The sequence below is a fragment of the Rhinoderma darwinii genome, chromosome 4 (assembly GCF_050947455.1).
Source record: "Rhinoderma darwinii isolate aRhiDar2 chromosome 4, aRhiDar2.hap1, whole genome shotgun sequence".
NCBI lineage: Eukaryota > Metazoa > Chordata > Amphibia > Anura > Rhinodermatidae > Rhinoderma > Rhinoderma darwinii.
Window position 1 is genome coordinate 122,728,630 of NC_134690.1, and position 144,179 is coordinate 122,872,808.

At 43.9% G+C, this 144,179-nt stretch overlaps 1 protein-coding gene across 1 annotated transcript; it reads left to right on the top strand.

The window, feature by feature from the left end:
• The first annotated feature begins 26,194 nt into the window (after window positions 1-26,194).
• On the top strand, window positions 26,195-106,244 carry LOC142760835 (vomeronasal type-2 receptor 1-like). The gene is made up of 6 exons (XM_075864014.1): window positions 26,195-26,421; window positions 63,917-64,208; window positions 95,966-96,829; window positions 98,889-99,119; window positions 102,845-102,968; window positions 105,247-106,244. The coding sequence occupies exons 1-6, from the start codon at window positions 26,195-26,197 to the stop codon at window positions 106,242-106,244; spliced, it is 2,736 nt and encodes a 911-aa protein (XP_075720129.1).
• Window positions 106,245-144,179: the final 37,935 nt, after the last annotated feature.

Consider the following 144,179-nt stretch of genomic DNA (forward strand, 5'->3'; position numbering starts at 1 on the left):
AGACGCGTTTCCTTGTGGCCAGAATTCCTCAGGGGAGATAAGGCCAGATATGTATCTGCTTGTAAGACAGATAGTAATACCACACAAAATTGTTGCTAATTAACATCACCCATATGTCTACTTTAGATTGGCATCGTTTTTTGAACATCCTTTTATTTTTCTATGACATCACAAGGCTTAGAACTTTAGCAGCAATTTCTCACATTTTCAAGAAAATTTCAAAAGGCTATTTTTACAGGGGCCAGTTCAGTTGTGAAGTGGATTTTAGGGCCTTATATATTAGAAACCCTCGAAAAGTCACCCCATTTTAAAAACTTCACCCCTCAAAGTATTCAAAACAGCTTTTAGAAAGTTTCTTAACCCTTTAGATGTTTCACAGGAATTAAGGTAAAGTAGATGTGAAATGTTCAAATTTCTTTTTTTTTTTGCAGATTCATGTTTCATCTATTTTTTTTGTAACACAGAAAGTTTTACCAGAGAAACGCAACTCAATATCTATTGCCCAGATTCTGCAGTTTATAGAAATACCCCACATGTGGCCCTAGTGCACTTATTGACTGAAGCACCGGCCTCAGAAACAAAGGAGCACCTAGAGGATTTTGGGGCCTCCTTTTTATTAGAAAATATTTTAGGCTCCATGTCAGGTCTGAAAGGCTCTTGCGGCGCCAAAACAGTGGAAATCCCCCAAAAGTGACCCCATTTTGGAAACTATACCCCTTGAGGAAATTATCTAGGGGTATAGTGAGCATTTTGACCCCGCAGGTTTTTTGCAGAAATTATTGGAAGTAGGCCGTGAAAATGAAAATCTACATTCTTTCAAAGAAAATGTAGGTTTAGCTAATTTTTTCTAATTTCCACAAGGACTAAAAGGAGAAAATGCACCACTACTTTTGTAAAGCAATTTCTCCCGATTAAAACAATACCCCGCATGTGGTCATAAACGGCTGTTTGGACACACGGCGGAGCTTGAAGGGAAAGTGCGCTATTTGGCTTTTGGAGCTCAAATTTAGCAGGAATGGTTTGCGGAGACCACGTCACATTTGCAAAGCCCCTGAGGGACCAAAACAGTGAAAACACCAAAAAAGTGACTCCATTTAGGAAAATACACCCCTTGAAGAATCCATCTAGGGGTGTAGTGAGCATTTTGAACCCACAGGGGTTTCATAGATTTTATTAGAATTGGGCAGTGAAGATAAAAAATCCTTTTTTTCCAATAAGACGTAGCTTTAGCTCAAAATTTTTCACTTTCTCAACAAATAAAGGAATAAAAGAACCCCAACATTTGTAAAGCAACTTCTCTGGAGTACGGGAATACCCCATTTGTGGTCATAAACTGCAGGATGGGCACACGGCAAGGATGAGAAGAGAAGGAGCGCCATTTGGCTTTTGGAGCACAGATTTTGCTGGATTGGTTTCTTGACACCATGTCACTTTTGCAAAGCTCCTAAGGTACCAGTACAGTGGAAACTCCCCAAAAGTGACTCCATTCACGAAACTACACCCCTTGAGGAATTCATCTAGGGGTGTAGTGAGCATTTTGACCCCACAGGTGTTTCATAGATTTTTTTAGAATTGGGCAGTGAAAATAAAAAAAAAACCTTTTTCTTCAATAAGACGTAGTTTTAGCTGAAAATGTTTCATATTCTCAACAAATAAATGAAAAAAAGCACCACAACGTTTGTAAAGCAATTTCTCCCGAGTACGGCAATACCACATATGTGGTCATAAACTGCTGTTTGGGCACAGAGTAGGGCTCAGAAAGGAAGGAGCGCCATTTGGCTTTTGGAGTACAGATTTTGCTGGATCGGTTTCTGGTCGCTATGTCGCATTTGCAAAGTCCCTGTGGGACCAAAACAGTGGAAACCCCCCAGAAGTGACCCCATTTTGGAAACTACACCCCTCAAGGTATTCACCTAGGGGTGTAGTGAGCATATTAACCCCACAGGTGATTGGCAGAAATTGGTGTGCACTCGATGTTGCAGAGTGAAAATGGTTTTTCAATAGATATGCGAATATGTGGCGCCCAGCTTGTGCCACTGGAGACACACACCCCAAAAGTTGTTAAAAGGGTTCTCCCGGGTATGGCGATGCCATATATGTGGAAGTAAACTGCTGTTTGGGCACACTGTAGGGTTCAGTAGGGAGGTAGCGCCATTTGGCTTTTGGATCGTGGATTTTGCTTGTAGTAGTTTTGTTTTGAGTCTTACTGGTGTTTCCGTTTATAATGTGGGGGTACATGTAAGGCGGGCGGAGTATATAAGGGGCATAGTCAGGTGGTATAGTGGGGTAAAAAAAATAAAAAAAATAATCCATAGATGTGTGTTATTCTGTGACACAATCCTTTCTGCACGGGCCGGTGTCGCACTAATAAATGGTCTTTACTTATTCCCCTTTTGGTCCACACTCGGCATCTTTGCAGTTTGGGGAATTTTGCTGGGAAGTGTTGTCCTGGTATAATACGGGCGCCCTCACTTCCAGCAGATATGTTTGGGCCCTCCCCTTCCTGGTTCCCTAATTTTAGGGGCCTTGATAATTCGCCACTTGAAACAGAAGAAACGTTCCCCTCGGGCCGGCACAACTGCATATTTTTATTTCCTGGCTTATTGGTGCCTTGACTAATTTTATTTTTTCATAGACGTAGTGGTATGAGGGCTGGTTTGTTGTGGGACAAGCTGTAGTTTTTATTGGTACCATTTTGTACATGCGACTTTTTGATCACTTGTTATCCTTTTTTTTTGGGAGGCAAGGTGACCGAAAAACAGCAATTCTGGCATATTTTTTTAGGTTTTTTTATACAGCGTTCACCACGCATTATAAATTACATGTTCACGTTATTCTGCGGGTCAGTACGATTCCGGCGATACCTAATTTATAGCACTTTTTATGATTTACAACTTTTTGCACAATAAAATAACTTTTGTAAAGAGAATGGATTTTTTCTGTCGCCAAGTTGTGAGAGCCATAACGGTTTTAAATTTTTCGTTGACGGAGCTGTATGAGGGCTTGTTTTTAGCGAGACGAGTTATAGTTTTTATAGGTACCATTTTTAGGTACATGCGACTTTTTGATCACTTTTTATTTCAATTTTTGAAATAGCTATTATGTCAGTATTTTTTAGTTTTTTTTTACGCCATTCACTGTGCGGAATAAATAACATAATATTATTATAGTTAAGGTTGTTACGGTCGCAGCGATACCAAATATGTATGGCTTTATTATTTTTTTCAATAATAAATGACTTGATAAGGGAAAAAGGGCGATTGTATTTTGTGTTATTATTTGAAACTTTTATTGTATTTTTTAAAACTTTTATTTTTACTTTTTTTACACTTTTTTTTACACTTTTCTTTAGTCCCACTAGGGGACTTGAAGGTCTAACTGTTTGTTTGATGTTCTAATACATTGCACTACCTATGTAGTGCAATGTATTAGAACTGTCAGTTGTTCACTGACAGCAAGCCGATCAGGCTCCGCCTCCGGGCGGGGCCTAATCGGCTAACGTAATGGCAGATAGGAAGCCATTGTTAGGCATCCTGTTGCCATAGTAGCAGTCGCCAGCCTTGCCATCGCATGGCAAGGCTGCCGATTGCATACAAACCACTTTGATGCAGCGATTGCATTGAATCGCTGCATTGAAGGGGTTAATGGCAGGAATCGGAGCTAGCTCCGGTTCCTGCTGATAGATCGGGGTGTCCGCTGTAACATACAGTGGACACCCACTGCTGTTGATGCCGGCTCAGCTTCTGAACCGGAAGCTGAGCCGGCGCCATCTTGCCGATGGTACCGGAAGCCTCCTGGGCCCCGCCGATGACGGGACATAGGAGGATTCCGTTACAGGCTGATCGGGAGGTAAGTATTAGCCCTTGGATCGCCTTTACAGCCACCGGCAACCCAGCGATCACGTTGCTGGGGTGCCGGTGGCTATAAACTCCTCACATGCTGCGATCTCTATTGAACGCAGCATGTGAGGGGTTAATCAGTCGGATCGGAGGCTAGTTCCGGTCCTGGCCGATACCTCAGGGTGCCAGCTGTAACATACAGCTGTCACCCGGCGGTGATGTTGCTGGCTCAGCTCCTGAGCCAGGTCCATCTCCTTCCCGTACAGTTACGTGGAGATGCTGGAAAAGGCCATCTCCCATGACGTAACTGTACGTGAAATGGCGCGAAGGGGTTAAGAAGGCTTCAGGGCACCCAAGAAACTCCAGCAAGTGCCAGGACCATCTCCTAAAGAGGACTCAGCTATGGGATCGGTTCAACACCAGTGCAGAGCTTGCTCAGGAATGGCAGCAGGCAAGTGTGAGTGCATTTGCAAGCACAGTGAGGCGAAGGCTGGCCTGGTATCAAGAAGGATAGCAAAGAAGCCACTTCTCTCCAAGAAAAACAGGACAGACTGACATTCTGCAGGAAGTACAGGGATTGGACTGCAGAGGACTGGGGTAAAGTTATTTTCTGTGATGTGTCCCCTTTCAGACTGTTCGTGACATCTGGAAGAATGATTGTCTGGAGAAAAAAGGTGAGTGCTACCATGCGTTCTATGTCACACCAACAGTAAAGCTTCCTGAGACCATTCATCTGTGGGGTTGTTTTTCATCCAAGCGGGTGGGCTCACTAACAATTTTGTCTAAGAACACTTCCATGAATAAAGAATGGTATCTAAACATCCTTCAAGGGCAACTTCTTCCAACGATCCAGGAGCAATTTGGTAAAAAAACAATGCTTTTTCCAACATGATGGAGCACCGTGTCACAAGGCAAAAGTGAGAACTAAGTGGCTCGGTTAACAAAACATTGAAGTTTTGGGTCCATGGCCAGGAAACTCCCATTGAGAACCTGTGGTCAGTCTTAAAAAAGAGGGTGGACAAACAAAAACACAGAAATTGTGATAGACTCCAAGCACTGATTAGGCAGGAATGAGTTGCCATCAGTCAGGATTTGGCCCAAAAGCTGATATCCTGCATGCAACATCTGCGAATTGAAGAAGTCTTGAAAAAGAAGGGTCAACACTGTAAATATTAAGTCTTTGCATAAACGTGATATATTTGTCAATAAGAGTTTAAAAACATATTAAATTCTTATAATTGTACTTCAGTATACCATAGAACATCTGATTAAAGAAATCAAAACACTGAAGCAGCAAACTTTGTGAAAACCAAACTTTGTGTCAGTCTAAAAACTGTTGGCCAGGACTGTATATAAAGCAGACAATAAAAGTTTAATAAACTTAATTTTCCATAATTACTCAGTGAGCACCCTCTACTGGCCCTGATTTGTGTTACACAATTAGAATTATTTTGAAGACGATATGGTATGAAACTTGGCAGGGAGATTGTTACAAACTGTAATGCACATGGCCGCTGACCACTGGCATCCCTCCCTTACCGGCAGCTGCGGCCACCACTCTGTGCATCCTCACCAGCGTCTCCCCTCCCAGGAACGCCGGCATGCTTTGCTCTCTGTCTCCTATCCAGTACAGTGCCTATAGGGTGCGTGCGTGTTAATGCTGGTTCTTAAAGAGCCAGCACGCACACCAGTAGAAATGTCCCCAGTCTATCCCTGCACACCCTGGTCCTTATAAGCGACCCTGCCCCTTTCCCCAGTGCCTGGTCAAACCTAGTGTTATCCTGCAAAGGTTCCGTATCCTGTGTCCTATATCCTTTACCTGTTGTTATCCTGTACCCTGAGTCTGTTACCTGTCGGTGTCCCATGCCCTTTGCGTGCTTCCAGTAATCCGGCACCAGCCTGCTTCTATTGGAAGAAGTATTCGGCACACAGACGTCAAAATCAAATTTCTTGAAATTTTTATTATGATAGATGCCAAGGGTTTGGTGCGTGCAACGTAACGTTTCGGTCAAAGGACCTTCGTCGGGCACTGATTACCCTGGTTGCTGGAGTGTCCAGAAGAGTGGCGCTGCTTGTAATGGCGGATTTCCGCTCGTTTTGGCGCCAAAACGAGCGGAAATCCGCCATTACAAGCAGCGCCACTCTTCTGGACACTCCAGCAACCAGGGTAATCAGTGCCCGACGAAGGTCCTTTGACCGAAACGTTACGTTGCACGCACCAAACCCTTGGCATCTATCATAATAAAAATTTCAAGAAATTTGATTTTGACGTCTGTGTGCCGAATACTTCTTCCAATATACGATTGGGTTGGGACCCTATTCGAGCACCTACCCTGATCTTGTGCTTTCCGAACCTACCTCTACCAGCCTGCTTCTAGTTATCGGGCTCCTGTCTACTACCACCAAAGTATCATCTGCCTGTCTCTGCCTAGCTTCTGTTTGGTCAGCAGCTACTTTGCCGGGACCACCTCAAGAGGTAGTGGCATGGCAGTCTTCCCGCAGCGAAGACCAGATCCCTGTAGAGGGGTCCAAGGGTGAAGACCGGCGAGGCTGCTTAGACAATGCCCTTCGAGGTGGCCTTACGCCAATCCGGCAGAGTAGCCCAGTGAGTCTACAAACCTGCTGGTCGTTACAATTTTCTCAGGCTATGGACCCAGCTGGCAAAATCAAGACTGCTGTTCAAGTCATGAAAGCCGATATGCGAGTCCACAGATTATGCCACATAGCAACTGGATGCCAACCGGCAAAAAAAAACTATTTCCAAACTACCATGAACATGTTAAATTATAAATCTTTATTAGTCTATGAAAGCAAATAGATGAACCACATAAATTGATTAAAATGTACCATGCGTGCTGCTAGAGTATAATCTATATAGAGCAAGGCTTAATAGATATGTGTAGTAGTAAGCTCTTAAAATCGAAGTGCATTAGGAAGCCAGCGGCTGCAGAATGCTATAGCTACATTAACTGCTTAGTAACGGTGGATCTAGCAACAGAGCATGTAATTAAAATTCAAAAAAGCCCCCCTGACATGTTTCACTACATATGTAGCGTCCTCAGGGGTACAGGGGCTAATGACGGCGCGCAGCAGATTTCCTGTGGTTAAATAGGCCGGACGTACTGAGCAGGTGGAGATTCCGTGAGAGGCAGCCAATAGAATTCGTGCAAACGGTCGAGCCCCCTACCATGTGACAGACACAGGAGCAGACCAATAGAAATTACCACTTATGTGACCAGTGGCAAGACGTCCTTCGCGCATGCGCAGAGGTAAGTGTATGGACGGCATATAAGTATGTCAATGCCGAGATACTTAATGATTTTAGACATGCTATTACTGCGCATGCGTTAGGACTTAGTGCATAAATGTAAAACTGGCTGACTATCAACTATGCCAAGAAGGAAAATAACAACTCCAATCGAGAGGCATTGAAATTACTCGAACACAGGTATACAATGTACATGCACAGACATCAGTCCATGAACTTTTTGGGGAAAACAGTTAGCCCCTTCGTATTTTTGGAAATCGCCACCAAGGAATAGATACTACAAAAGATAAGAGTGGGGAGGGGGGGGGGGGGGTGAATGGAACATAGGAAACCACGGAAATTGGCTGTCATACTTATATGGTTCAGATACAGTTAAAAAAACCGAATAGAAGTTAGTATAAGTCATTAATAATGTACTAAAGTGGTGATGCTCAACACAACCATCACCATCGTAAGGAGGCAAAGGCAGGTGAGGAGAAGAAGTCGATATTGACATATTTATGGTTATAACCATGTCAGTAACTATATCTAAATATAAATATAAGGTAAGTATATGGATAGAATTACAAGGTGATAAGAACTGGGGTTTCAATATGTGCTGTTCAAGCTCTTTTGAAGAAACACAAAGAAACGGGCAACATTGGGGACCATAAACGCAGTGGTCGGCCAAGGAAACTTAGTGCAGCAGATGAAATGAGTCAACTATGCATAAAAATATAGGAACTGGGGTGAAGTAAAATGGTAGCGGGTGCTCTGGACTGATGAGTCAAAATGTGAAATCTTTGGCAGTAACAGAAGGAAGTTTGTTTGCCGAAGGGCTGGATAGCGGTACAGTAATGAGTGTCTGCAGGCAACAGTGAAGCATAGTGGAGGTTCCTTGCAAGTTTGGGGCTACATTTCAGCAAATGGAGTTGGGGATTTGGTCAGGATTAATGGTGAAATTCAGTCAGATACTTATCCATCACGCAATACCATCAGGAAGGTGTCTAATTGGCTCCAAATTTTCTTTTGCAGCAGGACAACGACCCCAAACATACAGCCAATGTCATTAAGAACTATCTTCAGCATAAAGTAGAACAAGACCACATGGAAGTGATGATATGGCTCCCACAGAGCCCTGATCTCAAAATCATCGTGTCTGTCTGGGATTACATAAAGAGACAGAAGGATTTAAGGAAGCCTACATCCGCAGAAGATCTGCGGTTAGTTCTTTAAATGTTTGTGTAACAACTAGCTGGTCTGTGGACCCACTGGGCTGCTGTGGATATAGTGTTTTTGGACTTTGCAAAGGCATTTGACACTGTCCATCATAGACGCCTAATTGGTAAATTAAGGTCTATAGGTTTAGAAAATATAGTTCGTAATTGGATTGAAAATTGGCTCAAGGACCGTATCCAGAGAGTTGTGGTCAATGATTCCTACTCTGAATGGTCCCCGGTTATCAGTGGTGTACCCCAGGGTTCAGTGCTGGGACCACTATTATTCAACTTATTTATTAATTATATAGGGGATGGGACTAATAGCACTATTTCTATTTTTGCAGATGACACCAAGCTATGTAGTATAGTTCAGTCTATGGAAGATGTTCATAAATTACAAGCAAATTTGGACACAGTGAGTGTTTGGGCGTCCACTTGGCAAATGAGGTTTAATGTAGATAAATGTAAAGTTATGCAACTGGGCACCAACAATCTGCATGAATCATATGTCCTAGAGGCAGCTAAACTTGGAGAGTCACTTGTTGAGAAGGATCTGGGTGCACTTGTAGATTATAGACTAAATAACAGCATGCAGTGTCAATCGGCTGCTTCTAAGGCCAGTAAGATATTGTCGTGTATTAAAAGAGGCATGGACTCGCGGGACAGTGATATAATATTACTACTTTACAAAGCATTAGTGCGGCCTCATCTAGAATATGCAGTTCAGTTCTGGGCTCCAGTTCATAGAAAGGATGCTCTGTAGTTCAAAAAAATACAAAGAAGAGCAACTAAACTAATAAGGGGCATGGAGAATCTAAGTTATGAGGAAAGATGAAAATAATTATACCTATTTAGCCTTGAAAAGAGACGATTAAGGGGGGACATGATTAACTTATATAAATATATGCATAACCCAAACAAAAAATATAGGGAAAACCTGTTCCATATAAAACCCCCTCAAAATACAAGGGGACACTCCCTTCATCTGGACAAAAAAAATGGTTCACTCTCCAGAGGCGACAAGCCTTCTTTACTGTGAGAACTGTGAATCTATGGAATAGTATCACAGATAAAATAGTATCACAGATAAAAAAGGCTTAGATAATTTCCTAGAATGAAAAAGTATCAGCTCCTATGTCAATGTGTAGAATTTTTGTTTCACCCCCTACCCCTTTTTCTCACCCCTTAGTTGAACTTGATCGACATGTGTCATTTATCAAGCGTACTATGTAACTAACAAACCCCCACTTGAGGTTCTCCTTGACACATGGCTTGGGTCTCAGGCAGAGAGAGAGGATATACCCATTCACAAGGAGGTGAAGTCCCAGGAAGCAACTAGATAGGGCAGTCGTATGGACAATGCGGAGGCAAGGTTTTAGCCTCCTTCTTGTTGAACACGTCAGCATTTATCAGGTCATGCTCAGAGTTTTCACAGAAGTGTACTCTCATCCTAACTTTCACATAGAGCTGGTAAATGCTCGGGAGTGCTGGGGATTGGCATTCAAATGTTTAGTTTGGGTTCAAAAGTTTGGGTATATTAGGAAGTCTCTTAGGCCCCGTCTGAGGTGTGGCCTAATAGTCTTAATGACAGTGTAACACTGACAGTTCTAATACATTGCACTACATAGGTAGTGCAATGTATTGAATAGCAATCAAGGTTGAAGCCCCTAGCAGCAATAAAAAAAAAAAAATGGACAAAAATAAAAAAATTTGCGTTAAAATACAAAAAAAAAACTTTTTTCCCAAAGCAAGTCTTTTATTATAGGAATTTAGAAAAAAAAACCATTAACATAGTATACATATTGGGTATCACCGTGTTTGTAGTAATCCTAACTATTAAACTATCAGTTTTTTCCCACATAGTGAATGCCGTAAAAAAAATAATAAAAAACAATGCCAGATCGGTGCTTTTTGGTCACCCACTCTCCTAAAAAATACAATGAAAAGTGATCAAAAAATCGCATGTACTCCAAAATGGTGCCAATAAGAACTACAGCCTGTCCAGCAAAAAAAAGAAAAAAAAGCCCTCACACTGCTTTCTTGATGGAAAAATAAAAAAATTATGGCTCTCAGAACTTCGTGACACTAAAATGATTTAAAAATAGTGATTTTATTGTGAAAATGCTCTGTAAAACATTAAAAAAACCTATACATTTGGTATCGCTATAATCGTACTGACTGGCAGAATAAAGCTAATATGTCATTTAAAGTGAACAATGAACACTGCAGAAAAAAAAAAAAGAATAAGAAATAATGCCAGAATTGCAGTTTTTTTGGTCACCTTGCTTACCAAAAAATGGAACAAAAAGTGATCAAAAAGTCGCATGTACCCCAAAATGGTACCAATAAAAACTACAGTTTGTCCAGCAAAAAATAAGCTCTCACATCGATTCGTTGACGAAGAAAGACATTGCCATATCCAGGAGAACTTGTTATCCAGTAACTTTTTTGTGCTGTATTACTATCTGCATTACAAGCATTTAAATTTAGAAAAATGCCAAATTTTTCTGCTAAATTTTGGTTTTTAACATAAGTAAATACTGAATTTACAAAATTTTACCACTTACATAAAGTACAATGTGTCACAAGAAAATGATCTCAGAATCGCATAGATAAGAAAACTATTCCAATATTATTACCACGTAAAGTAATACGTTACATTTAAAAAAAAAATGGCCTGTGTCCACAAGGCCAAAACTGGCTGTGTCTCTAAGGGGTTAAAAAGGTTTTCTGAAATAAGCATAAATCAGGCCGATGGGGGGATGCCATAAAATAATAAAAGACCCATTCTTTACCTGATAAATCCCCCAGTGTTTCAGCGCAGCCTCTCCAGTGCTCCCCGCTGCAGCGATGAAGTTCTTCTCGTGATTGCTGCAGCCAATTCTCAGTGGTATGCGGCACAAGACTGCTGAGGCCAGTGATTGGCTGCAGCGAGCATGTAGGTCAATGCTGCAGCACTGTCAACAAAGAGCTGCGAGGAGAACCTTAGTGGCTGTGCTGGAGTATTGGGGGATTTGTCTGGTGGGTGAGTAATGAGTCTTTTTATTGGTTTGTGGCATCCCCCCATCCTTGGCCAAATTTTTACCTATGTCAGAGAAACCTTTTGGGAATGTGTCGCTAGAAATTATTATATATATATTTTTTTCAGTTAAACAGTTAGTATTTAAGTGATTAAACATTGTTTTAATTTTTTTAATTTTTTCACAAGTCAGGAAATATTATAAATTAGATTCTAATTTATAACATTTCCATGTGCTGGTCACTAGAGGGAGCAATTCCCAAAATTGCAGCATTGCAATGTGGTAAAGCAACCTCATTGCTTTATGCTGCAAATTTGATGTAGACACACACGCTCTAGTGAGCTCACACAATCCCCCCTCTCTTATCCTGGCTAGTGCCAGGAGAAGGAGGTGGTTGAATCTTCTAATCCTCCTACACTGTGCATTCGCTCAGAAAATGGCGACACACAGTGTAGGAGGATTAGATACAGTGGTAATCAGACAGTACAACACGAACATAATACACACATCACATACACAAACATAACTTACCTTCTCCTGCCGCCGCTGCTGCCTTCGATCCTACTACTCGCGTCTTCGCTGCGTGGAACATATGTCCGGAAGCCGCGACCGGAAGTAGTCATCTTACTGTCCGGCCGCGGCTTCCGGTCCACATGAAAATGGCGCCGGATGACGCTATGCCGAAGACCTTCCTTTTGGACTGTGTGGGAGCGGAGCATGCGCCGCGTTCCCACACAGTAGTGAATGGAACGGCTCCCGTTCGCATTCTCTATGGGGATGTATGTGCTGTATTCCATCTCTGCATGTGTCGTTAATCGACACATACAGAGATGGAAAAAAAATGGCAGCCCCCATAGAGAAGTAAAAGAAAGAAAAAAGAAAAAAGTAAAACACAAAAACACAAATAAATAAAATTTATTTTAATAATATACTAAAAGCAAATTTATATAAAACTTTTTTTTTCGCGACACCTTCCCTTTAAGTTAGGCATGCATGATATGGCAGTTACTGGACAGATTTTTTGCTCATGCTCCTTCATCAATATTGAACTGGCCTTGAGAGCCTTACACCGAATATATTTTTACACTTGAATGTATTCAGTATAACGTATAAATGTGGTTTTAAGCGGAACTATCGGGCTTTGTGATGGGGCAACATGGAGAGAAGAAGTGACAACTGCTCTTTTTGGCATTTACAATATTTATGTGCCTTGGAACCTACAAGAACAACAAAATAATCGTCCTCCAAAAAATGTCACTGCTGTCTGCAGACAATGGGGAATAATTTAACGTAACATTACAAGTGACATTTTCATGGTTTGATAAGCTGATGTTTACTAGCATGAATGGATCACAGCATTTCTATGGAAACCATTTACAAGACATGCAAGAGTTACTGCATCATGTTCAGTATGTGCCGTGTTAATCACAGGAACATATAATTTATCTGCTATTATCTCTGTCCCTTGACAAACAAAACATTAGCATCACTGGCAGGTTCAGGTGTTTTGTGTTGCTGGAAGGGAAAGAAACAAGTAATAACAAGTATGTTTTATAGCATATACAAGAATTACAAACTAGCAAAGCTATGGGACCAATAAAACAATGGCACACATTAAAAAAAACAAAAATCACAGGCAGTTTATGGTACACAAATCTATATTGTAATTTATTAAGACTGGCGTTGCATATGCCAGTCTTAATATAAAGAGCACTGGCGTCAAATACACCTAATTTATTAAATAAAGTAGACGCATCTCTGGCTGTCCGTGTGCCAGAAAGGGAAACCTACACCAGCTATGAGCTGGAGTAGAATTCTGCTATCATTTATGCCAGTTTCAAGCGTAAATTATAGTGAATTTGTTGGGCCGCTGGTAGCCCCTGCCACCTCTCACTAAGCCTCGCCACCTCCCACTAAGCCCTACCTACCGTTCATGAAAGTGGCAGTGGTGGCATTAAAATGCAAAAGTCGCAAAATGTTGGTGCAAAATTTTGTGACTTTCCTACATGAAGAGTGCTAATTAAATTCTCCCCATAGTGTCTGTTTTTTTTGTTTAATTCTCATTTTATGTTTTACATTCTTACGGATCATTCTATTCTCATTAGCGGGCGTACCTTTATGGCACACATAAAAAAATACACTATTTTTGCCATGGAAACGACAAAAAGACACACATGAATGTTGTGGATCATTATATGGTTGGTTTTGACGGCCTCCAGGGGCCTGAGACTTCCAGGGGCCTATGCAGGATGGGATCAGGCCAGTTCGCCCGGGTTCTCCCGAATCAGTTGTTAATATTACAGCTGGTTCTGAGAAGCGGGGCCAAGAACTGCACTTAATTGTATCCGTGTCCTTAAGACGTGGATATAATTGATCATTTAGCGCTGGCGAGGCATGGGAGCTATCAGTTCCCAGCCCCGCCATTCAGCGCTTTACCAATGATGCAGACGGTGCATCATGTTTACTTCACTTCAAAATTGGAAGATGTCAAGCAGTGCCATCAGCTCAGAACTGACAGAAACCAGTAGGACCTAGGTACACCCATTTACTGTTTGGAGAAGTCTGTCCATAAGTTGTCTTCATGGAAGAATTGCGGCCAAAAAGACAAACCTTTGACGTGGAAACAAGGCAACTATGCATGAAAACATAGGACCTGGGGTGCAGAAAAATGGCAGCAGGTGCTCTGAGAGCGGTAAAGTAATGAGTGTCTGCAGGCAACAGTGAAGCATGGTGGATGTTCATTGGAAATTTGGGGTCGCATTTCAGCAAATAGAGTTGTGGATTTGGTCAGCATAATGGTGTCCTTAATGCTGAGAAATACTGGCAGATACGTATCAATCACGCAATGCCATCAGGGAGGTGTCTTATTGGCTCCAAATTTATTCTGCAGCAGGACAACAACCCCCAAATATACAGCCAATTAATTAAGAACTATCTTCAGCGTAAAGAAGAACAAGGGGCCCTGGATGTGATGATATGGCCTCCACAGGGCCCTAAACTCAACATCAACGAGTCTGTCTGGGATTACATGAAGAGACAGAAGGATTTGAGAAAGTCTACATCCACAGAAGATCTGGAACAACCTTCCTGCCGAGTTACTTAAAAAATTGTGTGCAAGTATACCTAGAAGAATTTATGCTGTTTTGAAGGCAAAGGGTGGTCATCCAAAATATTGATTTAGATTTATCTTCTGTTCATTCACTTTGCATTTTGTTAATTTATTTAAAAAAAACTATTAACACTTCTATTTTTTAAAGCATTCTTACATTGCAGCATTTATCCACAACTGCCTAAAATGTGTACACAGTACTGTATATATATTTATATATATATATATATATATATATGCTCCGCAACATTGAAATTGCAGCACCAAGAAGGGCAAGCCGTAAGGTTATGCAAATCGAGGAAAGCAGCAGGTGTCGTTAAGATCTGCAAATGATCAAATTTTCAAGCACCTCGCTCCAATCTGTGGCATGTGGGAGGGGCAAGCCAGATGGAAAGTTTTTTAGCCACATGAAACTACAAAAATCAGAATAAGTGGTGTGGGATGATTGTGTGATGCCCCCTGTTTGTCGACATGACAGTCATTGCAAACTGGGAGAGACAGAATCCTTGAACTGAGAGACATTGGTTTATTACACCGGAAGATCACCTCGCACCTAGGCCTAGATGTCAGCACTGTACAACATTGCATGTTCTGGAGGTTGGGAGGACAACAACAAACAGGAATGACAGCAAGAGGTGCGCAGAGGCAAACCTCTGGACGGACCGATCGTCTGATTGGAGGAATGCACCTACTCATGCAGTCTGCCATTACAAACATTTGTGAAAGAATGGCTTGCTCTAAAGAGACCAATTAATTTGAGCGAGGTACTGTAATAGGCAGACCAAGCAAAGTTACAGAGCGGGGTCGCCGAGTACTGAGGCAAATAGTGCATAAAAGTCGCATACGCTCTTCTGATTCAATAACTGCAGAGTACCAAACCTCCTCTGGCATTTACATCCTCATAAAACTGTGTACCAGGAGCTTCATGCAGTGGCGTAGCTACAGGGGTCACGGCAGTCACAATTGCGACCAGGCCCTGAAGCCAGGGGGGCCCGTGGCATCCCCACCACATTTGCGCCAGGTAACTAATGTAAAAATTCTGCATAAGCAGCATTAAAGCAGGACAGAAACTGTTTCCTAGTGGGCTTAGTGATCTTTAATGATGTCATGCCCATGTGACCTGACTTGCCTTTGAGGAACAGAAGCCCCGCCGACCGATCAGGTGCTTCTACCACAGTATAGCAGCAAAACCTCGGGAAGTCGGCAGAAGAGGAGGCCCGTCCACCTCTCAGGTCCTTGTACACAGCCACAGGTTGGAGAATGCTTCTTCAACCCCCTCTCTCCCTCCATCCTCCATTGTCCCTCCTTTACTTGTCTCCCCTGAACCCAACTCCTGTAGGGTTTGTTAACTTTTTTAATTCACCATGCGTTTTTGCCGCAATTTTTGTAATCGCGGCAAAAATGTCACGGTTTTGCAGCGATTATGAAACTTGCAACAAAACCGCACCATTCATATCACAATAGAGAAGATTGTTTAAAAAAAAATTAGTACAAGACACATAAAAATAGTGTGCTTAATTCACACAGTGCGGTCAAATCACATCATGTGCTGCGATTTTGTGAAAACTGTGTCAAAAAACACAATTTGACCGCACTGTGAATACTGTATATCCTGATATCACAAGTAGCAAGAAAACATAGGTATGATGAGCGCTGCAGGATGAAGCCACTAGTTCTTTAAAGTATTATTTTCTTAATAACCGCCAGGTGGTGGCTTAATCAATTATATGATTACGGTTCGGTGCCGTAACGCTTAGGGCTAGTTCACACAGTCTTTTGACGCAGAAACTGCATCGGAAACCGCGCCCAAAAACGTAATTTCAATGGGAAGCGGAGGAGTTTTTCCTGTGAGCGGAAAAAAACGCTCGCGGGAAAAAAAAGCATCATGTCCTTTCTTTAGGCATTTCCGTCTCTGACCTCCCATTGACATCAATGGGAGGCAGAGAAAGTGTTTTTCACTGTAGTTTTTTTCCCAAAAATGCGGCGAAAATGTGGCAAGTGTTCTGCTGGCAGGTCAAAATCTGCCTGCAAAAAACTCTCTAGGTCTTAGTATTTAACAATAAAGTAATTATTTAAATTAATCCACAAACTACTGGCTTCCTCCTGTAGCGCACATCATACCTGTGTTTTCTTGCTACTTGTGATATTACCATATGGACAGTGGTATAGCTATAGGGGTCGCAATTGAGACTGGGTCCACGAAGCCAGGGAGCCCGTGGCCCCCCTCACCATGTCTATTCAAATTTACTATAGTAACTGGGGCCTATGTAATAAACTACACGGGCCCCTGTTACTATAGTAATAGTTTACTTACCCTCTACGTTCCTCAGCACAGCACTTATCTGGACGTCTTTCAGTGTCACAGTACTATGACCTGATGACGCTGAATGGTGTCAGGACCTGCACTTTCCCCAGAGCTGAAGAGGAGGGTAAGTATAAGATTATTGTCTGCTGGGGCCCTGTATCTAAGCCTACCATTTGGTAGGCTTAGATACAAGGCCCAGCAGACAGTATCACATATGGTGTGATACTGTCTGCTGCTCCCTGTATCTAGGCCCGTATTTGCGACAGTGATGTCGGAAGCTCCCCGAGATATAAGTTTAATGTATACCCATACCTCCCAACTTTTGAATTTGGAAAAGAGGGACATTTTAAGTCACGACCCTAGCCACGCCCAATATCCGGCATCAGCACATCAAATCACGGCCAGATCCTTCTGCAAATAACGTGCGCACATTCTCACTGCGGATCTCTGGACTGTCTGGATATCACAGATATTATGGATCCGGTTATGTCGTCTTTGTGTTACTTTTCCTATCTTGGGTATAACATTTTCTCATCATGCCAGCAGCTGCAGGACAAAACAAAAGGCTGAGAACAATGAAAGTCAAGAGGGAGACCCTGTGGTTGATGACTTTTCAATTGACAGGTAGCAGAGTTACATGATGGGGATTTTTTTTTCCAGTTGTGTAACTCTGCTACCGGTCAATGGAAAAATCATCCACCATAGCCCCCCCTGTAGATCGCTCCACACACAGCCCCCTGTACATAGCGCCAGAAACAGCTCCCCTGTACATAGCTCCACACACACAGCCCCCCTGTAGATTGCTACACACACAGCCCCCTGTACATAGTGCCAGATACAGCCCCCTGTAGATAGCTACACACACAGCCCCCCTGTACATAGCTCCATACAGCCCCCCTGTACATAGCTCCACACACAGCCCCCCTGTACATAGCTCCACACACAGCCCTCCTGTAGATAGCTCCACACATAGCCCCCTGTAGATAGTGCCACACACAGCAGGTAATGCCACCCAGCCCCCTGAAGGTAATGCCACCCAGCCCCCTGAAGGTAATGCCTCCCAGCCCCCTGAAGGTAATGCCACCCAGCCCCCTGAAGGTAATGCCACCCAGCCCCCTGTATGTAATGCCACCCAGTCCTCTGCAGGAAATTCCACCCAGCCCCTATAGGTAATGCCACCCAGCCACCTGTATGTAATGCCACCCAGCCCTCTGCAGGTAATGCCACCCAGCCCCCGGCAGGTAATGCCACCCAGCCCCATGTACGTTATGCCACCCAGCCCCCTGCAGGTAATGCCACCCAGCCCCGGGCAGGTAATGCCACCCAGCTCCCTGTATGCAATGCCACCCAGTCCTCTGCAGGAAATGCCACCCAGCCCCCTGCAGGTAATGCCACCCAGCCCCCTGCAGGTAATGCCACCCAGCCCCCTGTATCTAATGCCACCCAGCCCCCGCAGTTAATGCCACCCAGCCCCCAGCAGGTAATGCCACCCAGCCCCATATACGTAATGCCACACAGCCCCTGCAGGTAATGCCACCCAGCCCCCGGCAGGTAATGCCACCCAGCCCCCTGTATGTAATGCCACCCAGCCCCCGGCAGGTAATGCCACCCAGCCCCATGTACGTAATGCCACCCAGCCCCCTGCAGGTAATGCCACCCAGCCCCCGGCAGGTAATGCCACCCATCTCCCTGTATGTAATGCCACCCAGTTCTCTGCAGGAAATGCCACCCAGCACCCTGTATGTAATGCCACCCAGCCCCCTGTATGTAAAGCCACCCAGCACCCCGCAGGTAATGCCACCCAGCCCCCAGCAGGTAATGCCACCCAGCCCCATTTACGTAATGCCACACAGCCCCCTGCAGGTAATGCCACCCAGCCCCCGGCAGGTAATGCCACCCAGCACCTTATATGTAATGCCACCCAGCCCTCTGCAAGCAATGCCACCCAGCCCTCTGCAGGTAATGCCGCCCAGCCCCCGGCAGGTAATGCCACCCAGCCCCTTGCAGGTAATGCCACCCAGCCCCCTGTATGTAATGCCACCCAGCCCCATGCAGGTAATGCCACACAGCCCTCTGCAAGCAATGCCACCCAGTCCTCTGCAGGAAATTCCACCCAGCCCCTATAGGTAATGCCACCCAGCCCCCTGTATGTAATGCCACCCAGCCCCCTGTATGTAATGCCACCCAGCCCTCTGCAGGTAATGCCACCCAGCCCCCGGTAGGTAATGCCACCCAGCCCCATGTACGTAATGCCACCCAGCCCCCGGCAGGGTATGCCACCCAGCCCTCTGCAGGTAATGCCCCACAGCCCCCGGCAGGTAATGCCACCCAGCCCCAGGCAGGTAATGTCACCCAGCCCCCGGCAGGTAATGCCACCCAGCCCCCTGTAGGTAATTCCACCCAGCCCCCTGATGGTAATGCCACCCAGCACTCTTCAGGTAATGACAGCCAGCACCCGGCAGGTAATGCCACCCAGTCCCCTGAAGGTAATGCCACTCAGCCCTCTTCAGGTAATGCCAGCCAGCCCCCAGCAGGTAATGCCACCCAGCCCCCTGTAGGTAATGCCACCAAGTCCCCTGTAGGTAATGCCACACAGTCCCCTGTAAGTTGCACCCCCCCTTCTAGGAGAACACACTGACTTCAATGTCCATATATGGACAGTGTAGTCACTGACTTCTCCTGGAGAGGAATTCCCGGCCACAGGATCGGGGATTCCGCTTCAGAAGTGAGTGACGTCGCTATGTCCATATATGGACAGTTTGGTCACTCACTTCTCCTGTAGCGGAATCCCCGGCCACAGGGTCGGGGATTCCGCTTCAGAAGTGAGTGACGTCGCTGTGTCCATATATGGACAGTGTAGTCACTCACTTCTCCTGTAGCGGAATCCCCGGCCATACTAGGGTCGGGGATTCCGCTTCAGAAGTGAGTGACGTCGGTGTGTCCATATATGGACAGTGTAGTCACTCACTTCTCCTGTAGCGGAATCCCCAGCCATAGGGTCGGGGATTCCGCTTCAGAAGTGAGTGACGTCGCTGTGTCCATATATGGACAGTGTAGTCACTCACTTCTCCTGTAGCGGAATCCCCGGCCATACTAGGGTCGGGGATTCCGCTTCAGAAGTGAGTGACGTCGGTGTGTCCATATATGGACAGTGTAGTCACTCACTTCTCCTGTAGCGGAATCCCCAGCCATAGGGTCGGGGATTCCACTTCAGAAGTGAGTGACGTCGCTGTGTCCATATATGGACAGTGTAGTCACTCACTTCTCCTGTAGCGGAATCCCCGGCCATAGGGTCGGGGATTCCGCTTCAGAAGTGAGTGACGTCGCTGTGTCCATATATGGACAGTGTAGTCACTCACTTCTTCTGTAGCAGAATCCCCGGCCATACTAGGGTCGGGGATTCCACTTCAGAAGTGAGTGACGTCGGTGTGTCCATATATGGACAGTATAGTCACTCACTTCTCCTGTAGCGGAATCCCCGGCCATAGGGTCGGGGATTCTGCTTCAGAAGTGAGTGACGTCGCTGTCTCCATATATGGACAGTGTAGTCACTCACTTCTCCTGTAGCGGAATCCCCGGCCATAGGGTTCGGGGATTCCGCTTCAGAAGTGAGTGACGTCGCTGTGTCCATATATGGACAGTGTAGTCACTCACTTCTCCTGTAGCGGAATCCCCGGCCATAGGGTTCGGGGATTCCGCTTCAGAAGTGAGTGACGTCGCTGTGTCCATATATGGACAGTGTAGTCACTCACTTCTCCTGTAGCGGAATCCCCGGCCATAGGGTTCCGGGATTCCGCTTCAGAAGTGAGTGACGTCGCTGTGTCCATATATGGACAGTGTAGTCACTCACTTCTCCTGTAGCGGAATCCCCGGCCATAGGGTCTGGGATTCCGCTTCAGAAGTGAGTGACGTTGCTGTGTCCATATATGGACAGTGTAGTCACTCACTTCTCCTGTAGCGGAATCCCCGGCCATAGGGTTCGGGGATTCCGCTTCAGAAGTGAGTGACGTCGCTGTGTCCATATATGGACAGTGTAGTCACTCACTTCTCCTGTAGCGGAATCCCCGGCCATAGGGTCTGGGATTCCGCTTTAGAAGTGAGTGACGTCGCTGTGTCCATATATGGACAGTGTAGTCACTCACTTCTCCTGTAGCGGAATCCCCGGCCATAGGGTCTGGGATTCCGCTTTAGAAGTGAGTGACTTCGCTGTGTCCATATATGGACAGTGTAGTCACTCACTTCTCCTGTAGCGGAATCCCCGGCCATAGGGTTCGGGGATTCCGCTTCAGAAGTGAGTGACGTCGCTGTGTCCATATATGGACAGTGTAGTCACTCACTTCTCCTGTAGCGGAATCCCCGGCCATAGGGTCTGGGATTCCGCTTTAGAAGTGAGTGACGTCGCTGTGTCCATATATGGACAGTGTAGTCACTCACTTCTCCTGTAGCGGAATCCCCGGCCATAGGGTCTGGGATTCCGCTTTAGAAGTGAGTGACGTCGCTGTGTCCATATATGGACAGTGTAGTCACTCACTTCTCATGTAGCGTAATCCCCGGCCATAGGGTCGGGGATTCCGCTTCAGAAGTGAGTGACGTCGCTGTGTCCATATATGGACAGTGTAGTCACTCACTTCTCCTGTAGCGGAATCCCCGGCCATAGGGTTCGGGGATTCCGCTTCAGAAGTGAGTGACGTCGCTGTGTCCATATATGGACAGTGTAGTCACTCACTTCTCCTGTAGCGGAATCCCCAATCCCCGGCCGGGGATTGGGGATTCCAACTCCTACAGGGAGCAAAAAAAGACCCTCCTCCTCACATGCACTCTGCTTTCACTCACCGTCAGAAGGCAGGAGTCTTGCAGCAGCGTTCTCACTGGTGTCGATGCTATCTACAGTGAGAACACCGCCGCAAGACTCCTGCCTTCTTCTGATCGCTGCTGCAGTTAGCAGCGATCAGCTGTTTTGATGCAGCGCACAGCGGGACATTTTGAAGACCGGGCGGTACGGCGGGACAGCGGTGAGAAACCGGGATTGTCCCGTCGGACTCGGGACGGTTGGGAGGTATGGTACCTGTGAAGGATGCCATACAGTTGCATCTGCCACCCATACACTCCAGGCCTAATTCACATCTGCGTTAGAGGCTCCGTTAGTAAATGAACCAGTGACAGCTCTAAGCTGTTATTGGTTAGTTTACATCACATGGTGCTCAGTTAATTGTCCTACTTTTAAAAGTAGGCCAATGACCCCGGGAATAACCTGGGACCATGTGATGTAAACTAACCAATGAGAGCTTAGAGCTGTCACTGCTTCCTTAACTGTCACGAACCCAGGAAAGGTAAGTATAATTATTTTTTTTGCTTTTTTTTAAATGTTACTAATGGTTTTGGTTTTTTGTGTTAGTGTTTTTTTACAGGTTCGGTTGTTGGACTACGTCAGATTCGGGGACTACTTAGACGACTGATGGTTAACGAGGGTTCTATGCGGGGGTTTTATTTCAATTAAATATTTTTTATATGTTTTTTTTTTTTAATCTTTATTATTATTGCCTTAGTAAAGGCCGCTAACTGATTGACGACATCCATTACTAAGACGGGGCTTAATGTTAGCCAGTGAAAAGGCTAACACTAACTCACATTATTATCCTGGTACCCACCGCTACCAGGGGTACGAGAAGAGCCAGGCACAATCCAGTACCCGACCATCTGTAGTGATGGTCGGGTATGGGGGCGGTAGCAGGCTGGCATTATTAGGCTGGGAAAGGGCAGAAATCGTGGCCCTTCCCACCTTGGTAATGCCAACCTGCTGCTATGTTGTATCTGGCTGGTTATGAAAAATGAAGGGGACCCCATATCATTTAAAAAAATAAAAGAAAATAAACAATTGGATTAAACCCCCCCATTTTTCATAACCAGCCAGATACAATATAGAAGCAGCATTACCAGGGTGGGAGGGCCACTGTTACTGGTCATGCCTAATAATACCAGCCTGCAGCCGCCCCCGTGCCCGACCATCACTGCAGATGGTCGGGTCCTGGATCGTGCCTGGCTCCTCCCGGCATCCCTGGTGAAGGTGGACAACGGGGTAATAATGGGGGTTAGTGTTAGCCTCTTCACCGGCTAACATTAAGCCCCACCTTAGTAATGGACATTGTCAATCAGCGAGCGGCCATTACTAAGGCGGTAGTAATAAGGTTTAAAAAAATATAAAGGCAGAAAAATTATTTTATTGAAATAAACCCCCACCACAACCCTCGTTAATCATTTTATTGAGAGTACAAAACCGCCGTCATAAAAGCAAAGCAGTTATTATATTTACCTTTCCTGGGTCCATGGTGTAGCGTCCATGGCCGCGGGCCGTCGGGTTTACTCACCTCCCGACGCCCGCAGCCATGGATCTGTGAACGCTGGTCCCCATCTCCTTCCTAGGAGACGCCAGCTCTCACTTCCGCTCCGTTCGGCTGTGTCCCTTAAAGGGCCAGCGCGCGCAATAAGGAAATCGTCATCATCATCAACTGCCACGATTTCCTGGTCTATAAGAAGGCCCCTGGCCTTCTAACCCTTGCCTGAGCGTTGTTAGTTTTCCCAGTCTGTCTTGCAAATGGTCCCTTAGTGTTTCCCGTTCCTGTTGTTACCCGTGCCTTGTTCCCCGTTCCTGTTTCCCGTGCTGTGCCTTAGTATCAAGTCGTGCCACGTCCGGTGTCTTCTGCCATGTCCGGAGGAATCAACCACGTCCTGTGTCATCTGCCACGTCCTGTGTCATATGCCATGTCCAGAGGAATCTACCACGTCCTGTGCCATCTGCTACGTCCAGAGGAATCTGCCACGTCCTGTGTCATTTGCTACGTCCGGAGGAATCCGCCACGTCCTGTGTCATCTGCCATGTCGGGAGGAATCCGCCACGTCTGGCGCAACTTGCGGCTCCTGTGTCATCTGCCACGTTTGGCGCTGTCTGCTGCAACCATCTCCATCTGTGCCAGAGCTGCGGCCACTGTCTGGACTATCCAGGTACCCTTGTGCAGGACATTGTATCTCTGGGGTTTCCTGTGGTTTGGCCAGCTGCCTCCCCGCTACGGCGGTACGGCCTAGTGGGTCCACTAACCCGCCTCGTGACACATGGCTAGAGCCGCAATGTGAATGAGGTGGGCCCTGTATCTGAGCCTATCATATGTGATAAAGTCTGCTGAGCTGTGTATCTAATCCTATCCATAGCTATTGGGTCGTAGTGCTATAGATATGCTGTCTCCGATATAGATATATTTTTATACATATATATGCATTTTTTAGGGGTGGACATATGTATTGAGGCTATTGCCCCTGACGTTTTAAGACCTTAGCTATGCCCCTGGCTGCTAGTGCTGCATCATTGGATCACTTAGGAGACCCAGCGATTCAGCCGAAAGCTGATTGCCGTCGGCCATGAAGAGACGTTGGGGGGGCACATGAAGGACGTTTGCACCAGGGCCCATGAGCCTTTAGCCACACCCCTGGCTTCATGGCATGGGTTTTCATGGCCTAGCATCTGCATGCCAGCCTTACATCACCAAATACAATGCCAAGCATTGGATGACGTAGTGTAAAGCACGCCGCCACCGGTATCTGGAGCTGTGAAAAGTGTTCTGTGGAGTGAATAATCACCCTTCTCTATCTTGCAGTCTTATGGATGCGGACTATAGTGTGTATGGTCGTCAAATGTGTAACCCTTTATCAAAAACAAACTGGCCTAGTGGTCATCTGTTAGTCCAGTTGGTGAACCCCCCCCCCCCAGTAGTCAGGCACTTCTGACAACCCCCTCAAAGGGGCTCTGATACCAATTTATCACTTCCCTATCTCCTACCTAATCTAATAGGCACTTTGATTCTGATAACTCCTGTGGTTTTTAAAAAATAAAAAAGTTTATTATTTCCAAAGTTATGTTCTTTTTTAGACTTATACTACTTTTGTCTTACTGGCCAACTGTGCGGTTATTTTCTTTTTACCATTTCGGCGTTGTATAGAAAACTGTATGATGCTGACCAATCAGCATCTTACACTTCAGTTCAGCCCAGCGTCATTCACAGCCCAGCGTGATCTCAGCTAGAATTGCGAGCGACGGAAGACGTACCATACATCGCCTCCAGCCGTGCCAGTATGATTATCATCCTCAGCAGCAGCACCGCAGCATGCAGGTAAGCATAGAAAACACTCTAGAGACGAGCACATTCATTATTTACATGTGTCCCCCACGGACCTCCGACAGAAAGTCACGTCACAGCGTGATCTCGCAATTCCAGCTGAGATCACGCTGGGCTGTGAATCACGCTGGGAAGGACTGAAGAGAAGTGTAAAACGCTGATTGGCCATCATCATACAGTTTTCTATACAACGCCCACATGGTAAAAGGAAAATAACTACCCAGTTGGCCATTAAGGCCTTGTTCACACGACGTGTATTCGATGCGTTTTTGCCGCGTATTACGTGCCGAAAAACACGGTAAAAACGCTTGCTTTAGGCTTCCCATTGACATCAATGGGAAAATGCATTGTAGTGGATATGACACGTTTTTTTACGCTCGCGTGTTTAAAAAAACGCGTCGTGTAAAAAAAGAAGTGTCAGGTTAATTCTTGGTGCGTAAAACTCGCCGAAAATGTGCAGAAAAAGCTATTTCAAACCGTCAATGGGAGTCCTAATTACATGCCCAAAAGTGCTCCGAATAACGCATCAAAAACGCCTCGAAACCGCCTGTACTTTAAAAATCGCTTTGCAAAAAACGCTAGTGTTTTGGACGCATTTACACATCTGTATTTTTGAGCGCCATGTGAAAAAAGTCCTAAGATAAAATTAGCATAAGTCTTAAAAAGAACATAACTTTGGAAATAATAAACGTTTTTATAAAAAAAATCAGTGTAGTTATCAGCATCAAAGCGCCTATTAGATTAGGTAGGAGATAGGGAAGTGATAAACTGGTGACAGAGCCTCTTTAAGTAGTGAAAGTGAAGTTCACATTAATAGTCATTTTAAATTTATATAAGGGAATTGCATTATGAGCTATTCACTAATGTAATGTTGTTATTATTATTATTGTTTTTATTTGTATTATTTCCTACAAGCCTGACAGAGTGGCTCCACATATGTAAAGGGAACATATGTTACTTTACATCTTTCATTCATGGCTTACGCTTCAATTCTCACCAATAAAGAAAGCTGTGGGATCCCTTAGGAAAACCTGTAGGTCTATTTAATATAATCAACAGTCAAGCTGCAGAATCACTACCTGCTCACAGCTGAGTCTTTGCTCCTGACGGACAAATGTACCATGTTCTGCGTGAGAAGCATCAGACCTTCTTCTCCCCAAGGTCACCTTGTACCTTTACAGGTCAACAATTGTAAAGGTGTCTGTATCGCAAAGATCTAAGAACTTCTGATATTGGTCAAGGTAGGGTTTATCATCACCAGCATCATGAAGAGCAGGTTTTGTAATCATATGGACCACAACATGTTCCATATATTGGTGGCTTTGGTCATATATATACAGAACCAACTTTTGGTGTGTGGTCAAGAGTGCAGACTGATAGGGAAATTTGACCTCCATGGATTCGTAGAATCTAAGAATCATGAACTCATCATTGGAGGAATGTTTCCCTTCCATTTCAGGACCGTCTTGAATAATGACACCGATATGGAAGAACCCAAATCCCCGAAGTGCGAAGGGTAAGTCTGATTCTTACGATTGTTTAGATAGTGTCATGAAATCAGTCATAGATATTATTGAGGAGAACAGTCATTATGCCTGGTTTATAAAATACTTACTGGCTGTGGCCATATTTATAAATAGTAAAAATAAATGATGTGAATACAAATATTGAAAGCTATAAAGATTGTTTTACATGGGATGTTGATTTCTTATTGGGAGAAGTAAATGAAAATAAATTGTCTCAATTATAAACCTTTATAATATAATATTTTAGTGTTAGATGCTGTATTTTGAGTTGTTTTGGGATATATTGTGATTTATTATTATCCTCAGCAATAGAGGTCCCTATGCTGAAGAGCTTGCAATCTGCAAGTGATGTTTCATACTATATATGTGTATAAATGTTACAGAAATTTACCATTGCTAAGGTGAAGAAATGCTGGTAAGTCTATCTATATAAACATGAACTAACTTTATAGATTTAAAATAATTTTGAACTAGAATTTCAAGCTTAACCTTTTTGTTGACTAGTAGAGTATGTATGGTTAGGTTGGGCATTCTACTGGTAAATAGCAAAGTCTTCTGGGACTAGAGGAGTTAATAGCTGGTTTTACATCTGTTGATGTTCTGCGTAACACATCCATATGTTTTTTTCAAGTTTTGCTTTTAACGCTTGAATTTCTAAGCTTATAACAATAGAGATTGAATATAAGTGCCCCCCCGCTTTCCTTACTCCTCCATGCAGTGCAGGTACAAGATGTGTTCACACTTGTGGTTTTATTATTTACTTGACAAATATAAAATAAAAAAGAAAATAGAACAGAGAGTGTATCCAGTGCCCTGCCCCCTTCTGCTAAGCAAAAATTTTTGTAAAGTGGCGTGAGCAGCGCAAATCCCACAAAAGAAGCCAATAATTTGGGCAAATTGCGACTTTTAATCAGTTTACTTTCCCTCTAAAACGGTTAGCCCACACGTGGCAGTATTTTAGTCAGTATTTTGCTTCAGTATTTGAAAGCCAAAATCAGAAGTTTTGGATTAAAAATATGGAAGACATGCAAATCTTACCATTATACTATTTTCCTGTGTAGGTTCCATTTCTGGTTTTGGCTTACAAGTACTGAAGCAAAATACTGACCAAAATACTGCCTTAGTGTATGTTCACACGATAGCAGGCATTTACGGCTGAAATGACAGCCTGTTTTCAGAAGAAAACAGCTGCCTCGTTTCAGCCGTAAATGCTCCTCCTCGTAATATATGAGGCGTCTGTGACGCTCGTATATCTTGAGCTGCTCTTCATTGAGTTCAATGAAGAACGGCTCAAATTACGTTGCAAAGAAGTGCCCTGCATATAATGTATAGAAGTGTCCTGCACTTCTTTGCCGAGGCAGTCAATTTACGCGTTGTCGTTTGACAGCAGTCAAACGACGACGCGTAAATTACAGGTCGTCTGCACAATACGTCGGCAAACCCATTCAAATGAATGGGCAGATGTTTGCCGACATATTATAGCCCTATTTTCAGACGTAAAACGAGGCATAATACGCCTCGTTTACGTCTGAAAATAGGTCGTGTGAACCCAGCCTTACAATGAAACACTGCATGAATTTTTCAATGCTGTGATTTTGCCTATTGAAGTCAATAGTTAAAACTATGAGAAAACTGTGATTAAAAATGGCACAAAATCACAACGAATAGGACCATGGCTTAGAAAAAAAGGCAGCATGCCCATAAAAATATGCATATGTGTATTTCATAAAATCCGATTCAGTCCATTGCAACATCTGGCCACTGTGGTAATCTGTGAAGTTGCAAAGAGGTGCTGATTCCGCAGTGTGTATGTGCAGTATAATGCTGTTTGTAGGAAATTTGTCATGTTTATTTCAAACAGATCAAAAAACTTAAATAAATTGTCCGGTTCATTTAGATGTATAGTGAGGAAAAAAAAGTGTGTGCAAAAATATAAGTGAACCCAGTCTTAGGCCTCATGCACACGACCGTGCTCGTAATTACGACTCGTAATTACGAGCACGGCCGGGCACGGCCACGGGCAGCCGGCCGCTTTTGAGAGCCGTGCTCCCATTATAAAGTATAGCAGCACGGCCCGTAAAATGAAAAAATAGAACATGTTCTATTTTTTTAACGGCACGGGCACCTTCCCGTGAGAAAACGGGAAGGTACCCGTGACTAACAGAAGTCTATGGGCCCGTTATTGTGGGTCGTAAATACGACCCGCAATAATGGGTGTTTTTACGGTTGTGTGCATGAGGCCTTATTGTATTTTCCATCTTAGGGTCTGTAATTCGGCCATAGTACCCGGACTCTGAATGGGTATACTGAACTTATATCGTCAAACGGTTCTATGGTCATCTAAGTTGTTTTTAAGCATATCTAAGTTGTTCAACTTAGATCTAATCAATATTAGGTGGATCCTGTTGTCAGAGAAACACAGATTCTGCTCTCAGCCGAGCCGTCAGTTCAGCTGTACCGACGGAATCAGCTGAGAGTGAATGATATAGCTATATATACAGGAAACATAGAAGCTGTATTGTAAAAACTGAATTTTTTTTTAAAATAAAAGTCAATTGGAAAAGTCCTCAAAAACACAAAAACTATTGATTTTATAAAGAAAAAATCCATTCAAATTGTACATAGCCTTTAAATTGGTTGTTTGTTTTAGAAAACACATTTTTAAATACCCTATGGTTGAATTCTAAGTTAATAGAGGGGGTCCCTCATTCAGGACCCTTATCTATTAGCCAGAGCTAGTCACTACTGGAGGACCGGGGGTGTCTCTTCATTGCATTGATGGTCCATTGATTTCACTGAAAATCTTGTAATTCTTAATTTCTCCTGGACGGCACTCTAGAGCAATTGAAACTTGCTGCTGGGTTCCCCCACGGATAAGAGCTGCTTGCTGGGGGTCCTAGCTATGTGAGATCCGGTTATTAGCATAACTTTAAACAGTGTGGCCCCTAGAGTAGTTCTTAAGGGCCAAATTATAACATAGCACGCATTAGTGCTTATTCATGTATGACAAAGAGTTAGACAATTTTCCAATATACTTTCTGTATCAATTGCTTGTAATGTTCAAGATCTCTGCTTGCAGTCATTCAATGGAAATCTATATTTATTCATTGTATACTGCCAGAGGATGAAAATCTGTCCTGGTCATGTGATGATCACACAGATGCAGGTTTCGTTACAGTTAGGGTATGTTCACACGGCCTATTTACGGACGGAAATCGGGCGTTTTTGCCCCGAATTACGCCCGAAAATAGCGCCTCAATAGCGCTGACAAACATCTGCCCATTGAAAGCAATGGGCAGACGTTTGTCTGTTCACACGAGGCGTATATTTACGCGCCGCTGTCAAATGACGGCGCGTAAATAGACGCCCGCGTCAAAGAAGTGACCTGTCACTTCTTTGGCCGTAATTGGAGCCGTTATTCATTGACTCCAATGAATAGCAGCGCCAATTACGGCCGTAATGGACGCGGCGTTCAAGCGCCTGCACATGCCGTTACGGCTGAAATTACGGGGATGTTTTCAGGCTGAAACATCCCCGTAATTTCAGCCGTAACGGACGCCCTCGTGTGAACATACCCTTACAGTAGTTTTATAGACCTGTGTACTGTAACAAGCCTGTGTGTCCATCACATGACCAGAACAGATTTTTATCCACTGGAAGTAAACAATGAAGGGTCCCATTGAATGACTGCTAGTAGGGATCTTAAAAAATAGGAGGAATTTTTACAAAAAGTATATTAGAAATTGCAGAACTTTTCATTATCTGCTGAAATTGTAATACTCCTTTAATAATATTTATAAACTATTGTGATGCAAAGTTACAGAGGTGTTTCCCGAAGCTCCTAAGCTGCATTGCAAATTTGTATCAGGGACACCCAGTCATGAAATGTGATAAAAATATATCTCACAATGGTACCGTAAAGAATTGACAAGAATAAACATTAAAATAAAAGTGTGATATTCAAGAAGAGGCCGTACTGAAAGAAGAAAAAAGGAATAAGGGAAGGCCTCCATGACTAAAATAGATGGGAGGGACACAGAGTTGGCTGGCCTATGAGAGGAAAGGGGGGGGGGACAGCAGGAGGGCTTGAGTGAGAAGGGGTGGGGATTGAAGGGGATGTACCTGTTTCCTGTTTGTGCTCTCCCTCTCTTCGCCAGGACACAGAAGCAGGAACATGTTTGTTACCCCTGCTGCGTCTGATGAGGAGGCTATGGAGCTGTTGCGGGCCGCGGCAGCCTCTCAGGGTCCTGGATGGCTCGGAGCACGAGTAGCGACGCTGCTGCAGGGACAATCGGGCGCTCCGGTCCAGGAGCGAGCAGAGTCGGCTGGAGCAAGCGGGGAGCGCTCTGTCATGCCGGTGGTCGCGGGGCTGCTGGAGCAGGCCGAGGTACAGGACCGGCGTACCAGGGGGTCGGGCAGGAGAAGAGGAGAGCCCGTTTCCCCCATGACTCAGGCCAGGGCTGGCACTCCCGGCGTGACGCGCAGCACGAGGCGCTCGCGCCCGCCCGCAAGGCTGAGTCCTGAAGACATCCCGCGGGCGCGGCGGCGCAAGAGGAGCCCATCAGTGGACCCTGCAGGCCAGACCCCAGGGCGGCCTGCCGCTGCTCTTTCGTCTGGTCCTGGGAGGAATCCCAAAACGCGGCAGCGCCCGGCGGCAGCGGCGAGGAGGACGCGGCCTTCACTTCCGGTCACATCCTCTCCTTCTTCAGCACGTGGCGGAAGGGCAACGGCGACCCTGCATGGTGATGTGCCAGCCAGAGGGTCGGCTCATGGTGTCGTCGAGGTGGAAACGACCGGAGGTCGCAGGATGAGGTCGGTGGTTGGAGTGCCAGGGACGGAACAGCTTGGAGCTGGTTCAGCGGGACGGATGAGGCATGAACTGGACCTCGGCCAATTGGATGATGCGATGTCACCCCCCCTTTACTCAGACGAAAATCGGAATTCCCCGTGCACACATTGCCAATGCGGACAGCGCCAGAGGGAGTCCGGAGCATTGGAGGACGGTGAGTGGCGGGCCTCTCCACGTGGACATGGGGGTCCGGCTGACGGGTTCACAGCCCCTGGGCAGCCTGGTGAGTTGACACCTACGTTACCATTTCCAGCTTTATTGATGTCGGGTATCGGTGTAGAGGGTGTCGAGGCGGTGGGCGTCGCGGCGGAGTCGGGGGTCCCGTCGCTACAGGCGGGTGCGGGGGATAGTTTGGCGGAGTTAGTGGGATGTTTAAAAGTGTTAGTGGGGCGGCTAGGTGGTTCCCCTTCCCAAGAATCGTCAGGTGTGGCGCCGGCCGCGGTGTGGGGGGGCAGTGTTGGAAGCGCTCCGGTTCGTCAAAACGGTGGGGGGTTGAATGCCGGGGCAGCGGTGGCAGTGGCGGCGGCGGTTCAAACAGACTCGCCAAAGGAGGTTGATAGGGTGCGTCTTGATGATCGTGCGCGCGGGGAGGTTTATGTTTGTTATGAGGGCCCGTTAGGGGCGCATTTAAAGCAGGAGGTAAAGGAAAGGATTTGGAAGGACGAGTATGTGGAGATTTTTTCCTTGCTTCCGCTGGAGAAGTTTAATTTAGATAAGGTGAAGCGGGATGAAACAAAAAAGGATGAGGAAGAAAAGAGACGGTACAGGTTGATTCCAAAAACGTTCGTCAATTGGATGCAGGCTTTTGCAATTTTGGCGAGCGTTATTGGGGAAAAGGCGCCAGATAATTGTTCCGGCTTGTTTTGTTATTTGGATGCGGTGGGGGAGGCGCATCGGGTTTATGGGGGCCAGGCCTGGCTTCGTTACGATGAGCAGTTTCGGCAGAGGAAAGCGGTGCGGCCGAATATACGGTGGGACCATAAGGACATAGCCTTATGGTTGAAAGTGACGGCACTTTATAAGCAGGGGCAGTCCTTTCCCGGGAGCGGGAATGCAGCAGGAACTTCCGGCGGGGGTAGTCAGGCCTCAGGTTCAAAATTTGGGACGTGTTGGCAGTTCAATGAGGGGCAGTGCAAATTTGGAGCGACGTGTAAATTCAAGCATGCGTGTTCACATTGCAGCGGGCAGTCACATGGAGCGTCTAAATGTTTTAAGAAGGGTAAACGACAAGGGGGAGCCAGCGGTGCGTCTGGTTATGGAGGAGACTCCGGTGAAACTCATAAAGATGGCCCCCTTTCTAAGTAGGTACCCCAATAAGGAGGGGGCGCGGTTGATTAGTTTAGGTTTTGGTTACGGTTTCGTTATTCCGCCCCCTTTGCATGAGGTCCCTTTCACGCAGCGCAACCTTAAGTCGGCATATCAGCATGCGGGGGTAGTCTCGGAAAAAATCCGGAAGGAGATTGATCTGGGCAGAATGGCGGGCCCCTTTAGCACGATCCCAGTTCCAGGTTTGGTGGTGTCACCGTTAGGGGTGGTTCCAAAACGAGAAGGTAACAAATTCCGGCTTATTCAGCATTTGTCCTTCCCGAAGGGGGCGTCGGTTAACGATGGCATTGACCAGGATCTCTGTTCTGTGGTCTACACGTCGTTTGATGCGGCGGTAGCGTTGGTACGTGGTTACGGAAGAGGGGCTCTGATGGCAAAAACTGATATTCAAGCGGCGTTTCGTTTGTTGCCGGTTCATCCGGACAGCCAGAGGTTGTTGGGATGTTATTGGGAAGGGGATTATTACATTGATCGATGCCTTCCCATGGGTTGTTCGTTGTCGTGCGCGTACTTTGAGGTGTTTAGTTCTTTTTTGGAATGGGTAGTCAGGGAGGTCGCGGGGGTGGAATCAGTTATTCACTATCTCGACGATTTCTTGTGCGTTGGCCCGTCGTGTTCGGGGGTTTGCGCAAATTTGTTGGAGACGGTCAATTGGGTGTCAAGGGAGTTCGGTGTACCCTTGGCTGTGGAAAAAACTGAGGGTCCGGTGACGACCATTTGTTTTTTGGGAATTACTATCGACTCCGTAGCAATGGAGTGCAGATTGCCGGAGGATAAGTTGGGGGATTTGCGGTTGGTAGTGGAGCGAGCGTGTCGGATTAGGAAAATTACGCTACGTGAATTACAGTCCTTATTGGGGAAGTTGAATTTTGCTTGCCGCATCATGCCGATGGGCAGGGTTTTTTGTCGGCGGTTGGCAGCGGCGACGGCGGGGGTTCGGGAACCCCATCATTTCATTCGTCTGGCTGCAGAGCACAGGGAAGATTTACAGGTCTGGCTCCATTTTCCGGCACAGTATAATGGGCGCTCTCTTTGGATGTCCCGGGCGTTAGATAGCTTCGATTTGGAATTGTTCACTGACGCGTCTGGGGCGGTGGGGTTCGGGGCGTTCTTTAAAGGTCAATGGTGCGCGGGAAAATGGCCGGTTGCATGGGTGGAGGCGGGACTGACGCGTAACTTGGCCCTACTCGAACTGTTTCCCATCGTGGTGGCGGTCACCATTTGGGGAGACAGGTTCCGGGACAAAAAAGTGCGTTTTCATTGCGACAATTTGGGGGTGGTGATGGCTATAAATAATACTTCGGCGTCGTCCCCTCCAGTGGTTCGCTTGTTGCGTCAGTTGGTGCTTTCCTGTTTGAGTTTAAATGCATGGGTGGTGGCGGTGCATGTTCCCGGGGTAGAGAATTGTATTGCTGACGCGCTTTCTCGCTCGCAGTGGGATCGTTTCCGGCAGCTGGTCCCGGACGCGGAGTTAACAGGGGTGGACTGTCCCAGTCATCTGTGGGAGCTGGTATCCAGGCGGCAGGTGCATTGATTAAACGTTCACTGGCCAGTGCGACGTGGTCGTCGTATGCGGCTGGATGGAGGCAATGGGAGGAGTGGGTGAGATCTTTGGGGGATGTGTGCTCGGATGATGATAGGATGGTGGCCTTGCTGTTTTGGTTGGGGGATGCGTTCGCCCGGGGTTGCACGGTCGCTAAGGTTAATCGCTTCGTGGCGGCCATTGCTTTCGGTTGTAAGTTACGGGGGTTGGCAGATATCACGAAGCGGTTTTTGGTGGGCCAGGCATTGAAAGGGCTGAGACGGGGTGTAGTGGTGAGGGATAAGAGGCGTCCCGTGTCATTTCAATTGTTGTGTTCCCTGGAGGTGGTGGTGCGGCAGGTGTGTCGTTCAGAGTATGAAAGCAAGCTTTTCCGGTTGGCTTTTGTGTTAGCCTTTTTTGGAGCTTTTCGGGTAGGGGAATTGGTTTCCCCCAGTTCGGTGAGAGCGGGGGGCTTGTTGCAGGATAATGTCGATTTGTATGAAGACAGGGTGGAGATAGTGTTGCGAAGGTCCAAAACGGACCAAGGAGGGGCAGGACGTCGAGTGGTTTTGCTGGCGGTCCCAAAGAATCCGGTTTGTCCAGTGTTGTGTGTCAAGGAGTACTTGGCGGGTTTAGATCTCTCAGACGGGCCGTTGCTGCGGCACGAGGATGGCTCGTTTCTGTCGCGGTATCAGTTTATTTCGGTTTTCAGAAAGTGTCTGGTGGCTAGCGGGGTGCAGGCAGAGCAATACTCGTCTCATTCTTTCCGTATAGGGGCAGCGACGGAGGCGGTGAGATGGGGTTTAGATGATGCAGGCGTGCAGCGGATAGGGCGTTGGGAGTCGGCGCGTTTCCGTTCCTATGTGCGCTTGAACATGTTGTGATATATTGATGTATAGCATGTTCCGGGTGCGTGCGTTTCCGCCTGAGTATTAATGGTACGCGGCAGCAAGAGGTGGTGCGTGTATGTTCTTCATTTGTTTTGCAGGCCGTGACTCATGCATGGTGTGGATTATGGGACATTCTTTTGTGTACTGGGGTGCCCTTCGCGCGGATGTACGGCCGGACGGTCGACAGCTCAGGATTCCGCGGGACGCGGCGGTTGTGAGGTGGATGGGTATACGGGGAATGACATGGAACAGGGTATTGCCCGAGTTTCACAATTTTGTACTGCTTGACAGGGCGCCGGAGGTACTGGTGTTGCATGTGGGAGGCAACGATTTGGGTATACGCCCTTTCCGGGAGTTGGTACGGGACGTCAAGCATGATTTGCTCTGCTTATGGGCAACTTATCCTAAATTGGTGACGGTGTGGTCTGAGATGGTCCCTAGGAAGAACTGGCGGATGGCCCGTTCTGTGGGAAAAATTAACAAGGCTCGCATTAAGGCTAATAGGGCCATATCGAGCTTCGTGACGCGTAATGGTGGGGTTGCGGTGCGCCACTGGGATCTGGAGGCTGGGACAGGCAGCTACTGGAGAGAGGACGGTGTGCACCTCAATGAGGTGGGGATGGATATGTGGAGTCTGGCTTTGACCGATGGAATTGAGCGAGCGGTGGGAGTGTGGAGGAGCTCGCAGGCGTGAGGTGGTCAAGGCCTGTTTCGCTTTGGCGGGGGGGAGTCCTTGAAGTAGGTCGTAAAAAGTGGTGGGGGGGAATGCATCACGGGATGCACCCCCAATTTGTCGGCTTCTTAGGGTGTTACCCCTTTTGAAAGCTGGGTTATATATATTTATATATATATGGTGGTCATCTGCAAAAAGGTAATTTGGTGCTCCTGGGCCGGGTTACGGCTGGGGGTAAGGTATTTGTGGGCAGATGGCCAAAATTAAGTATCGGTGGCTTCAAGGACTTGCCCCTGTCATTCTGGTTGGTTTATAATGTTATGACCCTGATAGGGTCGCAGTGGGTTATTTGTTGTTATGATGTATCCCCTTTTTTGGGGATTCAAAAATTATGGTATTTAAAGTTATTGTTATTTAAATAATAAACGGCTGCTGTGGCCATTAAAATCCAACTCTGTTTCAGTGTCTGCTTTGGGAGGGTAGATTTACATAAGGGGAGAAGCGACTCGACTTATTTGAGTCAAGAAGAGGCCGTACTGAAAGAAGAAAAAAGGAATAAGGGAAGGCCTCCATGACTAAAATAGATGGGAGGGACACAGAGTTGGCTGGCCTATGAGAGGAAAGGGGGGGGGGGGGACAGCAGGAGGGCTTGAGTGAGAAGGGGTGGGGATTGAAGGGGATGTACCTGTTTCCTGTTTGTGCTCTCCCTCTCTTCGCCAGGACACAGAAGCAGGAACATGTTCCCGCCCGCCCGCCCTGATGTGGATCGGTTGACCGCGGCAAAAGGTTGCTGCGGATGGTGGTTCTTCTCGTCAAAGTTTATTTGCTTATTGACATTTGTCTTTGGGGGAGGTAAAATTTTGTCATTGCAGCTGCGGGGGGGAGTCCTTGAAGTAGGTCGTAAAAAGTGGTGGGGGGGAATGCATCACGGGATGCACCCCCAATTTGTCGGCTTCTTAGGGTGTTACCCCTTTTGAAAGCTGGGTTATATATATTTATATATATATGGTGGTCATCTGCAAAAAGGTAATTTGGTGCTCCTGGGCCGGGTTACGGCTGGGGGTAAGGTATTTGTGGGCAGATGGCCAAAATTAAGTATCGGTGGCTTCAAGGACTTGCCCCTGTCATTCTGGTTGGTTTATAATGTTATGACCCTGATAGGGTCGCAGTGGGTTATTTGTTGTTATGATGTATCCCCTTTTTTGGGGATTCAAAAATTATGGTATTTAAAGTTATTGTTATTTAAATAATAAACGGCTGCTGTGGCCATTAAAATCCAACTCTGTTTCAGTGTCTGCTTTGGGAGGGTAGATTTACATAAGGGGAGAAGCGACTCGACTTATTTGAGTCATGAGCATAGTAAAATGGCTCTATCACAACACATTGTAATATACTAATGTTCTCTTGTATGGCAGATGGGTCTTTGGGACCCCTCGGGTAGCACTGTGACTGTGTGCAATTGTAACCTCTGAACCCCTTACAGGTATTCCACTATAATGCAATATTTTACCAACATCTCTGATGATCTCAGATCAATCCACAGTTATGTAATGTGAACCTGGCATTATTTACACTGCCTGGCATTAGGGAATGGTGAATATCAGGGGCTGTGAGCCGATGCAGAAATGTGCCATCATTGCTACAGAATGGATGTATATTTGCATTCTCTTGTTAATTGGACAGTTGGCATAGTTATGAAGTTATAGTTATTATTTTATTGGCATGAAAAAAAAGGCAATTGAAACAGATGTTGGAATTTAAAAGTGACAGTCATTTGTAGCTTCAAGAAAAGCAGTAAGTGTTACTGACAGGTAGTGTAACAGCAGTGACAGCTGGGATATCCAGGTGAGATTTCATCATATAACGGCAGCCCTATAATTAGAAGTGTAACCCTCAATTATAAAGGTGGGATTAAACACTTCCACTATCCTTGTTTATAAAGAGCTCCCACATCCGACCGGCCTGAATGCAGGACTGTAATTTAGGTGAGCAGATTTCGGGTGAGCCACATCTAATGACCAGTTCACAGCGTCATCACTTTATGTGAATGTTCTATAGAAAATATTCACTAGTGCAGGTTTCTGCCACAGTGAAGTGACTGGAAGGCATAAGAACCCCGGTATAACTTGAAGGCAAGTGAATGAGGGTTTCCTAAGTTGCAGAAACATCAAAGTCGATTTTTGGGTATGCTGTGGAAATTAAAGAATTGTGTGTGCCATTAGGACAACCACTGTTGTTGTGCCTTATTAGCTAACAAGCCGCCTGTAAACCGGGGGTTGGTTTCTCATTCTTATGTATGGGGGGCTCCCCTTTATATGAATTGTAGATAAGATGAGATGAGGCAGTTGCGTTTGAACAAGAACTTCTATTTGCTACACAACAGTGTGGTAGTATTCTTGAAAGGTTCCATGAGGTAGTACAAACAATAGCACACAGTGGTTGAAACTAGCCAATCCTAGGGGATAATTAAATATAACACTGATCCGCCAAGGTTGGGTTACACCCTAAGTTACTGTCGCTGACACCCGTTCTACAGTACCTCTATGGGTCACAGGAAGGCAGCTCCCTATCACAGCCTGCCCCATCTTCATGTAAGCTGAGGGGTTGCTTAGTCTAGATATGCCCAGCGACTCTGTAGGTCCTGGTTGCTATACCAGTACCTTTCATGGATTAGCAAAACCACCCACGAGTATGATCATGCAATGAACACAACGCACAACACTCAGCGCAACAAGAGTGTTACAGAGAATTGTCCCAGACCACCATATTGTACAGGCATTCCAGTACAAGTCCTTCTTTAGAAAGGGGTACTGTCTATTTAAGGATTGCTAAACTTTAAATGCAAGTTTACATAGCAGTAATTGTAACAGTATATTCATACAGGGTGGATATGCTGCGTAAGTGTATGTTCACACGCAAACTCAAAAACGTCTGAAAATATGGAGCTGTTTTCAAGGGATAACGGCTCCTGATTTTCAGACGTTTTTTAAGCCACTCGCGATTTTTGCAGCGTTTTTTACAGCCGTTTTTTAAGCTGTTTTCTATAGAGTCAATGAAAAACGGCTCCAAAAACGTCCAAGGAAGTGACCTGCACTTCTTTTTCGCAGCCGTTTTTTCACGCGGCCATTTTGTAAAACGGCCGCGTAAAAAAACAGCCCGCCGGTACAGAACGCTGTTTTTCCCATTGAAATCAATGGGCAGATGTTTGTAGGTGTTCTGCTTCCGATTTTTCAGTCGTTTTTCGGGACGTTAACGGCCGAAAAACGGCTAAAAACACTACGTGTGCACATACCCTAAAAGTACACAACATATCCGCCCTGGACCCCGCAAGGAATTCCGGCCAAAAAACCTCACTAAATTGCTGTGCAGTTTTTCGGACGAAATGTCTGCAGCAGAAAACAGCAGGTTAAAAAAAAAAAGCTTATACTCACCCGTAGTCATGGCGACGCATCCATCTGATGTCCTGCAGCTCGACCTCCTGGGATGACGTTTCATCCCATGTGATTGGCTGCAGCAGTCACATGGGATGAAACGTCACCCCAGGAGGCCAACCTGGACACACAGAGCGATCTGGGTAAGTATAACTTTTTTTTTTCTGAGATGCAGTTTTTGCGGCGGAATCACAGCTTTTTAGATGCAAATATTGCAACATCTTTTATTTGTTTTGGGTCTTACCTCCTCAATGTGGAAAACCCGCAACAGAAAAGTGGCGATTCCGAAGCATAAATTTACATGCTGCGGATTAAAAAAAACGCACTGCAGGTCAATTTATAAACGTTTTTTCAGCATATTTTTTACACAGCATGTGGATGAGATTTGTTGACATCTCATCCAATTTGCTGCTACTGTATTACGCTGTGGATTTTCCGGAATAAAATCCGTTGCGGAAAATCCTCAGTGTTTACGCTACGCGTGGACATACCATAACAGTAGGATTAATACGAGTGGAATACATCATGATACAGTTAACACTTTATTTTGCAGGAGGAAGGATTATTCACTACCATTTGTCTTGTCTTTACTAAATTTTGTGGATTGACTCGGTCAACGTGGTCAAGCCACACTCTCCCTAAATGGCACCAGCACACCCCCTTATCTATCCACTTTAGCTCTGACAGGCCTTTCTTAACAAGAGTCTTGGTGTACAGTGCAATTACGTTGCCCTAATATAAATGCCAGGCTCTGCATGGGCCTGCACTGACGATGGCAAGGACTGGTGACACAGCTGCATACGATTGTCAGTTAGTCCTACATCATCATGGACAACTAGTGTTTGCAACACATTTAAAAACACCACAGGGCACAGTACAATATATGTTTGGAAACATAACAGTATATACACAACATGGCAATATAACACATTAAAAACGGTATATTGAGGAGGAGGGCATTGCAAACATGCAATGTTCAATTCCTCCGGTACCGCGATTGCGAGTGCTACTGAGGTGGGGACTTGATGTGCAAGTGCTCCTGCACCTCATGTGGTTATAAACGCCACTCTGCTCTGAGCAGTGGCTTTAGTGTGCTGCTGATTGGCCGAGGGAGCCGTCATGCATGTTACATGACCGAGACAAAGGGTGTGTTTACACCTTTCCCTTGTGTGTTTCCCCTCCCCCTTTATCGCGCTTGAGGACTCAAAACTGCTGACAAATTCCCTTTAACCTGTTTACCTCCGACTGCAGGGGCTGGTGGTGCGGTTTCATGTTGGGATCGCAGACGCATGTGCAATCCCAGATAAATGATTGCTGTTAGCAAAAGGGCGATAATTTTAGAGGGATCATGAATGAAAAACTATTGGTTCTTGAAAACAAAACTTACCCGGTTCTATGAACATTTGCGCAGTTCTAAAACAATGTGCAACATTGATCACTGGAGATTCAGTTACTTTACTTTTATGACTAAGCAGAATCCTTAGGGGCAGATGTACTGAGAATCACGTTTTATTACGCAGGCCTCTTAATAAATCTGTTGTATCTTCCTGCTGGCTGTGTAGTGCAATGACCGCGGCCGTGTGCCACAATTGTGTCTCAACAACTGTGTGCCGTCCATCTCCGTGCCCCACCCCACCGGACATAAAATAAAAATAAGTATACTCACCTCACCGCTCCTCTTCTCCCCTCTGGGTCCCCTCAGGCTCCTTCAGCGTGCGGCAACTCATAGAAGGTCCTAAAACCAGGCAGCGTCAGGGCCTTATATACAACATAGCACTCATTGTCATCAGTGATGCATCACATAGAACGTCCTAACGCTGTACCGTGCATGTTTTCGGGGAGCAGGATATAAATGAGTGACACACAGCCCCAGTAGAAGCAGTCTGCTGTGCCGTCAAACGCTTCTCTTCCACAGCCTGGCACCAGTTAGGCTGGGTTCACACAACCTATTTTCAGGCGTAAACGAGGCGTATTATGCCTCGATTTACGTCTGAAAATACGGCTCCAATACGTCGGCAAACATCTGCCCATTCATTTGAATGGGTTTGCCGACGTACTGTGCCGACGACCTGTCATTCTACGCGTCGCTGTCAAAAGACGACGCGTAAAATCACTGCCTCGTCAAAGAAGTGCAGGACACTTCTTTGGACGTAATTTGAGCCATTTTTCATTGAATCCAATGAAGAACAGCTCCAAATTACGGCCGTCAAAGACGCCTCGCAAAATGCGAGTACGAGCAATTACGTCTGAAATTACGGAGCTGTTTTTTCCTGAAAACAGCTCCATAATTTCAGACGTAATGGTCGTTATCATGTGCACATACCCTAAGAGGGGAGCTTTACTTCAGTACAATTAGCATTTCTCTCAGTATGCTAACGAGTGGGAGAAGCAGGTTCCGAACTCCTGCCAACTACTACACACCAGATTTGAATGTCTTGCGCATGAAGACTGGTGAGCTGCAGCTTCTTATTTTTATTACTGCTTGAAGGCTGACTTACGATGCATTTCACACTCCTACAACCTGCACTGCGCATATGCAACTTATTGAAAAAAAATAAGTCACAGACACATTATTTATTCTGAGAGAAGACAACCTAGAAACGAACCATAAAGGGACATAGCCCTAAAAGAAATAGTATACTAAATAATATACAAAAGTACAAAAAATCTTTATTGAATATAATAACCAATAACATGTCATGCAAAAGGAGAAATGATACAACATACACGGAGACATATACAGCAGGGTCAGATGGAATAGACAATCAACCGTCCAATAGTGACCAAAACACGCTCAAATGCTTCATATAACAAAATTGTAAGCCCAAGGGTGTAGGGTGATGAATCCCACACGTGGTGTAGTGCTATCAGCTAATAATAACGATATAAAAAAATGTTATCGTAGCCTACAAAGTATATGATAGTACATGGAAAGTGCAGCTAAAGACGTTCAAAGACAACATTACGGCTCAAATAGCCAAAGAGATGTGACTAACAATAGCTGGACATAATAGCACAATGATGTGGAGGCTAAAAAAGCTGAAAAGACAAGCACATACCCTGGGACATGGTGAAGAGCGCGAGAGATCAAAAGAATGGATGGGTGAATAAACGCCTCGACCGGCTTCGTCTAATTATTTATTCTGTCCTTGAATTTAAAGGAAAGGTGTCATGATTTTTTTTTTAAATAAAATATTATATTTACTTTATTTATTTTTTCACATAAAATGATTTTTTTATTAACACTTTTTTTACTTTACTGGGGGCTGCCATGTTTTCTTTTATCTGTGTATGTGTCTCTGCACGACACATACTCAGATGACATATGGCAGCTACAGGAGAGGCCGCACTGCCGCCCTAAAAGAAGTAAGGGGGGGCCTCCATGGCAGGTATAGGAGGGAGTAGGTGATGAGGGGTTTAAACTTATGTGTTAGGGTAGGGGGAGTGTATTAGAATAGAGGGAGGAGGTTGGGAGGGGTTCGAGAGGAGGAGTGGGGTGTACGCAGTTCTACCCGCTTTTTCCTCATTGCACAGGAAGCAGCGGGAAGAGGAGCAGCAAAATCAAGTTGAGTGCAGCATTTTTACCTTTTTTCCTCTGCAGTATTTGGCGTCGTTTGAGGGGCTGGTGGAGCAGCTCCGTGTGTGGCCGAACTGCAGAATCCCGGCTGGCTGGAAGAGCAGGTGATGAGACTCGTGGGGTTGCCTGCGACTCAGGCAGCTGGGCCCCGGCGCTCACATCGCACGGTGTCACTTTCTGGGAGTAGCGCACCTCCCCCTCCTATATCGCCCCCCCCGCCATTTTGGACTTGGCGGTGGGCAGCCTGCTGCTGTTCAGTCCCCCTGTCAGCGGGGGGAGCAATCCTGGTTCCGGTCCTCCTGCTGCTGTGTTGGCTCGCTGGTTTGGCACTGCATGGGAAGCCCCTCCAAGGACGCTGCAGGCCAGTCTGCCGGGAGAGCTGCATCCCCCAGGTGACCCAGGCCTGGCAGGAATCCCCAACCGCGGCGGTTCTTGGCGGTTGGGAGGGTCAACTCCTGGCTTCCTAGCCATCCCCCTCCTTCTGGTGCAGTAAATGGAGGAGGGATGTCGGTAGCCCCGCCTGGTCATGTGCCGACCAGGTGGCTGGCTTCTGCTCAAGAGGATGTCTCTCGGATGGCCAGGAGTCCGGATGTTCGCAGTCTACGGTCCGAGGTGTGGATACCACCTCACGGGCGGCCGGCCCTTTTACCAGCAGCGATCTTCTGGATGTCGGCCCCCCGGGCCAGTCGCCTCGTGGATCTACTTGTCATCACTGCGCTTGTGGGCAGCCGCGGATGGCGCCTGAATAGAAAGACGGGGAAGTGGATAAGCCTCAGAGCGTTGCAGGATCACCGCGCCTGTGTGTTTATCTCCTTCTTTACCTTTTCCTGCTGTTTTAATGTCAGGGGGGGGAAGGTTGGGGGTGCATCGGTTAGCGCGGCCGCGTAGGGTCTCCCGTCGGGGTGTTGCCACCAACGGGGGGTAGCGACGGTTTAGCTGAGCTGGTAGGCTGCTTGTACGAGCTGGTGGGAAAATTGGATAGGTCGCGGGCACCTGTTGCGTCCGTGGCGTCCCCTGTTGTGGGGGGGTTGGAGAGCCAGCGGTGATTAGGCAGTGCCAGGTCACGGGGGCCATAGCGGGCTCTGCGGGGGTGTTGCAATTTCAGTGCAGATGGTTTCTTCACAGGATGGAGACAGGGTTTGGCTTGATGATCGGGGGCGCTGGGGGAACTGTATGTGTTGTTTGAGGGTCCTCTGTGGGCGCATCTGAAACAGGAGGTTCGTGAGCATATTTGGAAGGACGCGTACGTGGAAATATTTTCTCTCCTCCCCCTGGCTAATTTGGATAAGGGAAAACGGGATGAGAGTAAGAAGGAGGAGGAGGAACGTCGGCATTATCGGCTCATTCCACAGACTTTTGTTAATTGGCTGCAGGCTTACACTATATTCGCTAGCATGATTGGGGAAAAGACGCCGGACAACTGTTCTGCCCTTTTCTGTTATTTGGACTCTATTGGCGAGGCGCATCGTGTTTATGGGGGTTTGACGTGGCTGCGTTACGACGAGCAGTTTCGTCAACGGAAGGCGGTGAGGCCAAGCATTAGGTGGGATCAGAAGAATATTGCTTTATGGTTGAGAGTAACTGCTCCAGTTAAGCCGTGTCAGACCTTTCCAGGGAGCGGAGGGTCTGCGGGGCAGGTCGGCCAGTTCAAAACTCTGGTTTTGCTGGCAATTTAACGACGGCCAATGTAATTTTGGAGCAGCGTGCAAGTTCAAGCACGTTTGTTCCAACTGGGCCTTCACATGATGCGTCCAAGTGCTTGCGAAAGGGCAAGAGAGGGGGTAGTCAGTTGGGTTCAGCTGGTCAAGGGGGTGACGCCGGTGAGGTTGTAAAGGATGGCCCCCTTTCTAAGTAGATATCCGGATAGGGTGGGGGCTGGTTTAATTTACGATGGCTTCTGTTTGGGTTTTGTTATCCCCCCACCCCATACGAGGTTCCAGTCACTCGTCGCAATCTTCGGTCTGCGTACCAGCACTCCGATGTTGTGTCTGAGAAACTCTGGAAGGAAGTGTCGATAGGTCACATGGCGGGTCCTTTTACGGAGCCACCTGTGGCTGATCTCGTGGTTTCCCCATTGGGCGTGGTGCCTAAGCGGGAGCCTAACAAGTTTCGTTTGATCAATCGTCTCACATTTCCCAAGGGCTAGTCAGTTAACAACGGTATAGATCCGGTTTTGTGTTCGGTGGTGTACGCGTCTATTGACAAGGCAGTTGGTTTAGTTAGGGCAGCGGGGGTAGGAGCCCTGTTAGCAAAAACGGACATTGAGACGACGTTCCGGCTGTTGCCAGTACATCCTGATAGCCAACGACTATTGGGTTGTTTCTGGGAGGGGGAGTTTTTCGTCGATCGTTGCTTGCCCATGGGCTGTTCATTGTCATGCGCATATTTTGAGGCCTTTAGCTCTTTTTTGGAGTGGGTGGCGCGCGAGGTTGCGGGGGTGAATTCCTTAATTCACTACCTCAATGATTTTTTTATGCGTTGGTCCGGGTGGGTCTTCGGTGTGTGCTAATATCCTGTATGCTTTGCACGAGGTTATGAGGGATTTTGGTGTCCCTTTGGCGCTTGACAAAACGCAAGGACCGGTTACTGTTATTCGTTTTCTGTGCATAGAAATTGATTCTATCACGTTGGAATGCAGACTCCCTGAGGATAAACTGGGGGCTTTTCGTTCAGAGGTACAGCAGACATGTCGTCTTAAAAAGATTATGTTGCACAGCTTGCAGTCCTTAGTGGGGAAGTTGAATTTCGCATCATTCCTATGGGCAGGGTGTTTTGTAGGCGGTTGGCGGCTGCTACTGCTGGCTTGCAAGCGCCACATCACTTAGTTCGGTTGAGCACTGAACATCGGACTTAGGGGTGTGGAATAGTTTTCTGGGGCAATATAATGGGCGGTCCCTCTTGATGTCGGGGGTCCTCGACTCTGCCGACTTGGCCCTCTTTACGGATGCAGCTGGTGGGGGTGGTTTTGGGGCATACTGCGGTGGCTGGTAGTGTGCCAGGGGATGGCCTTCCGAATGGGTGGGGGGCGGTTTGACTAAGAACCTGGTCCTGCTCGAGCTATTTCCCATCGTGGTCGCTGTAACCATTTGGGAGGATAGGCTCAGGGATAAGAAGGTTCATTTTCACTGTGACAATCTTGGTGTGGTATTGGCGATTAATAATATCTCGGTGTCCTCTCCCCCAGTCGTGCAGTTGTTGCGGCATTTAGTGCTAGTCTCTTTGTTTTTGAATGCTTGGGTGGTAGCGGTGCATGTGCCTGGGGTTGGAAATGGTATTGCTGACGCTCTTTCTCGCTCGCAGTGGGATCAATTCCGACAGCTGGTGGCTGGAGCGGATCAGATCGGCACGGCTTGCCCGGATCATCTATGGGAGCTGGTTTCACTGCAGTGGAAACATTGATTGAGCGGTCACTGGCTAGTTCTACGTGGGCTGCATATGTGGCTGGCTGGCGTCAGTGGGAAGTTTGGGTGCGATCGTTGGGTGACGTCCGGTCTGACCGGGACAGGTTGGTGGCTTTTTTGTATTGGCTCAGGGATGCTTTTGAGTCTGGTTTTACATTGTCTAAGGTGAACAAGTGTGTGTCTGCTTCAGCATTTGGTTTGAAATTGCGTGGGTTGAAAGACGTGACGAAGGAATTTTTGGCGTGTCAGGCTTTGAAGGGTTTACTTGGATGGAGATTGGAATTTGATCGTCGGCGGCGGCCCGTTTCCTTCCGGCTTCTCTGCTCATTAGGCACGGCGGTGCAGGATATATGTTGCTCGGAATTTGAAGGGCGTTTGTTTTGCCTGGCTTTTACGTTGGCATTTTTCGGTGCTTTTAGACTGGGCGAATTGGTGTGACCGAGTGTATCGCGTGCGGGCGGCCTTCGGCAAGAGGACGTGGAGGTGTTTGACGATACAGTGGAGCTAGTTTTGCGACGGTCGAAAACGGATCAAACTGGTCGGGGTAAGAGAATAGTGTTGTTTGCTCTTGCGGGGTTGGCGATGTGTCCAGTTCATTGCATGAACGAGTTGGGGATACAAGTCGATTTAGCGGGCCTTCCTTTGCTTCATCATGGGGATGGGTCTTTCCTTTCTAGGTTTCAGTTTAGTGCGGTGTTTAAAATATGTTTGTCTGCGGTTGGGGTGTGTCCTGACGATTATTACTCGCATTCTTTCCGCATTGGCGCAGCGACGGTGCGCGTGTGTGTTTTTCTCTCATTACAGGTTCACGCCCTTGTCTAGTGTGGATATTAGGACATATCTATGTGCATTGGGGCGCCCTGAGGGCTGATGCCCGCCCTGATGTTCGTCAACTTCGGATCCCGCGGGATGACGTTGTCCTGCATTGGTTGGGGTTCCGAGGTATGGTTTGGAATAGGGTTTTACCTGAATTTCAGACGTATGCGAAGCTGGATCGGGTTCCTGAGATCCTGGTGCTGCATGTCGGTGGGAACGATTTGGGGGTGCGCCCATTTCGTGACTTAGTGAGAGACGTGAAGCATGACTTGTTGTGCTTATGGGCTTTGCTCCCGGGCTTAGTCACAGTATGGTCTGATATAGTGCCTAGAAAAACATGGCGTTATGCGCGCTCTGTTGACAGGATTAATAAGGCCCGAATTAAGGTGAATAGGGCAATTTCTGCATTTATTGCAAGGAACGGGGGAGTGGTTGTTAGGCACAGGGATCTGGAGTGCATTTAAATGAGGTTGGGATGGACTTATGGAGTTTGGCCCTGGCAGAGGGGATTGAAAGAGGGTTGTTGGTGTGGAGGAGCTCACTGGCTTGAGGTGGTCAAGGCCTCTTTCGCGGTGGCGGGGGGAGTCCTTGAGGTTGGTCAGTAAAAACTGATGGGGGGGTCGCATCAGGGGTATGCATCCCCCAAAAAATATGTGGAAGGCTTCTTAGGGTGTTACCCCTTTGAATTGCTTTATGGACGAAGCCATCTGCAGAGGTGAGCGGTGCCTCCGAGCCGGGTTACGGCTGGAGGTAAAAACAAGTGGTGGTGGCAGATGGCTATTCTAATTTGCAGTAACTTGAAGGACTTCCCCTGGTTATGTTATTGGTCCTATATATTGACCCGGTTGGGGTCTGTTTTTGTGGATTTTGAAGAATTAAATTTTTTGGGAATTCTATGTATATATAATGTTTGTTATGGAATGTTTACTTTTTTGTAAATAAATAATAAACGGCTGCTGTGGCCATGAAAATCCAACCTCTGTTTCATGTGTTGTTCTTTCTTATGGAGGATTGGGGGGGTTTAAGATAAGTTCTATACCATACGACTCTACTTATCCAAGTCAAGGGCATAGGACATAACAAACGGGAGCCGTTTGTTATGTTCTCTGCTTCTGTCGTCTGTGGCATGCGCAGTTCAGATCGACCCAGCCCCTGTAAACAGACAACTGCAATTACTAAGGCGCTAATAAAGTATTAAAAAAAAGAGACATAAGAAAATTTTTTATTGAAATAAAAACTCCCCCTAAGACCCTCGATAACCATTTAAAAGAAAACAAAACGTAGATTATCGCAGTAGTCCACCGAATCTACGATGTAGTACAATAGGTCCAGCGGAACCTGCAAAAAAAATACAGTTAGGCCTCAAGCACACATCAGTGAAATGCTTCAGTGTGCTATCCGTTTTTTTTTGACGGATAGCACATTGGCCAGTTCTTTTTGCAGTTTTTGTGTGTGCTTTTTGCAAGTTTTTGGGAGCGTAGTTAGGACTCCCACTGACTCTGGGAACATTTGGTGCATTTTATGCACCAAAGAATTGATCCAACGCTTCTTTTTTATGCAACACGTTTTTTTAAAACGCTTGCGTAAAAAACGAACAGATTGCTTTCCCATTGATCTAAATGGAAAGCTCAATCAAGCCTTTGATGCTTTTTTCACGTGTTTTTTTACGCATTTTGTGTGCGGTTTTTGCAAGTTTTTTTATGCATAATTAGAACTCCCATTGACTATGGGAACATTTGGCGTGTTTTACGTGCAAAAGACACTTCTTTATTTGTACAATGTTTTTTTTAAAACACGTGTGTAAAAAAGCGTGTTGTATGTACTAACAGTGCGCTTTCCCATTTATGTAAATTAAAAGTGTAATCAAGCGTTTTTTGATGCGGTTTTCAGCACGTAAAATGAGCCAAAAAAACGTGTCAAATACACGCCATGTGACTCTGTCAACTGAAAAGTCATTCACCACAGGGTCTCCCTCTTGACTTTCATCATTCCTAGGTAACTGCAAAGTGGGTGAGATTTAACAAATCTCATCCACAAGCTGCGTAAAAATTCAGAGCAGAAATTGACCTGCGTTGCGTATTTTTCAGATTGCAGCTAGTCAATTCCTGCTGCGGAAATGTCACCATCTCCCAGCATTTGAAAAACGCAGCAAAATACACACCATTTTCTGCAGTAAAAACTCAGAAAACGTTGCGTTTTTTTTCCCCCCGCAGAATGCCTGCTACTTTCAACGGAATTGCTGTAGAAATTTTCTGCAGCAATTCCGTTACGTGTGGACAAGCCCTTAGCCTTTTCGTGTGTTCTATAGCTTTTGCCAGCTACCATTTGTACAATCTCTTAAAAAATGGGAGCTGGACACTGCTTAGCAATTTGAAGACACCTTTTCCTGGCTTGTAGCCAAAAATAGGGAGGGGTTGAGTCTTCCTCCAACATTTACAGCAGTAGTGAGTCAGGCTGCTTTGCCTAATTCACGTTGCTGTAATTCTTGGCAGTGCTCCCTCTGGTGGCGAACATACACCGCATTCCAAATTATTATGCAAATGTTATTTTTCGCTGATTTTCCTAAATAGTCAATGCAAATGACAGTCAGTATAATCTTCAAGCCATCAACTGTTGGAGTATAATGCGAATTTTATTGAACAAATCTCCTAATGATAACAGATTTTTTTTAGAAGTAAAAAACTCAAAATGCACTGTTTCAAATTATTATGCACAACAGAGATCAAAACATTTTAAAGGTTGTAAAGAGAACTAAAATGATAATTTGTTGAATTTGCAGCATCAGGAGGTCATATTTACAGAAATCAAAAGCTCTTTCAATCAAAAAAAAACTTAACAGGCCAAGTTACATGTTAACATAGGACCCCTTCTTTGATATCACCTTCACAATTCTTGCATCCATTGAATTTGTGAGTATTTGGACAGTTTCTGCTTGGATATCTTTGCAGGATGTCAGCATAGCCTCCCAGAGCTTCTGTTTTGATGTGAACTGCCTCCCACCCTCATAGATATTTTGCTTGAGGATGCTCCAAAGGAAGCAAGTCGTCAGTCATAAACTCTACATACTTTTCAGAGGTCATTTTCACACCGTCAGGGATCCTAAAGGGGCCTAACAGCTCTCTCCCCATGATTCCAGCCCAAAACATGACTCTGCCACCTCCTTGCTGACGTCGCAGCCTTTTTGGGACATGGTGGCCATTCACCAACCATCCACTACTCCATCCATCTGGACCATCCAAGGTTGCACGGCACTCATCACTAAAGAACACGGTTTGAAAATTAGTCTTCATGTATTTCTGAGCCCACTGCAACCGTTTCTGCTTGTGAGCATTGTTTAGGGGTGGCAGAATAATAGCTTTATGCACACTTGCAAACCTCTAGAGGATCCTACACCTTGAGGTTCGCGGGACTCCAGAGGCACCAGCGGCTTCAAATACCTGTTTGCTGCTTTGCAATGGCATTTTAGCAGCTGCTCTCCTAATCCTATTAATTTGTCTGGCAGAAACCTTCCTCATTATGCCTTTATCTGAATGAACTTGTCTGTGCTCTGAATCAGCCACAAATCTTTTCACAGTACGATGATCACGCCTAAGTTTTCTTGAAATATCCAATGTTTTCATACCTTGTCCAAGGTATTGCACTATTTCACGCTTTTCGGCAGCAGAGAGATCCTTTTTCTTTCCCATATTGTTTGAAACCTGTGGCCTGCTTAATAATGTGGAACGTCCTTCTTAAGTAGTTTTCCTTTGATTGGGCACACCTGGCAAACTAATTATCACAGGTGTCTGAGATTGATTACAGTGATCCAAAGAGCCCTAAGACACAATACCATCCATGAGTTTAATTGAAAAACTAATAATTAAATGTTTATGACACTTAAATCCAATGTGCATAATAATTTGGAACACGGTGTAGGAAAACATGTCAAATTATTATTACATTTTTAATACTTCCCACCTTGTGGAAGAAAAAAAAAAATTCCTGCTGGAAAATGAAATCTGCATCTCCATTAAGGTTGTCTGCAGAGGGAAGCATGAAGTGCTCTAAAATTTCCTGCTAGATGGCTGCGTTGTCTCCGGACTTGATATAACACAGTGGACCAACACTGTTGCTCAGTGGTCCAAAGTCCTGTTTTCAGATTAAAGTAAATTTTGCATTTCATTTGGAAATCAAGGTCCCACAGTCTGGAGGAAGAGTGGAGAGGCACACAATCCAAGTTGCTTGCGGTCAAGTGTGAAGTTTCCACAGTCAGTGATGGTTTGGGGGCCATGTCATCTGCTGGTGTTGGTCCACTGTGTTATATCAAGTCCAGAGTCAACGCAGCCGTCTACCAGGAAATTTTACAGCACTTCATGCTTCCCTCTGCTGACAAGCTTTATGGTGATGCTGATTTCATTTTCCAGCAGGACTTCGCACCTGCCCACACTGCTAAAAGTACCAATACCTGGTGTAATAACCACAGTATTACTGTGATTGATTGGCCAGCAAACTCGCCTGACCTAAACCCCATAGAGAATCTATGGGGTATTGTCAAGAGGAAGATGAAAGACACCAGACCCAACAATGCAGACGAGCTGAAGGCCGCTATCAAAGCAACCTGGGATTCCATAACACCTCAGCAGTGCCACAGGCTGATCGTCACCATGCTATGCCGCATTGATAACACCTCAGCAGTGCCACAGGCTGATCGCCTCCATGCCACGCCGCATTAATGCAGTAATTCATGCAAAAGGAGCCCCGACCAAGTATTGAGTGCATATACTGTACATACTTTTCAGTAGGCCTACATTTCGGTATTAAAAATAATTTTTGAAATTGGACTTATATAATTTTCTAATTTTCTGAGAGACTAAATTTGGGGTTTTCATGAACGGTTAGCCATAATCATCAATATTAAAAGAAAAAAATGCTGGAAATAGATCACTCTGTGTGTAATGAATCTATGTAATATATGAGTTTCACTTTTTTAATTGAATTACTGAAATAAATTAACTTTTTGATGATATTCTAATTCATTGAGAAGGACTAGTATACAGGCCAAACACCCTTCACCTAATGCCCTTAAACCACAATTTTGGCAGTGCAGAGGACCCCTTTATCAACCCTCCAATATAAATTAGGACAGACCTTAAACCCCAAGATTAATAAAGATAGAACACAGACCCCAAAATGAATTGTTACAGATGCCAGACTATTACAGACCCTAGTATTTAGACCCTTAAAATGAATTAGTACAGACCCAAGACTTCAGAACTAGTCCTGGCAGACTATACCAAGCAGATTCTTACTGCCATCCTGTGTTGTGCGCTGGACAGGAACGGCATGTGAATTCTCCTCCACTGCACTACGCTCACAGGATGATGTATGGGCAGTGTAAGGGTATGTGCACACGCTTACTAAAAAACTTCTGAAAATACGGAGCTGTTTATGGCCGAAAATAAGCCGTGTGAACATACCCTGAAATTCAGGAAACCTACAAAAAAAAAAATCACAGATGGTGCTTTGTTTCTGCCGCACTCTATGGACAGATGAAAAAAACACCCTGTTTTTGCTGGACTGTCCGTAAGGGCCCTTTTACACCGGCCAATTATTGGGCAAACAAACGATCACACAACGCTTGGTCCCGATAATTGCCCAAGTATTATTGTTGTTGGCAGCATATCTCCCTGTGTAAACATAGTCCAAATAGAGTAAGATAGGAGCTGCTCAGCAAGAAGGGTAATGGGTGCTGAACCCAGTGGCGTAACTACCGCTATAGCAGCCATAGTGGCTGCTACGGGGCCCGCAGCATGAGGGGACCCGTGCCCCCCTCCCATGGCCGGAGGCTCCGCTAGCAGCTGCTATGGCTGCTACAGCGCGACGCCACTGAAGGTGTTGTTCCTACAAAAGACATGCATCCCCTATCCACAGGATAGGGGATACATGTGTGATCGCTGGGACGGCCAGCAATAAGGAGAACGGGGGACCGAAATTCCCCCGAAGTTCTCCATGACAAACCTTGGACTTCCGGGGTCTGTCTGCAGCTCCATAGAAATGACTTGCGCACCGGTCGCTCTTGTGCGCATGTGTGTCCTTTCATTTTTATTGAACTGCGCAGGCGCCGGAAGTCCGAGGTTTGTCATGGAGAACTTCGGGGGAATTTCGGTCCCCCGTTCTCCTTATTGCTGGGCGTCCCAGCGATCACACATGCCAGCGATCACACATGTATCCCCTATCCTGTGGGGATGCATGTATTTTGTAGGACAAACTATAGGCCGTTTTTTTTTTGGGGGGGGGGGGCTATATGGCGTTATCTACAGGGGCGTCTGTATGGCGTTATCTGTAGGGGGGGTTCTGTATGGTGTTATCTACAGGGGGGTCTGTATGGCGTTATCTACAGGGGGGTCTGTGTGGCATTATCTACAGGGGGTTCTGTATGGTGTTATCTACAAGGGGGGTCTGTATGGCGTTATCTACAGGGGGGTCTGTGTGGCGTTATCTACAGGTGGGGATCTGTATGGTGTTATCTACAGGGGGGTCTGTATGGCGTTATCTACAGGGGGTGCTGTATGGCGTTATCTACAGGGGGTCTGCATGGCGTTATCTACAGGGGGGGTCTGTATAGCGTTATCTACAGGGGGGTCTGTGTGGCGTTATCTACAGGGGATTTTGTATGGTGTTATCTACAAGGGGGTCTGTGTGGCGTTATCTACAGGTGTGGTTCTGTATGGTGTTATCTACAGGGGGGTCTGTATGGCATTATCTACAGGGGGGCTGTATGGCGTTATCTACAGGGGTGTCTGTATGGCGTTATCTACAGGGGGGCTGTATGGCGTTATCTACAGGAGTGTCTGTATGGCGTTATCTACAGGGGGGCTGTATGGCGCTATGTACAGGGAGATTTGGGGCTGTAAGACGTTATCTACAGGGGTCTGTATGGCGTTATCTACAGGGGGCTGTATGGCGTTATCTGCAGGGAGGATTTGGGACTGTAAGACGTTCTCTACAGGGGGGGAGTAATGCGTTATCTACAGGGGGCTGTGTATGGTGCTATCTATAGGGAGGCACTATCTACAAGGGGGGGTTGTGTGATACCCAGCGGAGGGGGGGCCCCAGTCAAAAGTTTGCTATGGGGCCCAGTCTTTCCTAGTTACGCCCCTGGCTGAACCTCAAGGATCTGGACCATGGATCCCACCAGACAAAGTCATGCAAAGTTCCCCAGAGTATATCCAGAAGAAAGAGATGCAGCACACCAGCATAAGTACGAAATAAAGGTGTTTATTCACCCAGTTCAAAAAGCGATGTTTCACCTTCTCAATAAAGGCAATCACTCATCCGGAGCACACGGTCATGAGGCGTTAGGCCTTTTTCAGACAAGTGCATTTGTAGGTGTCTGTAATACGGATCCGTAATATGGACGTATTACAGATGATATTGCATCAGTATGTCATCAGTATTGCATCAGTATTATAGATCCAAATTACCGATCGACTGTCTTCTAGGGAGATAATTGAATGACATATTGAATGATAGTCGCTTTGAAGAACGGATGCAATACTGATGACATACGGATGCAATATGGATCACATATAAACAAAATACGGATGAATTCGCATTTTACTCACTCTCCATAGCCTACAATAGCGTTTTCCATCCGCAATACATATAAGGGTGTGTTCACACGATAGACTAAAAACGTCTGAAAATACCGAGCTGTTTTCAAGGGAAAACAGCTCCTGATTTTCAGACATTTTTGAAGCCACTCGTGATTTTCGCTGAGTTTTTTTACTGCCGTTTTTGGAGCTTTTTTCAATAGAGTCTATGAAAAACGGCTCCAAAAACGTCCCAAGAAGTGTCCTGCACTTCTTTTTCGCTGCCGTTTTTTTACACAGCCGGTTTTTTAAAACGGCCACGTAAAAAACGGCCCATCTGCTCCCGATTTGACGCCCGTTCATCGGCCGTTTTTCGGCCGTTTACGGCCCGAAAAAGTCCGAAAATAGGCCTTGTGAACATACCCTAAAAGTGCATGCTGCGTTTCTAAACTCCGTGCATATTTTATACGCCCATGTGAAAGCCTCATTGATTAACATTAGTGCCGTATTATAGACAGAAAAAAAATGGATGAAATGCGCTCACCTAAAAGAGGCCATATGTTGTATTTCTCATACTTTGTACATACCAAGTACCTTCAGGTAATATTATGCTGATTGAGTCTACCATATGATTGGCTACATTCATATATATTTATTTTTGCGGATTGCAATGCTGATTAGGGATGATCAAACTACTAACATTTTTATTACTTTGTAGCATATTTAAGCAGCAGTAATTTATTTTTATGAAATTAGAGCTTTATTTTTTTACCATTTTTTACACACACAACTTTGTTAAAAAAAAATAAAAAAATATTGGGCTCTTATTATGTGAAAAATCATAGAATAATAACAATATATCATTTTTTAAGTTTAAACTATTTTTTTTCACATAAGGAATCTCTTAAATAGAATCTATATTTTTTCTGCCATCGTGGCAACACCCAAGTATAGCCAATGCTCATCTGAGCGCTGTGTATTTAATAATCAAGTAGGCAGCAATAGCAAATATCTCTGCCTTCACTTGTGGGGGTGCCCAGGTGTCTCTGAGAGCCAGACATCCATCCTTTGGCTGCATGATTCATCCGTGCTCTAGAACAGTATTTCCCAACTTATTCAAGCCAAGTACCCCCTAGTGACAAGAAGCTCCAACCAAGTACCCCCAAAAGATGGGATCAGTTATAAATGCTACCTAAATAAGGCTATGCTCACACTGCTATCAGAGGCTCCATTTGAAGCCTCCGTCGGCAGTTCATTCAGATTTGATGGGAATAGGACAGTGATGGACACCACGTCAGAACCCCGATGGACCCCATTATAAGTGCCATTAGTTTCTGTTGTGTGACGGTTCCGGCATTGGGTCATGGCAAAAGATTTTTCTCATGTCCTTCCCATTTATATCGGACCCCCTTCAGCAGACCCCAAAATTAATATAATCCACAAACCAGACCTCCTAAATAAAGATTTAGGCCCCAGGCCATATTCTCCCAAGGCCGGATGCCCCTTTATACAGAGCCTAGCTTGTATACAGACCCCGGGCCAGAACCCCCCTGTATACAGACCCTATACCAGACCTCACTGTATACAGACCAGTCTTCGCTTATATTTATAGACCTCCCGATATATACAGACCCCCTAAAATATAGATCCCAGATCAGACCCCCAAAAAATGGGCCCCCTTGTATATACAGGCCCCCTAAATATTACAGACCTCCAGACCAGTCTCCGCTTGTGTATGCAGACCCCATATATATATATATATATATACCACCATTCAACAGTTTAGGGTCACTTCGAAATGTCCTTATTTTTGAAAGAAAAGCACAGTTTTTTTCAATGAAGATAACATTAAATTAATCAGAAATACACTCTATACATTGTTAATGTGGTAAATGACTATTCTAGCTGCTAACGTCTGGTTTTTAATGCAATATCTACATAGGTGTATAGAGGCCTATTTCCAGCAACCATCACTCCAGTGTTCTAATGGTACATTGTGTTTGCTAACTGTGTTAGAAGGCTAATGGATGATTAGAAAACACTTGAAAACCCTTGTGCAATTATGTTAGCACCGCTGTAAACAGTTTTGCTGTTTAGAGGAGCTATAAAACTGACCTTCCTTTGAGCTAGTTGAGAATCTGGAGCATTACATTTGTGGGTTCGATTAAACTCTCAAAATGGCTAGATAAAGAGAGCTTTCATGTGAAACTCGACAGTCTATTCTTGTTCTTAGAAATGAAGGCTATTCCATGCGTGAAATTGCCAAGAAACTGAAGATTTCCTACAACGGTGTGTACTACTCCCTTCGGAGGAAAGCACAAACAGGCTCTAACCAGAGTAGAAAGACAAGTGGGTGGCCCCGCTGCACAACTGAGCAACAAGACTACATTAGAGTCTCTAGTTTGAGAAATAGACGCCTCACAGGTCCTCAACTGGCAGCTTCATTAAATAGTACCCGCAAAACGCCAGTGTCAACGTCTACAGTGAAGAGGCGACTCCGGGATGCTGGCCTTCAGGGCAGAGTGGCAAAGAAAAAGCCATATCTGAGACTGGCCAATAAAAGGAAAAGATTAATATGGGCAAAAGCACACAGACATTGGACAGAGGAAGATTGGAAAAAAGTGTTATGGACAGACGAATCGAAGTTTGAGGTGTTTGGATCACACAGAAGAACATTTGTGAGACGCAGAACAACTGAAAAGATGCTGGAAGAGTGCCTGACGCCATCTGTCAAGCATGGTGGAGGTAATGTGATGGTCTGGGGTTGCTTTGGTGCTGGTAAAGTGGGAGATTTGTACAAGGTAAAAGGGATTTTGAATAAGGAAGGCTATCACTCCATTTGGGAAGAAGCAGGCAGCTGGTATTCTATCTGTAATGGAGTGGCCAGCACAGTCACCAGATCTCAACCCCATAGAGCTGTTGTGGGAGCAGCTTGACTGTATGGTACGCAAGAAGTGCCCATCAAGCCAATCCAACTTGTGGGAAGGGCTTCTGGAAGCATGGGGTGAAATTTCTCCCGATTACCTCAGCAAATTAACAGCTAGAATGCCAAAGGTCTGCAATGCTGTAATTGCTGCAAATGGAACATTCTTTGACGAAAGCAAAGTTTGAAGGAGAAAATGATTATTTCAAATAAAAATCATTATTTCTAACCTTGTCAATGTCTTGACTATATTTTCTAGTCATTTTGCAACTAATTTGATAAATATAAGTGTGAGTTTTCATGGAAAACACAAAATTATCTGGGTGACCCCAAACTTTTGAACGGTAGTGTATATATATTTATACAGACCCCCTAAAAATTAGACCACAGATTATACCCCTAAATAGTACAGACTTTAGATCCGGCTGTAGCGGCAGGACACACACATCAGAGGCAGCAGCAGGGCAGGCACAGACAACCCAATCCTGTGCTGTGACAGGGAACTGAAATAATTATTCGGGCAGTTGCTGGAAACCCTATGATGTCATGAATGATATCAAAGGGAGTCACTCCTTGCAAAAAGTGTTTAAAGGCGTGCAGAGATGAAGCGATCTGTGTCTTCTTCGAATGTTTGTGCATACAGATCTAATGGGGGGATCTAATGAGCTGTTACCATTAGATCACTATTATCAGTTATCTGTATAATGCACAAAAATTATGTGTTCCCTACTAACCTCAGCATCATTAGTGTAAATAAATAAATGAATAAATAAATATAGTAATTTGTAAAATTATACTTAACCTAAATTAGTAACATTAAAAAATAATAGAAAAATGAAAAAAGTAAAAATAAATAAATAATAAAGCTCCCTCCAAAAAAAGCCATTAATACATTCACATCATGCAGAATATTTTAAACTCTAAGCAGACTGCGTATGCTGCTCTAGTGTTTCCGGTAACACGACGGGCACCATGACGGAAACTCAATGGAACCCATTAAAGTCAATAGATTCCGTCAGGCACCGATGGTGTCCATCATGTATCAGAACCAGCGCTTTTGTACCATAGAAAAGGAAACACTGGCAAAGATGTAATCAGGCCCTTAGTAGTACTTTTAGTCCTAAAATTATAGGAAAAAAACCAAAACAAAAAACAAACATAAAATGTAACATAAAATCAACCCTATACTTAGTATACTAGTTATGACCATGAGATGGCAGTACAGATACTTCTAGTGCACACAGTACAGTCATTTTTAGATTATACTGGCGAGTGATGATACTGTTTATATATTAATTTAGACATTTGTGAATATGTATTGTTTGCCCAGTGGTTATTCCTTTTTCATAATCCTTTATTTGGTGTTTCACTATATGAGTTCCTACACTTGTCTATAATGGCATTCTAGTTTGTACTTTTTGTATGTTCACATCAAGCATCCTTAGCATGGCTTTTTTTGCAGATGAGAATCCAAGTCAGCCATACAGGGGTGCCGCCACATCTACATTGATGACTGCAAACAAGAACAACATTTTATAAGCAAATTAAGTGGGCAAAATAGACCATGACTAGGGCTACAATCCACAAAGACATCAATAAAATTGCCTCATTATCCCTTAATACTGTAAACATTTTGGAAACAACCTACAGAAAAAAACCCCCACAAATGTTATCACGGTCCGAATGTACAACAACATTAGAAGACCAATAGAAACCTATAGTGCCAGACCAATTTATAGATAATTAATTTTTATTAATTCATTCAAATATTAAAGTGTAACCTTTGCTTCAATTTTATTCCCCATAAATCATGGTAGAAGCAGTGATAAGAAACTTTGTAATAAATCTCATTACGAAAAAATTCCTTCTTTCTCCACTTATCATAATTCTCTTCCCTACCCCCGGCCTCCTACACTGATCACTTACTCTTAATTCATTGCTAAAATCCGTATTCAGTGAGGCAGTGATGGAGATGGAGTGGGAGGGGATGGATGAAACAGCTGCAGAGATAGAGCAAGAGAGACAGACAGATGCTGCTGCTTCTAGTAAGTGTTTTATGGTCTGATTTACAGAGTTGGATTCTCAGCTCCACTACTCAGTGCTGCTGTATAATGTCCTCCATGCTGCTTCTGCTTCTGGGGATGTGCTACAGATAGGAGAGCAGGAGCTTTTCTTTTCTCTGTGTGATATGTACGGAAGAAATCATAGCAGGTAGTCTTCGCCCCATCTGGAACTGAGTTCAAGGAAAACTGACAGTTAAAAATTGAGCATACAGAGTGGAAAACTGGTGATAAATGCTGGATACAAGTTATATAATGGTCAGATATAGTTTAATTTCTCATGAAAAATCACATGAAGTGACAGTTGCACTTTAAAAATCCATTTATTATTAATTCATTGAAATATTAAAATTATTTTAAAAAGGTTGGATGGTAGGACAGGACAAAAGCAAAAATATTAAGTGTCAAGTAGTATCACCATAACATATAATGGTCAAGATACATCTAACTCAAGTGCAAGTGCAAAACAATTATTCCAGATAGGAAAAAAACAACTGCAGAAAAATAAAATAAAACAAAATATATGAAGATATGTGCAGGTGTAAATGGTGCAGTCGCCAATGGCTTCATCTGGGGTGTAGGCATTTTGTACCTGTAATACTAGAGTTTAATGGCTTTCAATGCATTTGGATTTAACAGCTACACATTTTTTTATTTCTTTATGGTCTTTCAATTTGTAACACAAAGACAATTTATTTTTTTACAAACAGTACTTGCTTTCAGAGTATTTTTTGGATTTTCCTATGCAAAGAATAAAAAATATCTAAATTTATTATTATAATATTAATAACTTCCCTGACACACCATTTTCGGTGCCACCCCCCCCCCCACCATAGTGGAAAAAAAAACTAAACTTTAGATACATTTTGGGTAAAACTGAATAAATGCGTGCATAAAATAGTATAATAAAGTTGATTTACCAATAGCTTTAATATATGAATTACATAGTTTAGGGTATTTGGAAAAAAAAAAAAAAAGATTAGGGGTAGGAATTAATTTGACACTTTCTTCTTTAAAATGGTTTTACAGTATTTTTTTTTATTTATTTGTAGCCACCATAGGGTTACAATAGACCATTAAGGAACAAATTTAACTCTTTTATTTTTGCCATAGCTGCCACGGTTAGAAGGGAAAATATTCAGGTTTTATGATTTTTGTCACAAATAGAGCTAATCTGGATCTTGTACAACCCGACGGGTCTACACACAACAGGTCCCTGGTGGTAACGTGAACCGTTATGTGATCACTGAGTCAGAGAAAGATTGCAGATGAACAGTATACTCTCATTTCTACACAGGGATCACTTAGCACTACATAGATAACATGAAGCCTGGATATGAGGCTCATCTGTCGTGCAGCTGCTTTCCTGAGGCGATGCCTTTTATTTTTCCGGATAAGATTACAGGGCAGTAACTAATTCATAAATAAAAAAAAATTGAACGCTGCATTTACCATGTTTATTTCTGAAAACAAAGGAGGCAATTTAGAGGCGCATGTCTCTTGAAAAATTGGGTGCATCTCTGACATCCGTGTTCTTCATAGATCCCCCCAGTGTTCTTTCCCCAGAACGGTGTTGAGGTACAACATGAATAATGTCTCTCTATAAAAGACATCTGACAACCTCCATTCATCATGTACTAACCACAGAACATGACAATGTAGAACGTGGGTCATTATTTATCTCTCTAAGCACATATTCGGATGTGGAAAAATGAACCAGTATGACATTATAGGACTTGCCTAGTACAAAGACAGATTGTTCATTCTTCATGGGGACAACGGATACTGAAAAATCTATCCTCCCCAGGGTACTTGGAGCCGTCACTCAGAGCAGAGATTGGCACTTGCAACCACTGCGCCGGGGAATCAAAAGTCATTTGGTAAATTTAAAATGCCTTTCCCCTGACAAATATCATCCTGTCAGCCGTCTTGGGGCCTCAAATCTGCTGACAGGTTTCCTTGAAAGTTTAGTATTATATATAGCATTCTTAGGAAGCTCATGCAAGGCATCTAAGTGAGAAGCCCAATTTGTAAATCTACATGACAACAATGTCATTAAATGGCAGCTAGCTTGGAATTTGCCACAAGAAATATCTGGAAAGATACCTACTTGTGCGAATGGCTATCATGGCAAAACCAAGCACAGTTCTTACTATCTGCATAATTACTACCTAAGTGATGATTAAGCCAGTGTCACGAAGGGTCTGTGGACCCACTGGTCCGTACTGTCTTGGCAGTAAGGCAGCTGGCCAATAGGGTGCAGGTGAATGTCTATAGTTCGCATAGGTACCTGTGGCAGCTCAGACAGCAGCAGGGCAGGCTCGGCTAGGACTAGGCAGCAGGTAGACATCAGGCGAGGTGAAGCAGGTCAGACATGGATACAGCACGACACGACTTTGGCACTGGACAGTGCTCGACCAGGATGGTATGGAATACTAGGAACAGGTACAGGAACAGGAACTGGGACAGGTACAGGAAACAGGAAACACACTAGGAGGCCATCACATAGACAAACTATAGGGAACACAACAACGCTCAGGCATAGAAGCAGGGGACTGGATCCCTCTTATAGTCCAGGGTACTCACGGGTCAAAGTTCATGAGAATGTCTGGTGCGCGCTGCCCCTTTAAGAGCGGGCACGAGCGTGCGAGCGCACCCTACGGGATCCGGCTGAGGTGAGTGGACGTGAGCTCTGGCGTCTCCTGAGGAGGACGCTGGGCCAGCGCTTGCCGACTCGTGGCTGCGGCTGTCAGGGGGAGGTTGGAGCTGACAGTCCGCAGCCACGGACATTACAGCCAGTGTGATTAATAGATATACGGAATTGCAGAATCTTAAGGACAGTCAACTTTTCAAAGTTATATGAACTTACCAAGAGAGTAGCAATACTGAACTCAGTCCTACAGGATTAATTGATGCGTAAATTGTGATTGGTGATTGGTGATTTGACTGACAACCAGGAGTTGAAAAAAATAAATGTGCTAATGTGGCAAAATTGGAGTTTAGTGATAACTGATACCTTTGAATTCCACACCTTGTGATGTTTAACCCCTTAATGACCGCCGATACGCCTTTTCACGGCGGTCATTAATGGGCTTTATTCTAGGCTGCCGCCTTTGCACGGTTCTCCCGTGCAGGCTGGAGCCAGGGCTCGTCTGTCTGATGACAGCCGGGCTCCTGCACCAATGGTAGCGATCGAAGTTTACTTTGATCGCGGCCGTTTAACCCCTCAAATGGCGCGGTCATTTGAGTTGTTTACAGAGGGAGGGAACTCCCTCTGTCACCCATCGGCGGCCCGCAAATGCAATTGCGTGCATCTGATGGGTTGGCATGGCAGCCGGGGGCCTAACAAAGGCCCCCAGGTCTGCCCTGGCTTTATACCTATTAGGACGTCCTAATAGATGCCTGTCAATTTTACACTGACAGGCAATAATGCTCTAGTATACGAAGTATACCAAAGCATTATATCTGCGATCTAAAGATCGCACAGTCAAGTCTCCTAGTGAGACTGAAAAAATAATTAATGTGAAATAAAAATTTATAAGAAGGTACACATAAAAAAACATTTTGCCATAAAAAAATGGTTTTCTTTAGTAAAAGTGTAAAAATGAAATATAAACTACAGATATATGGGATCCCCGCAATCGTAATGACCCAAAAGGGTGGCAAATTAATTAAACCGCAAGGTGAACGCCGTAAAAAAAAAACTGCCAAAAGCAACGGCAACATTGCTATTTTTTCCCATTCTCCCCCCAAAAAATAATAATAAAAGGTTAACCAATAAGTACCATGTACTCCAAATTGGTAGCAATGAAGTCCCGCAAAAAACAAGCCCTCATATAGTGACATTGACGGAAAAATAAAAAAGTTATGGCTCTTGGAAAGCAGTGATGCAAAATAAAATTATTTTAGTTCAAAAGTGTTTTTATTCTGCAAAAGTAGTAAAGCATAAAAAAAACCTATACATATGTGGTATCGCCGTAATCCTACTGACCCATAGAATAAAGGTAACATATTATTTACGCCACACAGTAAACGGTGTAAATGTAAAATGCATAGAACCATTTCTAAATTGCTGTTTTTTTTAATATCCCCCCCCCATAAAAGTTACTAGAAGTTAATAATTTTTTTTTATAGATCCTTAAACAGTGCCATTGAAAAATACAACTCATCCCGCAAAAAACAAGTCCTCATACAGCTATGTCCACGTGAAAATAAAAAAGTTATAGCTCTTCGAATGTGACGATGGAAAAACTAAAAAATTGCTTGGTCATTAGGGCCCACAATGCATGCAGCGGGAAGGGGTTAAAGGCTTACGTGTCTCAGTTGGGGTTTTCTCCAAGGGGAACAACATCTATAGCAGCTTAAACTCACTGAACATTGACCTTGTTTTCTACCTTTATAACTATTAAGGTAATAATAGATATGCTCTGTTGTTTTCATATGCAGGTTCAACTTTCGAGCTTTGCGCTGGACCCGAGCCATGATGTATGCTATTGATGAAGTAAATAGACGCCAAGACATTCTACCAGAAATTACCTTGGGTTACCAGATTTTTGATACATGCTTTACTATCTCTAAATCAGTTGAAGCCACCTTAACATTTCTCACTGGACAAAATGAAACACACCCAAACTTCCGCTGCAGTGCAGGAGCACCGCTAGCAGCTGTCATTGGAGCAGGGGGGTCAGCTTTATCTATTGCCACTGCCAGAATACTGGGGCTCTATTATTTTCCACAGGTAATGTATACATTTATTTTTGTTATATGTATTTTATATTAACCCCTTCCCGCTGCGGCCAGTTTTAACATTCCTGGCAAAGCATAATTTTTCAAATCTGACATTTGAAATGTCAATTTATTTGGTAATAACTTTTGAATGCTTTCACCTATCCAAGCTATTCTGAGATTGTTTTCTCGTGACACATTGGACTTTATGTTAGTCCTGAAGTGGCTTCGAGGGGCCCATACTTTACAAACCCACATAAATCCCCCATTTTAAAAACTGCACCCCTCAAAGTATTCAAAACAGCATTTAGAACGTTTCTTCACCCTTTAGGCATCTCACAGGAATTAAAGAAATTTAAAAATGTACAAATGTCATTTTTTTTTTGTAGAAATAAGTTTTAAATCCAGATTTTTCTGTAACACAGAAGGTTTTACCAGAGAAATACAACTAAAAATATATTACCCAGATTCTGCAGTTTTTTATAAATATCTCACATGTGGCCCTAGTGTGGTAATGGACCGAAGCATCGGCCTCCGAAGCAAAGGAGCACCTAGTGGACTTTGGGGCCTTCTTTTTTATTGGATTATATTTTGAGCACCATGTCAGGTTTGAAGAGGTCTTTTGTACCAAAACAAAGGAACCACCCTAAAAAATACCCCATTTTGGAAACTATACCTAACAAGTAATTTATCTAGGTGTGTAGTGAGAATTTTGACCACACATGTGTTTCATAGATTTTATTAGAATTGGGCTGTGAAAAAGAAATTATTTTTTTTCCCAATAAAACGTAGAAGTTTTTGATTTCCACAAGGACTAAAGTAGAAAAAGCACCACAACATTGTAAAACAATTTCTCCCAAGTACAGCAATACCCCATATGTGGTCATGAACGGCTGTTTGGAAACATGGCAGGGCTCAGAAGCGAAGGAGCACCATTTGGTTTTTGAGCTTGGAGCTTTTTGCTGGAATGGTTTGTGGAGGTCATGTCACATTTGCAAAGCCCCTAAAGGGCCAATGCAGTGGAGACCCCCACAAGTGACCCAATTTAGGAAACTACACCCCTGAAGGAATTTATCTAGAGGTATATTGAGCATTTTGACCCCACAGGTTTTTTGCAGAAATTATTGGAAATAGGCCGTGAAAATGAAAATCAACATTATTTCCAATAAAATGTAGGTTTAACAATTTTTTTTTCATTTCAAGAATTAAAGGAGAAAAAGCACCCCAACATTTGTAAAACAATTTCTCCCGAGTACGGTAATACCCCATATGTGGTCATAAACTTCTGCTTGGCAAAAAAAAAAATTCCCTTCCCTTTTCCCATGCCTTGGTTGAACTTGATGGACATGTGTCTTTTTTCAACCGTACTAACTATGTAACTATGTAACACACAGTAGAGCTCAAAACGGAAGGAGCGCCATTTGGCTTTTGGAATGGTTTCTGGGCGCAATGTTGCATTTGCTGAGCCCCTGTTGTACTAGTACAGTGGGAACACCCCAAAAGTGATTCCATGTGGGAAAAAATACCCCTTGAGGTATCGAATCATCTCGGGGTTGTAACGTCTATGGCCACGGTCCGTCGTTCTGCCTTAATCCACGATGGCCGTGGCCATGGACATCTTACCTGCTTGCAGTGTCGTCCTCCTGTGATGCGCCGGCACTCACTTCCAAACTTCGAGTGTCTCCGGCGGGCACGCGCACCCGCACGTTCTTAAAGGGCCAGTGCGCACATTTTTGCAGGAAGTCTGCAATATAGCCCAGGATGCCCTGGGCTATTAAAAGGGCTCTGCCCTCTTGCTCTTTGCCAGAGCGTTGTTTGTTACCCAAGGTTTGTCGTGCTTATGGTCTCCCAGTGTCTTCCAGTTTCCCAGTGTACCTTGTTCCTGTATCACGTATCCTGTTTCCGTGCTACCCAGTTCTAGTGCCGTGCTTTGATGTTGCCGTGCTGTGCTACAGTCTACGCTTGATTTGCTATGCCTCACCTGACGTCTTCCTGCCGCCTGGTCCTGGACGTGCCTGCCTCGTTACGGCCTACGATTGCCTCAGGTACCCTGGCTGAACTATTTGAACTCTGTACTTACCTGTTTGGCCAGCTGCCATCCCGCTACGCGGTACGGTCCAGTGGGTCCACACCCCTCATCGTGACAGTACGCTCTGGCCATGGACTCCACTAGTCAATTCAAGGGCTTGGCACCCTCCCAAGCCATGCAGGCGAACCTGCTGGATCTCCGAGCTAGGCAGGATCTGCTCCTTGTGGCAGTGGACTCTATGGCGCAGCAGCTAGGGACGCTAGTTGCATCTCTTTCTGCCTCTATGCAAGCCCTTCAAGCCGATCTTCCTGTTACTCCTACTGGCAGTTCCTGTCCGGATCCTCGATTCTCGCTGCCATTGCCCTCTCGGTTCGAAGGAGACGCCAGTACTTGTCGGGGGTTTCTGAACCAATGCCACATTCATTTTACCCTGCACTCTCGAGCATTTCCATCGGACGGAGCAAAGATCGCATTCATCATATCCCTCCTGACTGGCAAGGCCCTGGCAGGGCTAATACTATCTGGGAACGTCAGGGACCCGAGACCCAAGATTTCCAGGAGTTCGTGCGAATATTCCGAAATGTTTTTGAGGAGTCTGGGCGAGTCTCATTGGCAGCCACTGCCATCTTCAACCTTCGCCAAGAGGACACCTCCGTGGGCGAGTATACGATCCAGTTCCGGACTCTGGCAGGAGAGCTATCCTGGAACAATGAGGCCTTCGTGGCATCCTATTGGCATGGCCTGTCGTCCAAGATCAAGGATAAACTGGCTGCTCGAGATCTGCCTTCTGCCTTGGACGACTTGATTCTGATTGCCACTCGGGTAGACATAAGGCTAAGGGAGAGATCTCACGAGGTTCGTCAGGAGCGTCTGCGCCCTAGACTGGCGCCCAACTTTCAGCAACCCCTCTAGCCTGCTTCTATTGCTTTGCCCGAGGTCCCGATGCAAGTAGACCGACTAAAATTATCGGTCCAGGAGAAACAGCGTAGGCGCACCTCTGGACTTTGCTTGTATTGCGGCCTCGCTGGCCATGTTTTGCGTATGTGTCCTGACAAGCCAAAAAACCCCAGCGCCTAGGTTTGGTTGGAGAGACAACCCTGGGCGTCAACACATTGAATCAAGAACTCTCTTCCAAACTATTCATTGCCGTAACCATCATTGCTGGCGAGTGGTCCCATCAGGTCTCTGCCTATCTGGACTCTGGCTCTGCAGCCAACTTCATCTGCCAGGACCTTGTGGATCTCTATCCCGCTTGAAAGGCCGTTGATCGTTGCCTCGGCGGATGGACTGCCATTGCCTGACCCAGTTGTGTCCGTAACCAAGCCATTGAGACTCCAAGTGGGAGCCCTTCATGCTGAACTGATCTCCCTGTTCGTCCTGTCCGAGGCCGTCAACCCCGTGCTGCTGGGTTTGCCTTGGCTCCGTCTGCACGCCCCCGTCCTGGATTCGGACTCTGGAGAGGTCCTCCAGTGGGGTCCGAAGTGTCTTGACCGCTATCTGGGCCATATGTCTTCAACAAAAAGGAGGCTGAGACCTTGCCGCGACACCGGACATATGACTGTCCTATCGACCTGGTTCCTGAATCGTCTCCTCCTCGTGGTAGAGTGTACTCTCTCTCCTTGCCAGAGACCCAGTCCATGTCGGCCTACATTAAGTAGAACCTGGAGAGGGGTTTTATTCGTAATTCCTCATCCCCGGCTAGAGCGGGGTTCTTCTTTGTTAAAAAGAAAGATGGATCGCTATGACCTTGCATTGACTACCGGGGCCGAAACCAGATCACGGTGAAGAACAGGTATCCTCTGCCTTTGATTTCTAAACTGTTTGATCGCATACGGGGGGGCGAAATTTTTTTCTAAACTGTACCTGCGAGGGGCCTACAATCTGATTCGCATTCGTCAAAGTGACGAATGGAAGACTGCCTTTAATACTCGTGATGGGCACTACAAATACTTAGTTATGCCCTTCGGTCTGTGTAACGCCCCCACAGTATTTCAAGAATTTGTCAATTACATTTTTCGTGATCTCCTTTATGTTTGTGTTGTGGTGTATCTCGATGATATTTTGATTTTTTCCCCAGATCCAGTAACTCATCAAAGTCATGTCCGCCAGGTGTTGCTCCGTCTAAGAGAGAATTGCCTTTATGCCAAGTTGGAGAAGTGTGTATTTGAGAAGAAGTCTCTATCCTTCCTGGGCTATATTATCTCCGATCAGGGCCTCAAGATGGACCCCCAGAAGGTAAAGGCTGTCGTGGAGTGGCCACGCCCCCAAGGCTTAAGGGCCATACAACGCTTCCTAGGATTCGCCAACTTCTACCGACTGTTCATCCCCAACTTCTCATCTCTGACTGCTCCTATCTCCACCCTCACTAAGAAGGGTATGAATGCCAAGATGTGGACTCCGGAGGCTGAAGCCGCATTTGAATCCTTAAAAAAAGCCTTCATGTCTGCCTCCATTCTGAACCATCCTGATGTATCCCTAAAGTTTTCGTTAGAGGTGGACGCTTCCTCAGTTGGTGCTGGTGCACTGTTGTCTCAGAGAAGATCGAAAGGCAAGGCTGTGGTATGTGGTTACTACTCTAAGTTGTTTTCTTCCGCAGAGCGCAACTACTCGATTGGGGACCGGGAGTTACTGGCCATAAAGCTGGCTCTGCAGGAGTGGAGACATCTACAGGAGGGTGCGGTTCATCCTATCCTGATCTTCACGGATCACAAGAATTTGACCTACCTACAGACGGCCCAGCGGTTGAAACTTCGTCAAGCCAGGTGGTCGTTGTTCTTTTCTCGGTTCCGGTTCAAACTCCACTACCGATCTGCCGACAAGAATGTCTAGATCTCCACAGAATATTATTGATCCATCCTGAATCCCTTGCAAGTTGGAGACATTCCTCCGGGTAGGACTTATGTACGTCTGGCTGGCCGTGGAAGAATTCTTCCCTGGGGTCATGATGAGTGCAGAGGAAATAAAATTAGGATCTATGTTGGCGCTGCTGCGTGGTGTAGAAAGGATGAAGATCCAAAAGCCAGATAAAAGTAAAATGATTTATTGCTATGCAACGCGTTTCAACGCCGAACTGGCGTTTTCATCAGGCATGGGGAACATGTTTCAACGCCGAACTATTGCTATGCTTTCCCTGGGGTCACAGTTCTAAGCTGGCAGGTCACGCGGGTGCTCGTAAGACCCAAGATCTAATCACCCGTCAGTTCTGGTGGCCCACGCTACCCAAAGACGTTATGGACTTTGTCTCCTCATGCACGGTATGCGCAGCAAATAAAGTTGCTCACTCCAGACCTAGTGGTCTGCTCCAACCACTGCCTGTGCCCGTTGCCCCCTGGCAACATGTCGCTATGGACTTTGTCACGGATCTTCCTTCTTCTGCGAGTTGTAGTTTGATCTGGGTGGTGGTGGATCGATTTTACAAGATGGCTCACTTCATTCCCTAGACCGGTCTGCCGTCTGCTACGCGATTGGCTGACCTCTTCATACAGCACATCTTTCGTCTGCACGGCTTGCCCCCATATATTGTCTCGGACCGAGGGGTATAGTTCACCTCGAAGTTTTGGAGAGCACTCTGTGGCCTCCTCTGTGTAAAATTGGACTTCTCTTCGGCCCATCATCCCCAGTCCAATGGGCAAGTCGAGAGAGTTAACCAGATCATGGAGAACTATCTACTTCACTTTGTTTCCAGGTGCTATGTTGATTTGGTGCAGTTGCTTCCTTGGGCAGAGTTCTCTTATAACTACCACACCAGTGAGTCGACCACTTCCAGTCCATTCTTCATCGTCTACGGTCAGCACCCTGGTATACCTCTTCCTGGTTCTACTGTGTCCCATGTTCCTGTAGCTGACTCGACCTTCAGGGACTTTCTACAGATTTGGCAACAGACCCGATCTTCTATCCTGTTGGCGGTGGACCACATGAAGAGAAAGGCAGATACAAGAAGACGGGCGCCTCCGCAGTTCCTTCCAGGGACTAAGGTCTGGTTGTCTTCTAGGAATATCCGGCTGAAGGTGACGTCGTGCACATTTGCTCCTAGGTTCCTTGGACCCTTTGAAATCCTGCTACAGATCAACCCGGTATCCTACAAGATGCGGCTCCCCCCTACTCTCAGGCGTAAGAGGGGGGATACTGTAACGTCTATGGCCACGGTCCGTCGTTCTGCCTTAATCCCCGACGGCCGTGGCCATGGACATCTTATCTGCTTGCAGCGTAGTCCTCCTGTGAGGCGCCGGCACTCACTTCTGGACTTTGAGTGTCTCCGGCGGGCGGGCGTGCCCGCGCGTGCACGGTCTTAAAGGGCCAGTGCGCACATTTTTGCAGGAAGTCTGCAATATAGCCCAGGATGCACTGGGCTATAAAAAGGGCTCTGCCCTCTTGCTCTTTGCCAGAGCGTTGTTTGTTTACCAAAGTTTGTCGTGCTTATGGTCTCCCAGTGTCTTCCAGTTTCCCAGTGTACCTTGTTCATGTATCCCGTATCCTGTTTCCGTGCTACCCAGTTCTAGTGCGGTGCTGTTGCAGTGCTGTACTACAGTCTACGCTTGATTTGCTACGCCTCACCTGACGTCTTCCCGCCGCCTGGTCCTGGACGTGCCTGCCTCGTTACTACCTACGATTGCCTCAGGTACCCTCGCTGAACTATTTGAACTCTGTACTTACCTGTTTGGCCAGCTGCCATCCCGCTACGCGGAAAGGTCCAGTGGGCCCACACCCCACATCGTGACAGGGGTATAGTGAGAATTTTGACCACCCAAAGGTTTTTTGCTAAATTAATTAGAATTAAGCTGCGAAAATGAAGTGTTTTTCCCGATAAGTAGTTTTGCATTTTCACAAGGAATAAAGAAGAAAAAGCACCCCAACATTTGTAAAACAATTTCTCCCAATTATGGTAACACCCCATATGTGGTTAGAAACTGCTGTTTAGACATATGGGACAGTTCAGAAGAAAAGGAGTAGTATTTTACTTTTGGAGCATAGATTTTGCAGTAATGGTATGTGGACACCATGTCGCATTCGCAAAACCCCTGATGTACCAAAAAAAAGTGACCCCATTTTAGAAACTACACCACAAAAGGCATTTATAAAGGGGTGTAGTGAGAAGTTAGACATCAGAGGTGTTTTTCAGAAATAAATACGCAGTGGATGGTGCAAAGTGAAAATTGCAATTTTTTACACTGATCTGCCATTTCACTGCTCAATATGTTTTTCCCAGCTTGTGCCACTGGAGAATCTTACCCCATGAATTGATAAGCGGGTTCTCCCTCATATAGGGATGCCATATATATGGACGTAAACTGATGTTTGGGCACAATATAAGACTTAGAAGGGAAGGAGCGCCATTTGGAGCGTGCATTTTGCTTTGTAGTAGTTTTGTTTTCTGGTTTTGCTGGTCTTTCAGTTGTTTTGTTTTTTGTTCAAAATATTTTTATTCAACTTTTTCAAATAAGGGATACAGAAATAAAAGGAGGGAGATGGGGGAAAAGAACAGAAAAATCCCCACATGCATGTTATGGTTACAAATAATCCAATACAAGTATCGTAAGTTTTACCGGTTATACCACAACTAACCAAGATACCCTACGATATTAACAAGGGGAAAATGGTGGGGAGGGACACACATAAACTTATAAGTTTGTCTACCTACAAAACGAAATATCTCCCACCTCGGTGATCATATGCATAAATAGAGAGTGTGATCTCCTCCCCTTCAGATAAAGTTTAATCCAGCCATGGACAAAGAGTTGGGCCGTGGACCAGCCAACCGCCCATTTTTGTCCACATCTTTGTGAAAGTAGCAAGAGTGCTGAAGAGAAGAGAACACGTAAGCTGAGTGCACGACCCACGAACACCCTAAAGAAACGGAATCTGGTTCACCCTTCACATTGGTGCAGCTCCCAAAAGTATTTGCTCCTGAAACCAGATAGTGTGTTGAAAACAATTTTTGATGTCAATCCTAACTCTCTGTGGAAGTTGCAATATAAAGGTTCCCCACGTGTCAACCTGGTATTATTTATAGAGGGATGCCTCCATCCAATCTATTTTAAACAAATATGAAAGTTTGTCAAGAAATAATTTAAAGGGTGGGGCCTGGTCATGCAGCCATGTTTGTAGGATGGCCTTTTCACCTACCGCTGCCACATAGTGGAGCAGTCTATATTCCCCATGGGAACATCTATGGTTGTCTGGGCCTAGGTGACACAGTACCGAGTCAGGGGTGTAGTTCATTAAGTGTTGAGATGTGTAGGATCGAATATGGGACTAAATGACCTGAATATTAGGGAACGCTCAAAGCAAATAATAGGTAGGGTATAAGCCTATTATGTGACCCACAAGTGGAGTTAGATAGGATCTGTGTGCCATTTTGAGCCTCATTTCTAAAAAGCAGGCCGAGGGAAGGAAGTTCTAGAGCTCGCAATATGACTGGGTAAGTAAGTGATTGATCATCAATCTGCCATTTTGTTAACGGTGTTTGAGTTACAGCATAGTCTAAGGGTTGGTGTATAAGCTGATAGTTTCTTGTTATTTGACCTTTCAGTATATTTTGTCTAGAGAATCCTTGTAAGAGATACGGGTTCCATTCTCGGTCTGGTAGTCGAGTAAGTACAGTTGTGATATAACTTTTGGCTTGTAAATAGTGGAATGGGTCAATCGGTTTGTTTGGGAATTTCAAGCGTAACTCAGAGTAAGCATCCTTTTCTCTAATATGTGTACAAAGTGTTTAAAGAGGTTAATCCCATTGCATGCCATCTATAAAAAATGCCACGGGGGGTTACCATCCTGGAATTCAGGATTACATATCAGTGGCAGGTGGTGAAACAGAAAAAGGCAAGAGTTGAAATTGGCGTCTGATCTTTTGCCATGCCCGCCAGGTGTTGTAGAGTAACAGGTTATTTCTCGTTTCCACAGATAGCTGAGAAAAAGGAAAGTGTAAGAAAGCTGCTAGTGCATGACCCGGGAAGAGTCTGAAGTCAAGAGGGCTAGATGTGTAACAGGAAGTATCATAAAGCCAATCACTCAGAAAGCTGAACATTGCCGCCAAATTATAATTTTTAATATTAGGAAAGTTAATACCCCCGTTGGCTCTAGGTTGTTGTAAGATATGAAAAGCTATACGAGATCTTTTTCTACCCCATATGAAAGTCCTATAAAGAAAATGTATTCGTTTTTAATCTGCTGGCTTCAAACAAATTGGGAGTGTGTGCAGAAGGTAGAGCAGTTGGGGAAACTCTGTCATCTTAAGCAGATTCACCTTCCCCAAATAGGAGAGAGTGAAGTGTTTCCAGGTGGTTAATCTTTTCTCCAGTTCCGATATATATTGGGACATATTAAGTCTATATAATTTAGATGGGAGTTTAGATATTTGCACCCCCCAAGTATGTGAGTGCAGAAGATTTCCATCTAAACAGAAAAGCAGAATACCATAATGGTAGAGTGGGGCCCTTCAGCAAAATAGCTTCTGTTTTATCCAGGTTCAACACAAAACCCGATAGTCTCCCTATTATACCCAGGTCTCGTAGGAGTGGGGCTAATACCTGTTTAGGTTCTGAAACCACTAGCAAAATATTGTCTGTAAATGCAGCCACCTTTAATTCTAAATCATGCACCCTAATTCCCCCCCAAAAAAAGGGTTTGTATAAGATGGCATATCAGGGGGTCTATGGAAAGATTAAAAAGCAAAGGGGAGAGGGGGCAGCCCTGTTTAGTGCCTCTGAAGTTATCTATAAGGGGAGAGGTCTACTCATTGACCGCCACACACGTTGTCACATCCAAGCAAAGAAACCTAATAAATTGGGAGAACACTACGCCAATTTGCAATTTTGTCAGGACTGCATCCAGAAAAGGCCAAGCCACTATGTCAAACGCCTTTTCGGCATCAAGGCTCACTAACATGGTGACCAGTTGAGTTGGGTCCTGTGCTAAAACTGTAGCACCTACTGTTTCGACCCCTTGTAAACCCAGTTTGGGCCTCACAGAGATTAGGAAGAAAGCACTGAAGTCGGTCTCCCGAAATTCTAGTCAAGAGCTTATAGTCATAATTTAGTAGTGAGATCGGGTGGTAAGATTGGGGCAAAGATGAGTCTTTATCTGATTTCAGAATAAGCACTGTGCGAGATTCTGTGCAGCGGTCAATAGGTTTATTACGTATAAAGGCAGCATTATACAAATTCGTTAGGAGAGGTATGAGCTGGGGGCTAATATTTTATAATATTCCACTGAGAATTCGTCTGGACCCGGCGTTTTCCCATTAGAGGCAGAGGAAATCACCCGCCTCACCTCCTCTTCCTGAACCTCAGAATTTAACAGAGCCTGTTGAGAAAGAGTAGGCAAATTAACAGAGTCCAGAAAGGAGTTAATTTCTGGGTGAGCTGTTGCGGCAGCCCTATAATGATCCTCATAATTAGAGATGAGCGAACTTATCAAAAGTTCGGTTCGGCTAGTTCGCCGAATTTCACCAAAAAGTTCGGTTCGGACCGAACTAGTTCTGACCGAACCTGTCACTTCCGTGCGCCTAGCATGCTACTGTCCGGGGTGCTGATAGAGTTAATGGGCTGCACTAACTCTTTCAGCAACCTTCACAGTACATGCTCGGCGAGCGGAAAATACAATTTAAATGTAATAAAAAAATTAAAATTATACGTTCGTACTTACTTTCCTCCTGTCCGGCCTCCAGCGATGACGTTTCATCCCTTTCGCCGCTGCAGCCAATCACAGGCTGTAGTGGCGGTCACGCACGTCAGGATGACGCTTCATCCCACGTGACCGCCTCTGCAGCCAATCACAGGCTGCAGCGGCGACATGGATGAAACGTCATCGCTGGAGGCCGGACAGGAGGAAAGTAAGTATGAACGTATTATTATTATTTTTTGGCATGTATGTATGTATGCATGTATGTATGTATGTATGTATGTATGTATGTTGGCATGTATGTATGTTGTCATGTATGTATGTATGTATGTATATCTGTGCATGTATGTTGGCATGTATGTATATATATGTGCATGTTTTTATGTATATTTGCATGTATATATTTGCATGTATGTTTGCATGTGTGTATGTTTGCATGTATGTATTTTTGCATGTATGTTGTCATGTATGTATGTATGTATGTATGTTGTCATGTATGTATGTATGTATGTATGTGCATGTGTGTATGTATGTATGTTTGCATGAATGTATGTATGTTTGCATGTATGTATGTATGTTTGTATGTATATTTGCATGTGTGTATATATGTATGTATGTATGTTGTCATGTATGTATATATGTGCATGTTTGTATGTATATTTGCATGTATATATGTTTGCATGTGTGTATGTATGTTTGCATGTATGTATGTATGTATGTATGTTTGCATGTATGTATGTTGTCATGTATGTTTGTATGTATGTTGTCATGCATGTATGTATATATGTGCATGTATGTATGTTTGCATGTTTTTATTTTTGCATGTATGTTTATATATATGTGCATGTATGTAATTATGTTTGCATGTATTTATGTTTGCATGTATATTTGTGCATGCTTGTATATATGTATGTATGTATCTTTGCATGTTTGTTTGTATGTATGTATGTTTTCATGTGTGTGTGTATGCATGTATGTATGATAGTTTGCATGTATATATGTGTGTATGTTTGCATGTATGTATATTTGCATGTATATATATGCATGCTTGTATGTATGTTTGTATATATGTATGTATGGCCATGTATGATACTGTCTGCTGGCGCCCTGTATCTAAGTCAACTTCGCGGCAGGCTTCTATACATGGTATAACAGTCAGTATCACACATTAAACTGAATCTAAGCCTACGACATGTTTTATTTCATTTTTTTTTTTTTACAGGTTTGGTGTTTGGACTACGTCGGTTTCGAGGACTACTTAGATGACGTTTTTTTTCTACAATAAAATGGTTAATGAGGGTTGTGTTGGGGGTGCTTTATTTCAATAAAATATTTTATCTATATCTTTGTCTTTTTCTTTTCAAATTTTATTACTACCACTTTAGTAATGGCCGCTGTCTGAGTGACAACATCCATTACTAAGGCGAGGCTTAGTGTTAGCCGGTGCAGAGGCTAACACTAACCACCATTATTACCCCGGTACCCACCACCACCAGGGGTGCCGGGAAGAGCCAGGTACGATCCAGTACCCGACCATCTGTTGTGATGGTCGGGCTCTGGGGCGGCCGCAGGCTGGTATTATGAGGCTGGGAAGGGCCAAAAACAGTGGACCTTCCCACCCTTGTAATGCTAGGCTGCTGCTGCTGTGTTGTATCTGGCTGGTTATAAAAGTGGGGGGGGGGGCCCACGTCATTTTTTTTAATTATGTATTTATTTAAATATTTTTTTTTTTTTAAAACACATGGGGTTCCACCCAATTTATCATAACCAGCCACATACAACACAGTGTTATTAGCCTGGGAATGGACAAAACCAGTGGCCCTTCCCACCAATGTAATGCCAGACTGCTGCGGCCTTGTATATGGCTGGTTATTAAAAATGTGGGGGACCCGTCTATTGCTATATTTGTTAAATTCAAAAAAAAAAACGACGTGGGGGTCCCCCCATTTTTATAACCAGCCCGATACAACACAGCAGCAGCAGCCTAGCATTACAAGGGTGGGAAGGTCCACTGATTTTGGCCCTTCCCAGCCTCATAATACCAGCCTACGGCCGCCCCAGTACCCGACCATCACAACAGATGGTCGGGTACTGGATAGTACCAAGCTCTTCCCGGCACCCCTGGTGGTGGTGGGTACCGGGGTAATAATGGGTGGTTAGTGCTAGCCTCTGCACCGGCTAACACTAAGTACCGCCTTAATAATGGATGCTGTCAATCAGCCAACTACCATTATCTAGGCACTAATAAAGTTTAAAAAAACACACAAAGACAATTCTTTTTTATTGAAATAAGAAATCCCCAACAAAACCCTCGTTAACCATTTTATTAAAATTTGAAAAAACGTAGATCTACGCAGTAGTCCAACGAATCGAAGATGTAGTCCAATCAGTACATCAAAATCTGCAACAACATAAAAAAACAGTTATCAATGTGAACAATACCAATACTTCTACTCACCTACACACATATATACACAAACACAACAAGATATACACACACACACACACACACATAAACAGACAAACACACACACATATACACGAACTCACGCATATACAAACAAAAACACACATATCCAAACACACACACACACAGTTATACACACACACGAACACATATACAAACAAAAACACACATACCCAAACACACATATACACAAACACACCCATATATACACACAAACACACACCCATATACACACATATACACGAACACACACATATACAAAAACACACACAAACATCTACACACAATGATATACACAAATACACCCATATATACACAAACATATACACAAACACATATATACAAACACACCCATATATACACACACACATATACACAAACACACATATAAAAACAAAAACAGACAAAGTCACATACCCAAACACACATATATACACAAACACACACATACACAAACACGGTTTCTTTTAAATGCTGCTGGGGAACCCGCTCGATCCACTATATAAGGCTGCGCTACAGTGCAGCATTTAAAAGAAACAGGATCCTGACCTGTCCATAGAGTTTAAGGCAGCACAGAGTATTTCAGGAGATGAGCGTGCAGATTCAGTGCTGCTGTGAACTCTGCTCTTACCATTACATAGCTCTCAGTCTGTTACCTCTCCTCCACTCCTGTCCTCCAGAACACCTTCACATGATTGGCAAGTCACCAAGTAATGGTAAGAGCAGAGTTCACAGCAGCACAGAGTATTTCAGGAGATGAGCGTGCAGATCTTGTGCGGGGTGGTGACTTGCCAATCATGTGAAGGTGTTATTGAGGACAGGAGTGGAGGAGAGGTAACAGACTGAGCTACGTAATGGTAAGAGCAGAGTTCACAGCAGCACTGAATCTGCACGCTCCTCTCCTGAAATACTCTGTGCTGCTGTGAACTCTGTTCTTACCATTACGTAGCTCAGTCTGTTACATCTCCTCCACTCCTGTCCTCCATAACACGTTCACATGATTGGCAAGTCACCACCACGCACAAGATCCGCACGCTCATCTCCTGAAATACTCTGTGCTGCTGTGAACTCTGCTCTTACCATTACGTGGTGACTTGCCAATCATGTGAAGGTGTTCTTGAGGACAGGAGTGGAGGAGAGGTAACAGACTGAGAGCTACGTAATGGTAAGAGCAGAGTTCACAGCAGCACTGAATCTGCACGCTCATCTCCTGAAATACTCTGTGCTGCCTTAAACTCTGTGGACAGGTCAGGATCCTGTTTCTTTTAAATGCTGCACTGTAGCGTAGCCTTATATAGTGGATCGAGCGGGTTCCCTAGCAGCATTTAAAAGAAACAGGATCCTGACCTGTCCACAGAGTTTAAGGCAGCACAGAGTATTTCAGGAGATGAGCACGGGCAGCCGTTCGTTTTTCCGAGCCGTGCTCCCATTATGCACACGACCGTAAAAACACCCGTTATTGCGGGTCGTAATTACGACCCGCAATAACGGGCTCATAGACTTCTGTTACCCACGGGTACATTTCCGTTTTCTCACGGGAAGGTGGCCGTGCCGTTAAAAAAATAGAACATGTTCTATTTTTCTATTTTACGGGCCGTGCTGCTATAATTATAATGACAGCACGGTTCGCAAAAGCGGCCGGCTGCCCGTGGCCGGCCGGCCGTGCTCGTAGTTACGAGTCGTAATTACGAGCACGGCCCGTAAAATAAAAAAATAGAACATGTTCTATCTTTTTAACGGCACGGGCACCTTCCCGTGAGAAAACGGGAAGGTACCCGTGGCTAACAGAAGTCTATGGGCCCGCTATTTCGGGTCGTAATTACGACCCGTGATAACGGGTGTTTTTATGGTCGTGTGCATGAGGCCCCGTAATGACGGGTGGCTACATGTGTGCACCCGTCATTACGGCAGCGTTGCTAGGCGACGTCAGTAAGGGTATGTACACACACACTAATTACGTCCGTAATTGACGGACGTATTTAGGCCGCAAGTACCGGACCGAACACAGTGCAGGGAGCCGGGCTCCTAGCATCATAGTTATGTACGATGCTAGGAGTCCCTGCCTCTCCGTGGAACTACTGTCCCGTACTGAAAACATGATTACAGTACGGGACAGTTGTCCTGCAGAGAGGCAGGGACTCCTAGCATCGTACATAACTATGATGCTAGGAGCCCGGCTCCCTGCACTGTGTTCGGTCCGGTACTTGCGGCCGAAATACGTCCGTCAATTACGGACGTAATTAGTGTGTGTGCACATACCCTAAATAGTCACTGTCCAGGGTGCTGAAAGAGTTAACTGATCGGCAGTAACTGTTTCAGTACCCTGGACAGTGACTACCGATCACAGTACCTGTAAAAAAAAAGACGTTCATACTTACCGGGAACTCCCTGCTTCCTCCAGTCCGGTCTCCTGGCCGTTGCCTTGGTGACGCGTCCCTCTCGACATCCGGCCCGACATTCCTTGATGACGATGCAGCCCATGTGAGCGCTGCAGCCAATCACAGGCTGCCGCGGCCTCTGCAGCCAATCACAGGCTGCAGAGGCCTCTGCAGCCAATCACAGGCTGCCGCGTCAGAAAAGGTCGGACTGGAGGAAGAAGAGGGACTCGTCACCAAGACAACGACCGGGTACGTATGAAATGCTTTTTATTTTATTTTTAATCAGCAGCCTCTTTTCTCTATCAGTGATTGATAGAGACAAGTGGCTGCCGATTTGTATAATGTTTTTGACCGGGTTCGGTCAAAACGGGTTCGGCCGAACCCGGTGAAGTTCGGATTCGCTGCGAACCGAACTTTTCCGGAAGTTCGGACCGAAACCGGGTTCGGTTGTCCCGGTTCGCTCATCTCTACTCATAATATGTTGTGAAGATCTGTGCTATCTCCGAGGGGTCTGAGGAAGTGATGTTTATGAAGGGGTTGAGCAGGGATAGTATAGGTTTAAAGGGGCGCCTTTGTTTAGTGAGTGGGGCAAGGAGCTTGCCTGTTTTGTTGCCCCACCTATAAAATGTATTATCTGTACTCCTCACCTGCCAGTGAGACTCATCATGGATGAAGGCATCCAAAAGATGCTTAGCTGTCTGATATGTTAGATGATTTTCCGAAGTAGAGCCATCAGCGTATTTCCTTTGGGCTAGTAACATTGATTTATGCAGGGCGTCAAAGCGATTTCTATGTATTTTCCGCCCCCGTGACAGATAACTGATGACATGCCCCCGCATTACAGCCTTTGATGTAGCCCAGAACAGAGGGATATTGTTCGATTGAGACATGTTGTGAACCAAGTAATTACCCCAGTATATTTGGAGGTATTGTCGGAAATCATTGGAATCTGTCAGGTAGGCAGGAAATCTCCAAAATGATAGATTTCTTAATTGGGGATGATGGGGATCATAGACAAAATAATCGGGCATGTTCCGAAATGGTAATCGGATAAATTCGGGAGGTGTGGTGTGAGTCAAACAAGGAGGTGGAGATTAGGATGTAGTCTATTCGTGAAAAAGTTCTGTGACCACTCGAGTGTTCTCCCTAGCTCCAGTGTCCACAATTCTCCAGGGGTCGCACAGATTAAGAGAATCTACAAGAAAGTTTTAGGAAGATGTGGCTATTTGGGATTGAGGATTTGGTGGGGAGCGATACATAGAGATGTTTTGAACTAGATTAAAATCTAAACCAATTATTAAATTACCATGGGGGAGACCCAAGATTACCTGAAGAATATTTGCGTAAAAGATATGCTGGTCCTGGTTAGGGGCGTAGATATTAACTAATAAATAAGGGTTTCCGTCCACTATGATTCGTAGGATTATATATCTGCCTTGGGATCACTAATTGATTGTTCTAACGTGTACTGTAGTCCTTTCCTGAAAAGGATTGACACTCCTCATGAATAGGAAGAGTGCGAGGCGGAATGACCCTCGCCCAACTAGACGTGTCTAGGATATCCAGGCGTTTGTCAAAGGAGGCAGCAATATTTCTGAGACTTCCTGTGCCACCAGGGTGGCCTGAAGAGAGTCCATATCATAACTATGTTGAGGGCTGTTCTGCGGGGACAGCCTAGGGGGTGGGTCACATCATCCCCGGTAAGTAACTCCGTGAGAATTGCGGTTGTGGAGAGTGCACCCTAACAGAAGCGATCTTAGTAGACAGTTTGTCCTGCCTCGCAGTGGCCTTAGTTTTATGCATGGTAGAAGAGTGTGGTTGATCCAATGCTAAGTTGTTGTGAGAGCGAGTAGATCTCTTATTTAATGATTTAGTGAGGTATTTGTCCATGACACGATCCCCAATTATAAGGGAGAGGAAGAACCGTCAAAAGTACCTATTAAAGCAGGATGTCAGGGGTTGAGGCGGGAAAGTAGGTCGACCGTATTCAGACGATCATTAAGACATTAGTGGCATTATATTCCAAACCCAAACAGGGGATATCATAGTCCCGGTATGAAGAAACATTACTGGAAAAATCTGCAGTCCCTATAAGGGTCAGTAGGTCTCCATAGGAGATGTGTGGAGAGTGTCCCCCTTGATGTGCAGCCCGCTCAATGGTTTCGCCCCAACACTTTTCAGGGGCCTTTGTAAATCAGTGTCTGAATTCAGGCCGAGGGCCATGCAGTATGTCTGGTTTTATAGTGAGGGGAGAGGGTCGGGGGGCGCCGCTATGCAGGTCTCCCGTGTAGTCGGCTTGGAGGGGGTCGATGAGGACTCCTAGGATCAGTATAGAGGGGATCAAATCTTCCCTTAGGTTCCCCCTCCCTATGGGTGTTTATAAGGCGACCGCTGTCCGTGCGACTGTCTAAAATGGCGGCGGTTATTCCCGCCGTACTTATGCTACACCTCAGCCGAGGTATTCAGTCGAGTTGGCGAGGCCCCCTGGGGTTCGTGTGTAGAGGATCAAGTCTTCCCCTAAGTTTCACTACTCACCTATTAATGTGTGTAACAAGGCCGGTCCTCCAATATGGTGGCCACTGCTCCCGTCGTCACACTAGTATCGGCGTTGAACCGCCTACAGCTCCGGGGAAAAAGAACGAAGGGTCCCCTCAGTTGCCCCCTCTCACGGCAGGCTCAGGAAGGAATATCCAGCAGTCTCTATGGGCAGGATGTCACGGTTATGCTGAACATTGCAGGAGCGGTGAGGAGCCGAAGTAGCCATACGTAATGCCCCGCCTCCGGAAGTCTCTGATCTTTCAGTTTATAATGTGGGGACATATGTAATCTGTGCGGGGTACATCAGGGCATAATAAGAGGGTATAATAATGGGGTAAATAACTAAACTATTCATAGATGTGTGGTACGCTGTAAGGAATCCGTTATGCACAGGCCAGTGTCGCACTGATAAACATATCCTTTCTTATCCCCCTTTTGTAACACTCTGCACATTTTTGGGACTTTTCCTCCTTTGTAGTTTTGGAAATTTTGCTGGGAAAGTGTTGCCTGGTATAATACGGGCTCCCTCACTTTGAGCAAATGTGCTATGTCGCCTCCCTTCCTAATTCCCAAGTACTAGGGCCCTGAAACTGAAGGAATGTTCCCATCTGGCCTGCATATCCGGATGTTTTATCATCACCGCAGTTGATGGAGCTGTGTGCGGGCTCGTTTTTGCGAGACAAGCTGTAGATTTTATTGGTACCATTTTGGGACACATACAACTTTTTGATCACTTTATTTTATTTTTTGGAAGAGGAAATGACCAAAACAAGCAATTCTGGAATTGTTTTTTATTGTTGTTTTTTAACCCCTTCCCGACATTTGCCGTACATGTACGTCATGGAAAGCATTGACTTCCCGCATCTTGCCGTACATGTACGTCAAATGCAGAAGGGGTTACCGTATCAAAAATAAAAGTTTTAAAGTAAAGATGGCTGCTGTTCATAACAGCAGGACATCTGTACACGATGCCCAGGGGGGTGTCGCCTCCCCCCCGCATCGGCGATCGCCGCCATTGGCCGTTCAATTCAGACCGGCCAATTGCGGCTGTTTGCGGCTTTTGCCAATCACTGTGCCACAGGGCACAGTGATATGGTGGTGATTGGTGCTGTCTAGGACAGCACCAATGACTACCATGTTCCATGTAAAAAATGGCGGTGATGCCAGCCCCCAGATCGCTATGGTTGGTCGGTCAGCACCGACCGACCAATCGCAGCCATGGCGGGTGTTTGAAACACCCTACACCAGCCCTGCCCACCTCATTCCGGTTAGGAACGGTGAGCAGAGCTGGTGTGACCGTCTGTGAAGCCAACTTACCGAATCTGAGGCCTTCTGTGCTGCGATCCTGCTGTGACGTCTTCATCCGACTGCTTCCTGCAGAAGAGTGAACCGTCATCATCATCAACTGTGCTGCTGCTGATTTTTTTTTTTTTTAGCAGCAGCACTTGTTTTTTTTCCTAAACTTCTTATCCCTGTACCCTCCCCCCCCATCCCACCCTCCCCATCTTTCCCTTTTTACGTCCTGCGGCCGCCGAGTGCGGATCAGTGACCGCCATCACTGACCGCCAATTTTTGGCACAGGACTTCCTTTTTTTTTGTATTTTGCACCTCCCTGTGTGCGCCCTGCGGCCACTGATTGCTGATCAGTGACCGCCATCACTGATCAGCATCCGTGGTAATTTTTTTTATTTTTTGGCCTTTTTTATTACTGCACCTTTTTTTTGCGTGCGCCCTGCGGCTACTGAGTGCTGAGTCTAATAATCAGCCTCAGTGGTAATTTGTTTACGCAGGTTTTTTTTTGGCCTTTTTTTCTTCATTTTATAAAACTGTAAAAAAAAAAGACTAGCATTAGAGTAGCGGACGTTTACTGACGTCCGTTTTGTAAAAAAAGATATATAGCAGAAGTTCTAGCTATATATTTTTTTATACAGTTTGAATAAATTGACTTCTTATAGTTAGCGTCCATTTAGTGACGGACATTTAGTTCGTTCACTAAATTTTTGATAGCGTAGCGACAGTTAGTATAAATTTATAGCGTTATAGTCAGCGTCCGTTTAGTGACGGACATTCAGTTTTTTTTAACTGAAGTTCGTTCACTAAATTTTTGATAGCGTAGCGACAGTTAGTATAAATTTACATCTTATAGTCAGCATCCGTTTAGTGACGGACATTCAGTTTTTTTTTAACTGAAGTTCGTTCACTAAATTTTTGATAGCGTAGCGACAGTTAGTATAAATTTATAGCGTTATAGTCAGTGTCCGTTTAGTGACGAACATTCAGTTTTTTTTAACTGAAGTTCGTTCACTAAATTTTTGATAGCGTAGCGACAGTTAGTATAAATTTATAGCGTTATAGTCAGCGTCCGTTTAGTGACGGACATTCAGTTTTTTTAACTGAAGTTTGTTCACTAAATTTTTGATAGCGTAGCGACAGTTTTAGTATAAATTTACATCTTATAGTCAGCGTCCATTTAGTGACGGACATTCAGTTTTTTTTTAACTGAAGTTCGTTCACTAAATTTTTGATAGCGTAGCGACAGTTAGTATAAATTTATAGCGTTATAGTCAGCGTCCGTTTAGTGACGAACATTCAGTTTTTTTTAACTGAAGTTTGTTCACTAAATTTTTGATAGCGTAGCGACAGTTTTAGTATAAATTTACATCTTATAGTCAGCGTCCATTTAGTGACATACATTCAGTTTTTTTTAACTGAAATTTGTTCACTAAATTTCTGATAGCGTAGCGACACAGTTGTAGCTCAGTTTTTTTTACAGTTCTATATTGAACGTTCAATAAATTTCTTTCTCCTAAATTTTTCTTATTCTTCTCTTCTTTTTCTTTTTTTTTTCCTATAAATTTCATATTACACGTGTAAAAGCACAACATACAAAACCACCTCTATAAAGAGTATTACACGTGTTGAAGCACTACATACCCCCCTAATAAAAATGGCCCAATCATCTCAAAGGCTCTACTCCGCTGAGGAGGCATACGCCATCCTGGCCTCTGACACTGAATCGGCCAGCGAGGGAGAAGAGGAAATTGCCCCATTCACCTTGACCTCATCATCCTCATCCAGTGATGAGGAACCCCCGCAAAGACGCCCCAGGACATCAGCTGAGGCAACCCCCCAAATGAGCGATACCCTGTGGAACCCACCCCCTGATAATTATGAGCCTCACATTCCAGATTTCACAGGGAGCTCTGGAATTCTATTTGAGACTGTAGGCCTCGCAGAAATTCACTATTTCAATCTGTTTTTCACTGAGGATTTTGTTAATGTAATGGCGGCCCAAACAAATTTATATGCCCAACAATTTTTAGCCCAAAACCCCACGTCATCATTTGCTAGGTGGACCCCCATAGAGGCAGCGGAGATGATGAAATTTTGGGGCCTTGTCCTACATATGGGCCTAGTAAAAAAACCAGAGATTAGGCAATACTGGAGTGCGGACATTTTATACAGCACCCCATTATACCACATGGCAATGACCCGGGCACGATTTGAAATTATTCTGAAATTTTTGCATTATAATGATAATGCACAGTGCCCGCCCCGTGATGACCCCACATACGACCGCCTATTCAAAATCAGGCCAATGATTGATTATTTCTGCACCAAATTTCAGGAAGTGTACACCCCCGAAAAGAACATAGCAATAGACGAGTCCCTTGTACATTTTAAGGGGAGACTAAAATTCCGCCAATACCTGCCAAGCAAGAGGGCGAGGTATGGAATTAAAATGTACAAGCTGTGCGAGAGCAGCTCAGGGTACACCTACAGGTTTCGGGTTTATGAAGGGAAGGACACCAGGATAGAACCTCCAGAATGCCCCCCTGTCCTGGGAGTTAGTGGAAAAATAGTGTGGGACTTGATGCACCCACTGCTGGACCAGGGTTATCACCTTTACGTGGATAACTTCTATACCAGCATCCCACTATTTAAATGCCTCTCCACCAGAAGTACTGTAGCATGCGGCACCGTGCGCAAAAATCAGAGAGGCCTCTCTAAAAATCTGATTGGGCAACCCCTAAGAAAAGGAGAAAGCAGGGCACTACACAGCGATAACTTGTTGCTGGTCAAGTATAAGGACAAGAGGGACGTCCTTATGTTGACCACAATACACGGTAGTGGCATCACCCCTGTCCCTGTCCGAGGTAGCACCACAATGACCCCCAAGCCAGACTGCATCCTCGGCTACAATAAGTACATGGGAGGTGTTGATCTCTCTGATCAAGTACTGAAGCCGTACAGTGCCATGCGTAAAACAAAGACGTGGTACAAAAAGCTGGCCGTGCACGTGGTACAGATGGCATTGTATAACGCTTACGTGCTATACCGATGTGCAGGCCGGACAGGGACATTCCTTCAGTTTCAAGAAGCGGTTATCAAGGCCCTTGTATTTGGGGACCAAGAAGGGGAGAGCCCCAGTACTTCTAGAAGCGATGGTCCACGTATTGTACCAGGGCAACACTTTCCTGGCGAAATCCCCCCCACTGGTAAAAAGGGAAGGAGCCAAAAAAGGTGTAAAGTGTGTTACAACAGAGGGAGAAGACGAGACACAACTTATCATTGTGAAACCTGTCCCGACAAACCTAGCCTGTGCATAAAAGAGTGCTTCAAAGTTTATCACACATCCATGGATTTTAATTGAAACATTTTTTTAAATGCTCACTATACCCCTAGATAATTTACTCAAGGGGTGTAGTTTCCAAAATGGGGTCACTTGTGGGGGGTTTCCACTGTTTTGACCCCTCAGGGGCTTTGCAAATGCGACATGGCCACCGCAAACCATTCCAGTTACATTTGAACTCCAAATGGTGTTCTTTCCCTTCTGAGCCCTGCCGTGTGTCCAAACAGCCGTTTATGACCACATGTGGGGTACTGTTTTACTCAGGATAAACTGCTCTACAAATGTTGTGGTGCTTTTTCTCCTTTAGTCCTTGTGGGAATGAAAAAAAATTTTGCTAAACCTACGTTTTATTGGTTAAAATTTACATTTTCATTTTCACGGCCTACTTCCAATAAATTCTGCAAAAAGCCTGTGGGGTCAAAATGCTCACTATACCCCTAGATAATTTACTCAAGGGGTGTAGTTTCCAAAATGGGGTCACTTGTGGGGGGGTTCTACTGTTTTGACCCCTCAGGGGCTTTGCAAATGCGACATGGCCACCGCAAACCATTCCAGTTACATTTGAACTCCAAATGGTGTTCTTTCCCTTCTGAGCCCTGCCGTGTGTCCAAACAGCCGTTTATGACCACATGTGGGGTACTGTTTTACTCAGGATAAACTGCTCTACAAATGTTGTGGTGCTTTTTCTCCTTTAGTCCTTGTGGGAATGAAAAAAAATTTTGCTAAACCTACGTTTTATTGGTTAAAATTTACATTTTCATTTTCACGGCCTACTTCCAATAAATTCTGCAAAAAGCCTGTGGGGTCAAAATGCTCACTATACCCCTAGATAATTTACTCAAGGGGTGTAGTTTCCAAAATGGGGTCACTTGTGGGGGGGTTCTACTGTTTTGACCCCTCAGGGGCTTTGCAAATGCGACATGGCCACCGCAAACCATTCCAGTTACATTTGAACTCCAAATGGTGTTCTTTCCCTTCTGAGCCCTGCCGTGTGTCCAAACAGCCGTTTATGACCACATGTGGGGTACTGTTTTACTCAGGATAAACTGCTCTACAAATGTTGTGGTGCTTTTTCTCCTTTAGTCCTTGTGGGAATGAAAAAAAATTTTGCTAAACCTACGTTTTATTGGTTAAAATTTACATTTTCATTTTCACGGCCTACTTCCAATAAATTCTGCAAAAAGCCTGTGGGGTCAAAATGCTCACTATACCCCTAGATAATTTACTCAAGGGGTGTAGTTTCCAAAATGGGGTCACTTGTGGGGGGGTTCCACTGTTTTGACCCCTCAGGGGCTTTGCAAATGCGACATGGCCACCGCAAACCATTCCAGTTACATTTGAACTCCAAATGGTGTTCTTTCCCTTCTGAGCCCTGCCGTGTGTCCAAACAGCCGTTTATGACCACATGTGGGGTACTGTTTTACTCAGGATAAACTGCTCTACAAATGTTGTGGTGCTTTTTCTCCTTTAGTCCTTGTGGGAATGAAAAAAAATTTTGCTAAACCTACGTTTTATTGGTTAAAATTTACATTTTCATTTTCACGGCCTACTTCCAATAAATTCTGCAAAAAGCCTGTGGGGTCAAAATGCTCACTATACCCCTAGATAATTTCCTCAAGGGGTGTAGTTTCCAAAATGGGGTCACTTGTGGGGGGTTTCCACTGTTTTGTGCCCTCAGGGGCTTTGCAAATGCGACATGGCCTCCGCAAACCATTCCTGCTAAATTTGAGCTCCAAAAGCCAAATGGGGTTCCTTCCCTTCTAAGCCCTGCCGTGTGTCCAAACAGCAGTCTATGATCAAATGTGGGGTACTGTTTTACTCGGGACAAACTGCTCTACAAATGTTGTGGTGCTTTTTCTCTTTTAGTCCTTGTGGAAATGAAAAAAAATGAGCTAAACCTACGTTTTATTGGGAAAAATGTAGATTTTCATTTTCACATCCTACTTCCAATAATTTCTGCAAAAAATTTGTGGGGTCAAAATGCTCACTATACCCCTAGATAATTTCCTCAAGGGGTGTAGTTTCCAAAATGGGGTCACTTGTGGGGGGTTTCCACTGTTTTGTGCCCTCAGGGGCTTTGCAAATGCGACATGGCATCCGCAAACCATTCCTGCTAAATTTGAGCTCCAAAAGCCAAATGGGGTTCCTTCCCTTCTAAGCCCTGCCGTGTGTCCAAACAGCAGTCTATGATCAAATGTGGGGTACTGTTTTACTCGGGACAAACTGCTCTACAAATGTTGTGGTGCTTTTTCTCTTTTAGTCCTTGTGGAAATGAAAAAAAATGAGCTAAACCTACGTTTTATTGGGAAAAATGTAGATTTTCATTTTCACATCCTACTTCCAATAATTTCTGCAAAAAATTTGTGGGGTCAAAATGCTCACTATACCCCTAGATAATTTCCTCAAGGGGTGTAGTTTCCAAAATGGGGTCACTTGTGGGGGGTTTCCACTGTTTTGTGCCCTCAGGGGCTTTGCAAATGCGACATGGCATCCGCAAACCATTCCTGCTAAATTTGAGCTCCAAAAGCCAAATGGGGTTCCTTCCCTTCTAAGCCCTGCCGTGTGTCCAAACAGCAGTCTATGATCAAATGTGGGGTACTGTTTTACTCGGGACAAACTGCTCTACAAATGTTGTGGTGCTTTTTCTCTTTTAGTCCTTGTGGAAATGAAAAAAAATGAGCTAAACCTACGTTTTATTGGGAAAAATGTAGATTTTCATTTTCACATCCTACTTCCAATAATTTCTGCAAAAAATTTGTGGGGTCAAAATGCTCACTATACCCCTAGATAATTTCCTCAAGGGGTGTAGTTTCCAAAATGGGGTCACTTGTGGGGGGTTTCCACTGTTTTGTGCCCTCAGGGGCTTTGCAAATGCGACATGGCATCCGCAAACCATTCCTGCTAAATTTGAGCTCCAAAAGCCAAATGGGGTTCCTTCCCTTCTAAGCCCTGCCGTGTGTCCAAACAGCAGTCTATGATCAAATGTGGGGTACTGTTTTACTCGGGACAAACTGCTCTACAAATGTTGTGGTGCTTTTTCTCTTTTAGTCCTTGTGGAAATGAAAAAAAATGAGCTAAACCTACGTTTTATTGGGAAAAATGTAGATTTTCATTTTCACATCCTACTTCCAATAATTTCTGCAAAAAATTTGTGGGGTCAAAATGCTCACTATACCCCTAGATAATTTCCTCAAGGGGTGTAGTTTCCAAAATGGGGTCACTTGTTGGGGGTTTCCACTGTTTTGTGCCCTCAGGGGCTTTGCAAATGCGACATGGCATCCGCAAACCATTCCTGCTAAATTTGAGCTCCAAAAGCCAAATGGGGTTCCTTCACTTCTAAGCCCTGCCGTGTGTCCAAACAGCAGTCTATGATCAAATGTGGGGTACTGTTTTACTCGGGACAAACTGCTCTACAAATGTTGTGGTGCTTTTTCTCTTTTAGACCTTGTGAAAATGAAAAAAAATTAGCTAAACCTACGTTTTATTGGGAAAAATGTAGATTTTCATTTTTCACATCCTACTTCCAATAATTTCTGCAAAAAATCTGTGGGGTCAAAATGCTCACTATACCCCTAGATAATTTCCTCAAGGGGTGTAGTTTCCAAAATGGGGTCACTTGTGGGGGGTTTCCACTGTTTTGTGCCCTCAGGGGCTTTGCAAATGTGACATGGCCTCCGCAAACCATTCCTGCTAAATTTGAGCTCCAAAAGCCAAATGGGGTTCCTTCCCTTCTAAGCCCTGCCATGTGTCCAAACAGCAGTCTATGATCAAATGTGGGGTACTGTTTTACTCGGGACAAACTGCTCTACAAATGTTGTGGTGCTTTTTCTCTTTTAGTCCTTGTGGAAATGAAAAAAAAATGAGCTAAACCTACGTTTTATTGTGAAAAATGTAGATTTTCATTTTCACATCCTACTTCCAATAATTTCTGCAAAAAACCTGTGGGGTCAAAATGCTCACTATACCCCTAGATAATTTCCTCAAGGGGTGTAGTTTCCAAAATGGGGTCACTTGTGGGCGGTTTCCACTGTTTTGGCACCGCAAGAGTCCTTCAAACCGGATATGGTGCCTAAAATATATTGTAATAAAAACAAGGCCCCAAAATCCTCAAGGTGCTCCTTTGCTTCGGAGGCCTGTGTTTCAGTCCATAAGCACGCTAGGGCGACATGTGGGATATTTCTAAAAACTGCAGAATCTGGGCAATAAATATTGAGTTGCATTTTTCTGGTGAAACTTTCTGTGTTACACAAAAAATGGATTCAAAATGAATTTCTGCAAAAAAAAACGAAATTTATAAATTTCCCCTCTATATTGCTTTCATTCCTGTGAAACGTCTAAAGGGTTAAAACACTTTCTGAATGCTGTTTTGAATACTTTGAGGGGTGCAGTTTTTAAAATGGGGTGACTTTTTGGGGGTTTCTAATATATAAGGCCCTCAAAGCCACTTCAGAACTGAACTGGCCCCTGTAAAAATAGCCTTTTGAAATTTTCTTGAAAATTTGAGAAATTGCTGCTAAAGTTCTAAGCCTTGTAACGTCCTAGAAAAATAAAAGGATGTTCAAAAAACGATGCCAAACTAAAGTAGACACATGGGGGATGTTAATTAGCAACAATTTTGTGTGTTATAACTGCCTGTCTTACAAGCAGATACATTTAAATTGATAAAAATGCTATTTTTTGCAATTTTTCACTATATTTTGGTGTTTTTCACAATTAAATACTGAATGTATCGGGCAAATTTTGCCAGTAACATAAAGTCCAATGTGTCACGAGAAAACAATCTCAGAATCGCTTGGATAGGTACAAGCATTCCGACGTTATTACCACATAAAGTGAAACATGTCAGATTTGAAAAATGAGGCTTGGTCAGGAAGGTCAAAAGTGGCTAAAGAGGGAAGGGGTTAAGCATTCACCGTGCGCCATAAATTACATGTTAGCTTTATTCTGCGAGTCGATACAATTACAGTGATAAAAAATGTATATAGTTTTTTTTAATGTATTGCAGCTTTTGCACAATAAAATCACTTTTTTCTGAGTCGCCATATTCTAAGACCCATAACTTTTTTATTTTTGCGTGGACAATGCTGTGTCAGGAATTTTTTTTGCAGGACGGGTTGTCAATTTTATTGGTACTATTTTGGGGTAAATGTGACTTTTTGATCACTTTTTATTACATTTTTTGGCAGGGGATATGACCTAAAAACAGCTTCTGGCATTGTCTTTTATATTTTGTTTTTATGGCGTTCACCGTGCGGGATTGATTACGTAAAAGTTTTATAGTTTGGGTCGTTAAAGACGCAGCGATAGCAATTATGTATAGTTTTTTTTATATCTTATGTTTTTTCCAATAATAAAATACTTATTATGGGAAAAAAGGCAATTTGGGTTTTTTAACTTGAAACTTTTATCTTTTTATTTTGCTACAACATTTTTATAAACTTTTTTTTTTTTGTCCACCAGGAGACATAAGGGCCTGTAACATTGATCGCTATTCTAATACACTGCACTGCATACATAGTGCAGTGTGTTAGAGCTGTAAGTTATTCACTGATAGCAAGCCTATGAGGACCCTCCAGAGGCAGGTCCTCATAGGCTTCCGTACAAGGCAGATACGGAGGCCATTATTAGGCCTCCGGTTGCCATACCAACCATCGGCACCGCTGGGGTGCCAGTCAGGTAAAAACCCCTTAGATGCGACGCTCTCTATTGAAGAGTTAATTGGCCAGATCGGAGACTAGCTACGGTCCTGGCCGCTACAGGAGGGTGTCAGCTGTAATATACAGCTGACACCCGGCGGTGATGGTGTGAGCTCCGCTGTACGGCGGTTTGCGGTGGATGTTGGGTAGGGGTTAAATCACATTTCAAATCACATTAATAGTGTTGTCTGAAATAAAACAAAAGAGGAGCTATTTTCCTAGAATCATCTCCACTTTTGTCCATGATCTGTTTCTGGTATTGCAGATCAGCTCTATTTTCTTAAAAGGGTTGTCCCTTTCAGCAAATTAATGTTATTTTTTGTATAATTAAAAGTCATACAATTTTCCAGTATACTTTCTGTATTTATTCCTCGTGGTTTTCAAGATTTCTGCTAGTTGTTATATAGTATTCATGGTTTACTTCCAGTGGATACAATTCTGTCCATGGTCATGTGATGGACACACAGGTGCTAGGATGGTTAGAAGACGCAGCTCTGATACATAACGAGCCGTGCACCTGTGTGTCCATCACATGACCATGGACAGAATTTTATACAATGGAAATAAACAATGAACGTTCCTACTGAATAACAATAAGCGGAGGAAATAAAACAAAGTATATTGGAAAATTGTATAACTTTTATTTTTTCAAAAATAACGATAATTTGCTGAAATCAGACAACCCCTTTAATTTTAACTAAGACCAAGAGGTGGCCTAAGCCTCCACAAAATCCATTACCAAATAGTGTGGTAATTGGATCCATCATGCAGGCACCATATCTTTGGTGTTATTAGATGCACTCTCACTACCACACTGGTTATACATCTGAATTACCTTTTCTTGCCTCACAGAATTTGGGGCTATGCAACAACCTTCACTCCCTCCTCCCAGAATGTGACATTGTGTCTTAGAGCTCTCACATACCTAGATTAATTTTCGATTACCTAGTCTATGCCTAAGGCCTCATGCACACGACCGTAGCCATGTACATGGCCGTGATTTTCAGGTCGGCCGGCAGCAGACTGTCAGCCGCGAGCCGCCCGCAAATCGCGGGCCATGCACAAAGCCGCAGCCATAATTTTCAATGAGCCTGGACCGCAGAACACGGACGTAATAAGGCATGCCCGTTCAGGCTCCCGGGCCATGCACGGAACGTGAAAACCACGGTAGTGTGCATGGCCCCATAGGAATGAATGGGGCCGCAATTCTCCCGTAGATTTTCGGGGGAATTGCGGCCGCAAAAGCATGTTCGTGTGCATGGGCCCTAAGGCACTTTTATTACACAACCAGAACTCTTTTTTTTGGCACTCTTTGAGATGATATATGTATTCATTAAGAATCTTGTCCATAAGATTTCAAAACAAGACAAGATCACAAAACAACTATAAAGTAATGTTACATACCTAGTATCCAGTGGTCCATTCGTTTGGGAGTTCTGGTGGCATTGTAGGGGGAGGCTAAATTATGGGTGGACTGACCTCTTGAGGGTTCATGGCCAGTATAGGACCAAAGTTATGATTAAGAACTGTTCGCAACGCGTAGGCGTTCTCTCCCGGAATTTTTTAATTACTTGTTTTAATTTTGACTTAAATAAACTGTTTTGTATTTTTTCACATCATATCGTGTGCTGGACCTCTAATTTTTTTTTACTTGGGTAGGACCAAAGTCCCTGAGTCAGATTCATTCAAGTTTAGGTGCAGGGACTGTATAAAACAAAATAAAAAACCAACAAAAAAACCCCAAGAGATAAACGCTACTCAGAGGCATTGGCTAAACTCGGCTTAAGTGTATTATTTCAATGGTAGTTGGTAAGGGGCCCAGACCACTCTTAGTCTGCCTATGGGCAAAATGTCTGACATACAGTAGAAATGCTTAAATATTTATGCGGCAATAGGAGTTGTTAGGGTAACTTACTTTAACCCTTGCTCACAAGCTGGAACCTCTGCTTCTCACCTTGTAACAGGTTGTATAGAGTTGGAGATGTACGGTATTAAATATACACGTTATTACTGTAATATACTGTCCAGGTACATTTCATTTTCAGAGTAAATTTTTTGAACATTTCAGAATTTGTAATTCTAGAGTTAGTGCTTAAAGTTGTTAGGTCTCATTTCTTAAAGGGATTTTACTATCGGGGACATTTATGACATATCCACAGGCTATGCCATAAATGTCAGAGAGGTGCGGGTCCCACCTCTGGGACCCACACCTATCTCTAGAACGGGGCCCCCTAAACCCTGTTCTACTGCTCTGTGTTCTGGCTGAAGCGTGTGATTCCTGACCATAAAGAAGACAACAGCATAACTCGCTGAGCTATGCTGTTTTCGTAACACCCATAGTAGTGAATGACAGTTATGGAAGCAGCGTAGCATGCGAGCTAAGCTGTTTCTGTAACTACCATTTAGTTCTATGGGACTTACGGAAACAGCGTAGCATTTTCTTCTTCATAGTCGGGAATCACACACTTCAGCCGGAACACAGAGCGGTTTAGGGGGCCCTGTTCTAGAGAAAAATGAAGTGCCTAGGCACAGAGTCCCAATTTCCCAACCACCGTAGGAATGGTATCGGTTAAAATGTAACTTTTATTAATGTATCAAATGGAGACAAACAACAAACAAGCAAGAGTTAAAAATGTTTACAGAGGACGGCCAATGTGTATCACAAAGGATAGAACAAGTGTATGCAGCACATCGCTGTGCACTGTGTGAGAAACTGATTCGGCAGCTGCAGACTGCCGTAATAGGAATACAGTCCCACACTAGTAGAGGGAATCACTGGACCGTCGGTAAATATTAAAATGGCGATAGCCCCCCCGACATGTTTCGCTGCACAAGCAGCGTCCTCAGGGGATAATTCGGGGCTAGCCATTTGTCGGGGGGGCTATCGCCATTTTAATATTTACCGACGGTCCAGTGATTCCCTCTACTAGTGTGGGACTGTATTCCTATTACGGCAGTCTGCAGCTGCCGAATCAGTTTCTCACACAGTGCACAGCGATGTGCTGCATACACTTGTTCTATCCTTTGTGATACACATTGGCCGTCCTCTGTAAACATTTTTAACTCTTGCTTGTTTGTTGTTTGTCTCCATTTGATACATTAATAAAAGTTACATTTTAACCGATACCATTCCTACGGTGGTTGGGAAATTGGGACTCTGTGCCTAGGCACTTCATTTTTCATTGTTAATATATCCCTGCCAACCACTAGGGGTCCTCCCCTTTTCCTTGTTTCTCTCTGTTCTAGAGAAAGGTGCGGATCCCAGAGGTGGGACCCGCATCTATCTGACATTTATGACATATGCTATGGATATGTCATAAATGTCCCTGATTGGAAAACCCCTTTTTAATGTACAAAATTAGCTCATAGTGGTTTTCTAAAGAACACATATTTGTCTCTTTAATTTACAGGTGGGTTATGCATCTTCATGCTCTGTTCTCACTGACAAGTTTCAGTTTCCATCATTTCTCCGCACAATACCCAGTGACCTAGCACAGTCCAAAGGCTTTGCTGATCTAGTCACATATTTTGGTTGGACGTGGGTTGGAACAATTGCAGCCGATGATGACTATGGGAAATATGGCATCAAGGTTTTCAAAGAAGAGGTTGAAAAAAATGGTGTGTGCATTGCTTTCTCCGAAACACTGCCAAGGATCTATAATAAAGATACTATAGATGCCATTGTGAAAACAATACGTGGATCGACAGCCAATGTTATTGTCATCTTTTCATCAGACATTGACCTTAACCCATTAATGGAAGCCCTGGCAGAGACTAATATTACTGGTAAAACCTATATATCTAGTGAAGCCTGGACAACATCAGCACTGATAGCTAAACCACAATACTACTCATTCCTTGGAGGAACCATTGGGTTTGCAATTCGTAGAGCAGAAATGCCAGGCTTTGAGAAATTTCTCCTTGACATTCACCCGGAACATGGGACTGATGATCTGGTTTATGAGTTCTGGGAAGAAGCCTTCAATTGTACCTGGCCCACACAAAGAGCAGCTTTCTATACTAATATAAGCATAGAAGCAATTGTGGCAGGACGGAGAAGAAATATTTCTCCTCGCCTCTGCACTACAAAAGAGCAGTTGAAAGATATACTGAATACATACACTGATGTGTCAGAACTTCGCATTACTTACAGCGTTTATAAGGCTGTTTTAACCATTGCCCATGCTCTCCATAATTTAGACAAATGTGTGCCAGGGCAGGGGCCATTTCCATATCGTGCTTGTGCAACTTTGCTCGATTTTGAACCATGGCAAGTAAGTATTTGTCTTACCAATGTGTCCTGAGTTCTGAATGTGGAAAATAAGCAGGTTTATAGCACATGATTTGTTGCATATCTACTTAATACTAAATACTTAAAAGCTTAATATTAGCCCAGGTTCTGCAGTGTCTTCCACCCATACACATCTGATCTGACGCATCCAAATGATTATGTACAACTGCAAAGCTTTGGGGGACATGATAAGATGCTTTAGGAAAGATTTCATAATTCATGTGAATCTGAGACTTTGCCATCCACCTATTTCATGGTAATCTGGCACTGGGACTATTTTTGTCCAATGACAGATTACTAGCAATTCTGGACCTTGTGGTTTCAGATTAAAGGGCTCCAACTGTAAGTGGTACTTTTTATGTCAGTTTAAAATTAAGCAACCATTGTAAATTTGATGACCTTTTATTTCCAAGCTCTGTGATTCTTTAAAGGTTATGTACACATTTCCATCCGATCGTTTTGCATTGTTCCAATGCATATACAATGCAAAATTAATCATCTTTCCAAATTGTCTTTGTCAAAAATATCCTATTGCTTTGTATCTACAGCTCAAATACGATTGTATTTATTTCCATGGTAACAGACCACAAACAAACCCTGTTTTTTCTGATCCTGCAGTAATATTGCCTTCCATTAGTCCACTAAATCTTAATTACATACATTCGGTAGCTAAATATGAAGTAGGGGGACTGATGGAAGGCAATATGACTGCAGGAACAGACTGTAAGGAGTTTCTTTGTTGTTTATGCCATGGAATTATATAGACCTGTAGAGGAGCTGTAAACACAAAATAAAAGGTCATTTTAAATAGTTGTTTTTCTCTTTATTATTTTAGATGCATTTGAAAAATAAGAAAAATCATTCTGAAAGAGTACATGTCCTTTAAATATTATTTAAAATAAATTGGAGAAAGATACTGGTAAAATGTTATAAAGGGGTTGTCCCATGACAACCCCTGTTTTTACTTTTAGAACCTGTCAACTGGACAGGTTATAAAAGTAAGAATGATATGAGCCTGACCTCTGGGAGCCCCACTGTTGCTGAGAATTAGGGGCCCTTAGTCCCCGTTCATGGCTGGAGAGCAAGACAAGCATGTGCTGTCCATAGATTTTAATATGGGCGTCGAAAACAGTCTAATGCACTCATTCGGCTGTTTTCTACAGCCCTATTAAAGTCTATGGGGCAAAAACGGGTTAATTAGTATAAATTTAGTTTCAATAGCTTTGTGTTGTAAACCATCTTGAGGGAAATTTGCTCAAATAACAAAAAAAAAAATCAACAAAAGAATACAATGTGACAGTCTAATAGCACTAATATACATGCAATAAGAGAGAACTCCCTTATTAGATTTAGAATGCAAAACTATGAATGTCCAGTCATATACATAATAATAGTAATAATTACAAAAGTAGAAATGCCTAACAGTAAGCTAACAATAGCCCATATTCATTGCTGTATTTTTGCCTTCTTCCCCTAGTTGGTATCTTTTTCCTGTGAGTCTCTAGTCATTGCGAGTCACCTGTATTGTTGGGATTTTATCATATGAGGATGTATGTAGATGACATCTACAGCAGATGATCCCTATCATTGGTCATTTAGGAGCCTTGGAACGCATAGGGTTGCTGATGAGAAAAATAACATTATTGCTTTAAGGTGCACAGTAACTGCAGAATTTTAATTTTATGGCCTGAAAATTTGAACATTGGTAGGTAATCGTGACTATTGTGTTAATGGGTTCCCCATCTGACACATGTCTGATAGGTGAGGGTCCCTTTTTGACCTGATCCCTGTTTTGCAATGCTAAATGTAGAAGTGGTTGTGCATGTGCATAGCTCTCTTCATTCAAGTCTAATGGAGTTACAGAAAGAGTCAATCGCAACCACTTCTCCATTCAGTCTGTAGATATGCCATAAATGTCACAGATGGAAAAAACACATTTAATGAATGTCTTTGAAACATTTGGAAACATATATACATGTACATTTTCTAGATAATATTGTTTTTGTGTTATGTTAATATTATCTGGTTATATTTTCCAACAGCTTATGTATTATTTGAAGAATGCTAAATTCACAGTTTTCACCAATGAATCCATCAAGTTTGATGAGTCAGGAGATGTAGACGGATATTATGACATCTTAAATTGGCAGTGGCATAGCAACGAGACTCTATCCTTTATAAAAATTGGACAATATACATCAAAAGGAGGTGGAGCAAGTTTTGAACTTAAAATAGACAACAGCTCAATATTCTGGAACACCCCAAATGGACTGGTAGGTATTACATGTATACTATAGATTACAGCATTGCCCAGACCATGGAGAGATGGAATATAAAACACTAATTTAAGAAAATTGTAATTGATGGCATCACCCAGTATTGTGTTCTGTTGATGCATAATATAATGAACATGTTCTACAAAATCCTTTAAAGATCCCTAGTTGGTTAAACACTTGTATAATTGGTTGACAAACATTTATGAAACATCATACAAAATCCCCAAAGCAGTCAGAAAACAGATATTTTTTATTTTTTTTTAATATTTCAAATTTTTTATTTTCAAGAAAGAAATGGGGATACAGAAAAAGAAAAGGGGTGACATGGGTACAGAAAAAGCCCATAGGGGCCGATCATTTCAACCTTTATTTCAACAACAATGAGAAAATATGCAATCAAGGTCCTCCCAGCCTAGTACCCTCAATACACCACTAGCATTAGTATAGCAAGACAGGTATATCAACATTACACCCTCATCCGCCCCTCCCACACCCACATCTCAGTCAATTCTTGGTAACAATTGATCCAAATAGGGAAGTTAACGAAGGGTAGACAGGGTAAAAGGACAAAAGGAAGGGAAGGGGGGGTATAGGGAAAAACTAAAGAGGGAGAAGGGAAGATGTTCTCCCCTCACTCTCCCCCCCCACAGCACTCCACCGACCAGAGAGAACTCAAGAGCTCCCTGGTTCTCCACTAATCAGTTCACCCATGGCCCTCTTGTGTCTGTCCGACTTGCAGAAGTCAAACCAATAGAACCAGGTTTTCTGAAACTGCGTTGCTCGTTCGGGTGTGGAATGGAGCAACTCCTCCATTCTCCGAATTTCGTGAATGCGCTCCAGCCAATGTCTAGTTACAGGAGGCTCAGAGGATCTCCAACCCACCGGAATACAAGCCTTAGCTGCGTTCAACAAATGTCTCACTAACATCTTCCTGTAGCGCCCCACAGGTATATCGTGGTGGTGCAGCAAAATCCATGCCGGATCATCTCCCAGCGAGATTCCTGTGATCTCCAGAATGATATCTTGAACCTCTGACCAATAAGTGCAAAGGCTCTCACAGCTCCAGAATATATGTAGAAGCGTTCCCTCTTCTCTGCCGCATCTCCAACATAAAGGAGAAACGTCCGGGAACATTTTATGTAGCACATGTGGGACTCTGTACCAACGGGATAGTATTTTAAAACTGGTTTCCTGATAGGCGTTACTAATAGACGCCTTATGTGTGAGGAGCATGATCTTTTCCCTTTGCTCTTGTGTTAGAGTAATCTGAAGAGCTCTTTCCCATTTCGTAATATATGGTGGGATGAAATCTTCAGCAGGAGTGAGCAGCACGCAGTAAAGACTGGACAGAGCCCGTCTCACATGCCCCGTTTGAGAACACAAAGTTTCAAAGGAGGATAGTGCTCGGTCATAGGAAGCCGGTGTAGGTAGTCTTGACAAGAAATGAGTCAATTGTAACGCCTGCCATTGGGGCGCGTCCGGGAGACCCTCTGGCTGGGAAAGCTCTTCTCCACGCAGCCAAGCATTGCCCCTATAAAAATGGCTTACTCTAAAATGCCCCTGCTGTACCCATATCTTAAAGGTCTGATCTGACAGACCTGGGCCAAATTCCGGGTTACCCAAAACGGTAGTCTGATACCCAGATATTTAATCGAGTCACCTGTCCACCTGAAAGGAAAATTGGCACCCAAAACCCTCCCTTGATCCTGTGAGATGTTTAGAGTCATCGCCTCCGACTTCTGAAAATTAATTTTAAAATTGGACAATGATCCATATATCCGAAATTCCTTCATAAGGTTGGGCATAGAAATATGGGGAGAGGTCACAAAAAATAATAGATCATCGGCATATGCGGCCACTTTCACAGATTTATCCCCCAGCCTCAAGCCTTGTACATTAACATTACCCCTAATCTTGCATAAGAAGGGTTCTAACGCTAGAGCAAAAAGCAGAGGTGACAGTGGGCAGCCCTGTCTCGTACCGTTATGAATCTGAAAGGAAGAAGAATAGGTACCATTTACCCTCACAGAAGCCGAAGGCGAGGAGTACAAAGCACCCACCCAAGTTCGCATGTTGGGTCCCAGACCCAGAAATTGCAGAGTTCCAAACAAAAAGGCCACCCAACTCGATCAAAGGCCTTCTCCGCGTCTGTAGATAAAACAATCGCAGGAGTTTTCTGAGAGTTGGCCCAGTGGACAAGATTAAGAGCCTTAGTCGTGTTATCTCTCGCTTCCCTAGATGGAATGAAACCTGTTTGGTCTCTGTGGACCACTGTGGTCATCAATGGGGCCAATCGGTTAGCCAGTATCTTGGAAAACAATTTCAGATCCACGTTGAGCAAGGATATTGGTCTGTAACTAGAACAAGAGGAGGGATCCTTTCCGTCTTTTGGAATAACCACTATAGTAGCATTCAAGGAATCTGAGGGGACCGAACTGCCCGATGATATTGCATTGAGAGCCCCCAGAAATCTGTCCGCTAGTTGAGCCATAAACGTTTTATAGTAGCTCACCGTCAGTCCGTCCGGACCCGGGGCTTTCCCTGCTTTGGTGTCATGCACTGCCCTCGAAAGCTCTTCAAGGGTTATTTGGTGGTCTAATGCAGCGCAATCGTCAGAAGACAGCTGAGGGAGACCAGAAGAAGCTATGTACTCCTGGATAGCCACACTAGTGGGTGGAGAATGTGGCTCTAGCTGATAAAGAGATGAATAAAACTCCCTAAAAGAGCGTGCAATATCCCCCGGGGAGGTAACCTTCACACCCGTACTTGAAGTAATCTGAGGGACATACGTGGATGCTCTCTGGGCCCTCAAGGCATTTGCCAGGATCTTCCCTGGCTTATTTCCACACTCATAAAATATTCTACGGCATTTAACCAGTGTGGCTTTAGCTTTTACTTCATAAAGTGACCTAAGCTCCTCCCGAAGGGACATCAAGATCCCCCTAGTCTCCTGCGTCTGACTCCGTTTGTGTTTGGTCTCTACTTCACGAATCTTAGCTAACAAATCGCTTGTCTTTGCTACTCTCTCTCTCTTGAGCCTTGCCCCCCATTTAATGAAAAAACCTCTTATGTAACATTTATGAGCTTCCCATAACGTGAGCGGATTTGACACTGAACCATCATTGATAGCGAAATATTGCTCCAGCTCACTACGTATTTCAGAAGTGTCAGGATTCTGAATACACATGACGTCCAGGCTGGAGGTCATGTATATTCATTATCAGGACACTTGATTAACGTTAATGTCTGTGTATGTGGCTGCACATCATGTTCTAGTAAGAACGCGATGCTGCTGTGTAAATGAATGGAGAGGAGTGTATGACGCTGACTGGTCACTGATTGGTCAGCGTGATACACTCCTCTGTACAACGCCCACTTAGTCGAAAGTAAAAACACTCCCACTTGGGCATTAACAAACTCATTAGCATAAAGCTAAAAATCGCTAATAAAGTGGTTTAAAATAGATCGTTTTTCTAAATAAAAAGCATTACTGTCACCTACATTACAACGCCGATCTCCTTATGTAGGAGATGGGGCACTTATAATGCGGTGACAGAGCCTCTTTAAGTCAGTAGACTTAATGTCTATGTAAAAGTGGACATATTTATGTTCCAATACTAATTAAATAAAATTAAACTGAATTATGAAAGGGCATAACTTCTAATATTTATTCTTAATATATACAGTAAAGTGCATTATTATTTTTTTCACCTTCATCCTAGCCTCCAGTATCAGTTTGCAGTAACAGCTGTATTCCAGGTACAAGAAAAGGGATTAGGCAAGGAGAACCAGTGTGCTGCTTTGACTGTATTTCATGTGCAGATGGAGAAATTACCAACGAAACAGGTACAATAGTTCCTGAAACTTTATGTTTATTGCTAGAATTAAAGGGGTTGTCTAAAGACAGCCCCCTTTTAGATTTGAACTGCCAGCCCCAGGCCAGAAGAAGTGGCAGCCAGACAGATTTTGTAGTATTACATGGTATTTATTGAATAGTTGTTTATGTCATAGATGCAGCTCACAGCTCTGGCTCACAGAGGTTGTCTTGAAGGGGGTACCTCCCTCTATGATGTCATAATTAGGTATTTAGACAAGGGTTGTATTCATGGGACAACTTCTTTAAGGGATCACTACAGGCTAACCTGATACTCATGCATGGTGTCTTTAATTTCATTTAGTACATTATTATTCAAACTAATTGTGCAAATGAGGCTACCGAATATTGTCATTTGCTATTTTAAAATTGGATTGTTCTGTAAATATGCACTATATGGACAAAAGTATTGGGACATACCTCTTAATCATTGAATTCAAGTGTTTCATACGTTCCCACAGGTGTATAAAATCCAGTACCTAGCCATGTAAGTTGCCTTTACAAACATTTGTGAAAGAATGGGTCATTCTAAAGAGCTCACTGATTTCGAGCGTGGTACTGTAATGGGATGTCACCGCTGCATAAGTCAGTTCCTGAAATTTCTTCCCTCCTAGATATTCCACAGCAACTCAATCACAAAGCGGCAGTCCATGTGAAATTACAGAGCGAGGTCACCAAGTGCTGAGGCGCATAGTTCATAAGTTGCCAATACTCTGCTGACTCAATAACGGCAGAGTTCCAAACCTCCTCTGGTATTAACATGCGCAGAAAAAAATTGTGCGCTGGGAGCTTAATGGCATGGCTTTCCATTGCCAAGTAGCTGCATGCAAGCCTTACATCACCAAGAACAATGCCAATCATCAGATAGAGTGGTGTAAAGCACGACGCCACTGGACACTGGAAACTTGTTCTGTGGAGTGATGAATCAGGCTTCCTTATCTGGCAGTCTGATGGACGAGGCTGGGTTTGGAGAATGCCAGGCGAATGATACCTGCCTGACTGCATTGTGCCATTGGGGTTGTTAGTTCCAGTGAATGGAAATCTTAATGCTTCAGAATACCAAGACATTTTGGATAATTGAATGCTTTCAACTTTGTGGGAACAGTTTGGGGAAGGCCCTTTTCTGTTCCAATATCACTGTACCCCAGTGCACAAGGTCCATAAAGGCATAGTTTGGTGAGTTTGGTGTGGAGAACTTGACTGGCCCGCACAGAGCCCTGACCTCAACCCAATCAAAACCCTTTGGGACTCTCTCGTTCAACATCATTGTCTGACTTTACAAATGCTCTTCTGCATGAATGGGCAAAAATCCCCACAGACAAACTTCAAAATATTGTAGAAATCCTTCCCAGAAGAGTGGTAGCTGCAAAGGGGGGGGGGGGGGGGGACCAACTCAATAGTAATGCTTATGGATTTAGAATGGGATGGCATAAAAGCTCATGCAGGTGTAATGTGTAGGTGTCACAATACTTTGTACATTTAATGTATATATAACGAAATAGGGTCCATGGGGCCCAACAGAGTTGTATTTGCTTGTCAATAAAAAAAAAATATATATAAGCTGGCGGATGGCAGCAACGAAACCCTTTTTTTGCTATTTTTGTCTGGACCACTGATGGCAGTACCAAAGGGAGGAACCGACTCCATATTAATGCCTATAGATTTAGAGTGGGATGGTATACAGGCTTCTGTAGGTGTCCCAATACTTTTGTTCATATAGTGTATCTTAGGTAATGGATAGTGAAAAATGGCGGCACCTGATTATATCTTGCACTGCAGGCTGACTCCGTTAAAAAAAAAAAACGAAAAAAACCAAAACAACTTAATTCAAGGCAGTCATATTATTAGTGGTCTCCGCACTGGTGATCTGTTCTGCAAGATGAATCAGCATATTGACCATGTGCAGGGCAAGGAGCGTGGAGCTCTCCTTCTGGCCTTGGTCTTCTACCAAACTCTTGTTCACCAAAAACAAAAAGGGTTTATAGTAAAAATGCAAGGTATGGAAATACAGTAAACCATGCCTTTTGCTTTCTCCACTCTAATTAATGGGTAAAACATGCCTAAAAAAAAATGAAGCTTCACATTGAATGTGTTATGAGTTGCATTTATATAATGCCACTGCTAGTAACAGGAGCTAAACATAACAGGCTTGCTGGTGTATTTGTCGATATAGTGATGATTAAACTGGACATGATTTAGCCACGTTTTTTTAAATCAAATATGTAACTCATTGCACTGGTTGTTTTTCAGATGCTCGAGAATGTATATCATGTCCACCGGACTTCTGGTCTAATGCACACAGGAATGAGTGTGTGCTAAAAGAAGTAGAATTCCTTGCTACGGATGAAGCTTTGGGGATAACATTGATATTTCTTGCTGTGTTTGGTGCTTCTCTGGTTATTGCCTTCACCGTTATCTACATAATGTATATAGAAACTGCACTGGTCAAAGCAAATGACCGCAGCTTGAGTTTTCTTATCCAAATCTCACTGGTGTGTACTTTTATGACCTCAATCCTTTTTGTGGGGAAACCAGAGGCATGGTCATGTATGGCACGGCAAACTACACTAGCCTTAGGGTTTTCTTTGTGTCTTTCCAGCATACTAGGTAAAACCATTGTTTTAATGTTGGCTAAAAGAGCTGCCAAATCAAAAATGAATGAAAAAACTAGTTGGATAGACTTTAAACCTTTGCATCAAAAAATTGTTGCCATCACTGGCTTAACAATTGAAGTTGGTATATGTACAGCCTACCTAATTCTGACACCTCCTTGGGTTTACAAAAATATGGAATCCCAAAATATCAAGATAATTCTTGAGTGTAATGAAGGTTCCATTGAATTCTTGTGCTCCATGTTTGGGTTTGATGTCTTCTTAGCGATTCTCTGCTTTATAACTGCTTTCGTAGCTCGAAAACTTCCGGACAATTTCAATGAGGCAAAATTTATCACATTTGGCATGCTGGTCTTCTTCATTGTTTGGATATCCTTTGTTCCAGCTTATTTAAGCACAAGAGGGAAATTCAAAGTGGCTGTTGAAATTTTTGCCATTTTAGCATCGAGTTTTGGTTTACTTGGTTGTATTTATGTCCCTAAAGGATATATAATTCTAATAAAACCAGAGAGAAACACAGAGGAAATTGTTGGTGGCAAAGCTGCCACTAATGACAAAAGTGCTCCAGGAACATCAGCCTCTATTACTAGTGAGATCAATAGTACAACTGTATCCACCGTTGTGCTTGATGATTAATGCCTATGTAGTTTAACTAAAAGCCATGTCTTTGCTTTGAGAAAACATACATTTCACATCAAAAGGATAGCATTACATGATTTCTTTGCTAGAACTGGGATTGCATCCAAGACAAAGGAGAAGTAGAAGGATCATATTACCTCACTCATTTGGATCCCATTCAGTACCTGTCAGAAGAAGTGTGTGGCAACCATGCCACAGATGCCCTGTTTAACTTGGCCTAACTCTTATGGGGAAGTGCAGTTTTCAGAAATGTACATTACCTACTTTAATTATTTTTTTTTAAGATAAAGCTTAAATATATATTTTAAAGAAAGAAAAAAGTCCATATGAAAATAATATAACAAAATATGGACTTTCTATAAGATTTTATTAACTTTCGGGTGGTTGTATAGTGTAAAAGAGCAAGACGTTACATTTTTTGTGTAGCTGGTTAGCCATTAGACCATGTAAATGAGTAATTTCCTGAATAGCAGTCATGTTCTTATGGAGACAAACAGTGGGATTGATTATAGTTCAAATTTTTCCTCTTTTATTTCTAGTGTCAGAATGAGTACAGTTGGAGCATTCTATGACGAGTGATGCTCCAGTTACATTTACTTTTCTTCAAATTCAGCAAAGACCCAGTAGTTATGAATTCTATGGCGTCAAAGAGTTCAGGCTTTGCAAATGTTGTATTTTTAGTGAACCAGATGGACTAGAGCCTGTTTTTTTGAGATTGTGGTTTACAAAATCATGAATTCCAAAATACCAATGCCGGGATGGTTGACTTAAAGGGAATGTGTCGCTAGAAATGTTTTTTGTTTTTTTTTCACTTAAACAATTAGTATATAAGTGATTACACATTGTTTTAATTTTTTTAATTTTTTCACAAGTCAGGAAATATTATAAATTAGATTCTAATTTATAACATTTCCATGTGCTGGCCACTAGAGGGAGCAGTTCCCAAAATTGCAGCATGGTCACTGTGGTAAAGTAACCTCATTGATTTATGCTGCAAATTTGGGGTGGACACACTCTCCTCTAGTGTCCTCACACAATCCCCCCTCCATTCTTCTGGCTAGTGCCAAGAGAAGGAGGGGTTTGAATGACTTCAAACTTCCTACAGTGTGTGCCTCCATTTTCTGAGTGAATGCACAGTGGTAGGAGGATTAGATACAGGGCTCAGCAGACAGTATCACACATGAACATACACGAACATAATACGCACATCATACACGAACATAAATTAACTGCTCCTGCCGCTGCCTCCACTGGTCTAACAAAGTTCTTGCCGCCTACGCTCCTCTTCCTTGCGCCTTCGCTTCGTTGAACATATGGCCGGAAGCCGCGGCCGGAAGTCATCATCTTACTGTCCGGCATTGGCTTACGGTCCACATGAAAATGTCACCGGATTTTGCTCTACAAACGAGCTTCATTTTGGTCTGTTTGGGAGCGGCACATGCGCTGTTCCCACACAGACGGCGCATGCTTCTGAGACTGGAACGGCTCCCGTTTGCATTCTCTATGGGGTTGTATGTGCCGTATAGCATCTCTCTATGTGTCGTTAATCGACACATACAGAGATGAAAAAAAAAATGGCAGCCCCCATAGAGAAGTAAAACAATGAATACAGTCAAAAGTAAAAAATGAGAACACAAATGAATAGATTTTTTGTTAATATCATATTAAAAGCAATATAATAATAATAATTTAAAAAAAATCATGACACCTTCCCTTTAACTAACAAGCCATAATTTAAAAGGGTTGTCTGGAATCCAACATGTCCATTATTCAATACCAAAAGAAACTGTGTAATGCTTCAATTTCCCTTGCAGTGGGTCTGCAGAGAAATCGAACACTTGATACTGCGTTCATAATAGCAAAACACCTTGTAGATAGCTTTTATTCAGGGAATTCTTTTAACAATAAGGATATAAGTAACCTATAATAACGGAAAGTGTGGTCATTCCATGTTATTCCTATACTTCCATCAACTGTCATCTCAACAGTGGCAAAAAGTTGTCTAGTAGAATCTGCAGCTTCATAATATTCCCCAATACTGTATCTGTATCAGAACTAGTGTGTATATATATATATATATATATATATATATATACATATACATATATAAAAAAAATTCACAGGAGAGCAGCACGTCTCAGAGCCTCAAATTTCAGCCCTTTTAAGACAGGCAATTTTCAAAGGGAATACTCAGCACTCCAAAGTGGTTTGACCCCTTAATGCCGAAGGGGTTTTAAACCTTAATGACAAGCAATTTTTGAAGTTTATCCATCATCGCATTTAAAGAGTTATAACTTTTTTATTTTTCCATCTACATAGGTGTATAAGGACTTTTTTTTTTGCAGGACAAGTTATATTTTTTAATAGCAGCATTTTGGGGTACATATAATTTTTTGATTAAGGCCTTATTCACACGACAGTGAAAAAAAATGTCCATTTAAAACTGATCAACTGTCAGTTTTTCATGGCCATTTTGCATCAGTGTGTCTCTAAATTTTCATCCGTTTCAAGTCCATCTGTCCGTTTTTAATGGCCGTTTGACATCCATTTTGCATCAGTTTTTCATGGGCGTTAAAAAAACTGATGAATTTCATTGGTCAGGCTTTTTTTGTCCCAGCCCCCTGAAAACAACCAAAGGAAGGTCACATGTTCACCTGGACTCTATTTACAGCCTCCCTGTATATGATGCCACACACCTCCCTGTATATGATGCCACACACCTCCCTGTATATGATGCCACACAGCCTTCTTGTATATGCCACACGCCTCCCTGTAGATGATGCCACATGCCTCCATGTAGATGATGCCACACCTGCCTCCCTGTAGATGCCACACCAGCCTCCCTGTAGATGATGCCACACCAGCCTCGCTGCAGATCATGCCACACCAGCCTCGCTGCACATCATTCCACACCAGCCTCCCTGCAGATCATGCCACACCTGCCTCCCTGTAGATGATGCCACACCTGCCTCCCTGTAGATGATGCCACACCAGCCTCCCTGTAGATGCCACACCAGCCTCCCTGTACATGATGCCACACCAGCCTCCCTGTAGATGCCACACCAGCGTCCCTGTAGATGCCACACCAGCCTCCCTGTAGATGCCACACCAGCCTGCCTGTAGATGCCACACCAGCCTCCCTGTAGATGCCACACCAGCCTCCCTGTAGATGCCACACCAGCCTCCCTGTAGATGATGCCACACCAGCCTCGCTGCAGATCATGCCACACCAGCCTCGCTGCACATCATGCCACACCAGCCTCCCTGCAGATCATGCCACACCTGCCTCCCTGTAGATGATGCCACACTTGCCTCCCTGTAGATGATGCCACACCAGCCTCCCTGTAGATGCCACACCAGCCTCCCTGTACATGATGCCACACCAGCCTCCCTGTAGATGCCACACCAGCGTCCCTGTAGATGCCACACCAGCCTGCCTGTAGATGCCACACCAGCCTCCCTGTAGATGCCACACCAGCCTCCCTGTAGATGCCACACCAGCCTGCCTGTAGATGCCACACTAGCCTCCCTGAACATGATGCCACACCAGCCTCCCTGTAGATGCCACACCAGCCTCCCTGTAGATGCCACACCAGCCTCCCTGTAGATGCCACACCAGCCTGCCTGTAGATGCCACACCAGCCTCCCTGTAGATGCTACACCAGCCTCCCTGTAGATGCCACACCAGCCTCCCTGTAGATGCCACACCAGCCTCCCTGTAGATGCCACACCAGCCTGCTTGTAGATGCCACACCAGCCTCCCTGTAGATGCCACACCAGCCTCCCTGTAGATGCCACACCAGCCTGCCTGTAGATACCACACCAGCATGCCTGTAGATCGTGCCACATACTCACGAGAGCAGCGCTGTCTCTCCTCTTCTTCACTTGTGGTCACTCGTCTGCACGGGATCTGGCAAGGCAGCGCGACGGGGCGATGACGTCATCGAGGCGTCTTCAAACCCATGAAGACGAGTGACCACACCTGAAGAAGCGCCGCAAACGTGAGTATGCCAACGATAGCCAGCAAGGGAACTAGTAGTTCCCTTGCCAATCCCCATGCAACAGATCCGTTTTTAACGGTTGTTACATGTATTGACAGCCGTTAAAAACGGATCCATTGACTTCTATGGGGGCCGTCAGGCCGTTAAAACGGCCAAAAATAGGACATGTCCTATTTTTTGACGGCCATTATTCACGGGCCGTTAAAAAACCGGCCGTGTGAATGCACCCATAGAATATCATTGTTCTGAAAACGGCCATGTGAAAGCCGTTAAAAGGACGGCCATCACATGGCCGTTTTTCACTGTCGTGTGAATGAGGCCTAACTTTATCAACTTCTTTAGTGGGGTACTAGAAAAAAAAACTAAAATTTCGACATACTGTTCTGCGTCTTAATTTTACGCTGTTTACCGTGTGGTATAAATAACATAATAACTTTATTCAGCGGGTCGTTACGATTGTGGCTATATCATATTTATATAGGTTTTTTATGTTTTACTACTTTTACACAGTAAAAACACTTTTTTTTCAAAATTATTTATTTTTGTGTCGCCATCTTTTAAGAGCCATAACTTTTGAATTTTTGCACCAATGTAAAGGTATGAGGGCTTTTGTTTTGCGGAATGACTTGTAGTTTTCATTGGTACTATTTTGGAGTATATGCAACTTTTTGATCATCCTACCTTTAAAAAAATTTGATAAAAAGTGAACAGAAAACAGCAATTCTGGCATTGTTTTTTATTTTTGTTTTTATAGTGTTTACCGTGCGGTGAAAATATTGTAATCGTTTTATAGTTGGGTTTGTTACGGATGCGGTGATACCAAATATGAGTAATTTTTTCCTTTTTTTCATAATAAAGTATTTTGTTTGGGGAAAAAGTGGGTTTTTATTTTTTTTATTTGGGACTTTTATTTATTTATTTCAAACTTTATTTAACTTTTTTAAACTTTTTATTTAGTCCCACTAGCGGACTTCCCGCTGCGATCTTTTGATGGCTCTTATAATACACTGCAATACTTCTGTATTGTAGTGTATTATTGCCTGTCAGTGTAAAACGAAATCACTAAAGGCAGACCTGGGTCCCCAGGCTGCCAAAGAAACCATTGGCACCTCTCGATTCATGCGTGCCATTACCCAGAAGCCCCAGGCTGTTAGCAACAGCCTGCCTTCGAGAGCACCCCGCCCAATGCGGGAAAAATAGTTCTGAAGTGCCGACATGAAAAAGTGGCACTTCAGAAGAATTACCCCGAACGGCCGACGTAAAATGACTATACGCCAGTCGTTAAGGGGTTAAGTAAAATAAAAGAGTATTTTTATTCCCCCATAAAAATGCAATGTTTCAGCCCCAATCTTGTGCCTTACTTGAGAAAGGCCCAAGTTGTGTGTGATTAAAAACACAAATCATTTCATTTAAACAATTTTTGAGTGCTGCCTATTCCCTTTGGAAATTGCCTATATATATATATATATATATATATATATATATATATATATATATATATATATATATATATATATATATATATATAGAACTAAGCCTTCATCTACAGTCAGCAGCGGTTGAAAGGCGGCATTTTCACCAGGCATGCATGTCAAACTTGTATTTCTTTTGGTGAGAATATGTCAATTGCAGTTAAATTCCACTAGATAGTTCCCTGTGTTTTTTCTCATAATCATTTAGTTGTAATAAAGACCCAGAAATGTTTATTAAAAGCTATTAGCATTCGACTTCGATTTTACTTTTAGTAGACCATTCAGTTATGTATGTTGATTTCCTCTGCAGTACATCTTTGTAGGAAATGTTATAAAATGGAAAGAGAGAAAGAGAGATCATGCACTTTGTGAGAGTAATAAAATAAATGTAAAATATAAAATGTGGTTGTGATCAAGAAGTCAAATAAATACAGAATTTTGGAGAAATTGTAAAATTGTCTCTGTTTGTTTTTCTTATATAACAAGTCACATTTTATATACACCGATCAGCCATAACATTAAAACCACCTGCCTAATAATGTGTAGGTCCCCCTAAACAGCCACTAAAACAGCTCTGACCTGCCATCGAGGCATGGACACTACAAGACTTCTGAAGTCGTCATGTGGTGTCTGGCGACAAAATGCTAGCAGCATATACTTGAAGTCCTGTAAGTTGTGTTGTGTGGCCTTCATAGTGTGGACTTGTTTTTCCAGCTCATCCCAAAGATGCTTAAATCGATTGAGTTCTGAGGAATTTTTGGGCCAGGTTAATACCTTAAACTCTGTAATTTTTCTCAAACCATTCCTGGACAATTTTTGCAGTGCAGCAGGCGTGTTATCTTGCTTAAAGAGGCCACTGGGTAGGTGGTATGGGTCAAAGTAACATACACATGAATGGCAGGACTCAAGGTTTCCCATCAGAACATTACCCAGAGCATCACATTGCCTCTTCTTGCTTGCCTTCTTCCCATAATGCACCCTGGTGCCATCTCTACCCTAGGTTAGTGACACACATGGACTTGGCTGTCCAAATGATGTAAAAGACAATGGGATTTATCAGATCAGGCCACCTTCTTCCAGTGCTCCATCGTCTAGTTCTGATGCCCATGTACCCATTGTTGGCACATATGGAGGGGGATAGGTGTCATCATGTGCACTCTATCCGTTCTGTGACCATGCAGCCCCAAACAAAGTAAACTTCAATGCACTGTGTTCTGACACCTTCCTATTATAGCCAGCTTTAACTTTTCTCAGCAATTCGTGCTACAGTAGCTCTTTCGTGAGATCGAACCAGGGCTAACCTTCGCTCCCCACACACAATGCCGCCGGGTCACCAGTTGTCCTTCTTTGGACCACATTTGGTAGGTACTAACCACTGCATACCAGGAACAGCCCACAAGACCTCCCATTTTAGTGATGCTCTGACCCAGTCTTCTAGCCATCACAATTTGGCCCTGGTCGCTCAGATTCTTACGCTTGCCCATTTTATCTGTTTTCGACACATCAAGAACTGACTGTTTACTTGTTGCCTAATATATCTCAAACCTTGACACACATTTTAACCCCTTCACGTACCAGGACATGCCGGTATGTCCTGGTTCGGGGGGTGAAATATGGAGTGGGCTCACACACTGAGCCCACTCCATATGCTTCTGGTGTCAGGTGTGTATTACAGCTGACACCCTGCGCTAATGGCCAGGAACAGCGATCACATTGTTCCTGGCTGTTTAACCACTTAGATGCCGCGGTCAATAGTGATTGCAGCATCTAGACGGGAGTCCCCTCCAACAGCCTATTGGCCCCTTTTGACAGCCCATCACTCCCCCCTGTGGGGTGCCAATGGCTGTCATTGCAGCCCGGAGGCCTAATGGCCACCAGGTCTGCCTTCTTTCTGTCTTTGTTAAGCTCTGCCTCTTAACAGAAGCATGTAAAAATGACAATGCACTGCAATACATCAGTATTGCAGTGATTTGAACCAGTGATTGCTGGTTCAAATCTCCTAAGCGGACTACTGAAAGATGTAAAAAATAATTCGATAATATTTTAAGTAGTGTTCCCATTTTTTCCCTAAAGAAATGTAAAAAAGTAAAAGTTAACGTTATCACCACGTCCGTAAAAGTACAAAATATTATAATATAACTTTATTTAACCTTCTCTGTAAACGGTGTTAAAAATATAAAAAAAATGATAAACGCTCAAATTGCTGTTTTTCGGTCACCCTAGCTCCCCAGAAAAATGGAATAAAAAGAGATCAAAAAGTCACATGTAACCCAAAATGGTACAAAAACACCACAGCTCGTCCCATGAAAAAAGCCCTCACACAGCTCAATAATAAAAAAAAATTTAAAAAGTTATGGCTCTCAGAATATGGTGACACAAATTATTTTTTTTTTTACAAATAGTTTTTTATTTAGAAAAGTATTAAAACATAAAAAAATATATAAATTTGGTATCGCCATAATCGCATCAGCCCATAGAATACAGTGAACATGTCGTTTTTACCGTACAATGAACAAATGGCTATGTTGATGAGCCGAAAAGATATGACTTTTGGAAGCTGGGAGAAAAACAAAACAAAATGAAAAAGTGAAAATTGTTTGTGTTATTAATGGTATGTGCACACGATATCGACCATTACGGCTGAAATTACGGAGCTGTTTTCAGGAGAAAACAGCTCCGTAATTGCAGATGTAATTGCTCGTCCTCGCATTTTGCGAGGCGTCATTGTCGGCCGTAATTTAGAGCTGTTCTTCATTTAATTCAATGAAAACGGCTCAAATTACGTCCAAAGAAGTGTCCTGCACTTCTTTGACAAGGCAGTCATTTTACGCGTCGTCGTTTGACAGCTTTCAAACGACGACGCGTAAATTACAGGTCGTCGGCACAGTACGTCGGCAAACCCATTCAAATGAATGGGCAGATGTTTGCCGACGTATTGGAGACGTATTTTCAGGCGTAAATCGAGGCATATTACGCCTCGTTTACGCCTGAAAATAGGTTGTGTGAACCCAGCCTAAGGGGTTAATGAGATGACAAATGTTATTAACTTCATTTGTCAATGGTTTAATTGTTATGGCTGATTAGTGTGATTTATATTTAATTATGACATGTCTGTTTTCAAATTTAGTATTTTGTGTGTTTCCTGCTCTATATTAATAAAAGTTATTATACTTCCTCTGTTCCTATTAGCTCTATTTCACATAAAGGTCCGCGTGTGCAAAATCAGAAACTGAAATACTAATAATATCAGGTTTTTATTATAACGGTGCTCGTGTGCTCCTTTCACAAGGATCTATTATCAGTACTGTATGGAGACGAGCGCTCGTTACTACGATTGCTCGTCCTCATACATTTTTATTATGTTGGCAGAAATCTAAACAGATCAAAGAGTTGTGTTCATAATCCTCCTGCATCCCTCTACTTATTTAGTGACAGGCATAGAGGAACAGGGATAGGAAGTAGGACATACAGATGTGTTCACCCTTACTTTTGTTTGAATTTGGTCAATGTTTCTTGAAAAATATTGGCAAAACATGTTGGGGCGGCTCTGTTAAATGTTTTTAACATACCATAAGCTCAGTGGTGTTAACTTAGGGTAGCGATCTGCGGATGCATCCCTTATCTTTTTAATATAGATAGCGACCCCAAAGTGCTTAGATATAAATTCTACTGCTGACCAGCAGAGATTGAATCTAATACCTCTATATTAGTATGTGCCTTTAATAAAGGATATTTTCCTTATTAGTATCTCAGCAATAGGAAATTTTAGTATATTGGTATTAGTAGAGCGGAAAACAGGGTTAGTTGCCAAAAGGCAAATTGTAGTTTATGTAATATACAAAACTCAATAAATATGAAGCCAAGAAGCAATACTACTAAACGATGTGAAGCTGCAGGTATACAACCATCTCAGCATATAGGTACATAGACAAGATTCAATCAGGGTCGAAAACAGATTAGTACTGGTTGTACTATAGTCAGGGGCCCAGGCTAATAAGTCCAATAAAGGGACCACACTCACTTTTCAGTTCGTTGGTGAATTTTTTTTTTTTTGTATAATAGACTGGTTTTGGGATTATCTTGCACAGGGGTGCCACCCATTTAGTGTTTTTAAATTTGCTGGATGGATAAACTTTACGGTGAACCTACCATTTACTCAGCAGACAAGCAATGGTTGTAGGGCCCATCCCTTTCAATATATGATCCAGCATTTATAAGGCCTGCAATGTGCAGGCATATTCAGTATCTACTCTTTGTATACCAGTGTCAGTCTGACATAACCCTTAGAGACAAAATAATTTCAGGCTTCTAAAATAACATGCTGGGTGCCACTGGACCTACGTTACACCACATTATGGAAATAACAGGGTATTTGTTTAACATACGCAGATGAAGAAGAATTCTTGATAGGGAAGAAGTCAATCTATAAATGAATACACAAAATATATTGGAATATTGAATAACTTTTAAGTAGGTTTAAGAACATTAATTTGCTAAAACCAGACAAACCCTTTAACAAGACGTAAAGAATTTATAATAAATGGATGACTGAATCAGCCAAGAAATGCTGATAGGAAATGGGGCTGAATAAACTCTTGTGTTAGATCTCTCCTGGAGTGAGAAAATGAACTTTTATTAACTCCCTTCATAAGCACAGTGTTGCCACCAGACAGGGCCGCCATCAGGGCAGTACAGCTGGTACTGCAGCCATGGGCCCGGCCATAATATTGAAAAAAAGGGGCGCGTCCGCTACACTTCATTGAGGGCCCCAGCGTTAGTTACTTGGAGAAAGGAACGGACCCTGCAATGTAACGCGGCCGTTCTTTACTCTGAAGTAACATACGCTTGGGCACTGAGAGGAAGATGCTGCATGAGCAGGAAACAGAGGCTCCGTGTGGAGGGAGCCGCCCACCAAACACATCCTGCTCTACCAGGGGCAGGGAGTACAGAGGAAGAAGAGCTGGAAAGGAGCAGTGACACACAGCTGTCCTCCTGCCTGCAACTTCTACAAGGCAGCTAATGAAGATTCCTCCACCGAGCTCAGGACAGGTAAGACGGAACTGTAACGTTATGTGTGGGGGAGGAGATTCTTTAGAAATCGTTTTTGTGGGGGAGGGGGTACTTAACTGTAAATGCTATATGTGGGGGAGGGGATTATGTGTAAAACGTTTTTGTTGGGGAGGATGGGACTTGGCTCTGAATGCTATGTGTGGGGGAAGGGGTTCAGTATTAAATTCTCTTGGGGGAGAGGGAACTTAACTGTTAGGCTGAGTTCACATGTAAAAGCACACAGCATATCCGCCCTGTGCGCCGCATGGAATTTCTGGCGAAAATCCACACCAAACTGTAGTGCAGTTTTTCGCCCGGAATGTTCACTGCGGAAACTGCAGCATTCAGCCGGCCTGCTAGAAGGCCGGCCTCCTGGTATTACCTTTCATCCTAGGTGACCGATACTACAGCCTATAATTGGCTGCAGCGGTCACATGGGATGAAATGTCATTCTAGGAGGCCGCGCTGGAGGGACGAAGAAACACAGACTTCTGTGTAAGTATAATACATATATTTCTTATGAGTTGAATTTTTTGCGGCGGAATCGCTGCAAACCCGCTGCAAAAAACACAACTGCTATTTATTGTGAGCTTTACCTCCCCATTGAATTCAATGGAGAAAACCCGCAACAAATAAGTAGCGATTCCGCAAATACAATTGACATGCTGCGGAATAAAACTCTGCACCGCAGGTCAATTTCTGAAAGTTTTTTTTTGTAAATCTCATACCCACTCTGCGGAAAAAACCTGCATCGTAAACGTTAAGAAATTGACCTGCGGTGTGGAATTTAACCCCTTTAGGACATAGCTTGTTTTGGCCTTGTGGACACAGATGATTTTTTCAGATCTGACAGGTGTAACTTTATGTGGTAATAACTCCGGAATGATTTTACCTATTCAAGCGATTCTGAGACTGTTTTCTCATGACATATTGTACTTTATGTTAGTGAAAAAATTTGGTCGATAAATTCAATATTTATTTGTAAAAAATGTCAAATTATAGCAAAAATGTGCAAAAATTAGCATTTTTCTAAATTTAAATGTATTTGCTTGTACAACAGATAGTAATACCACACAAAATAGTTACTAGATAGCGTCAATAATGCCATTTTTTCAGGGACAAGTTCAGTTCTGAAGTGGCTTTGAGGGCCATCTATATTAGAAAGTCCCCATAAATCACCCCATTTTAAAAACTGCACCCCTCAAGTTATTCAAAACCATATTCAGAAAGTATTTTAACCTTTTAGGTGTTTCACAGGAATTAAGGCAAAGTAGAGGTGAAATTGACAAATTTCATTTTTTTTGCCGAAATTCATTTGTAATAAAAAAAAAAAATCTGTAACACAGAAGGTTTTACCAGAGAGATGCAACTCAATATTTATTTCTCAGATTTTGCAGTTTTTAGAAATATCCCACATGTGGCCCTAGTGTCCTAATAGACTGAAACACAGGCCTCAGAAGCAAAGGAGCACCTAGTGGATTTTGGGGCCTCCTTTTTTAGGAACATATTTTAGGCACCATGTCAGGTTTGAAGAGGTCTTGTAGTACCTAAACAGTCGAAAACCCCCCAAAAGTGACTCCATTTTGGAAACTACACCCCTCAAGGCATTTTTCTAGGGGTATAGTTAGCATTTTGACCCCACAGTTTTTTTTGCAGAATTTAGTGGAATTAGTCTGTGAAGATGAAAATCACCTATTTTTCTGTGGAAACATAGAATTTTTTCATTTTTACAAGGCATTAAGGAGAAAAAGCACCCCAACATTTGTAAAGCAATTTCTCCCGATTACGGCAATATGTGGTCATAAACTGATGTTTGGACCCACAGCAAGGCTCAGGAGGGAAGGAGCGCCTTTTGGATTTGGGAGCGCAGATTTTGCTGGATTGGTTTTCAGTGCCATGTCGGGTTTGCAACGCCTCGGAGGGACCAAAACAGTGGAAACCCCCAAAAGTGACCCTATTTTGGAAACTATAATTTTTCTAGGGGTATGGTGAGCATTTTGACCCCACAAGATCTTTTTTAGAGCTAAGGTGACCAAAAATACAGCGATTTTGGCGCTTTAAATTCTTTATTTCATACAGCGTTCACCGTGCGCAATAAATTACGTTTTATTTTATTCTGCGGTTCGATACGATTACGGCGATACCATATGTGTATAGTTTTTTTTTTTTTAAGTTTTGCAGCGTTTGCACAATAAAATTAAGTTTCTATAAAATAATTTATTTTCTGAGACACCATATTCTGAGCCGTAACTTTATTTTTTCGTCAAAAAAGCTGTGGGAGGTCTTGTTTTTTGCGGGACGGGTTGTAGTTTTTATTGGTACTATTTTGGGGTAAATGCGACTTTTTGATCACTTTTTATTCTATATCTTGGGAGGGGTGGTGACCAAAAAATAGCGATGCTGACATAGTTTTCAGTTTATTTTGTTTGCGGCGTTCACCATGTGAAAAAATTAACATTATAGCTTCATAGTTTGGGTCGTTACGAACACGGTGATACCAAATATGTGTACTTTTTTTAACGTTTTCATTTTTTTCCTATAATAAATGACTTATTATAGGAAAACAAAAACTTTTATTTTTACACTTTTATAAAACATTTTTATTAACTTTTTTTTACTTTTCACGCTTTATTTTTTTGTTTATTAACTTTTTTTTAACTTTTTACACTCTTTTTTTACCTGCAGCTCTGATCGCTGCTAGAATACATTACACTACCTAGGTAGTGTAATGTATTCCAACTGTCAGTGTGACGTCACAGTCACTCTGTCAGTAAGTCTACGAGGGCCAGCCAGACGCTGGTCATCATAGGCTTCCATACATAGCAGACCCAGAGGCCGTTGCCTGGCCTCCGGATGCCATCACAAGAATCAGCAGCCCCCACAATTGCATGGGGGCTACTGATGTGCTACAAACCCCGTAAATGTGGTGATTGCAATCGAGCACCACATTTAACGGGTTAATTGACGAAATCAGTGGCGATGATCCGCTGATCGGCAACACTGGAGTGTCAGTTGTCGGGGACAGTTCCTGATGCGCACCTTGTCGCCGACAGTGTGCATCGGGAACAACACAGTGACTTCCTGTCACTCTGACAGGAAGCCTATCAGGACCAGCCGAAGGTTGGTCCTGTTGGGCTTCCGTCCATGACAGATACGGAAGCCATTGTTTGACTTCCGTTTGCCATGCTAACTATCGGCAAACCCCGCGATTTCAGACCGGGGTCTGCCAATATGCTAGAAACCCCTAAAATTCGGCAATTGCAACTGAAATCAGCGGCAAAGGACCACTGGCCGCCAAGAGTACGTCCTCGTGTGGGAAGTAACCTCCCGCAACGACGTACAGTTACTTACTCGTGTGAGTAGGGGTTAAATCATGTAAATTAATGCTGCGTTTTTGTTGATTTTCTTTTTGCGGGTTTTCCCCATTGAATTCAATGGAGATACAAAACCCGCAACAGACAGGCCAAGTGTTGCGACGTTTGTGGCGTAATCGTAGCAAACACTGCAAAAATTGCAACTCTGAAAAACGCCGCCTTTCTTTCTGCAATCTGGCCTCCTGGGATGATGTTGCATGCCATGTGACCGCTGCAGCCAATCACAGACTGCAGCGTGACATGGCCTGCAGCGTCATCCAGGGAGGCAAGAGCGGACGTCTGAGGAGTTAAGTATGAGCGCTTTTTTGCGCAGCGGAATTTCTGTCCGAAAAACCGCACCTCAATGTGCTGCGATTTTTCGGACGGAATGTGCTGCATGATTTTTATGCAGTGTATCCAACCCGTGTGAATCCAGCCTAACAGCTCGATCCTGCGTGCCACAGACACGCAGGACCAGGGCCGCCATCAGCAGGGTATTAGGGGTACTTCTGTAAGGGGCCCGGCCAGTGGCCCGTGGCATGAGGGGGCCCGTGTCGCCCGCCGGCACGGGCCCCCACCATGGCCGGAGGCTTCGCTAGCAGCCGCTATGGCTGCTACAGCGCGACGCCACTGAACACTACGGCAGAGCAGGGAGGTGTCTCCCCGCTCTGCCATTAAACAAAAGACATGTATCCCCTGTCCACAGGATAGGGGATACATGTGTGATCGCTGGCACTGATAGAGAGAACGGGGGACTGAAAGTCCCCTGAAGTTCTCCATCACAAACCTCAGACTTCCGGGGTCTGTGTCGGCAGCTCCGTAGAAATGAATGGAGCGCCGGTCGCGCTTGTGCGCATGCGTGACCAGCGCTCCTTTCATTTTTATTGAGCTGCGCAGACTCCGGAAGTCAGAGGTTAGTCATGGAGAACTTCGGGGGACTTTCAGTTCTCTCTATCAATGCCAGCGATCACACATGTATCCCCTATCCTGTGGATAGGGGATACGTGTCTTTTGTAGGACACACTGTAGGTCAGATTTTTTTGGGGGGGTTGGGGCTGCATGGCGTTACCTACAGGGGGGGCTGTATGGCGTTACCTACAGGGGGGGCAGTATAGCGTTACCTACAGGGGGGCTGTATAGCATTACCTACAGGGGGGGCTGTATGGCGTTACCTACAGGGGGGGCTGTATGGCGTTACCTACAGGGGGGGCTGTATGGCGTTACCTACAGGGGGGGCTGTATGGCGTTACCTACAGGGGGGGCTGTATGGCGTTAGCGCCATACAGCCCCCTCTGTAAATAACGCCATACAGGGTCCCCCCTGTAGATAATGCCATACAGCCCCCTGTAGGTAACGCTATACAGCCCCCCCTGTAGGTAACGCTATACAGCCCCCCCTGTGGGTAACGCTATACAGCCCCCCCTTTGGGTAACGCTATACAGCCCCCCTGTAGATAACGCCATACACCCCCTCCCCGTAGAGAATGCCGGGGCTGTATGGCGTTCTCTACAGAGGGGGCTGTATGGCGTTATCTACAGATGGGGCTGTATGGCGTTATCTACAAGGGGGGCTGTATGGCGTTATCTACAAGGGGGGCTGTATGGAGTTCTCTACAAGGGGGGCTGTATGGAGTTCTCTACAGAGTGGGGCTGTATGGAGTTCTCTACAGAGGGGGCTGTTTGGAGTTCTCTACAGAGGGGGCTGTATAGTGTTCTCTACAGTGGGGGCTGTATGGAGTTCTCTACAGAGGGGGGCTGTATGGAGTTCTCTACAGAGGGGGCTGTATAGTGTTCTCTACAGTGGGGGCTGTATGGTGTTCTCTACAGAGGGGGCTGTATGGAGTTCTCTACAGAGGGGGCTGTATGGAGTTCTCTACAGAGCGGGCTGTATGGAGTTCTCTACAGAGGGGGCTGTATGGAATTTTCTACAGAGGGGGCTGTATGGAGTTCTCTACAGAGGGGGCTGTATGGTGTTAAAGTTGTATATAAGAAAGTTTGTTACAATGTATCAGTCAATCTGTGAGCTGAACGCAGCAACAGCACAAACCCCTCTCCTGTGCTGGACTCCAGGCAGATGGCTCTTATCTACACTGATACATTGTAACAAGACCATCAGCTGTGAAAGTAATAAGCCAGGACTGGTTTTAATGTTCTCATTCACAGATAGCAGGCAGAGATCTTGAAAATCATGAGGAACTGAAGCAGGAAGACAGAAAGCTGCAGAATGTCATTATACAGTAGGCGGGGGTGCTGCACCACTCGCAGGGAATTTATACGTGTACGGCTATGTTCACACGGAGTATTTTGACAAGTTTTTTGACGCGGAAACCGCATCGCAAAACTCGTCAAAAACGGCCCGAAAATGCCTCCCATTGATTTCAATGGGAGGCGTCGGCGTCTTTTTCCCGCGAGCAGTAAAAGGTGGGCCCTGAAAATTTAGCTGTATGGGGCCCTGAAATTCTTGATGGCGGCCCTGCGCAGGACCCACGGACCCGCTGTCACTGAACCTGTCAGTCCGGCTGACCTGACGGATACAGGTCTCAGCGCACGATACAGCTGCTCTGTATACAGGATACAGAGCAGCTGTATCTCAAAAAGTTTAAATAATTTTAAATAAAATGTAATTGTAAAGTTGCACCAAACACAGTAAAAAAAAAGTTTTTAAAGGTGTAGCCTTTAAATAGTTTTTGTGGGAAGGGGATTTTGACTGTAAACACCATGTGTGTGGTAACTTATTTAGCATATATTCACAGGTTACGGTCATGTTGCGTTGTTTTTTTTTTATGCAGAGATATTCGCAAAACCATGGCAATGACAGGGTATAATGCAATTTTACGAAAACTGTTGCAAAAAATGTAATATGACCTCAACGTGTGAAGAGACCCTTGTAGTACATTTGTGTAGGGTAGGGGGGTTTTGCTGTAGATGTTATGCAATGAAAAAGTTTATTTATAGTTTTCCAGTACATCCCTCATGACAGCACTACAGGAGGTTGCCCTATTGACCTCTGTAGGGACAGGAAGACAGAGAGGTTAAAAGGCCCCTCCCACCACCCCTTGCCAGTGTTCTTCCTGTCCCCACAGGGTCAGGAGCAGAGAGCGTCGCTCCTGTGTTAGTGCAGGAAAGAAACTCGGGCAGGGGGCAAGATCGGGGGGTCCGTGCACTCCCCCTTCTCTTCCCCCTAAAGCCCAGGCTAACACCCCTCGAACGAGGGGTCCCTTAGCTCCCACCCTGAGACACCTACCGGAGGAATCCTAGGCAGGGTTCTGGTAGTGTGTGGGGGCTGGGGTTTCCCAAGCAGGCTTCGGCCTGGCCGCGGACAAGGCGGGGACCGGCAGCTCCATAAACGTGGACGCATCGGCAGGGATCCTCGCTGCACCGCATTGCAAGCCTCAGTCGCCGGCTATGGCGGCTGCACTCCAAGGGAAAAACGCTGGAGACGAATAGCCGACCGGAAATGACGTCGGGCTACTTTCGGTCCGCGGCCATCTTGGAAGGCGGGAAATTCAAAACGCCCGCATTTAAAGGGACACGCACAGGTATGTAGTTAGAGCTGATAACTCTAACTTGGATTATTTTTGTGGATTGCATATTGCATTGCCTGTTACCTGTCGCGGTATGGAACTTCCTCGTCCTGATGGAACTCCAGATATGTCCCAGGGTCACGTGAGTCTCACCCTTGGGGAAGGGTATGACCCCTTATGTATGTACACCATACTTTACCTACCTTCTGTTTTCTCTAGGAAAAAGATTCCTCTCAGAGACAAACTGATAAAAAGAAGGTTAAAAAATGTGCGACTTGTGCAAAAAAATTGCCAGAGTCCCATAGGAAACAATTGTGTCAGGATTGTATTGCAAAAACACTAAAGGAGGAACAACCAACGTTCATGTCTGAACTTAGGGCTATGATTCGTGAAGAAGTGGGTCAGTCAGTAGCCTCCCTCGCCCCTCCGCAAGAAACTCCCTCACACTCCCGGGCAAAAAGACCACGGATTGAAGTGGATCAAAAATATTGTCCTCCTTCTCAGGGGTCTGAATCTGAGCAGGAGTGTTATTACCTATCGGAGGGTGAGTTAGAAGAAGGAGAGGAACTCTTGCCTTCAACTTCTTCCACTCAAGAGAAAAAATTCTTCTTCTCTTCCGAGATGTCGGATACCTTAATTCAAGCAATACGGGAAACCATGGATATTCCCGAAGAAGACCAACCACATACCATCCAGGATGAGATGTTTGGAGGTCTAACGGAAAAGAAAACAAGGGTTTTTCCGGTAAACGAAAATCTCAAAAGAATGGTGACAACTGAATGGGAAGATTCAGAAAAAAGGCTCTTCATTTCAAGAGATTTTAAAAACAGACTTCTCTTTGATCCAGAGGACACTAAGCCTTGGGATGAGATCCCAAAATTAGATGTCCCAGTAGCCAGGGTTGCTAAAAAAAACGCAATCCCATTTGAAGATTCCTCGCAGTTGAGGGACGCCATGGACCAAAAGGCAGACGGACTACTGAAAAGAGCGTGGGAATTTTCCTCTGCCTTGATCTCAACTAATATCGCGGCCACATCAGTAGCAAGAGCAATGTTTATATGGCTAAACCAGCTAGAGACCCATTTGATGATGAAGACATCACGACAAGATCTATTAGAATCTCTACCTTTACTAAAAATGGCAACCGGATTCTTGGTAGACGCTTCAGCGGAATCTATTAGATTTGCTGCCAGGAATGGGGCTCTCTCAAATGCTGCTAGAAGAGCATTATGGCTCAAAATGTGGTCAGGAGATACGAAGTCCAAGAACAAATTATGTTCTATCCCGTTTACAGGGTCTCTGATGTTCGGTCCTCTCCTCGATAACATGCTGGAGAGTTCAACAGATAGGAAAAAGGGGTTTCCTGAAGAGAAACCAAAAAAAACCCCTCAGTTTGGAAGATTTCGCCAACAGAGGGATCCTACCTTACAGAACTACAGCGGGAAAGGGAAGTCTGGTCGCTGGAGTTACCCCAAAGGAAAAAGGGGTCGAGGATATCTCCTTAACCCAAATAATTCATTCCAGCCCTCAAAGCAATGACGCCAAGAGCATAGGAGGAAGACTCCTACAATTTTATCCCAAATGGTCGAGAATAACCCAGAACCCCTGGGTTCTAAAGATCATAGAAGAAGGGTACAAAATAGAATTTTCCTCCATTCCTCCGGAGAAATTTCTAATAACCCAGTACCAAGCAAAAGACCTTCATCAGATCCTTATCCAGGACGTCCAGAAACGACTCAAATTGAGAGCCATTTCTCCAGTTCCCCAAACGAAATATGCAAAGGCCACTATTCAAAAATCTTCTTAGTCAAAAAACCAAACGGTTCCTACAGGACAATAATCAACCTGAAGGTCCTAAACAAATGGGTGAAATATCGAAAATTCAAGATGGAGTCTATCAGATCAACGATTCCTCTAATAAGGGAAGAGGCATCAATGTGTACGATCGATTTAAAGGATGCGTATTATCACGCTCCTATCCACCCCGCGTACCAGAGATTCCTCAGATTCGCAATTCAGGACGGTCCTTCCATTCTCCACTTCGTTTGTCTGCCTCCCCTTCGGCATTTCCTCCGCCCCCAGAATTTTTACAAAAATTATGGCAGAGATCATGGCATTCATAAGAAGTCAAGGTATAGTAATTATCCCATATCTAGACGACTTCTTGTTGACAGCAGATACTCCGGCTATCTTAGTCAGTCATCGGTCACAGGTTCTTTCCCTACTACAGGAATTGGGATGGATAATCAACTTTCAGAAGTCGAGTCTTCCTCCCCAGAAACAGAAGGTCTTCTTAGGAGTACTGCTGGACTCCTCCCTTCAACATTCCTTCCTCCCAAGAGAGAAACAAATACTCCTACTTGCAGAAGTAAGGAAATTTTGGGGGAAAGACGCCTGTTCCATAAGGGAATGTATGCGGATGTTGGGAATGATGACGTCCTGCATCCAATCTATTCCATGGAGCCAATTTCACTCCAGACCCTTACAGAATCTGATCTTGTCCCAGTGGGATCGAAAACAAAACTCCCTGAATTTAAAAATTCAAATTTCCGAGACTGTGAAATCATCCCTCCTGTGGTGGCTCTGCACAAACAACATAGACAAGGGAGTCCCTGGAGAATGGTCCCTAAACAGGGAAGTCTTTCTGTCCCTAACCCGGAATTGGGGTTATCCACAAATAGACCTGTTTGCCACGAGGAAAAACTCTCAAGTAGAGACATTCTTCTCCCTAAATCTCAGAGACAACCCATTGGGAGTAGATGCATTGTCCCAACCCTGGGACATGAATCTGGCCTATGCCTTTCCTCCGTTTCCTCTAATACCAATGGTATTAAGAAAAATCCAGGAAGATTTGACAAAGCTCATCATTATTCTTCCCTATTGGCCAAAAAGAAGTTGGTTTCCAATCGTAAAATACCTAGCGTTGGAAGACCCTATCATGTTCCCAACCAAGGAGAATCTTCTCTCCCAGGGTCCCTTATTCTTTCAGGGAATAGAAACTCTGAAATTGTCAGCCTGGATCCTGAAAGGCAGATCTTGAGGAACCACGGTCTGTCAGATGAGGTAATTTCAACTATCTTATCGAGTCATAAAGAAGTTACCTCTAAAATCTATCAAAAAATTTGGAAGAAATTCTGTTCCTGGCATGGAAACCCAGGACCAGACCCCTTTTCTCCCAACATTGCGAAAATCCTAGATTTTTTACAATCGGGATTCAAGAAAGGGCTTAGCCCTAGTACCTTAAAAGTACAGATTTCAGCCTTAGGTAATTTTTTTTAACACTCCTCTGGCTGAACATCGGTGGATCAGAAGATTCACCCAAGCGGTCTCTAAACTGAAACCTTCCCTAAAGAAATCAGTTCCTACCTGGGATTTGAATGTGGTGTTAACGACTCTTTGTGAGCCCCCCTTTGAGCCGCTCGACACAATTAGTATGCATTTTTTAACTCTAAAAGCTGCATTCTTAGTCGCTATTACTTCAGCAAGAAGGATTGGAGAAATCCAATCTCTGTCAGTCATAGAACCGTACCTAAAAGTACAAGAGGATAAGATCATTCTAAAGCTGGATCCCTCCTTTATTCCAAAGGTATCTACCGCTTTCCATAGAGAACAAGAAATAATTCTACCTTCCTTTTATCCAGATCCAAAAAACCAACAAGAAGAAAAATTCCATTGCCTGGATGTCAGGCGAACAATTCTTCAGTATCTGGATAGAACCTCCTCCTGGAGACAAGATAAAAATCTATTTGTCCTGTATGGGCGAAAGAATAGAGGAAAGAAAGACTCAAAAGGCTCTCTAGCGAGATGGGTAAAAACTACCATACAAGAAGCCTACAAGTCCCAAGGACTATGTGCCCCACAAGGCATCAGAGCCCATTCAACGAGGGCAGTTTCGGCATCCTGGGCAGAAAGAAGAGAAGCCTCTATGGACCAAATCTGCAGAGCTGCCACTTGGTCAAGCCATCATACGTTTTGCAAACATTATAGGCTCGATGTTCTGTCCGATACGGATTTACGTTTTGGACGGAAAGTCCTTCAATCCATAGTCCCGCCCTGAGCATTATAATCTGGTATTGCTCCTGTAGTGCTGTCATGAGGGATGTACTGGAAAATAGCAATTAGACCTACCGGTAATTGTATTTCCAGGAATCCATCATGACAGCACCATTACATCCCTCCCTTATTGAATTCTGATTTGTGCATTTAACATGTCAGTTATTATCCCTAGAAATAAAATAGGGTTGCATCCATCCTGGTGTAGTAATTGAAAAACACTGGCAAGGGGTGGTGGGAGGGGCCTTTTAACCTCTCTGTCTTCCTGTCCCTATAGAGGTCAATAGGGCAACCTCCTGTAGTGCTGTCATGATGGATTCCTGGAAATACAATTACCGGTAGGTCTAATTGCTATTTTTGTGCGGCGGAGGGTATAGTCACATGTAGCGTTTGAGGTGCAGTTAAAAAAAATCAACCAACTCCGCTATTGATTCCGTCAAAATAACGGAAACCTTACAGGTCAGTGACAAACAGAAATAATTTGCAACAGATGCGTTACTATTGAAATCAATGGTAATGCAAATGGAAAGCTATGGTCTCCATTTGTTTCAGTTTGGATTCTGTTCATGGGTTCCCCTGACGGAAAAGTCAGACGGAACCCATGAATGGAATCCCGACACAGATGTCAACGAAGCCTAACATATATGGACATGAACAGCCCCAGAGTCCCTGGGCAGAGCGCTAGTAGAATATCTGCCCAGGGACTCCAGCCCTGGGAAAGCTCCACTCCCCAGTCGACGTATCCCACTATATGCCATACAGTGGGATACGTTTTGGCTAAATTGAATAAAATTCAGGGCATTAACTCGCCACTGCCTGCTCCATGGTTTCGCTCACTGTAATTGACATTGGCACCAAACGTGTGTATTGTACAAACATGAGCGCCACAATTTCTGTTGTCCATCCCAGTAATGGAGGAGGGCCCAGACATCTTGGCTGTGTGGGACCTAGAAATTCCTGATGGTGGGCCTGCCAGCAGAATAGTAAGTGGTGGTATTTGCATAGACGGAATGTGTATTAAAATTCACAGATGCAAAAGTCAGTGGGATCCAATATGGCTGGCATTGTTTTCTGGACTCTTTCCTAGAAACAAAGGGAGCTGTTAAGATTAGTTAAGACAGTTGGAGGGCAGTCGGTTTTCTCTGTACATTGTGTACTTCATGTTACATCATGCAGCAATTTGCCTATATAATTGGCATTGCAGAGTTTGTGTGCAGGAGCATAACACAAGTGTTCTCCCAGGAGATCAGCCTCCTATCTGGTCAAATTAAAATATTGAATAATTGTGGACCCAAGAGAGAGAATGCAAGCAACCTGGGCACATTTCAATCTCCTCTCGTGCTCCCTGATTGTTTATTACAGTTACATGTCACAGAGGGGCATCATAATGTTTACTGTAAACACTTCCTGGAACGATGGCAGAGCAGATGCCTAGCTAGAAGTTCCGCTATAATTGGGCCCATCATGTGCCACAACATAATACACCATGACTTCAGGTGTCATGGTGTATAATGTTTCTACACATACAACAATAACAATAAAAAAAAAAAAGTGTCAAATTATAATAATGTAATTAACATACAACATTATGCAAGTGTACAACCAAAATCGGACCCTAGAGGAGTCATAAAACCGCAACTGTATATGTTAAGAAAAATACATTTTTATTAGATCAATTAATATATGCAACATATAAATATTAGTGATGGATCACCAAAAAAGAACCAGCATGCACACAAGGCTATCCAGCTAACAGTAGTAACAATAGGATATGAGCTAAAAAGATATAACAAAGTATCAGGGTAAGGGCAAGATAAATTTACATAAATAAGTACTATATCAGCATTGTGAGAAACTAGACATGGACCGCACAATCCACAATATATACGTTGATCTGAGCCGCTAGGCATAATTTAGAAACATGAACATGAGGTTCTTTGTAAACATTTTGATCAAACTGTATAAGCCCACTTGCTACTTCACGGCGACCTCTTTAAAGTGGGTCCCTACTCTATCGGCTGCAGCACTGCATGGAGGCCACCGCAGCACCGCTCCCGCAGAGGGAGCAACCCAGTGGTCCAAAAGCACCCATGCTAACAGACCGTGCCAAGCCTCCTTGGCTCTGGGCCACGTCCCCCCACAAGTGCAGCACTACAGCAACAGACACCACCATACAGCACCACAACATGTGAACAGATGGAATGCGCTCACCTTGCCATGCGCCCCCAGTGGCCAACTGAGAGCACAAGCAAAAGCAGGAACACTTATGAGGTCATTCCTGAATTAAAATCAGCTGGGTATTTTTTCAAATGCGTGGAGTGCTGGTGCCAAGTAAAACAAAAGAAATGAGGAGGATACACTATACAATATCAGCATTGTGAGAAACTAGACATGGACCGCACAATCCACAGTATATACGTTGATCTGAGCCGCTAAAAGTACTATACAATTGCTAACGGTAATGCATTATGCAGAGAGTGTGGATAATCTATGGAAACACTGTAATGCCTAGAAATAAAGGTAACAACAGTGTAATCAAAAGGTATGTGGAAGAAAGACTGCAAATGACTAAAGACAAGACAATATGAAAGCAATGTAAGATAAGAGCCCTCCCATGCTGGAGCACAAAAATGCAAGTAGCTCACCTACACTGAATGTCTGGAGTGTACCTTGTCGCCTCGACGAGCGTATCCAATTCGTTTTCCTCAGGAGGAGCGTTATGCATTATGCATACTACTTGCTTTAACATTATGCAAGTAGTATGATAAGTCAATGAAGCAGATTTATCAATATATTTATGCCACAAATACATTGAAAAATATGGTGCTTGGGCTGAACGCCATATTTACGAAACTTCTGCGCCTCTTGGAAAAAGTGGACGAGGCTTCAAAGTCTTCTGACATTTTTCTTCTAGAAAAATGTTGTAAAATGACATCAGGTCTGATGCTAGGGGGTCTATTACAACCTCTAACGCTATGTCACTGCAGCAGGAAGTTTATTACATTGAGGATTTTGAGCTAAAGGAGTTACGCCTCATTCACACAACAGGGTCCGAGTGTCGGCCGATAAAAACGGCCGTTTTGGGCCGTTTTTCCCGGCCGGGTTGCATCTGTTTTGCATCCATTCCGATTCCGTTCCGGGCCGTGTTGCCATTTTTAACGGCCGATTTTGACCCGTTTTGCATCCGTTTTTTTCCCTGTCCGTTTTAAAATCGGATGAATTTCATTTAAATTTGTTGCCACACACAGCCCTCTGTAGATAATGCCACACAGCCCTCTGTAGGTAATGCCACACAGCCCCCTGTAGGTAATGCCACCAAGCCCCCTGTTGGTAATGCCACCCAGCCCCCTGTTGGTAATGCCACCCAGCCCCCTGCAGGTAATGCCACCCAGCCCCCTGCAGGTAATGCCACCCAGCCCCTGTAGGTAATGCCACCCTGCCCCTTGTAGGTAATGCCACCAAGCTCCCTGTAGGTAATGCCACCAAGTCCCCTGTAGGTAATGCCACCAAGTCCCCTGTAATTAATACCACCCAGCCCCCTGTAGGTAATGCCACCCAGCCCCTGTAGGTAATGCCACCCAGTCCCCTGTTGGTAATTCCACCCAGCCCCCTGTATGTAATGCCACCAAGTCCCCTGTAGGTAATGCCACCAAGTCCCCTGTAGGTGATGCCACCCAGTCCCCTGTAGGTGATGCCACCCAGTCCCCTGTAGGTGATACCACCCAGTCCCCTGTAGGTGATGCCACACAGCCCTCTGTAGGTTGCACCCAACCCCTCCCCCTTCCAGGAGAAGTCACTGATTTCAATGTCCATATATGGACAGTTTAGTCACTGACTTCTCCTGGAGAGGAATCCCCGGCCACAGGGTCGGGGATTCCGCTTCTGAAGTGAGTGACGTCACTGTGTCCATATATGGACTGTGTAGTCACTCACTTCTCCTGTAGCGGAATTCCCTGCCACAGGGTCGGGGATTCCGCTTCAGAAGTGAGTGACGTCGCTGTGTCCATATATGGACAGTGTAGTCACTCACTTCTCCTGTAGCGGAATTCCCTGCCACGGGGTCGGGGATTCCGCTTCAGAAGTGAGTGACGTCGCTGTGTCCATATATGAACAGTGTAGTCACTCACTTCTCCTGTAGCGGAAACCCCGGCCATGGGGTCGGGGATTCCGCTTCAAAAGTGAGTGACGTAGCTGTGTCCATATATGGACAGTGTAGTCATTCACTTCTCCTGTAGCGGAATCCCCAATCCCCGGCCGGGGATTGGAGATTCCGACTTCTACAGGGAGCAAAAAAAGACCCTCCTCCTCCTCACATGCACTCTGCACTGTGAGGAGGAGGAGAATGAGGAGGAGAGAGAGCGCGAGCGACGGAATACATGGCCATCACTCGGGACAAACGGCTGAAAATAGGGCATGTCCCATTTTTTGATGCCCAGGTATCCCGGGCCGTCAAAAAATCGGTCGTGTGAATAGCCCCATTAGGGGTCTATTGTTCCTAATGCAGCCGGGTGACAGCCGATTTATGAACGGCCGTCATCCAGCCGGGAAACTCTGTCGTGTGAATAAGGGCTTATCTGGCTTTATGTAAATATAGCTTTATCATTCTATCGTGAAAAGTTATGCAACTTTCTAATATAATTTGCTTTTCCAGATCTCTGTTTACAACTACAACCTGCAAATAAAACCATTACACCAATCTAATATTTTTCACAGTTGTGAGTTTGCTCCAAATATTGTTAAATGGACACTAACTTTGTATGCAGCTTATGCTAATCTAATAGTATTGCTGATATATATCAAGTTTGTAATTTACTTATTGTCAAAATTGTGTTGTTTTATCCATGCAAATTCTGTGTGAAGTTACTGCTACTAGGTGTCTCCCCAACTGTAAACTACTGCCCACACCTTGTTTTCAAGGAAAATCCGTACCTAGTAACAGAGCAAAGAAGACGGATTACAGGAAGTGGGAGCAGAGAGAGAGAGAGAGAGAGAGACACACACACAGATGCTGGAAGTAGAAGTCTATAGAGCGGGAAAAGAGAGCAGGAGGAGGGAGCAGAGAGAGAGAGACACAGACGCTGGGAATATAAGTCTATAGAGAGGGAAAAGAGAGCAAGAGGAGGTAGCAGAGAGATAGACACAGATGTGATAAATATAAGTCTATAGAGGTGGAAAAGGGTGCAGGAGGAGGGAGCAGGGAGAGAAAGACACACACAGACCCTGCCCATAGAATTCTTTGGCGAGAGGAGGGGCAAGGAGCTGAGAGGGGACAAAGATGCTGCTGCCCATTAAAGTCTATGGAGAAGAGAGAGGGGAGCAGGAGGAGGTAGCCGGGAGAGATAAACCTAGAAAAGAGAAAAAGTACAGCGCCTCATCTTGCAAGTCACCTAGTCAACTGTAACAATGTAATTGTGCTCACCTGAGCAAGTTGTGCAGGCGACAGGCACAACTCTGGTCTATATAAAGAAGATGTACATCAGCTGCAGCTGGGCACCGACCGGTATGCACAGCGTGCCACCGCTGACACACAAAATCAAGAAGTAGGACTAAACTGGAACCTCTATCAAAGCGCTGCTGACTGTAAATTAGACAGTGGTGATATTCGTATATTTAAGATGAGTTTATAATGGCTGCACGTTTCAAAGCAGAACTAGCTTCTTCCTCAGGCCAATGTTACAGAAACATGGAATGACAAGATATAAATAACAAAACAAATACGCCAAACACATCCTCTTGACTTCACATTGGGTCAAGAGGAGTTAGTTGATGGACAAAACTGAAAGCCAATGCAAACAGAGGAGACAAGCATATGATATGATTAAGTGGTATACAATGTTAAAAAGGAGCAGTAAATGTTTATAAATACGATGTACCAATAGAAGTTAAAGAGGTTGTCCACAAACGGACAACTGATGACCTATCCACAGGATAGGTCATCAGTATATGATCGGTGCGGGTCCAACATCTGGACCCTGCACCAATCAGCTGCTCAGGCTGACCTGTGGATAGGTGGATAGGTCATCAGTTGTTTGTGCGTGGACAACCCCTTTAAATATACACATATAATGATGAATGGATAAATAAATAAAATATATAAAAATGCTACTAAATTAATTCATTAAATAAATAAACAAATTCATAATCAAATATTAAAATAAAATAGAACATTTGTATCACTATGTGTCTATGATACAACAAGGGGACATAGGACAAGATCGCTCTGGAGAGCAATGCTTGCGTGTGAGGTAAAAGAGAAGCCAATTCAAAGCAGCACTCATTGCCAAGATGACCAGCAGTAAAAATAACTCCACCCATAAATAGCTGTGCACAGGGAAACATATATGTATATCATTACAGCTGCAATCCATGGGGCGGACCGCAATGCACTAGGGGACGCATATTCAGAAGAAATGTCCCGATCGCTCAAATGTCCCAGGACCCAAAGGACGCCAGGGTTGCTAGGGAAGCTCATAGGGGCTGGGGCTCTGCTCATTCTGGTATGCAAAGGGAGAAAGAGGGGTGGACACCAGAACAAAAAGCCATTCGCCACACGCATAGGAAGGGATATATGTCTATATATAAACTTTCAAAACTATAAAACTGTTACAGTAAACTATAATGTAACAGTAACAAAACTTTTTTTTAAAACTATTAACAATGTTATGTTCCTAACAAACTAATTTCTTTGAAACGATTTGGGGCAGTTTCTGTTGCCAATTAGATGTGTTTGGTCAGTCTGTGATCAGTGATGGGGAACCGGTGTGATTAGTCTTCTGACAGGTTACCGTCATGATAAGCTCTTGTAAACAGCTGATGGCATGGTTCTGTCACCATGTCCTTTGACAGGGAGACAGTTGGCAGCAGTGACTCACCGGTACATCTCGATGCCTTATGGGACTGAAATCCATGACGTACCAGTATGTCATGGTGCGTCAAGTGGTTAGAGTTTTTGAGGTATACAAACAAAACAAGGGGTGAACATACCCCAACAACAAGGAAATAGTACAAAATACATCATAGGACAGACAATAACTGCAGATAATCCCCAGCCATCTTAAAAATGTGCAAACTACATTTCGTAGAAAGACTATGAAGTGTGTAATTGTCAATCTGAGAAGCATGCACAGCTTAAATATATAAAAATATAAATCTCCTCAGGTATGTAATATGCAGTAGATAGGCTGTATTGGAATTGAGAGATATTAACCCCTTCCCTCTGTGGCCACTTTTGACCTTTCTGACAGCTTTATTTTTCAAATATGACAAATCTCACATTATGTGGTAATAACTTTGGAATGCTTTGACTTATCCAAGCGATTCTGACATTGTTTTCTCGTGACACATTGGCCTTTATGTTACTGGTAAAACGTGGTCAATACATTTAGTATTTAATTGTGAAAAACACCAATTTGCATTTTTATCAATTTAAATGTAGCGGCTTGTAAGACAAATAGTTATACCACACATAATAGTTGCCAAATAACAATTTCCATATGTCTACTTTAGATTTACATCGTTTTTTGAACATCCTTTTATTTTTCTAGGACGTTATGAGGCTCAGACTTTAGCAGAAATTTCTCACATTTTCAAGAAAATTTCACAAGGCTATTTTTTCAGGGTCCAGTTCAGTTCTGAAGTGGCTTTGAGAAGACCATACAATACAAACCCCCAAAAAATCACCCATTTTAAAAACTGCACCCCTCAAAGTATTCAAAACAGCATTTAGAAAGTTTCTTAACCCTTTAGACATTTCACAAGAATTAAAGCAACGTAGAGGTGAAATTTATAAATTTATTTTTTTTTAGAAATTAATTTTAATTCATTTTTTCGTAACACAGAAGGTTTTATGAGAGAAACGCAACTCAATATTTATTGCCCAGATTCTGCAGTTTTTAGAAATATCCCACACATTTCCCTAGTATGCTTATGGACTGAAGCACAGGCCTCAGAAGCAAAGGTGCATCTAGAGGATTGTGTGGCCTTCTTTTTATTAGATTATATTTTAGGCACCATGTCAGGTTTGAAGAGGTCTTGTGATGCCAAAACAAAGGAAATACCCCAAAAACGACCCCATTTTGGAAACTACACTCACAAAAAATTCACCTAGATGTGTAGTGAGCATTTTGACCCCAACGGTATTTCATAGATTTTATTAGAATTTGGACGTGAAAATGAAAATTTTTACATTTCTCCAATAAGCTGTTGCTTTAGCTAAAAAAAACAAAAAACTTCCACAAGGAATAAAGAAGAAAAAGCCCCCCAACCTTTGTAAAGCAACTTCACCAGAGTATGGAAATACCCCATATGTGGTCATAAACTGCTGTTTGGGCACACGGCAGGGCTTAGAAGGGAAGAAGCGCCATTTGGCTTTTGGAGTTGGTTTTTTGGCACCATGTCGCATTTGCAAATCCCGTGAGGGACCTGGGGGTGTAGTGAGCATTTTGACTCCCCAGGTGTTTCATAGATTTTATTAGAATTGGGCAGTGAAAATTACATTTTTTCCAATAAGACGTAGCTTTAGGTTAAATTTTTTCATTGTCTTTACAAATAAAAGGAGAAAAAGCACCCCAACATTTGTAAGGCAATTTCACCTTAGTACGGCAATACCCTATATGTGGTCATAAACTGCTGTTTGGGCACACATTAGGGCTCAGTAGGGAAGAAGCGATATTAGGGTTTTGGAGTGCAGATTTTGCAGGATTGGATTCTGGGAGCTATGTCGCATTTGCAAAGCCCCTGTGGGACCAGAACAGTGTAAACCCCCCAGAACTGACCCCATTTTGGAATAGCGTGTAGTGAGAATGTTAACCCTGCATGTGTTTTACAGCAATTAGTGTGCACTCGATGTGGCAGAGTTAAAATGGAAATGTTTCCATAGAAATGCCAATATATGCCCAGCTTGTGCCACCATGAAAAGTGAGCTCTCTAATTATTATGCTGTGTTTCCCGGTTTTAGAAAAATCCTGCATCTGGCCCTAATCTTTTGCCTGGATGATCGACAGGGTTTAGGACTGAAAGAGTACCATGTGAAATTGAGGCCTAATTTGGTGATTTACAAAGTATTGGTTCACAATTGCAGAGGCTCTGATGTTAAATAATAAAAGAAACCCCTGAGACCTGACCCCATTTTGGAAACTACACTCCTCAAGGCATTTATTAAGGTGTGTAGTGAGCATTTTCATCCCACGGGTCTTTTCCATAAATGATTGCGCTGCGGATGGTGCAAATTAAAATATTTCCCTAGATATGCCAATTCAGTGTCAAATATGTCGTGCCCAGCTTGTGCCACTTTTTTTTTATATACAGCGTTCACCGTACGTTATAAACTACATGTTACCTTTATTCTGCGGGTCAGTACGATTCCGGCGATACCAAATTTATAGAACTTTTTTATAACTTTTTGCACAATAAAATTACTTTTGGAAAGAGAATGTATTTTTTCTGTCGCCAAGTTGTGAGAGCCATAACTTTTAAATTTTTTCGTCGATGGAGCTGTATGAGGGCTTGTTTTTTGCGAGACGAGGTATAGATTTTTTAGGTACCATTTTTGGATACATGCGACTTTTTGATCACTTTTTATTTCAATTTTTGGAAGACAGTGACCAAAAAAACAGTAATTATGGCAGTGTTTTTGAGGTTTTGTTTTACGGCGTTCACTGCGCTGGATAAATAACATAATATTTTTATAGTTCACGTCGTTACGGTCGCTGCGATACCAAATATGTATGGCTTTATTATTTTTTTCTATAATAAATGACTTGATAAGTGAAAAAGGGCGATTGTGTTTTGTGTTATTATTTGAAACTTTTATTGTATGTTTTACAACTTTTATTTTTACTTTTTTTACACTTTTTTTTTTACACTTTTCTTTAGTCCCACTAGGGGACTTGAATGTCCAACTGTTTGTTTGATGTTCTAATACATTGCACTACCTATGTAGTGCAATGTATTGGAACTGTCAGTTGTTCACTGACAGCAAGCCGATCAGGCTCCGCCTCTGGGCGGGGCCTAATCAGCTTACGTAATGGCAGACAGGAGTCCATTGTTAGGGCTCCTGTTGCCATAGTAGCAGTCGCCAGCCTTGCCATCGCATGGCAAGGCTGCCGATTTTCTACAAACCTCTAGGATGCAGCGATCACAATGGATCACTGCATCGAAGGGGTTAATGCCAGGAATCGGAGCTAGCTCCGGTTCCTGGCGTTAGATCGGGGTGTCCGCTGTAACATACACTGGACACCCTCTGCTGATGACGCCGGCTCAGCTTCTGAGCCGGAAGCTGAGACGGCGCCATCTTGCCGATGGTACCGGAAGCCTCCTGGTGCCCCGCCGATGACGGGGCATAGGAGGATTCCGTTACTGGTGGACCGGGAGGTAAGCATTAGCCCTCCGATCGCCTTTGCAGCCACCGGCAACCCAGAGATCACGTTGCTGGGGTGCCGGTGGCTATAAACTCCTCACATGCTGCGATCTCTATTGAACGCAGCATGTGAGGGGTTAATCGGTCGGATCGGAGGCTAGCTCCGGTCCTGCCCGATACCTCAGGGAGCCAGCTGTAACATACAGCTGTCACCCGGCGGTGATGTCGCTGGCTAAGCTCCTGAGCCAGCTTCATCTCCATGACGTACAGTTTTAATGACGTTACTTTACGTGATCCGGCGGGAAGGGGTTGATCTTTATTCTGCAGCCAGTATGATTCCAGCAATACAAAATTTATAGCACTTTTTTATGTTTTACAACGTTTTGCACAATAAAGTAACTTTTGTAAAAGAATGTTTTTTCTGTCTCCATGTTGTAAGAGCCATAACTTTTACATTTTTTTCATCAATGAAGCTGTATGAGGCCTTGCTTTTTGCGAGTCGAGCTATAGTTTTTATAGTTACCATTTTTGGACACTTTTTGATCACTTTTTATTTAAATTTTTGGAAGACAAAGTGTCCAAAAAACAGCAATTCTGGCAATGTATTTTAGTTTTTTTTCCTACGGCGTTCACTACGCGGGATAAAAAACATAATATTTTTATAGTTCAGGCCGTTACGGACGCAGCGAAACCAAATATATATTGTTTTTATTTTTTTAATAATAAATTACTTTATAATGTAAAAAGGGCAATTGTGTTTTATTTTATTATTTGAAACTTTTATTTTATTTTTTAAAAATCAGGACTTTTGCTACTCTGCCTAAGGCCTCATTTACACGAGCGTAATATACGCGCGTGCGACGCGCGTGCTTTTCACGCGTGTCGTACGCACCTATATTACTCTATGGGGCAGTGCAGACGATGCATGAATTTTGCGCAGCGCGAGTGCGTTGCGTAAAACTCACGACATGTTCTAAAATTCTGAGTTTTTCGCGCATCACGCACCCATTGTAGTCAATGGGTGCGTGAAAACCACGAAGGTCGCACGGAAGCACTTCCGTGCGAACTGCGTGATTCGCGCAAGAGCTGTCAAACTGAATGTAAACAGAAAAGCACCACGTGCTTTTCTGTTTACAAACATCCGAACGGAGTGTCTTACACATGAGCGAACCGACCTTTACCGAGTTCGGCCGAACTCGTTTTGACCGAACCCGGCAGGAGACAGTCACTGTGCAGGGTGCTGAAAGAGTTAAACTAGTTCAGCACCCTGGACAGTGACTTCCGATCCCAATATACGTGAACGTGTAAAAAAAAAAAAAGTTCTGACTTACCGATAACTCCCGGCTTCTTCCTCCAGTCTGACCTCCCGGGATGACAATTCAGTCCAAGTGACAGCTGCAGCCAATCACAAGCCAAGCACAGGCTGCAGCGGTCACATGGACTGCCGCGTCATCCAGGGAGGTGGGGCCAGATGTCAAGAGAGACGCGTCACCAAGGGCGCGTCACAAAGGATGCGTCACCAAGGCAACGGCCGGGAAGTTCTCGATATGGTGATCGGAATGCACCGTCGAGGGTGCTGAAAGAGTTACTGCCGATCAGTTAACTCTTTCAGCACCTTGGACAGTGACGGGCGTCGACTAGCCTCATCTCTATGATGGCGGCTGCGCGAAAATCACGCAGCCGCGCATCATACACGGATGACACACGGAGCTGTCAAGTGCCTTTTGCGCACGCAAAACGCTGCGTTTTTTGCGCGCGCAAAACACACACGCTCGTGTAAATGAGGCCTAAGAGTAAGCATCATGTTAAGATCAATCCTAAGAGAGTACTCCTGAAAGATGTGATAAAGAACCCAAGGATAACAGCAAAACACCTACTAAAGACTGCAAACTGCAAAAACCTCTGTTCAATTATCCACTTTTAGAAAAACACTGAACAAGAATGATGTTCATGGAAGGACAGCATAAAGTTTCTGCTGTTCATCTATTGTATTTTTCTTATACAGGTTTGAGTAAAACAGTGATTATTGTAGTGACTGCACTTGCAGCACTATTATTGACTTTTATTGGTGCTGGACTGGCTCTCTACATCTGGTAAGTTACTGACATTATATAATATTATGTTATTATAATACAGAAGACCATTATTATAAGGTGTCTGTGTTATGGTTCATTCTCTATCAGGGAGACTAGGCCCAATTTTATAGCATTCATTACATCTGTCTTCACCCTTCCCTCATTTACTAATCTGTATCATCAGTTAACACATTTTCATTTCTTATTTTTTAGGAAAAAAAAGACTGCTCAAAAAGATGACAATAGTGAACTTCTGGAAGTTATTGTCCATAAACCAGGTAAGAATAATAATGTAACCAGTATACACAGTCTCTATTCTGTGGTCAGCCGGTCTAACCACTCAGCTGTCATTTATATTGTAGACTCTGAATGAGTCTATACAGGCGGCAGATACTGCAGTATGAGCCTTTCCAGTACAACTGATTGGCCCAGTCAGGTTAATTTACATATAGACCCCAAAAACAAGCAGGTGACCCAAGGATCTGCGGATATTAGGACAATTCATAGAAGCCTTAACAACAAAGGCTTAATCTGGTGACAGACGCTTTAAATTCCCTCCTGTGTATATCGCCAGTTTACATTAACTAATGTTTCCTTTCTCCCAGCCAGCACATCTGACCAGAAATTGGACAACTCCATGAAAAACAAAGTTGTGGAAACAATGGAAATTTATATACCTGACTCTACAACATGGGCATCTCCTGTGAATCTCACCCTGAGACAGAGAGCAATCCTGGAGGGTGATACATGGCTAGAGGATGACATCATATACGCCTCTCAGGAGATTCTCCAAAAACAATTTGAGGCAGATGGACTGCAATCCTGTGCGGTGGCACAACTAGGATATAAACCAGTGTTTGGCCCTTCAGTCCAAATACATTATGATAAAGACCGTAGACACTGATTCACCTCCTGCTTCAGAGATGGAAAAATTCTTATTGCTAACAGCATGCGGGACAGAACACTCTCATATGCAGCCAAGAGACAACTGTTTGAACTTTACTATCAAGTTGCTCATGATCCTGTAAAAGTGGTGACATTTCTAAATGTTGATCAGCAGCCAAACTCCGACGACTGCGGTGTGTATGCCGTAGCAAATGCATTAGAGCTTGTATATGGAAATGGAGATCCAACATGCAAATATGTCAACAGCAAAATGAGAGCCCACCTCGCCCTCTGTCTAGAGAGGGGGTTCTTTAGCCCATTTTCCAAAAAGAGCTCTAAAAGGTTCCTGCGCTGGATGAGAAAATAGAACTGCTCACAAGTCGCAAAGATCCCAGCGACATGACCTGCAGGAGAGTGGGGCAGTACCATTCTGTTCTACAGAGCCGCAGTGAAGAAGTTTGGGGAACATTGAAGCAGGAAATATTATACATGATGTCACAGGAAGCAGAGCCCCCAAGATGGAAGGACGAGAGATAAACTGAGAACTGAACTACTGCTCCTCTGTAAGTAATTCACTATCCTTGTATCTTCAGAATTACAGAGCTAATCTTAGGTTTCTTCTCAACACCTTCCTTATTATTATTCATTGCTGGTCATGGTCAATCTTTTCTTGATGTCAATGTGCTATATATTATTCATGTGTAACCAGACATCATCCACAGCTTCATCTGTTCGTTGGAATATCGTAAATTGTTCTCAAAAGTCTTTCTTCACTTTGCACATACCCCATCCGCCCATAATAGTTGGAGTAAGGAACATCTCTAGTCCCTATCTCATAAAATAAGGCAGAACCCTTTATAAAATGTAAAGTATATAAATGTTACTTTATTCTAAGTGATCCATTGTTCTAGTGCATGACTGTAGAACTTTCTTTTGCTCAATATCATCCACAATAATAATTTAATAATTTTGTTGATGTTACATACAGGGAGAAGATTGTGATAAGAGAAAATCAGGCTGCGACCCAGACCGGAGACTACTGGGGAGCCTATGATCCACTTGTATTATCACCATTTATATCCAGGGCAGAAGCTTCATTATACGGAAAAACAGTCACCAGCAGATAATGTACGAGGACCGTATACATGGAAGCAGTACACAGTTTCATGATGGCAGCACTTCTAGGAACAGTGGCAGAGGTGAGCAACACTTCATCTACACCTCACGCAGGAAGAATAGTCCAATTCTTTATACCAAATGTAGTCACCTTTATCTAGACATCTGATTACCTGTGACCAGGAAGTTTCAATGGAAAAGTGGACATTTCTAATTATTAACTTTAAGGACAGGTAATTTGCTAAAATCATTAAAGAATTGAGTTATTGAAGAGATGATAATTTTCAGTTTTCCAATAATTAATTAGACTTTATCAACAAATTAGGTATTTTCATTATTAATAACACAGAGGCCCATGTATTACTCTTTTAGTTTGCTTTACTATTACTATTGTAGAATTAATGGCTTTTTCTGAGTTCTGAGCTATGATTTGGTAATTTAGGGGATTATTTTTATTTTGTTACATAAATCACTCATTTTCGCCTTCTCTTTCCTCTTTTCTTTCTAGAACCAAGTTCCCTGATGACATTGCTGACCACCTATTACACCAGAAGAAACGCCAAATGGTGGGATTACAACTTTCCATGGAACTGTGGTCATTATTCTCGTGATGAAATAGTCCAAAAATTAACAACATGTCATTTTATTAAACATTTGTTCAATCATCAGTTCTAATGTCAGATTTTTCTAGTGTTTGTCTGTTAGATTCTGAATACCAGTTTAAAAATTATTGGAGAAATCTGAAATGTGTGCAGGATAACCCTTGTAAATCTTCTTTATTCCCCAGTACAAGATGCTGCTAGTGACATGTTAAATACATTATGATCTAAAGGTGTGTTCACACGGTGTGGCAAATAGCAGTAAACACTCATGCAGGTTATGGTGTGGTTTACAGACGCGCGGCAAAACCGCACTGTGTGGGAAAGTTACATAAAATTGGTGTTGGTCAAGAATTACATATGTAATATTTATTCTTTTAACAGGTTGCCTTATCATAGACAACCCCTTTAATATAGGAGCCTCCAGGGAAATTTACCATCACCTGATCAAATATATTATTACATGCTGTTTGTTAGAGCTCTCTTTTTCAGCTCATAAGTGGGGGCCTGACCAGCTTTTCTCTAGGATTTACTGAAAAGGTGAATGAACAGAATAATGTGGAGAAAAACACCTGTCTGAATAGAGCCTTTCTTATTATGAGGTCCAGGTTACTTGGTCATCTTACCAAGGCTGGACCTTATATTTTCTACTTTAAATATCTCTTGTCTTGCTAATAGAAAGGGCCTGAACAAGGATTGGAGGAGGCCCCTGGGCAACTAATTTGGTAGGAGACCCGATCCCAGTAGCAGCGACATATAATGAGAGAGTAATTTAAGCTGGCCATAAACACAGGGGTGGGATCCGGCCGGTTTGTCCCGGTTCTCCCAAACCGGTTGTTAAAATGACAGCCGGTTCGCAGAACTGGTTGAAGCGGGTAGCCGGAACCGATCCGGTCCCCTGCACTCAATTGTATCCGCGTCCTTAGGACGCGGATACAATTGAGTTCACTAGCGCTGCCCTAGCGTGGTACATGACGCCTCGCCACTCAGCGCTTAAGTGATCATGCAGTCGGCGCGATGACTATGACATCATCGCGCCACTGCATCGTTACGATGGAGGAGGACTGACATCGCTGGAGGATGGTGCAGCAATGGGACAAGTAAGAAAATTTGTTGTTTTTTCCTTCTACTGTGGGCACTATAGGGCAGGGACATATTAAAAAGAATGAAGAAAAAGAATGAACATTATTACTAATGGAAAGAAAATATAAAAAAGGGCATAATGAATTTATGTTTGGTAGACATGGCATGAACAGATTTTCTTTGTGTTTATTTCCTCATTAACTACAAATTCCATATAAACAGACGACTGTTGAAATTCCTGTGCTTGATAGACCTGGACTGAACAGGATCTATGTGTAGTATATAAGGGAATGAACACATATTCCATAGAAACAGATATGTAATTATTTTCCTGTGCTTGATAGACCTGGAATGAACAGGATCTAT

Coding starts and splice junctions, on each gene's coding strand:
- LOC142760835 (XM_075864014.1), top strand. CDS start 26,195: ATGGACCACAACATGTTCCATATATTGGTGGCTTTGGTCATATATATA. Junction 26,422..63,916: donor AAATCCCCGAAGTGCGAAGG/GTAAGTCTGATT, acceptor TTTCATATGCAG/GTTCAACTTTCGAGCTTTGC. Junction 64,209..95,965: donor GGCTCTATTATTTTCCACAG/GTAATGTATACA, acceptor TTTAATTTACAG/GTGGGTTATGCATCTTCATG.